Raw genomic sequence first — 144,179 nt, 5'->3', positions numbered from 1 at the left:
GTATTTTTTTGTGAAGAATCAACAACAAGTGGGACACAATCATGAAGTGGAACGACATTTATTGGATATTTCAAACTTTTTTAACAAATCAAAAACTGAAAAATTGGGCGTGCAAAATTATTCAGCCCCTTTACTTTCAGTGCAGCAAACTCTCTCCAGAAGTTCAGTGAGGATCTCTGAATGATCCAATGTTGACCTAAATGACTAATGATGATAAATACAATCCACCTGTGTGTAATCAAGTCTCCGTATAAATGCACCTGCACTGTGATAGTCTCAGAGGTCCGTTAAAAGCGCAGAGAGCATCATGAAGAACAAGGAACACACCAGGCAGGTCCGAGATATTGTTGTGAAGAAGTTTAAAGCCGGATTTGGATACAAAAAGATTTCCCAAGCTTTAAACATCCCAAGGAGCACTGTGCAAGCGATAATATTGAAATGGAAGGAGTATCAGACCACTGCAAATCTACCAAGACCTGGCCGTCCCTCTAAACTTTCAGCTCATACAAGGAGAAGACTGATCAGAGATGCAGCCAAGAGGCCCATGATCACTCTGGATGAACTGCAGAGATCTACAGCTGAGGTGGGAGACTCTGTCCATAGGACAACAATCAGTCGTATATTGCACAAATCTGGCCTTTATGGAAGAGTGGCAAGAAGAAAGCCATTTCTTAAAGATATCCATAAAAAGTGTTGTTTAAAGTTTGCCACAAGCCACCTGGGAGACACACCAAACATGTGGAAGAAGGTGCTCTGGTCAGATGAAACCAAAATTGAACTTTTTGGCAACAATGCAAAACGTTATGTTTGGCGTAAAAGCAACACAGCTGAACACACCATCCCCACTGTCAAACATGGTGGTGGCAGCATCATGGTTTGGGCCTGCTTTTCTTCAGCAGGGACAGGGAAGATGGTTAAAATTGATGGGAAGATGGATGGAGCCAAATACAGGACCATTCTGGAAGAAAACCTGATGGAGTCTGCAAAAGACCTGAGACTGGGACGGAGATTTGTCTTCCAACAAGACAATGATCCAAAACATAAAGCAAAATCTACAATGCAATGGTTCAAAAATAAACATATCCAGGTGTTAGAATGGCCAAGTCAAAGTCCAGACCTGAATCCAATCGAGAATCTGTGGAAAGAACTGAAAACTGCTGTTCACAAATGCTCTCCATCCAACCTCACTGAGCTCGAGCTGTTTTGTAAGGAGGAATGGGAAAAAATGTCAGTCTCTCGATGTGCAAAACTGATAGAGACATACCCCAAGCGACTTACAGCTGTAATCGCAGCAAAAGGTGGCGCTACAAAGTATTAACTTAAGGGGGCTGAATAATTTTGCACGCCCAATTTTTCAGTTTTTGATTTGTTAAAAAAGTTTGAAATATCCAATAAATGTCGTTCCACTTCATGATTTTGTCCCACTTGTTGTTGATTCTTCACAAAAATTACAGTTTTATATCTTTATGTTTGAATCCTGAAATGTGGCAAAAGGTCGCAAAGTTCAAGGGGGCCGAATACTTTCGCAAGGCACTGTATATATATATACACACACACACACACACACACACACACCTCACCTGAGTCAGATATGTCATCCCAATACGGTGCATCAAACTCATAGTCGGCCTTGAGGATCTGCTCAAAGAGCTTGGAGTCATTTTCATCATAAAACGGAGGGTAGCCACACAACCTAGGGAACAGATCATTAATTACACAGCAATATGGATGCTTTATGTTAGTGCCATCGTCTAACTTAAAAGTAGAATACCAAGGGAAAGCCTACTCCTTATTTGGACAGAAAACGCAATCTATTTGATATTGCCTTATCTTGCCTTGTTATGTCTTCGGCACATCTTCTGATCACAACACTTGTTACACAGAGATTATCCAAATCAAAACAAATTATCGGAGCTATAGTATCACATTAGTGTTGCCATGTTTTCTAATTAACTACTGCAACAACTTTCTAATTGGTGAGACGATGAAACTATTCCACCTGATTACCTTTCTGTCACGTTCTGACCTTTATTTCCTTTGTTGTGTATTTAGTTAGTATGGTCAGGGCGTCAGTTGGGTGGGTAGTCTATGTTTGTTTTTCTATGTTTTGGGGCATTTCTATGTTTCGGCCTAGTATGGTTCTCAATCAGAGGCAGGTGTCATTAGTTGTCTCTGATTGAGAATCATACTTAGGTAGCCTGGGTTGCACTGTTTGTTTGTGGGTGATTGTCTATGTTAGTGGCTTGTGTTCAGCACAGGTCTCATTTGTAGCTTCACGGTCCTATTTGGTTTATTGTTTTGTGTTACTCTTTTGTATAGTGTTCAGTGTTCTCTTTATTAAAATTCACTATGAACACATACCACGCCGCATATTGGTCCTCTGATCCTTCTCGCCTCTCCTCTTCAGATGAAGAGGAGGAAGACCGTGACAAACAGCCTTCACACCTAACGAGGAGTGGTTAACGAGGCTAGAGGGTTCTATTCAAACTAACAAGCGTTTCCACTAAATTGAATTGATTGGGCAGCTTAATCCAGGTGCATTTATCCTGGTCAGTTTTGACTGAAAGCTTTCAGAACAGAATATCATATAGAGAATGTGTGGAAATACCCTCTTATTTGACTGGTCTGTGACTCACAACAACAAAAAACTATTCCCGGTCAGAGGAGCTCACAGAGAGTTAAAATACACAGTAAACTTTATTGACAAACAGGGGTATTGACATATGGTTTTCACCCAAGCACTCCATGAACATACTAACTTCTATCTATCTACCTCTGATCTGCACTGGAAGGCAACACACATTGGCAATATGTCCTATTTCTAGGACATTTGCTCCCGAGTGACACAGGAGTATAAGGCGCTGCATCTCAGTGCAAGAGGCGTCACTGCCGTCCCTGGTTCGATTCCAGGCTGTATCGCGTCCGGCCGTGATTGGGAGTCCCACAGGGCAGCACACAATTGGCCCAGCGTCGTCCGGGTTTGACCGGGGTAGGCCGTCATTGTAAATAATAATTTGACTTGCCTAGTTAAATAGGGATGGAAGAGAATGCATAGGGCCTGGCTAGCAAGCGCAGGATCAGCTAGATGTCGTTAGCCATCAGAGGGTGCATGATCAGCTCATATACAGAGTGTGAGGCAAGTGGGCACTAGCTGATTGGCTGTTACCAGGAGCTGTACACTGATTGATATCTCCTCACATGTGGAGAGCCAGGCTCAGCTGAGCCAAACATAAACAACACTAAAAAACGTCCTGTAGCGCCCTCCGCGGGGGGAATTCTCAATATACAGCATATAAGATTATCTAATCGTGTTTCATGGACACATTTTAAACAAAGTATATCTTATAGAGGCTAAATGAAGCCTTCATAAGCCCTATGTAAAGCCTACTTAAATTCTACATTATAGGGTGTCCATCCACTCTGTCAGAGTGCGTGAAAACGAGCTTTCACTTCCTTGTGTTATAAAATACATTTTACCAAGACAAATATGATTATTCATGTTCTGAATATTTCATTGGGGTGTTTCGCTAACATTTCATTAACAGTATACCCCAAAAGGTTGGATTTTGTAACCTAATACATCCCATAATAAGCATTGAGCTCTGTTGTCCGGGACCTGCTGTTTTCGACTCTCTCTCTCTCCCGCACCTGCTGTCTCTAACTCTGAATGATCGGCTATGAAAAGCCAACTGACATTTACTCCTGAGGTGCTGACCTGTTGCACCCTCGACAACCACTGTGATTATTATTATCTGACCCAGCTGGTCATCTATGAACATTTGAACATCTTGGCCATGTTCTGTTATAATCTCCACCTGGCACAGCCAGAAGAGGACTGGCCACCCCTCAGAGCCTGGATCCTCTCTCGGTTTCTTCCTAGGTTCCTGCCTTTCTAGGGAGTTGTTCCTAGCCACTGTGCTTCTACACCTGCATTGCTTGCTGTTTGGGGTTTTAGGCTGGGTTTCTGTACAGCACTTTGTGACATCGGCTGATGTAAAAAGGGCTTTGTAAATATATTTGATTGATTGACAGAGCAACGCAGCTTTCTTGCATCAACTTTGAGGATTTTACAAGTTGTGCTTCAAAGTTGTTTCCGCGGGTTGCAAAAAGCTAACTTTGCATGACACAAATCAAATTACATTGTATTTGTCACATGCGCCAAACACAACAGGTAGACCTTACCGTAAAATGCTTACTTACAAGCCCTTAACCAACAATTCAGTTCAATAAATAGAGTTACGAAAATACTTACTGAATAAACCAAAGTAAAAAATAAAAAGTAAAACAAAATACGAGGCTATAAACAGGGGGTACCGGCACTGAGTCAATGTGCGGGGGCAAGTTACAGCCTTATACTAAAATGGATTCAATTGTATTTTTCCCCTCATCAATCTACACACAATATCCCACAATGACAAAACAAAAACAGGTTTTTAGAAGATGTTTCAAATGTATGAAAAAAAAAAAAAAAACTGAAATATCACATTTACATAAGTATTCAGACCCTTTAATCAGTACTTTGTTGAATCACCTTTGGGCCACTCAAGGACATTCAGAGCCCTCCTGCGTTGTCTTGGCTGTGTGCTTAGGGTGAACCTTTGCCCCAGTCTGAGGTCCTGAGCACTCAGGAGCAGGTTTTCATCAAGGATCTCTCTGTACTTTGCTCCGTTCATCTTTCCCTATATCCTGACTCCCAGTCCTTGGCACTGAAAAACATCCCCACAGCATGATGCTGCCACCCCCGTACTTCACCGTAGGGGTGCCAGATTTCCTCCAGACGTGACGCTTGGCATTCAGGCCAAAGAGTTCAACCTTGGCTTCATCAGACCAGAGAATCTTGTTTCTCATGGTCTGAGAGTCTTTAGGTGCCTTTTGGCAAACTCCAAGCGGGCTGTCATGTTCCTTTTACTGAGGATTGGCTTCCGTCTAGTCACTACCATAAAGGCCTGATTGGTGGAGTGCTGCAGAGATGGTTGTCATTCTGGAAGGTTCTCCCATCTCCACAGAGGAACTCTAGAGCTTCGTCAGAGTGACCCTTAGGTTCTTGGTCACCTCCCTGACCAAGACCCTTCTCCACCGATTGCTCGGTTTGGCCAGGTGGCCAGCTCTAGGAAGAGTCTTGGTGGTTCCAAACTTCTTTCATTTAAGAATGAAGGAGGCCACTGTGTTCTTGGGGACCTTCAATGCTGCAGACATTTTTTGGTACCCTTCCCCAGATCTGTGCCTCAACACAATCCTGTGGTTTGGTTTTTGCTCTGACATGCACTGTCAACTGTGGGACCTTATATAGACAGGTGTATGCCTTTCCAAATCATGCCCAATCTTTTTCATTTATCACAGGTGGACTCCAATCAAGTTGTAGAAACATCTCAAGGATGATAAATGGAAACAGGATGCACCTGAGCTCAATTTTGAGTCTCATAGCAAAGGGTCTGAATACTTTTGTAAATAAGGTATTTCTGTTATTTATTTATTTTTAATTTGCAAAATTTCTACTAATCTGTTTTCACTTTGTCATTATGGGGCATTGTGTGTCGATTGGTGAGGATTATATATTTTTTAATCCATTTTAGAATAAGGCTGTAACATAACATAATGTGGAAAGAGTCAAGGGGTCTGAGTACTTTCTGAAGGAACTGTATAGACCAAATACTGACTTTTTGGTGGTCTATAGAAACTTCTTACGAGAATCAGCTTTAGATGAGACAGATGAACCTGGCTTTAGGTGAGGCAGAGGAACCTGGCTTTAGGTGAGGCAGAGGAACCTGGCTTTAGGTGAGGCAGATGAACCTGGCTTTAGGTGAGGCAGATGAACCTGGCTTTACGTGAGGCAGATGAACCTGGCTTTAGGTGAGGCAGATGAACCTGGCTTTAGGTGAGGCAGAGGAACCTGGCTTTAGGTGAGGCAGATGAACCTGGCTTTAAGTGAGGAAGATGAACCTGGCTTTAGGTGAGGCAGATGAACCTGGCTTTAAGCGAGGACGATGAACCTGGCTTTAGGTGAGGCAGATGAACCTGGCTTTAGGTGAGGCAGATGAACCTGGCTTTAGGTGAGGCAGATGAACCTGGCTTTACGTGAGGCAGATGAACCTGGCTTTACGTGAGGCAGATGAACCTGGCTTTAGGTGAGGCAGATGCACCAGGCTTTAGGTGAGGCAGATGAACCTGGCTTTACGTGAGGCAGATGAACCTGGCTTTAGGTGAGGCAGATGAACCTGGCTTTACGTGAGGCAGGTGAACCTGGCTTTACGTGAGGCAGATGAACCTGGCTTTACGTGAGGCAGATGAACCTGGCCTTAAGTGAGGCAGATGAACCTGGCTTTAGGTGAGGCAGATGAACCTGGCTTTAAGTGAGGCAGATGAACCTGGCTTTAAGTGAGGCAGATGAACCTGGCTTTACGTGAGGCAGATGAACCTGGCTTTAAGTGAGGCAGATGAACCTGGCTTTAGGTGAGGCAGATGAACCTGTATCCATATTACTTTCATATCATCTGACATGAGATCTTCTCTCAGCCTAACAGGAATATGACTCTGGACATACTGTACATGGCAACACCTCCTATTTACATTTCTGGCTTTCCTGTATATTCTATAACCATGTATAGCTCCTACTGCATCATCAAAGGAATTATCTAAGTGTGTTTCAGAGATGGCAAAAATATGAACGTTTTCTGATGTTAATAAGTTGTCAATTTACATTAACCTTGTTTTATGTCCTGCTGATTTAAAAATAAAGATGATCAGTTCAACGGGAAAGTGAGCCTGTCAGGTAGCCTGTCAGGTAGCCTGTCAGGTAGCCTGTCAGGTAGCCAGTATCCTTAATTCTTGTACAGAATCCAGCCTAGCAGAAGCGATGATGTGCAATATTCCTGATTTATTTTTTTAACCATTTTTCCCTGCTGACCTCCATTGATTTAGTCCCCCTAATTTTGGCCATCCTAAAGAGGTAAAAACTTCAATAACTTTCAAACAGATGATGAGATACATGCGGTTTAGACGATTGGAGGATTATCAACACAATTAACATATTATTTGTCCCAATGACCCATCAAAATATACAGGGGTGTTTTATTGGACACCCTACACATTACAGTATAAGATACTTACAGAATGTAAGCGATGACTCCGATAGACCAGCAGTCCACTGCTTTGCTGTAGGGCTTCTGAGCCAGAACCTCGGGGGCTGTGGAGAACATCATACGGTAGAGATTGATATAGAACATTGTGTGGGTGATGTTTCCTGAGGTTAAATTAGGTCAAATAAGTTTAGGTTAGCCAGAGTTAAAGAGATACAAGTAGATGAGGTCAATGTTTGGGTTACTACTACTACTACTTCAGACTGCCATACGTCATAGCTGTTCGTCTTCCTGTCTGTCTAACGACGCAGATTTTGTTTCCACATGTTGTACCCTTCTGCTCTAAGTAGTGTGCACTTGTTCACTACTATTCATTGATTTAAGAGGGAAGGGCAGTTGTAAGAAATATGCTGGAAACACTCTCTAGCTCCTGGAATGTCCTACACCAATCCAAAGCTTCTAAATGCGTGGGGAGGAGTTCAACAGGAGTACACTGGGGGGAATTGGGACACAACCAGACAGGCACGTAACTTGCAGGGTGGACAGAGGGGTCATAACCCTCCCTATAATATACCAGGATGAATTCGATGGATAGTACATTTTTTCCCACCATAGCTACTGACTTTCTGTGGCTTTAGACTAAGCAGTACTACTCAATTCCTTATTTTATGATTGGACCCCCCCCGCTGCCAATAATGCTTTTGGTTTGGCCCGGGTCTTCAGAGGTCGTGGTTTGTGAAGGGAAAAAATCTGTGCAAGGCTTGTAAAGAGAACGGAGCAAGAGCTTCCTTCCCTCCCTCCCTCCCTCCCTCCCTCCCTAACAAACCCTTCATTCTGTGAGCTAACTTGTAATAAATAAATAAGTAGTCACACATGGTAAATTCATAAGTACAAATAAGAATTATTTAATTACGAAGTGACTAGATATGCATCTCATGTGTGAATGCCATTTCTCAAAACGAGTGATAATTGGTAACGGTTATATTGGGCTCAATTTTGTCAGTTCAAAGATAACTTTGGTAGTATTATAAACGTTGAAACAACTAGTTTCAAGTAGGCTATAGAATTATAGAAGGGCTGTTTCTCTGAATCTCAGGCAGTACTTGTATTTTTTTATGAATCCCCATTAGCTGCTTCCAAGGCATCAGCTAATCCTTCCTGGGGTCCGGGGAAACGTGTCATTCGGTACACAAATGTACCAAAAAATGTGATCGAACTGAATGCACCCCAGAACTGACGTTCTCATAGACGTTCTCCAAAATAATTGCCAAACATGGTTACTATCTGAACTGTTAAGAGACAAACTCACAGTTTAAAGTAATACAGTCATTATTCAGTTGTAGCCCAGAATTCACCAGAAACAACAATTTCACAGATATTTCTTCAAAATAAAATCTCCTGGGGGGGGCACCCCACAATTTGCAACACAAAGTTACACCCTTGCAACCAGAGAGCCTCCTCACCCACATATCCTGGTGTTCCACAGGCTGTAGCCATCACGTCTCCTGTCCCCTCCATCTTAGACAGACCAAAGTCACTGATCATGATCTTAGCCTCATCATGGGGGTTGTAGTAGAGAAGGTTCTCTGGCTGACAGAGGAAGCACATCAACAACACATGTATGGAAAAAATGTATCATTAAACGCTTCCTGAGTATTCCTGTTGGTGAGAGAGAGAGAGAGAGAGAGGAGAGAGAGAGAGAGAGAGAGAGAGAGAGAGAGAGAGGGGGAGATAGAGAGAGAGAGAGAGAGAGAGAGGGGGGGAGAGAGAGAGAGAGAGAGAGAGAGAGAGAGAGGGGGAGAGAGAGAGAGAGAGAGAGAGAGAGAGGGAGAGAGAGAGAGAGAGAGAGAGAGAGAGAGAGAGAGAGAGAGAGAGAGAGAGAGAGAGAGAGAGAGAGAGAGAGGGGAGATAGAGAGAGAGAGAGAGAGAGAGAGGGGGGGGAGAGAGAGAGAGAGAGAGAGAGAGAGAGAGAGAGAGAGGGGGAGATAGAGAGAGAGAGAGAGAGAGAGGGGGGGGGAGAGAGAGAGAGAGAGAGAGAGAGAGAGGGGAGAGAGAGAGAGAGAGAGAGAGAGAGGGAGAGAGAGAGAGAGAGAGGGAGAGAGAGAGAGAGAGAGAGAGAGAGAGAGAGAGAGAGAGATAAAGAAAGAGATTGTGTGCGAGTGCATGTCCGTACCTTGATGTCTCTGTGTACAATACCCATAGCGTGGAGGTAGGTGACTGTGTGTGTGTGTGTGTGTGTGTGTGTGTGTGTGTGTGCGTGTGTGTGTGCGTGTGTGTGTGTGTGTGCGTGTGTGTGTGCGTGTGTGTGTGCGCGTGTGTATTCATACCTTGAGGTCTCTGTGTACGATGCCCATGTCGTGGAGGTAGGTGACTGTGTGTGTGTGTGTGTGTGTGTGTGTGTGTGCGTGTGTGCGTGTGTGTGTGCGCGTGTGTATTCGTACCTTGAGGTCTCTGTGTACGATGCCCATGTCGTGGAGGTAGTTGACAGCATTCAACACCTGTTTAATGAGTCTGCTGGCATCCATCTCTGTGTAGAAGCCCTTCTCTACGATGCGGTCAAACAACTCACCCCCAGACACCCTGAGACAGAGACACAAGAACTGAATCAACCCTAACCAACTGTAACTCTAACCCTCAACCACAACCCTAGCCTGAACCTCAACCCTAAACTCAACCTCAACCCTAACCCTAGCCTCAACCTCAACCCTAAACTCAACCTCAACCCTAACCTCAACCCTAACCCTAGCCTCAATCTCAACCCTAACCCTAGCCTCAACCCTAACCCTAGCCTCAATCTCAACCCTAGCCTCAAACCTAACCCTAGCCTCAACCCTAACCCTAGCCTCAACCTCAACCCTAACCCTAGCCTCAACCTCAACCCTAACCCTAGCCTCAACCCTAATCCTAGCATCAACCCTAACCCTAGCCTCAACCCTAACCCTAGCCTCAACCCTAACCCTAGCCTCAATCTCAACCCTAACCCTAGCCTCAACCTCAACCCTAACCCTAATCATAGCCTCAACCCTAACCCTAGCCGCAACCTCAACCCTAACCCTAATCATAGCCTCAACCCTAACCCTAGCCTCAACCCTAACCCTAGCCTCAACCCTAATCTTAGCCTCAACCCTAACCTCAACCCTAGCCTCAACCCTAACCCTAACCCTAGCCTCAACCCTTACCTCAACCCTAACCCTAGCCTCAACCTCAACTCTAACCCTAGCCTCAACCCTAACCCTAGCCTCAACCTCAACCCTAACCCTAGCCTCAACCCTAATCTTAGCCTCAACCCTAACCTCAACCCTAGCCTCAACCCTAACCCTAACCCTAGCCTCAACCCTAACCTCAACCCTAACCCTAGCCTCAACCCTAATCTTAGCCTCAACCCTAACCTCAACCCTAGCCTCAACCCTAACCCTAGCCTCAACCCTAACCTCAACCCTAACCCTAGCCTCAACTCTAACCCTAGCCTCAACCCTAACCCTAACCTCAACCCTAACCTCAACTCTAACCCTAGCCTCAATCCTAACCATAGCCTCAACCCTAATCCTAATCCTAGCTTCATGTCCACATCCCAGTTCAACCCAAAGAGGAGATTCTGGATGGAGATGCAGGTTGGAAAAAAACGATGCAGCCTTTTTACTTCGTGCCATCTTGGCTGAGCTACTATGTCAAGCATCGGGAAACGGACTGCAACATCTTAGAAGAGGTGAGGTGTTTTAGTTTAGCCAGGTGGCTGTAGAGATTAGCCCTGAATCACTACGTGTTGTGCGGTGCACAACAATATATATTGGACGTGAATGACAGCTCCCCGATGCTCAAAAAGTATGAATGTTCTGGCGGGGGCAACACCGAGCTAGCCTGCAATGTCACTTCCTGGAGTGTTATGTCTCCATGAGACTCCATCTTAACCAACTTCATTTGGCTTCAATGCACCATTGAATGCTCACATAGGAATGAATCGTGTCACGTGATCGATGTCCTTGTCACTCTATATATACAGTCATTGAGTCAAACAGGTCACTCTGAGGGGAGAGAGGACTGAATTAACCTTCACTTAGGTCTGGTTTCCCAAACACTTACGTCTAGTCCTGGATTAATAGGCTATTTCAATTGACATTTCTCCTTTAAGCATGCTTTTCAGTCAAGGCTAAATCTATGTCTAGGGAAACCGGCCCTAGAGTCCATCTTTTCGCTGTGTTTGCTACAGTGTTACAGAAACAATGACATATAAAGGAAGCATAAAAGCAACTCTATGGCTTAGAGCCAAGGCCAAACGCTTACAGCTGCAAAACACGATACATTATCCAAGTGACTGAATTGCTCCAGTGCACACACTGATACAGAGTACTGGCACATCTTATTTACTACAGCTTGAGTACTGGCACATCTTATTTACTACAGCTGGAGTACTGGCACATCTTATTTACTACAGCTGGAGTACTGGAACATCTTATTTACTACAGCTTGAGTACTGGCACATCTTATTTACTACAGCTGGAGGACTGGAACATCTTATTTACTACAGCTGGAGTACTGGCACATCTTATTTACTACAGCTGGAGTACTGGAACATCTTATTTACTACAGCTTGAGTACTGGCACATCTTATTTACTACAGCTGGAGTACTGGAACATCTTATTTACTACAGCTTGAGTACTGGCACATCTTATTTACTACAGCTGGAGGACTGGAACATCTTATTTACTACAGCTGGAGTACTGGCACATCTTATTTACTACAGCTGGAGTACTGGAACATCTTATTTACTACAGCTTGAGTACTGGCACATCTTATTTACTACAGCTGGAGGACTGGAACATCTTATTTACTACAGCTGGAGTACTGGCACATCTTATTTACTACAGCTGGAGTACTGGAACATCTTATTTACTACAGCTGGAGTACTGGCACATCTTATTTACTACAGCTGGAGTACTGGAACATCTTATTTACTACAGCTTGAGTACTGGCACATCTTATTTACTACAGCTGGAGGACTGGAACATCTTATTTACTACAGCTTGAGTACTGGCACATCTTATTTACTACAGCTGGAGTACTGGAACATCTTATTTACTACAGCTTGAGTACTGGAACATCTTATTTACTACAGCTTGAGTACTGGAACATCTTATTTACTACAGCTTGAGTACTGGAACATCTTATTTACTACAGCTTGAGTACTGGAACATCTTCTAGAAATATGACACAGAGACAGACAGACACAGAGACAGAGACAGACAGACAGACAGACAGAGACAGAGACAGAGACAGACAGACAGACAGACAGACGGAGACAGACAGAAGGTACTACTCACAACTGCATGATGAGGTATAGGTGGTTGGGGCTCTCATAGATGTCCTCCAAAGCCACAATGTTCTCATGTTTTATCCTGAAGAGAGAAAAACAGTGGATTTAATTCACTCACTATTAAACTCATAATTTTAATGCCCAGCACAATAAAGCACAATTTCTTCACAAAATGGCTTTGTTCATTACAATGAATTAAGTGTGTGTGTGTGTGTGTGTGTGTGTGTGTGTGTGTGTGTGTGTGTGTGTGTGTGTGTGATACAAAGTGACTGAGTGAATGGTTGTGTGTGAGTTCATTAGTGGTGTGTGTGTGTGTGTTACAAAGTGATTGTGAGTAGATGTGTGTGACGACAAGGCAGACAGTGAACCTGTTGAACCCTCTACTTCAACGTTTCTCCAGCCTTGAGTACAGACAGAGGTTAAGGGTCAAATGGCCCCTATTCCTTTTTTTTGTGTGTCATATTTTAGTAAAACATATATAGGCAAAAACAACAGACAACTTTACATTTACACACATTTCAACAAACATTAATGACATCACACTTCCTCAGACCCACATGTTCCCACTGTATCCACACTCAATGTTGTGTCGTAACGTTGGTTATTCATTAATGTGAAGACTGTTATATTATCAAATAAATGATCTGTGTAATCATCATCACGTGATTAAACTAATCATGTAAACATTCATTAACTAGGAAGTCGGGGCACCACAGGAAAATGTTGTTTAAAGAGTTGCTATTTCCCGAATTTAACTCTCTTCAGATATTTTCATATCTTATCGATTACAGTCACTTATTAATGTATTATCACCTCATCAGTCCTATTCTGAATGTTGCAAACCCTTGGATATCTGCACGAACCCTAGCATAAATTATGAATCAGCGATATACCAATTGGCTTAATTATTTATTGACTAACTAACTAAATAATCACACAGAATTACATAAACACACACAGGATACATTGGTTACTAACATGATACAAAGAAAAGTCCCTAGTGGACGAAACCGATATGACAGCTTGGTAGACAAAGGAAAGGGGTGGGGACAGCGCAAGAGAGGGAAACTCAGAGTGGACCCACGTACATACAGTTGATTATTACACTCAGGGAAATGCTAATACTTTGAACATGAACAGCCAGTCATTTGAAAAGAAATTGCACTTTACATATTTACAAGTGTATGCCTTTGTTGTCTCTCTCTGTGAACTCCGATCCGTCTGCTGGAGAGAGTCGACAGGAAAGTCTCTGGTTGCGTTTCCCAGAAGTCACAAGGTCTTTTGTCGTTGTTTAACTTGTTCAGCGGGCTCTGGATAGTGTCTGTTATAATGGATATGTCAGACGTACCAATGGTTGTTTGACAAGGAAATGTTCTCCAGAATGGATCTTTCAGAGTACCATTCGTCGTTCAATCGGTTGCGTTTACCAGACTGAGGTACTTAAACAGCAGCAGACTGAATAATCGGCTCTTTAGTTTGTAGATTTCTTGACCATTTCAGCGTGGGGATGATCCCCCACGTTCTCTGGTCTTGTCCTTCGGTAGAGTTGTAGTTTTAAACCCTTTTGCAACATCCGGTTCACGCCTTAAGTGTGCTTGGTCTATAGAGAGGTAGATGTCTCAACAGTTTGTAATGTATTCAGCTGCACGTAACTGGTCTTTATTTAAATCGCCAACCATTTCAACATGTAGCTACCGTTCCATGCTCTCATGTCACAGCTAGAACCACTTCACACACCGGCAGCAACCCGGCATGTTTTGGTCTAAATGTATAATTAGTCGTGAGTGGAGTAAAGAAGGGGCGTTCCGTGACGCTGAAGTAAATGTCTGTGCTCACGGGGGTCGTGGCCACTGACTTGGTTAAGACTTCATATGAAAAACAATTATTTCATTTGGAAGGCTAACATCACATGTTCCCCTAACATCACATGTTCCCCTAACATCACATGTTCCCCTAACATCACATGTCACAGGCCGTCATTGAAAATAAGAATTTGTTCTTTAACTGACTTGCCTAGTTAAAGGGAAAATAAAAACGAACTTCTTCAATATAAGTGACAAAAATAATATTGTCCAATCCATTGGGTATCTCAACACACACCCATTTGCCATGTCGTGAAATATGCAGACAGATTAAAAGTAAACTTACATTGTAAAACGTCTGACAGACAGTTTTCTAACTATTCCCATAACTTTTAGACTTTATAGCAGAAGGAATGAATTATTGAGTCATTGTTAGTTGGCACCCTTTTCCCTATGGGCCATAGGCAGCCAAAGAAACCCACTCAACGTTCCTACTAATCATCAGCGAGTGACTCATGCAGTGTAATGGTAGCCCTGTCATGGTTAACCAGCACAACAAGCACCAGGGTCCTGTTCAGTAGGCACGAAACAGAAGAAAACGGTCCATGGAATGGAATGAAACAGGGAGGTACTATTTGAACTTGTCCAATAAGAAACAATGGATTTCAGTGGGTTTTTCGTTGCAAATCATTTTGCTACAATATGCTTTCATGAACATGACCCTGAAGCAGACGCTTGAAACAAAGAGTGAGGTGGGAGAGAGCTGGTGTCCAAGCAACAGGGTGTGGGTGAACACTAAAACGCCATGGAAACGAGGACGTAACTAATGATGGGCCTTGTTTAGAGAGACAGGTGGGTGAAGGAGGGGGAGGAGGAGGAGGAGGGGTGTGTGTGTGTGTGTGTGTGTGTGTGTGTGTGTGTGTGTGTGTGTGTGTGTGTGTGTGTGTGTGTGTGTGTGTGTGTGTGTGTGTGTGTGTGAAACCTACACACAATGTTGCTGCTTCAGGGTGCTGGGATAAAGCATCGAGAAATACAAAACGGATGAGAGAGAGAGAGACGGAGAGAGAGAGGGACAGAAAGACAGAGAGAAAGAAGAGAGAGAGAGACAGTGAGAGAGAGGAGAGAAAGAGAGACAGAAAGATAGACGGAGAGAGAGATGGAGAGACGGAGAGAAAGAGAGATGGAGAGAGAGACGTAGAGGGAGAGACGGCGAGAGAGAGACAGAGAGAGAGAGACAGAGAGAAAGAGAAATGGAAGAGAGAGAGACAAGAGAAAGAGAGAGAGAGAGAGAGAAGAGAGAGAGATGGAGAGAAAGAGAGAAGGAGAGAAAGAGAGACAGAGAAAGAGAGACGGAGAAGGAGAGACAGAGAAAGAGAGACGGAGAGAGAGATGGAGAGAAAGAGACAAGGAGAAAGGGAGAGATGGAGAGAGAGAGACAAGAGAAAGAGACAGAGAGAAAGGGAGAGATAGATGGAGAGAAAGAGACAGGGAGAGAGAGAAATAGAAAGGGCAGCAGAATCTAAAGAAGGCAATCGTAACCAAGCAACTTACTCCGCCCAACAGCAACCAAATTCTCATCAAGAGTGACTGATGGATAACCCCAGGCTCTGAGGAGAATTACCCATGAACTCGGGGGGGGGGGGGGGGGTGGATGGAGAGAGCTAGTGCCGTCCTCACCTGCATGCTCACATCAAGTCATGTGTTCTCTATTGACAGAGTGGAGCTACTCGGACAGAGTGGAGCTACTGTATATGACTGAATGAGTAACACATAACTAGAACTGGCATTGGCACCACAACGGCTGGTGAAGGTGTAAGTTGCTTTGACTCACTCTAGTCCATGTACGTGACTCAACTTGTAAAGACGCTTTGGATATGAATGACTGCTGAAAAAAAACCTCTTATTGACCAGCGGTTGGTAAGCCAGATATGGAGGGGAAGGGAAAGTCCAAGGTATGAATCAACCTGCACAGAGATGATATCTAGTACAGGCGTTGTGACATTTTGGGAGGGTTGGGTTTCATACAGTAAGACCCATACTGTGAAGTGCAGTGTTTTTGTGTTACGGTACCTACATTTTTCAGATGTTCTTTTTACTAGATAGATACAGTTGAAGAGTCACAGGGAAGGAGCATAGCAACAGGACGGAACAGGTCGGTATTTGAGACACTGCATATGATTCTCCAAGAGGCAGAGTTACCCCACCCCTCTGGTACCTACTTCCTTAGCACGGCGATTTCGTTCTCGATGCTGGTCTCCTTCCCCTTCAGTGCTTTCTTAGGGATACACTTCACTGCAACCATCTTCCCTGTGGTCTTCTCCCTGGCCATTACCACTTCCGAGAATGCACCACTGTGGAGCGAGAGAGAGAGAGAGAGAGAGAGAGAGAGAGAGAGAGAGAGAGAGAGAGAGAGAGACATAGAGAGAGAGAGAGATAGAGAGAGAGAGAGAGACATAGAGAGAGAGAGAGATAGAGAGAGCGAGAGAGAGAGAGAGAGAGAGAGAGAGAGAGAGACAGACAGACAGACAGACAGACAGTTAGATTTCAGCCATTGATATTATTGACCATAACCTGTTGTTGAGAAAACCTTAAGTGCTATGGCTTTTCAACCTCTGCCATATCGTGGATTCAGAGCTATCTATCTATCTAATAGAACTCAAAATATTTTATTTAACGGAAGCTTTTCTAATGTCAAACATGTAAAGTGTGGCGTACCGCAGGGCAGCTCTCTAGGCACTACTCTTTTCTATGTTTACCAATGACCTGCCACGGGCATTAAACAAAGCATGTGTGTCCATGTATGCTTATGATTCAACCATATACGCATCAGCAACCACAGCTAATGAAGTCACTAAAACCCTCAACTTCTTGAGTGTAGGGGGCAGGATTTTCGTTTTTGGCTAAAAGACATACCTATTTGAAACTGCCTATTTCTCAGGCCCAGAAACTAGAATATGCATATAATTGTCAGATTAGGATAGAAAACACTCTAAAGTTTCCAAAACTGTTAAAATATTGTCTGTGAGTATAACAGAACTGATATTGCAGGCGAAAATCTGAGGAAAATCAAACCAGGAAGTGCTGTTTTTCCTGAAAGCTCTCTGTTCCATTGGATGCCTTGCCTCCATTTAAAGGGATATCAACCAGATTCCTTTTTCCTGTGGCTTCCTCAAGGTGTCAACAGTCTTTAGACATAGTTTCAGGCATTTATTTAGAAAAATGAGCGAGAAAGATAACATCATGCGAACACATGGGTGTTCGCAGAGTGTTGCTTGCGCAACAGAGTGGGGCAGCCATTGTCTCTCCTTCTCCTATTGAAAAAGCGACAGTCCCGGTTGATATATTATCGATTATATATTTAAAAAACAACCTGAGGATTGAATATAAAAAACATTTGACATGTTTCTGTGGGCATTAGGGATACTATTTGGAATTTTCATCTGCGATGTCGTGACCGCTCGAGCCTGTGGATTTCTGAACATAACGTGCCAAACAAATGGAGGTATTTTGGATATAAAAATTATCTTTATGGAACAAAAGGAACATTTATTGTGTAACTGGGAGTCTCGTGAGTGCAAACATCCGAAGATCAAAGGTAAGTGATTTAATCTATTGCTTTTCTGACTTTTGTGACCAATATACTTGGCTGCTAGCTGTTTGTAATATTTTGTTTACTGAGAGATATGTTCTTACATAAACGCTTGTTATGTTTTCGCCAAAAAGCTTTATTGAAATCTGACACACCAGGTGGATTAACAACAAGCTAAGCTGTGTTTTGCTATATTGCATTTGTGATTACATGAAAATTAAATATTTGTAGTAATTTAATTTGAATTCAGCGGGTGTTGATGAAAATGATCCCGCTAAAGGGATGGGTGCGTCAATAAGTTTTGGAATGGGTGGCCAGTAATAAACTGGTCCTTAACATCTCTAAAACTAAGAGCATTGTATTTGGTACAAATCATTCCTTAAGTGCTAGACCTCAGCTGACTCTGGTAATGAATGGTGTGGCTGTTGAACAAGTTGAGGAGACTAAATGACTTGGCGTTACCTTAGATTGTAAACTGTCATGGTCAAAACATATAGATTCAATGGTTGCAAAGATGGGGAGAGGTCTAGCCGTAATAAAGAGATGCTCTGCTGTGTTCCTTTAAAAAAAAATGGTGTAGTTCTGTACTGGAGCTGTTCTTGTCCAATGATGTTCTTCAGGCTAAAATGGCACCGGAAGAAATGGCAGCAGTTGTACGGGCGCGCAACCAATTGTGTTATTATGTGTTTTTTTTCCGCGTTATTTGTAACCTATTTTGTACATAATGTTTGTGACACCGTATCTTACGGCAAAAAAGAGCTTCTGGATATCAGGACAGCGATCACTCACCTCGGATTAGACAAAGAGATTCTGGATATTAGGACAGCGATCACTCACCTCGGATTAGACAAAGAGATTCTGGATATCAGGACAGCGATCACTCACCTCGGATTAGACAAAGATTTTTTTCAACAAGCAGGACGCACAGGACATGTCAATATTACTCGCCAACGTGCAACCATTGGACAATAAATTAGACAAGGTACGATCACGAAAATCCTACCAACGGGACATCAAAAACTGTAACATCTTATGTTTCACGGAATGTTGGCTGAATGATGACATGGATATTCAGCTCGCGGGATACACGCTGCACCGGCTAGATAGAACAGCACACGAAGGGGGTATTTGTAAACAACAGCTAGTGCATGAAATCTGAGGAAGGTGTGTCCCGCCACCCGCCACCCACCAACCCCTCTTTTACGCTACTGCTACTCTCTGTTTATCATACATTTAAAGTTGGAAATTTACATACACCTTAGCCAAATACATTTAAACTCAGTTTTTCACAATTCCTGACATTTAATCCTAGTACAAATTACCTGTTTTAGGTCAGTTAGGATCACCACTTTATTTTAAGAATGTGAAATGTCAGAATAATAGTAGAGAGAATTATTTATTTCAGCTTTTATTTCTTTCATCACATTCCCAGTGGGTCAAAAGTTTACATACACTCAATTAATATTTGGTAGCATTGCCTTTAAATTTTTAACTTGGGTCAAAGTTTCAGGTAGCCTTCCACAAGCTTCCCACATTAAGTTGGGGGAATTTTACATACACTCAATTAGTATTTGGTATTTGTCTATAAATAGTATTGTCTTTTTAAATAGCACTGTCTTTAAATAGCATTGTCTTTAAATAGTATTGTCTTTTTAAATAGCATTGTCTATAAATAGTATTGTCTTTTTAAATAGCATTGTCTATAAATAGTATTGTCTTTTTAAATAGCATTGTCTATAAATAGTATTGTCTTTTTAAATAGCATTGTCTATAAATAGTATTGTCTTTTTAAATAGCATTGTCTTTAAATAGCATTGTCTTTTAAAATAGCACTGTCTTTAAATAGCATTGTCTTTAAACCTCTTCAGGCATCTGGCTCCATTCGTTAAAATTTAACAAAAATCCAATGTGGAATTACGGGAATATTTGCCCCAACAGTCTGTAGCTGTTGCTATGCTACCATGTACATGCTCAGTCCACCTTAATGAATGTTGGAGAGGGCTACACCACCATTCTTATCCCTCAATATCTTTCCTCTCCCTTGCTCTTTGTCTATCCCTTGCTCTTTCTCCCTCCTATACGCTACCCTTCTTTTCTATCCCCTCTTTAATGTTATGTCATTATGTTCTCCTTCACCACACAGCAAAAATGTGTTATTACGGTATATAGTGAATGTAATCAGCTCCATTGTCTATTACAGTATGTAATCAGCTCCATGGTCTATTACAGTATATAGTGAATGTAATCAGCTCCATTGTCTATTACAGTATGTAATCAGCTCCATTGTCTATTACAGTATGTAATCAGCTCCATTGTCTATTACAGTATATAATCAGCTCTAGGGTCTATTACAGTATTGTCATGACGTTGGCCTGAGGGGGGAGGTTTATGAACCCCATAAAAACGTTCCCCTTTTTCCTCTCTCTACTCCGATGTGACTATAGCGATGTGACTATTGAAAATCACTTTGTTAACATTGCGAGAGAGTCTGGTGACATCAAAAGTTGGGAAACGGAACCATATTTCGGTAATCCAACCAGTTTAAAATATGTGTTGGTACTTAATTAATATGATGTCAGATCAGTTGGCGTCTGAGACATGATTACTGATGATAGGACGACATAAACTGTATCTTGGAAAATCTACGCATTCTAGTTATCAGATTCACATGGAATTGTTGTGCAATTTAAATGTTTAAATATGAAACTATTTGTGAAAAGATTAAATGTAATTTAGCTTCTTAATGAAAGAACGGTTTCTCATAGAGTAAACTCTGCCAACTCAGTGGCCCCGCCCATGTGAACAGACATTGGTTGTAAACTCTGCCAACTCAGTGGCCCCGCCAATGTGAACAGACAGTGGTTGTAAACTCTGCCAACTCAGTGGCTCCGCCCATGTGAACAGACAGTGGTTGTAAACTATGAAACATGCCCCTCTCTCCCAAACCTATAAATACCCTGTTACGAAAATGTAACTTCCTTTTCCAAGGATGTGTGGACTTGAGGTCCCCGTGTTGAAAGGACAAAGACCACCTACAGAACTAAGCCAACCTTAGAGAACCTAACGAAATTAGCATCAAATTTCAATGTGACGGTGACGACCTACACGCCGGATGGATGAATTTCGACTATACCAGCCAGAATATAGCATGAGCATATAGCATTGCAACTTGGTATGAACTTTGAACTCTTATTCACTAAAGACGTGATACTTCCTAGCCGTCGCGTTAGCGCAGCAACTGTAGACGTGGGCTAGGAGAGGACGGACAGAGTATCTATTCTACCACAAGACGACAGTACTACCAAGGGTCCATTCTACCATCAGACATTCTTCAAAGGACAACCCGGCCTCCCATCTACGACCAACCGATCGAAGCGCAGCTCAGAGTAAATATTTATTGCATTTTCCTTTTTCAAATGGGCGGTAATTTAGAATGCATAAGATACTGTATTTACAATAGCATAGCTGCCTACAGCCCGAAAGAGACATAGCTTCTCCCTTTGTTCCTCAGTCTTCCAGCTCTTTCATTCAAAATCCCACCCCCTTTCTTTAGGTAAACAGCTGTCATATCTATTCCGTCCGCTAGGGACGTTTTCCTTTATGACATAATTTGTAATCAATGTATGATACATTCTGTGTATATGTAATTCTGTGTAATTATTTAGGTATTTAGTAAATAAATAATTCAACCAAATTTTGTATTGCTGATTCAACTTGTTTGCCAGGGTTCGTGAAGATAACCAAGAATTTACAACTTTCAGATTAGACTAAACAAGGTGACGATTAAATATTGACTGCTATTGATGTAAAAGATTACCAGGTCTTTAAGAGTTTATTCGGAAGATAACAGCTCTATAAACATTATTTCATGGTGCCCCAACTTTCTAGTTAATTACATTCACCTGATTAGCTTAATCAGGTAATATGAATTACAGAGAAATTATTTTATAGAATAGCACGTCATATCACTTAATCTGGCATAGCCATAGACACGACAGGATGTAATCAGCTACATGGTCTATTACAGTATATAATCAGCTCCATGTTATATGACAGTATATAAATCAGCTCCAGGGTCTATTACAGTATATAGTGTATCAATACGCTACATTGTCTATGACAGTATGTAATCAGCTCCATTGTCTATTACAGTATGTAATCAGCTCCATTGTCTATTACAGTATATAGTGTATGTAATCAGCTCCATTGTCTATTACAGTATGTAATCAGCTCCATTGTCTATTACAGTATATAGTGTATGTAATCAGCTCCATTGTCTATTACAGTATATAGTGTATGTAATCAGCTCCATTGTCTATTACAGTATATAGTGTATGTAATCAGCTCCATTGTCTATTACAGTATATAGTGTATGTAATCAGCTCCATTGTCTATTACAGTATATAGTGTATATAATCAGCTCCATTGTCTATTACAGTATATAGTGTATGTAATCAGCTCCATTGTCTATTACAGTATATAGTGTATGTAATCAGCTCCATTGTCTATTACAGTATATAGTGTATGTAATCAGCTCCATTGTCTATTACAGTATATAGTGTATGTAATCAGCTCCATTGTCTATTACAGTATATAGTGTATGTAATCAGCTCCATTGTCTATTACAGTATATAGTGTATATAATCAGCTCCATTGTCTATTACAGTATATAGTGTATGTAATCAGCTCCATTGTCTATTACAGTATATAGTGTATGTAATCAGCTCCATTGTCTATTACAGTATATAGTGTATGTAATCAGCTCCATTGTCTATTACAGTATATAGTGTATATAATCAGCTCCATTGTCTATTACAGTATATAGTGTATGTAATCAGCTCCATTGTCTATTACAGTATATAGTGTATGTAATCAGCTCCATTGTCTATTACAGTATATAGTGTATGTAATCAGCTCTATTGTCTATTACAGTATATACTCAGCTCCATGGTCTATTACAGTATATAGTGTATGTAATCAGCTCCATTGTCTATTACAGTATAAAGTGTATGTAATCAGCTCTATTGTCTATTACAGTATATACTCAGCTCCATTGTCTATTACAGTATAAAGTGTATGTAATCAGCTCTATTGTCTATTACAGTATATACTCAGCTCCATGGTCTATTACAGTATATAGTGTATATAATCAGCTCCATGGTCTATTACAGTATATAGTGTATGTAATCAGCTCCATGGTCTATTACAGTATGTAATAAGCTCCATTGTCTATTACAGTATATAGTGTTTATAATCAGCTCCTCCAACAGGCTCTACATGCAGTTGTGGATGGCCTGATACATTTCCTCTAGTTATCAAATCCATGTTAATCCTGCTCTCCTCAACACACACCACACACACACACACACACACACACACACACACACACACACACACACACACACACACACACACAGCTACAGGTCACTCCAACCATCCCATAACCCCCCAGTAACCTTCTACCCTCTTATCTGTCTTGCAGTATTGAGAGATCACTACAGTGAAAAACACATCTGACTCAAATACGCAGATGCATTTATACCTATGTTACTGTGTGTGTGTGTGTGTGTGTAAGATGTTTCCTGCATTTTATTGTTTGCTCTGTGCTGCAGAAACACTATTATTAAAACCACAGGAAGCCTGGAGGGGATGCTACAATGCACAACAGAAACCGTTCACCCCTCTCACACACACACCCAGGAAGCCTGGAGGGGATGCTACAATGCACAACAGAAACCGTTCACCTCTCTCTCACACACACACACACACACACACACACACACACACACACACACACACACACACACACACACACACACACACATCCACCCACTCACCGTCACTACATGAAACATGATGATACACAATAGGTGCTCCCACAATATATAGCCATCTCACTGTTGATGGTGAGGTCGAGACACATCTTGAGGAGTAAAAAGACAAACACTTGGGGACATTCACACAAACACACACATACGAACAGCTAATCAAATGGCTACGCAGACGATTTGCACTCCCGCCCCGACCCACGCTGCTGCTACTCTCTGTTATTATCTATGCTTAGCCACTTTAATAACCCTACCTGCATGTACATAATTACCTCAATTACCTCGACACCGGTGCCCCCGCACATTGACACATTGACTCTGAACCGGTAACCCCCTGTATATAGCCCCACTATTGTTATTTACTGTTGCTCTTTAATTATTTGTTATTTGTTTCTCTTACTTTTTTTAAAGGTATTTTCTTAAAACTGTATTGTTGGTTAAGGGCTTGTAAGCATTTCCCTTTAAGGTCGACACCTGTTGTATTCAGCATTTCACTATAAGGTCTACTACACCTGTTGTATTCAGCGCATGTGACATACACATTTTTATTTGATACGCAAGCACGCACACACGCACACACGCACACACACACACACACACGTACATTAAAAAAGAGTGAGAGACACACACAACTACATTAAAACTTGACACCTTATGACACACAAACTTTATGTGACCTTATGGGACTCTGTCAGACCCTATGGGACTCTGTCAGACCTTATGGGACTCTGTCAGACCTTATGGGACTCTGTCAGACCTTATGGGACTCATTCAGACCTTATGGGACTCTGTAATGATAGAGGAACAGAACCTGTTTGACTCTTTAACGATAAAGGAACAGAACCTGTTTGACTCTGTGTGTGTGTGTGTATGAGAGAGAGAATGTGTGTGTGTGTGTGTGTGTGTGTGTGTGTTTGTGTATGAGAGAGAGAATGTGTGTGTGTGTGTGTGTGTGTGTGTGTGTGTGTGTGTGTGTGTGTGTGTGTGTTGCCTCTGTGAGCTATACCCGCAGGATAAGTAAATGTACGTTAGTTTCCAAAGCTATAATGCCTTTAGCTTAGTGGCCTAACCCTGTCTTATGCCACATTAGAGATCTGGTTTCCAACCCCAATTGGACCACACCTGCATCACTGTGTATGACTTCCTGTACACAGCATCTGGAGACCAGAGTAAGATGCTAGCTAAGCGACTTCTTCTGATTGTCTATCCCGATGACTAGTCACTTTACCACTGCCTACATGTAGTAACATATCTAACAATGAAGCTATATACAAGGAGTACGAACTCCACATCAATGTGCAAAGGGTACACATTGATATGGAGTTCGTACTCCTTGTAAATAGCTTCATTGTTGTGTGTTTCTATGTTCTTATTTAACTGCATTGTGGGGAAAGATCATGTAAGTAAGCATCTCACTGTAAGGTCTGTGGTATCTGGCGCATGTGACAAATAAAATCTGATTTAACTTGAAGCTGACTGATGGGTATTCAACCTCTTTAAAGAAAACCTTGGCTGCTGAGGAGGGACACTAAGCCTGTAACAGGACACCTAATTCATCCAAAGATTCTTTAACTTAGATTCTTTAACAAAGATTCTTTAACAAAGATTCTTTCACTAAGATTCTTTAACTTAGATTCTTTAACAAAGATTCTTTAACAAAGATTCTTTCACTAAGATTCTTTAACAAAGATTCTTTCACTAAGATTCTTTAATTAAAGTGCCCTTAGGAAATGTTCAAATGTACCTTTAGAGAGAAGAAAGAGAGGATAATGACAGGTGCAGTGTGCTGGTTTTTCTTTTCTCTAAAAATGGCACTAGCATAACAACTGTTGGCAATTATGCAAATATATGTACATGTAAAAGTCTGAAGTGGTTTTGGGGTCTGTTTTTTCACAGAGGCTGATGTGGGCTAGAGTTGGTGTGTGTGTACTGGCTTGTGTGTGTGTGTGAGTTTGTGTGTGTGAGGGCTTCTATAGCTGCTGAGTCAGAGTCATCACAGAGAATCATCTTGTGTAAGACGCTTTAGTGGTCCGCTTATATAATCTATTGGATGGAAAGTCACTGCTGGCTGGACAGTCCAGGTGGAGAGGAGCATGGTCTAATGGAATCCAGGTGGAGTGGAGCATGGTCTAATGGAATCCAGGTGGAGAGGAGCATGGTCTAATGGAATCCAGGTGGAGTGGAGCATGGTCTAATGGAATCCAGGTGGAGTGGAGCATGGTCTAATGGAATCCAGGTGGAGTGGAGCATGGTCTAATGGAATCCAGGTGGAGTGGAGCATGGTCTAATGGAATCCAGGTGGAGTGGAGCATGGTCTAATGGAATCCAGGTGGAGTGGAGCATGGTCTAATGGAACTACAACTCACTTTAGGACTCACAGTTCATGGTCAGCGTTCGGCTGCAGAACAGTCGGACAGTCCACAACCTTCCTCTAGTACTTCACTAGTACGGTCACTAGTACGGTCACTAGAACGTCACTAGTACGGTCACTAGTACGGTCACTAGTAAGTCACTAGTACGGTCACTAGTACTTCACTAGTACGGTCACTAGTACGGTCACTAGTACTTCACTAGTACGGTCACTAGTACTTCACTAGTACTTCACTAGTACTTCACTAGTACGGTCACTAGTACTTCACTAGTACTTCACTAGTACGGTCACTAGTACTTCACTAGTATGGTCACTAGTACGGTCACTAGTACTTCACTAGTATGGTCACTAGTACGGTCACTAGTACTTCACTAGTACTTCACTAGTACTTCACTAGTATGGTCACTAGTACGGTCACTAGTACTTCACTAGTACTTCACTAGTACGGTCACTAGTACGGTCACTAGTACGGTCACTAGTACGGTCACTAGTACGGTCACTAGTACGGTCACTAGTACTTCACTAGTATGGTCACTAGTACGGTCACTAGTACTTCACTAGTACTTCACTAGTACTTCACTAGTATGGTCACTAGTACGGTCACTAGTACTTCACTAGTACTTCACTAGTACGGTCACTAGTACTTCACTAGTACGGTCACTAGTACTTCACTAGTACTTCACTAGTACTTCACTAGTACGGTCACTAGTAAGTCACTAGTACGGTCACTAGTACTTCACTAGTACGGTCACTAGTACGGTCACTAGTACGGTCACTAGTAAGTCACTAGTACGGTCACTAGTACTTCACTAGTACGGTCACTAGTACGGTCACTAGTACTTCACTAGTACGGTCACTAGTACGGTCACTAGTAAGTCACTAGTACGGTCACTAGTACTTCACTAGTACGGTCACTAGTACGGTCACTAGTACTTCACTAGTACGGTCACTAGTACTTCACTAGTACTTCACTAGTACTTCACTAGTACGGTCACTAGTACTTCACTAGTACTTCACTAGTACGGTCACTAGTACTTCACTAGTATGGTCACTAGTACGGTCACTAGTACTTCACTAGTATGGTCACTAGTATGGTCACTAGTACTTCACTAGTACTTCACTAGTACTTCACTAGTATGGTCACTAGTACGGTCACTAGTACTTCACTAGTACTTCACTAGTACGGTCACTAGTACGGTCACTAGTACGGTCACTAGTACGGTCACTAGTACGGTCACTAGTACGGTCACTAGTACTTCACTAGTATGGTCACTAGTACGGTCACTAGTACGGTCACTAGTACGGTCACTAGTATGGTCACTAGTACGGTCACTAGTACGGTCACTAGTATGGTCACTAGTACGGTCACTAGTATGGTTTGCAAATTGATGTAGTTCAAGACATTTGTCTTTGTCAGAACTATTCAGTTAATACTACATTGTTTTATGCCAACATTTACCAAAACAAGCCATGTCTGAGGCGTATAATATGTTAATATGTTATGTCTGAGGCGTATAATATGTTAATATGTTATGTCTGAGGCGTATAATATGTTAATATGTTGTGTCTGAGGCGTATAATATGTTAATATGTTGTGTCTGAGGCGTATAATATGTTAATATGTTGTGTCTGAGGCGTATAATATGTTAATATGTTGTGTCTGAGGCGTATAATATGTTAATATGTTGTGTCTGAGGCGTATAATATGTTAATATGTTATGACTGAGGCATATAATATGTTAATATGTTATGTCTGTATCTAGAAATGGCTGTAATTTAGTCAGGGTCACAATGGGAGGACAATAAGGCATTATAAGAGGTTCACACATTCTAATGACAGATCTTAGAATGCATTACAACTGAATTAGAAACCAGGTATTTTGGTCCTGGATGCTGATTAGCTGAAACAATCATTCAGCCGCGTGTATATCAGACAATATACTACGGGCATTACCCAAAAACACTTGTTTACTGTTCTAATTATGTTGGGAACCAGTAGCTGTGGTTTGTCGGCCAATATACCACACCCCTTCTGGCCTTAGACGGGCTGGAACTATGACGACGAGTGTGCAACTATGAGGCAAAACAGACGGGGTTGACTTAGACTGTTGACAACACGGAAACAATAATTTGTCTCCAATGTTTATCGAATGGATAAATAAACTTGCACTATGAGCACTTGTTTTCTCTCTAATACATTGTTAAAGTTGTTGGTTAGCTACCTAGTGAATTTTATCCATATTAGCATTGACATGAAATCCGTCAAAACACCTCAAAACAAGACATGGTATCAAGAACAAGATGAAAATAACTGAAACGAGCCACTTACGATTCACCACATGGCAGTTTATTGTCATTGTTGCTAGCTATCTGGCCATCAAGAATCCCAACACAGGGACTTCTGCCCCATTGGATCGTACGCACCGCTTACCGTGACATTCTCAGCTAATCCGTCTATTGTTTAATTATAATTCAGGCTAAAGTGTTGCCAAAATTCCCTCAAAGTGATAATTACCGCCCTGCTGTTGAGCAGCTAAATCAGCACTGGGTTGATGATAAGGCCTACATGGTGTTATGCGCTCTCAATTTAGGAAGAGTTCAAATGGAACAGACCCCATTCTTGTCGGCTACACTACAGTGGTATGAGCTTTCCATTTAGGAAGGACTGAATTGAAATGGAACAGACCCCATTGCTGTAGGCTACACTACAGTGGTATGAGCTTTCCATTTAGGAAGGACTGAATTGAAATGGAACAGACCCCATTGCTGTCGGCCACACTACAGTGGTATGAGCTTTCCATTTAGGAAGGACTGAATTGAAATGGAACAGACCCCATTCCTGTCGGCCACACTACAGTGGTATGAGCTTTCCATTTAGGAAGGACTGAATTGAAATGGAACAGACCCCATTGCTGTCGGCCACACTACAGTGGTATGAGCTTTCCATTTAGGAAGGACTGAATTGAAATGGAACAGACCCCATTGCTGTCGGCCACACTACAGTGTTATTCCAACATTCACCAAGACAAGTAACAGGCATCATCATAAGAGGGTTGATTGATTCAGTATTTACAGAAAACAGAGATTACTTGAGTCTGGCGATGTGGCATAGGTTGTCATAGGCGTGTCATAGCACAACGTAAATCAGTTAATGATAACTGTATAACTTTATACAGGCATTTTACCTGCTGTACAGCAAATTATGATCTGCAAAAACATTGCCTCTATAAGTCCTGAGATGAATAAAACATCCCCTCACACTGATTATTACTAACCAACAATTTATATATACACGAGATGACTAATAGGGGCTGTAAAAACTATTTTGGAAGCTATAGAAATGCCTGTATTAATGTCTGCATTCCTTTTTGACACATGTATTCTATTACAGACACCTTATTGCATATTTTTTAATGCCATTATGTGAGAGGGGCACCGAGTGGTGCAGCCTGGTGCCCAGGCATTGCATCACAGTGCTGAGGCGTCACTACAGCCTGGGGTTTGATCCCAGGAGTGACAATATGGTCGACCGAGGACTTCAAAACCTCTCGTTGGCAATTACTTAGCATCAGCAATCTAGAGTTTATATACATCATTGTTACTAACACACCACTGCTATGCTGTTCAGTGTCTGCCACTGCATCAACACTAGTGGCCTGTTAGGCCTATATGTTGTTGCTGTGTTCTCTGACCCTGGGCCTGCGGTTGCTTTCCTGGAATGTTTGCTCTGGGCTCGGCTAGTCAGAGTCTAAATTAAATGGGGGAAATAATCATTCTAATCTTTCTTATTGGAGATTAGTTAGTCTGAGACTGACCTGGGAACGATAAGAGCTGGCTCGTATAGTCACTCCTTGCCAAATTAAAAAACAAATACAAAAGTGAGGGTAGAATCTGCTGGAGAGAGAGAGAGAGAAAGGAACTGCCAAAGAGGCTTCAACAAAATCTGCTCTAAAGATCGCGGCTAAGCCAGAAATCTCTTGGGAGCACCCGACTGTTACTGTTTTGATACGGGCGATTACTGCCCAATCTCCTCTCTCTCCAGATAGCTATCCCTCTGCTCTGTCTGGCACACTCCAAACCCCTGTGGGCTAAGGTGTCTGTAATAGAATACATGTGTCAAAAAGGAATGCAGACATTAATACAGGCATTTCTATAGCTTCCAAAATAGTTTTTACAGCCCCTATTAGTCATCTCGTGTATATATAAATTGTTGGTTAGTAATAATCAGTGTGAGGGGATGTTTTATTCATCTCAGGACTTATAGAGGCAATGTTTTTGCAGATCATAATTTGCTGTACAGGCCCACAGGCTCAGAGGGCCTTACTGACAGCTGTACTGGGGTTCAGAGGGCCTTGCTGACAGCTGTACTGGGGCTCAGAGGGCCTTACTGACAGCTGTACTGGGGTTCAGAGGGCCTTACTGACAGCTGTACTGGGGTTCAGAGGGCCTTACTGACAGCTGTACGTACTGGGGCTCAGAGGGCCTTACTGACAGCTGTACTGGGGCTCAGAGGGCCTTACTGACAGCTGTACTGGGGCTCAGAGGGCCTTACTGACAGCTGTACTGGGGCTCAGAGGGCCTTACTGACAGCTGTACTGGGGTTCAGAGGGCCTTGCTGACAGCTGTACTGGGGCTCAGAGGGCCTTACTGACAGCTGTACTGGGACTCAGAGGGCCTTACTGACAGCTGTACTGGGGTTCAGAGGGCCTTACTGACAGCTGTACTGGGGCACAGAGGGCCTTACTGACAGCTGTACTGGGGCTCAGAGGGCCTTACTGACAGCTGTACTGGGGCTCAGAGGGACTTACTGACAGCTGTACTGGGGCACAGAGGGCCTTACTGACAGCTGTACTGGGGCTCAGAGGGCCTTACTGACAGCTGTACTGGGGCTCAGAGGGCCTTACTGACAGCTGTACGTACTGGGGCTCAGAGGGCCTTACTGACAGCTGTACTGGGGCTCAGAGGGCCTTGCTGACAGCTGTACTGGGACTCAGAGGGCCTTACTGACAGCTGTACTGGGGCTCAGAGGGCCTTACTGACAGCTGTACTGGGGTTCAGAGGGCCTTACTGACAGCTGTACTGGGGCTCAGAGGGCCTTACTGACAGCTGTACTGGGGCTCAGAGGGCCTTACTGACAGCTGTACTGGGGCTCAGAGGGCCTTACTGACAGCTGTACTGGGGCGCAGAGGGCCTTACTGACAGCTGTACTGGGGCTCAGAGGGCCTTACTGACAGCTGTACTGGGGCTCAGAGGGCCTTACTGACAGCTGTACTGGGGCTCAGAGGGCCTTACTGACAGCTGTACTGGGGCACAGAGGGCCTTACTGACAGCTGTACTGGGGCTCAGAGGGCCTTACTGACAGCTGTACTGGGGCTCAGAGGGCCTTACTGACAGCTGTACTGGGGCTCAGAGGGCCTTACTGACAGCTGTACTGGGGCTCAGAGGGCCTTACTGACAGCTGTACTGGGGCTCAGAGGGCCTTACTGACAGCTGTACTGGGGCACAGAGGGCCTTACTGACAGCTGTACTGGGGCTCAGAGGGCCTTACTGACAGCTGTACTGGGGCTCAGAGGGCCTTACTGACAGCTGTACTGGGGCTCAGAGGGCCTTACTGACAGCTGTACTGGGGCTCAGAGGGCCTTGCTGACAGCTGTACTGGGGCTCAGAGGGCCTTACTGACAGCTGTACTGGGGCTCAGAGGGCCTTACTGACAGCTGTACTGGGGCTCAGAGGGCCTTGCTGACAGCTGTACTGGGACTCAGAGGGCCTTACTGACAGCTGTACTGGGGTTCAGAGGGCCTTGCTGACAGCTGTACTGGGGCTCAGAGGGCCTTACTGACAGCTGTACTGGGGCTCAGAGGGCCTTACTGACAGCTGTACTGGGGCTCAGAGGGCCTTGCTGACAGCTGTACTGGGGCTCAGAGGGCCTTACTGACAGCTGTACTGGGGCTCAGAGGGCCTTACTGACAGCTGTACTGGGGCTCAGAGGGCCTTACTGACAGCTGTACTGGGGCTCAGAGGGCCTTACTGACAGCTGTACTGGGGCTCAGAGGGCCTTACTGACAGCTGTACTGGGGCTCAGAGGGCCTTACTGACAGCTGTACTGGGGCTCAGAGGGCCTTACTGACAGCTGTGCTGGGGCTCAGAGGGCCTTACTGACAGCTGTACTGGGGCTCAGAGGGCCTTACTGACAGCTGTACTGGGGCTCAGAGGGCCTTACTGACAGCTGTACTGGGGCTCAGAGGGCCTTACTGACAGCTGTACTGGGGCTCAGAGGGCCTTACTGACAGCTGTACGTACTGGGGCACAGAGGGCCTTACTGACAGCTGTACTGGGGCTCAGAGGGCCTTACTGACAGCTGTACTGGGGCTCAGAGGGCCTTACTGACAGCTGTACTGGGGTTCAGAGGGCCTTACTGACAGCTGTACTGGGGCTCAGAGGGCCTTACTGACAGCTGTACTGGGGCTCAGAGGGCCTTACTGACAGCTGTATGTACTGGGGCTCAGAGGGCCTTACTGACAGCTGTACTGGGGCTCAGAGGGCCTTACTGACAGCTGTACGTACTGGGGCTCAGAGGGCCTTACTGACAGCTGTACTGGGGCTCAGAGGGCCTTACTGACAGCTGTACTGGGGCTCAGAGGGCCTTATTTTGGCTGTCCCCATAGGAAAGCCCTTTTGGGTTCCAGGTCAAATTCTTTTGGGTTCAAGGTAGAACTCTTTTGGGTTACAGTATGAATGTAGGTCCTTTATCATTTATACACAGTTTAGATCCAAATTGCTGTGTTTGACACCCCTGCTTTAAACTGGTATCTGTACTATAGTGCTCTCCACTGATAGTGAATGTGGTTACAGTGGTCACCTGTTACATAATGATCTAATTGTCCTGCACAGATGGGATCAGTTTAAGAGGGAACTGTATGAGTATGTATTAACTCATTATTCTAAATGTTTCTCTGACCAGTGCATCATCATCATCATCATCATTAGCCGGTCTCTGCTCTCTTACCAACTCCTTATGGAATTGCAGAGCCAAGCATGTTTCTCTTGACAACAACAGCAGCAAGGGAGAATGCAAGAGCAGGCACCGATCTGTGACCGGGCTGCATCGTCAGTTAACCATTTAGGTCAGCTCACATGGTATCTGGAGCAGGGCTCACTGCTGAGGACACTTATTCCCTACCTGAAAATACCAACAGCTTAAAGCACTGGAATTAGACCTGAAGAAAGAGAGAGAGAGAGAGAGAGAGAGAGAGAGAGAGAGAGAGAGAGAGAGAGAGAGAGAGACATGAAGAAAGAGACATGAAGAAAGAGACAAAGAGAGAGACATAAAGAGAGAGACAAAGAGAGAGACATAAAGAGAGAGAGAGACAGAAAGACAGAAAGAGAGAGAGGGAGAGACAGAAAGAGAGAGAGAGACAGAAAGAGAGAGAGAGAGCGAGAAAGAGAGAGAGCGACAGAGAGACAGAGACATACAGAGAGACAGAGAGACAGACAGAGAGACAGACAGAGAGAGACATAGAGAGAGACAGAGAGAGACAGAGAAAGAGAGAGACAGAGAGACAGAGAGACAGAGACAGAGAGACGGAGACAGAGAGACGGAGAGAGAGACAGAGAGAAAGAGAGAGACTGTGACGGTGATAGACTTGATGGCTTTAGTGACACAGCAGATCTCATTAGATAACGAGTGACTAACAGCATGAGAACAGATGAAAACATACCGTAACACCATTACAGGGCTATCTATATGGTCTACATCTCAAATGGCACCCTATTCCCTACAGCATGCACTACTTTTGACCAAGGCCCTCTATAGGGATTAGGGTGCCATTCGGGATGCAAACGCAGACACAGCTGCTGTGCTGCGGAGGGTGTTCACAAACATAATAACATTCTGCTATTGATCCACGGACCCTGACATCTACTTTATAATATTGTTCCTCTCCTACAGATCAGTTGAATGGCTGGCTGACAGGTGCAATCCATTATGTTTCTCAACACAAACAGGACAGGATAGAACAGGACAGAATAGGACAGGACAGAACAGGTCAGGACAGAATAGGAGAGAATAGGAGAGAATAGGCGAGAATAGGAGAGGATGGAATAGGAGAGGACAGAATAGGCCAGAATAGGAGAGGACAGAATAGGAGAGGACAGAACAGGTCAGGACAGGTCAGGACAGAATAGGAGAGAATAGGAGAGGACGGAATAGGAGAGGACAGAATAGGCCAGAATAGGAGAGGACGGAATAGGAGAGGACAGAATAGGACAGGGCAGGACAAAACAGAATAGGACAGAATAGGGGAGGACAGAACAGGTCAGGACAGGTCAGAATAGGAGAGAATAGGAGAGGACGGAATAGGAGAGGACAGAATAGGAGAGAATAAGAGAGGACGGAATAGCAGAGGACAGAATAGGACAGCATAGGGCAGGATAGGAGAGGACAAAACAGGTCAGGACAGAATAGGACAGAATAGGACAGAATAGGAGGGGACAGAACAGGTCAGGACAGGTCAGGACAGAACAGAATAGGACAGAATAGGTCAGGACAGAATAGGACAGAATAGGAGAGGACTGAATAGGTCAGGAAAGAATAGGTCAGAATAGGAGAGGACAGAACAGGACAGGACAGAATAGGACAGAATAGGCGAGGACAGAATAGGACAGAATAGGGGAGGACAGAACAGGTCAGGACAGAATAGGTCAGAACAGAATAGGACAGGACAGGACAGAATAGGAGAGGAGAGAACAGGTCAGGACAGGACAGAACAGAAGAGGACAGAATAGGAGAGGAGAGAACAGGTCAGGACAGGACAGAACAGAAGAGGACAGAATAGGGGAGGACAGAACAGATCCGGACAGGTCAGGACAGAACAGGACAGAACAGGTCAGGACAGAATAGGACAGAATAGGAGAGGACGGAACAGGTCAGGAAAGAATAGGTCAGAACAGAATAGGACAGAATAGGGGAGGACAGAACAGGTCAGGACAGAATAGGTCAGAACAGAATAGGAGAGGACAGGACAGGTCAGGACAGGTCAGGACAGAATAGGAGAGGACAGAATAGGAGAGGACAGAACAGGTCAGGACAGAATAGGAGAGGACGGAACAGGTCAGGAAAGAATAGGTCAGAATAGGAGAGGACAGAATAGGACAGGATAGGATAGAATAGGAGAGGACAGAACAGGTCAGGACAGAATAGGACAGAATAGGACAGAATAGGAGAGGAGAGCTCTTACCCTAACCCCTACACTCTAGCTCCTACCCTAACCCTTACCCACTAGCCCCTAGTCTTTCCCTAACCCCTACCCACTAGCTCCTACCCTAACACCTACACACTCGCTCCTACCCTAACCCCTACACACTCGCTCCTACCCTAACCCCTACACACTGGCTCCTAGCTCCTAGTCCTACCCTAACCACTAGCTCCTACCCTAACCTCTACACACTAGCTCCTACCCTAACCACTACACACTAGCTCCTACCCTAACCCCTACACACTAGCTCCTACCCTAACCCCTACACACTAGCTCCTACCCTACCCACTAGCTCCTACCCTAACCACTAGCTCCTACCCTAACAGTTACACACTAGCTCCTAGTCCTACTCTAACCCCTACACACTAGCTCCTACTCTAACCCCTACCCACTAGCTCCTACCCTAACACCTACACACTAGCTCCTACCCTAACCCCTACACACTAGCTCCTAACTCCTACCCTAACCCCTACACACTAGCTCCTAGATGTTAAAGGATTGAATAGGTATGAGTATTATGGTGGTAGTTGAACATTTCCCTGTAATAAACTACTCTGAAGGTTTTACCATATGGCTCATAGGTCTACCTAATAAACTATCCAACCTTTCTGGTCTAAAAGTGTCTCGGGCCTAGAGAGGGTAGATGCTAGAGGGCCTAGAGAGGGTAGATGCTAGGGGCCTAGAGAGGGTAGATGCTAGAGGGCCTAGAGAGGGTAGATGCTAGAAGGCCTAGAGAGGGTAGATGCTAGGGGTTTGAGGTGGTTCAGTCAGGGACAAGTGAGAACAGATGATCCCTATTGGACACTGATGGGGAAGCCTGAAGTGGAGGAGGAGGGGAAGGAGATAATCTGAGTCTCTTCCTGTGCCTCACTCCTCCTTCCTAGATCAGTCTATTCTTAATCCCCAAGTAGTCAAATCCTCTTGGCTGAACGAGGGATCGGGAGGAGGAGACAGTGCTGTGTGTATATATGTAATAGCTGCCAGGACTGTCTCAACCTGGCAGCTAACTCCCTGCATACACTACACAACACAACACACTACCTACTGGGTCTGCTTATACACAACACAGCAGGAGCTACTGGGAGCAGGAACAGCCGACCTGGGCCCCTGTGGTGTTGACATGGGACTTGAGGTGCGGGTGTGTAAAAAAAAAGAAGGTTTTCAACAGTAAAAAACTGAGCTGGGCAGACAGGCAGGGACATGTTGAGATGACTGGTGTTTAACCTATCCACTGTTAAGACAGCAACTCATGATGATGATTCACAGGTGTTTAGAAGAGGCCATTCAAATCCACAGCTAAGAATAAAAACAGATGAGGGCATCGCAACTTCCTGCCATTACGATCGCCCACTTCCTGTATACAACTGGAGCCTTTTCCACTGTGCCTATTTGATTATGCAACACATATTATTCTTAACTGTGTACTTCATTAAATATGTTTACAGTGCCTTGCGAAAGTATTCGGCCCCCTTGAACTTTGCGACCTTTTGCCACATTTCAGGCTTCAAACATAAAGATATAAAACTGTATTTTTTTGTGAAGAATCAACAACAAGTGGGACACAATCATGAAGTGGAACGACATTTATTGGATATTTTAAACTTTTTTAACAAATCAAAAACTGAAAAATTGGGCGTGCAAAATTATTCAGCCCCCTTAAGTTAATACTTTGTAGCGCCACCTTTTGCTGCAGTTACAGCTGTAAGTCGCTTGGGGTATGTCTATATCAGTTTTGCACATCGAGAGACTGAAATGTTTTCCCATTCCTCCTTGCAAAACAGCTCGAGCTCAGTGAGGTTGGATGGAGAGCATTTGTGAACAGCAGTTTTCAGTTCTTTCCACAGATTCTTGATTGGATTCAGGTCTGGACTTTGACTTGGCCATTCTAACACCTGGATATGTTTATTTTTGAACCATTCCATTGTCGATTTTGCTTTATGTTTTGGATCATTGTCTTGTTGGAAGACAAATCTCCGTCCCAGTCTCGGGTATTTTGCAGACTCCATCAGGTTTTCTTCCAGAATGGTCCTGTATTTGGCTCCATCCATCTTCCCATCAATTTTAACCATCTTCCCTGTCCCTGCTGAAGAAAAGCAGGCCCAAACCATGATGCTGCCACCACCATGTTTGACAGTGGGGATGGTGTGTTCGCTGTGTTGCTTTTACGCCAAACATAACATTTTGCATTGTTGCCAAAAAGTTCAATTTTGGTTTCATCTGACCAGAGCACCTTCTTCCACATGTTTGGTGTGTCTCCCAGGTGGCTTGTGGCAAACTTTAAACAACACTTTTTATGGATATCTTTAAGAAATGGCTTTCTTCTTGCCACTCTTCCATAAAGGCCAGATTTGTGCAATATACGACTGATTGTTGTCCTATGGACAGAGTCTCCCACCTCAGCTGTAGATCTCTGCAGTTCATCCAGAGTGATCATGGGCCTCTTGGCTGCATCTCTGATCAGTCTTCTCCTTGTATGAGCTGAAAGTTTAGAGGGACGGCCAGGTCTTGGTAGATTTGCAGTGGTCTGATACTCCTTCCATTTCAATATTATCGCTTGCACAGTGCTCCTTGGGATGTTTAAAGCTTGGGAAATCGTTTTGTATCCAAATCCGGCTTTAAACTTCTTCACAACAGTATCTCGGACCTGCCTGGTGTGTTCCTTGTTCTTCATGATGCTCTCTGCGCTTTTAACGGACCTCTGAGACTATCACAGTGCAGGTGCATTTATACGGAGACTTGATTACACACAGGTGGATTGTATTTATCATCATTAGTCATTTAGGTCAACATTGGATCATTCAGAGATCCTCACTGAACTTCTGGAGAGAGTTTGCTGCACTGAAAGTAAAGGGGCTGAATAATTTTGCACGCCCAATTTTTCAGTTTTTGATTTGTTTCAAAAGTTTGAAATATCCAATAAATGTCATTCCACTTCATGATTGTGTCCCACTTGTTGTTGATTCTTCACAAAAAAATACAGTTTTATATCTTTATGTTTGAAGCCTGCAATGTGGCAAAAGGTCGCAAAGTTCAAGGGGGCCGAATACTTTCGCAAGGCACTGTACATGCACAGTAATAATTCAATATTAAACGGATTATGGCATTAGGCAGATTATGCAATAGTCACGTAAACACCTTACTCTGCTTATCCTAATCGGCGTAAGGTCAAAATCAAAGTAAGCACACGCCGATTAAAACACCTAGTTTTCTGAACAATCTTTCAAATGATTGGGATATAATCACCTTAATGGGCTTTCCAGCAGTGTCTTTGATCTGTGTATGTGCCAGCTACCAGCCCAGTGAGTCTCCCTCTTTAGTGTGACTGAAGTGAGTTCGGAACGTATGTGTCTTAGAAGTGGTTTTCAAATACAAACTTGTAACCAACCTCAATGGTCTTATGTACTCCTGGATGAATTTGCCTGCAAGGACAATATCGTTGAATGGAATGGAGTGGAATCGTGTTAGGGCTTCGTTTGACCCAAGCCAGGGGTCACAGTCTTGACTTGAACACAGTGTGTTCAAGTCAAGATGCTGATGGGAACAAGTTGCTCCTCCCGATGGTGATGAGAGGTACAAGCTGTACCTCAGGAGAAGGACAGCCTGTACCTCAGGAGAAGGACAGCCTGTACCTCAGGTGAAGGACAGCCTGTACCTCAGGAGAAGGACAGCCTGTACCTCAGGAGAAGGACAGCCTGTACCTCAGGTGAAGGACAGCCTGTACCTCAGGAGAAGGACAGCCTGTACCTCAGGAGAAGGACAGCCTGTACCTCAGGAGAAGGACAGCCTGTACCTCAGGAGAAGGACAGCCTGTACCTCAGGAGAAGGACAGCCTGTACCTCAGGAGAAGGACAGCCTGTACCTCAGGAGAAGGACAGCCTGTACCTCAGGAGAAGGACAGCCTGTACCTCAGGTGAAGGACAGCCTGTACCTCAGGAGAAGGACAGCCTGTACCTCAGGAGAAGGACAGCCTGTACCTCAGGAGAAGGACAGCCTGTACCTCAGGAGAAGGACAGCCTGTACCTCAGGTGAAGGACAGCCTGTACCTCAGGAGAAGGACAGCCTGTACCTCAGGAGAAGGACAGCCTGTACCTCAGGAGAAGGACAGCCTGTACCTCAGGAGAAGGACAGCCTGTACCTCAGGAAAAGGACAGCCTGTACCTCAGGAAAAGGACAGCCTGTACCTCAGGAAAAGGACAGCCTGTACCTCAGGAAAAGGACAGGGTGGAACACAGACCCATATGAGGTTGAGGGGGGAGGGAAAAATAGGGAAAATGAAGGGCTTTCAAACTGCATGTTCTTTCTTAGCCCTGGGCTAAGCCAAAAAGTGTGCAATCTGAATGTGATTTAGCCTAAGAGATGTAGCATATTGAGAATTATCTCGGATTCTGAACAACAAACAGGCTAAGCCACTATGAAGGGATATCTCCATAGCTGTTTATGGTTTAGCTCTAGTCAAGGCAAATAGCCATCCTCATCAGGGTTGGGTCCATTTACATTTCAATACAGTCAATTCAGGAAGCAACCTGACATTCCAATTCAATTTCAGTTTACACTTCCTGACTGAATTGAAATGGGCCCCTGAATCCTGATCCCCATGTTGACCCTGGTGAATGGAGACCAGCAGGGTCGGTTTATTGATAAACCGACCCTGCTGGTCTCCATTCACCAGGGTCAACATGGGGATCAGGATTCAGGGGCCCATTTCAATTCAGTCAGGAAGTGTAAACTGAAATTGAATTGGAATGTCAGGTTGCTTCCTGAATTGACTGTATTGAAATGTAAATGGACCCAACCCTGAGTGACATACGTGTCCTGCTTGATACCAATCTCCCAGGGCTGATCAAAAACATATTTCCCCCTCTGACACAGGCCTCTTTCAATACCAGATCAAATCACATTCTCCCCAAGAGAAGGGGGAAGTGAAGGATATGTTGTTGCTTTATATATTACCTTTATTTAATTAGGCAAGTCAGTTAAGAACAAATTCTTATTTTCAATGATGGCCTAGAAACAGTGCCTTTTGTTCAGGGGCAGAAAGACATATATTTTACCTTGTCACCTCGGGGATTCGATCTTGCAAACTTTCAGTTACTAGTCCAATGCTCTAACCACTAGGCTACCTGCCGCCCCTCCACTCTAACCACTAGTCTACCTGCCGCCCCTCCACTCTAACCACTAGTCTACCTGCCGCCCCTCCACTCTAACCACTAGTCTACCTGCCGCCCCTCCACTCTAACCACTAGTCTACCTGCCGCCCCTCCACTCTAACCACTAGTCTACCTGCCACCCCTCCACTCTAACCACTAGTCTACCTGCCGCCCCTCCACTCTAACCACTAGTCTACCTGCCGCCCCTCCACTCTAACCTCTAGTCTACCTGCCGCCCCTCCACTCTAACCACTAGTCTACCTGCCGACCCTCCACTCTAACCACTAGTCTACCTGCCGCCCCTCCACTCTAACCACTAGTCTACCTGCCCCCCCCCCACTCTAACCACTAGTCTACCTGCCACCCCTCCACTCTAACCACTAGTCTACCTGCCACCCCTCCACTCTAACCACTAGTCTACCTGCCGCCCCTCCACTCTAACCACTAGTCTACCTGCCACCCCTCCACTCTAACCACTAGTCTACCTGCCACCCCTCCACTCTAACCACTAGTCTACCTGCCGCCCCTCCACTCTAACCACTAGTCTACCTGCCGCCCCTCCACTCTAACCACTAGTCTAGCTGCCGCCCCTCCACTCTAACCACTAGTCTACCTGCCGCCCCTCCACTCTAACCACTAGTCTACCTGCCGCCCCTCCACTCTAACCACTAGTCTAGCTGCCGCCCCTCCACTCTAACCACTAGTCTACCTGCCGCCCCTCCACTCTAACCACTAGTCTACCTGCCGCCCCTCCACTCTAACCACTAGTCTAGCTGCCGCCCCTCCACTCTAACCACTAGTCTACCTGCCGCCCCTCCACTCTAACCACTAGTCTACCTGCCACCCCTCCACTCTAACCACTAGTCTACCTGCCACCCCTCCACTCTAACCACTAGTCTACCTGCCGCCCCTCCACTCTAACCACTAGTCTACCTGCCCCCCCCCACTCTAACCACTAGTCTACCTGCCGCCCCTCCACTCTAACCACTAGTCTAGCTGCCGCCCCTCCACTCTAACCACTAGTCTACCTGCCGCCCCTCCACTCTAACCACTAGTCTAGCTGCCGCCCCTCCACTCTAACCACTAGTCTACCTGCCGCCCCTCCACTCTAACCACTAGTCTACCTGCCGCCCCACGTGGAGGGAATGAAATAGAAGAAAACATCTGTAGGTGAAAGGACTTTGTTTTTCACTTTCTAGAACACACAGCTTATCAATTCAACGGAGAGGGAACCAAGCAGCGCTATTTAGCTTATGCATGTAAACACCTCGCCCTTGACGAAAATCTTGAAAAATAGTTTAGAGGCAGAGAGAGTTTTTTGAAAGCTCGTCTTCCAGTCTCCATTTGGGGAATTTGCCCTTCAAAGTGAGTACTTACATGCTCCCTGTCTGCATCATAACTCACCCACAGCAAAACTGCCATAAGTCAGGCAGCACTAACTGGAGGACCAAAATAAACTCTGGAGGAATTTGTCTGCTCTGACGTAGTACAGTAGTGGAAGCACAAGAGAATAACAAGAATGAAGAACTAACGGCTGATGAAAGCCATGCAGCTTCATACCAACTTGTTGCAAGGTTGTGAGTGAGTGTGTGTGTGTGTGTGTGTGTGTGTGTGTATATATATATATTTATAAGTTAGTCTCTGATGATAAAGATAATGAAATTGTTCCATACTCCCAGAGGGAGTTATAGCAGTTGACCATACACTCTTAGAAAGACTAAATAATTCCTAAATGGTTTTTCAGCTGTCCCCATATGAGAACCCTTTTTGGTTCCAGGTAAAACCCTTCTAGGTTCCATGTAGAACCGTTGAACCCACTGTGGAAAAGGTTCTACATGGAACCCAAAAGGGTTCTATCTGGAACTAAAAAGAGTTCTCCTATGGGGACATCCGAAAAACTCTTTTAGGTTCTAGATAGCACCTTTTTCCCCCCTAAGAGTGTATTGCCAGTGGCAAATGACGTGAACAGTTGAGAAAGTTGAGCCTGCTCTGAGGTTGTCCCTATTGGGCAGGTCATATTTTATTCTAATAACAACCTAAATGTAAAGAAATCCAGTAGTCCGGTCTTTCTGTTTTTCCCCCTGTGTGTAGGTGAAAATAGCTACTTTTTAAAAACATTTTCGGGCAAGTGGTCATGATCTTTGGGTAACCAATATGTACTGACTTGCCCGGTGGACAAGTGCCTTTCGTATTATTACAATTAAATACAGATTAGACATGATCATAATTCAGCACCAGGAATCTTCTGTATCTATTCAATGTTATCCAGTCTGACTAGACATCAGAAGACACATTTTCATCAGCAGGCAGCAACTGACAATCCAATTCTCCTGACCATTTTGATGCTGAAACAATGACTACCATTCAGAGTCCTGTCAATGCATTTAATAACAGATGCTAACTAATGTATTTCGGATTACATACGACATGTAAATTAATAACAAAATCTCAAAATAATCTATTCTGTAATTCAGGTGCCTTGACACATCACCTTGGACCTGCTTTATAACCCTTTGATCTCTAATATTGATAAATATATATATTTTTAAATGGTAATTTAGCAGACCCACAGCGACTTACATACATTTGTATACTTATTTTCTCTCGTACTGGTCCCACGTGGGAAGCGAACCCACAACCCTGGCGTTGCGCTACCAACTAAACCAAACGTAACCTAGAGGTAACTGTCGAAATCTATAGAGGCGGACCCCCATCGAACTCTTGCCATAGAATATACCTATTATTGACAGTTTGGCAACGTGCTTTTGAATTGTTGCATCTAGTAACTGTCGATGTCATAACCATTTGTAGGACATAATAAAGCATCATTCAAAACGTTAGTATTTGCAAAAATCGCACGTACGCCGGCAATATCACATGTCGTATTGTCTAAGCTTCGTTGACAAGAGTAGAGACAATTGCCATTTCCGCTTCTGTTACACTGTATAATCGATTGACAGCGGTCATAACTAGTTACCCCAGCCACAAAGTCATAAACCATGCCCATTTTTTAAACAATTTATCTTAATAAAATGTCATTTTAAACCTACCTCTAACCAAACTGCTAACCTTATCCTTAAATTAAAACCAAAAAGCGAAACAAAAATGCATTAAGTTTTACGATTTACTTTGTGGCTGTGCTATCTAGTGTAAACCCCCTTGACAGCCGACAACAAAGTTGTAATTTAAGGACCTGTTACAAGATTCTATAGACCACACATTTATTACTCACGTTCCAAGGACTTCTTTGAACTCGAATACCTTCTTGATATCATCGACATTCTTTTTCCAAGACCCCCCCCCAGACTCTCCGTTCTCACTCGCCATGTCGTCACCGGGGAAGACAGACGTGAGAAGATTAGAGGTACCGCTTCACAAAGAATGTCACCTTCTCGTGCTGACTCAGTGGGGATGGTGCCCCGTCTCTAGTCGACAAAAAAAAAGTAGGACTGAATAGGGTTTCTTCCTGATTGTCGCCCAGTTAGTTTTAAACCTTGCTTTGCTCAGCCCATCCATACAACCGCTGCGCTGCGAAAGCAAAGGTATCCTACTCTCCAGTAGGCTACAGCCCTACCACCAGTAGCAGCCTACCTACAGGTTATAACACTCGTCTAATCTTCACGTAACAGACGGGGAGCTCCTTCGCTATTCTGTCTCATTCGCTTTGCAACAATGAACTATAGCTCTCTGGATTCTGTTTAGGCTATGTTTACTTGACAGAAAGATAACTCCCGTTGGAGGGGTCGGTCGGTGTCCGTCTGAATTGAAACGCTATTCTATTGAGTCACGCTGCCTGCTTGACCGCGCCTTTGGTTGTTATAGCAATAAGGAGTGGGTGGCTGGGGAGGCCGCTCTCCTCTCATGCCTATGTAGCCGAAAGTGTGCGTGATGAGGATGTATGAGTGAACGATTAGTGTTGGCATTGCACCAAATCCACGACTCGTGTCATTGGAGCAAGTAATGGAGATATATATATATATATATAGTGGACAATGCAAGTGACGGCTTTCACATGAATAAAACGATGATGACATTGAACTATGCTTAGTCCTCACAACAAAATGGCAACCCCGAGGGAGTATTTAAAAATCCCCTGGCATTGCTTTTGCCCTAGGCCTTCCTACTTATGCATATAATAGAATGGAAAGCACATCCAGCATGCATGGCCTCAGCCAATCCAAAAGGCTTGTCACGGACTGCCTGCCTGGTCCCTGTTTAGAATATATCACGTTCAACAGTTATCATAATTACTTATGAGGATCTTTTTTTCCAAGGTCCCTCCCTCTCTTTCCCTCTCTCCACAAAACAAAAAAGGGACAAACTACTCTCAGTTAAATGCAATGGCTGTCTATTTAGAAAACCAATTAGATCTGTTATAGTGTCAGAAAATCTCAAAGGAAGTGAAATGAGTTTTCTGTTCTATTAGAAGGTGTTAATGGGATGATGGAGCCTCTCCTGTTTGTCTCCCTTGACAGACTGATTCATTTCTGGGCTCCTGAATCCCAAATCAACCCCTTGCTACTACAGTAGACCTTGAAATTAAAAATGTACCATTCTGGAGCTTTAGGCCATGCCCAGAAACAATCCCTGGCACCTACCCCCAATGCACTGTAAGATTGAATACCATCTCACAGAAAATACTGTGTTTTCTGGGCAGACCTGAATCCCAAATGAGGGCCTAGCCTGTACACCCAGATACCTGTGGATATCTGAGAGGATTTGATGGGTGTAAGCAAGGAGATAAGTAGTATAGCAACAATTCCACTTGTCTCATGAGTAAGATGGATTTACTGCCATATTGTTTACACCAATCCTCTCAGAAAGGGCTTAGTGGTTAGGTGCTGATTTGAATTCATAGTACAACTGAGTCACCCTCAAGAAGCTCAAGGATGCTACTATATTACTGACGATAAGAAGAACAGAGGAATTACAAGACTAGATCTAACGTCTGCTTTAGATAACCAGAAGAAATATTCCCACAACATATGCACAACTGTTTGAGAAAAGTATTTAGTGCTATTTTGTCATAACATGGAAGGTAGCTACTTAAGAAACTACATGGGAAAAAATGTGTTATGCAGGTGTGAACTACTTTTTAAAAAGTCCAATGTAGCAGTTTTATAAAATCTCAATTTCAAAACATTTCTGGGTACCAATTAAGTACCTTTACTATGATGGTTTTCGATTAAAGTTTAATAAAAACATTTTTAAAAAAGCTTCTTAGCAAAGCAATTTCTCAAGCAAGAATGTTGCTTGGACTGTCTGGGAGTGGTCTGAGTGGGGCATTAGTTTTGTACCACTAGATAGTAAATTAGACCTCTAATCCAGTAATGGTCAGTATTCTCATCGGACTGTTTAAATCGTACCTGTAGCAGTAAAGACAGAATCCACAACTAATGAAACCTTCTGAAAATGAAACAGAACTGCTACTGAGGTGGGATTAATATTTTAATTGGACTAATTTGTAGAGAAATAGCAGCCCTAACTTTCCTAAAGAAATAGTAAATAGCCGTGGTGCTGAAAGGCACATTTGTGCAGTAGTTGTTCGCTTGGTGTTTTTTCACAATTTAAACACAATGAAAATCTTTGGATTTCTACACACAAACAAAAATACACAAAATAATATTTTGAAGTTTAAATTTCACACTTTAACAGTATTTTGACATTTTATTATAACAAACTGATGTTGAGGCTGACATTGAAAACAGTAGAAAATCTACAGCAGCTCATGCGGACAACACTGATGAATGCCTCAGCCCTTTTGATTGACAACCTGAGACACTCTTCTACCTCGAAGAAACAAGATGATAGACTGAACAAGATGATAGACTGAACAAGATGATAGACGGAACAAGATGATAGACGGAACAAGATGATAGTCATATGTCAGGTTAATGAAATCAAATCATAATACTCTGCTGTTGTGTGATACATTTTTAAAAAAACAATGTATAAAACAATGATGCTCTAAATTTAGTGTCTAATGCCGTAATTCAATCTGAACCATATTTAGGTTTTGCTATTTGTCAGTAACCTAATAATGCCTTAGTGAATTGAACACAATAAAACAAAATAATAATAATAATAATTGCCCTACGCAATTTCTGACTGTCTATATCACATTGTTTTGTAGTTCCAACTACATTTCATAATGCTAAACCCATCCCCACGAACCGCCAAACAGCAACTGAATTCGCCACATTGAAAGCAGCCCTTTAGCACTTGTGTTTTGACAACATTTTGAATGGAGAGGATGAGAAGAGGTAGCCTAGCTTCCAGACTGAATCACGACAGTGAAACAAGTTAAACAAACATAAAACGGATCTGAATTCAGTCGGGATTTTCCAAGATAGAGATGTCATGTGGTTTTACTGGAGCTTCATGAAGTGGTGTTGGGGGTGAGCTTCCATTTTGTTGTTCCAGTGGCTCAGGAGGAGAAGGTGGCGGTGAGGACGGCCTCGTTCTGCTGCTGGTGGAGCGCTCCGATCCCCACAGCCGGGGCGGGCAGAGCAGGCCGACTGACCAATCGAAGCTGGGGGAGAGAAGAAATGCATAGTTAATATTTAGTCTCACATGGCACTTCACCCATGTGGGAGAACTGTGAGAACAGACTAGATAACGTCCAGAGATTTCTAACTCATTGTGACCTTATGTCCCAAATAGGGCCGAAGGAGATTAGCCTAAGCAAGTTAGTATTCTCCAAGCAGGGTAAGTAATATCCAAAGATGTAAACCCAGTTAAATCTATACTGTGTTTTCCTGGTCCTTCAGACAGGGACAGGGCACGCAGAGCCATGGTGTAATGGGAAAGGAAAGGGAAAGGGAGATACCTAGTCAGTTGTCTTCAACTGAAATGTGTCTTCAATGGTAACACACCCCAGCACAAGTTATATCTACGACTCCCCACCGGGATTCAATCGCCCGGGTCCGCCCTTCACACGGTTGCTCCCACCTACCTGTTTCCCAGTCTGATTTCTAAACTGTCTCAATGAAAGTGTCAAATATCCACACACAAAAACAACAAACCAAAGACAGGGACAGGGCTCACCTTGCAGGCCAGCTGCTTCTCAAACCTGGGGGCCACAAACGACCAGGGGCCCATGTTCTGGGGCTCCTCCTGACTCCACACGAACTCTGTATGGGACACACACAAAAACCAAGGTCATTGTCCATTCATGTTGATTTAATGCTGTTGCAGAGAAGTAAAGGGAACAGATGGCATCTGTGGTAAAGGAACAGCTTCTCAGAGCATTGTCCAGGAGGGGGAAAAAACATGCTCCGTGGAGAATTTCCTTTGAAATAGCTTTTTAGACCAGGTCGAGACTTAATCTGTGTCTGAGAAAATCAGCCTATGGTGTCTGTGGTAATTAGTGATGACCCAGCATGGGCCAAGCCAGGTGAGGTTGAGGTCAGGTCAGGGTACCTTAAGCGTCGGTGTACTTGGATAAAAGCAACTGCTAAACAGTATTTTAGATTTAGATACTAAAACCCTGCACCTTAGGAGACGTCTGCCCTACGTACAGACATGGAACACTTTAATAGTGTTTACATACTGTTTTACCCACTTTATATGTATATACTGTATTCTAGTCAAGGCTTATTCTATAGAACTACTGCTGTAAACACCTTTTCTATTCATATACTGTCCACAATGTCTATACACACCATCCTTTAATCATATTTAAATAAATAAATAAATATACACATATATTTATAGTCTGGACTCTGACATTGCTCGTGCTAATATTTCTTCATTCCTTTCGATACATTGTGGAGATTTTTGTGTATTGTTAGGTATTACTGCACTGAGCTAGAAACAAACATTTGGCTACACCTGCGACAACATCTGCAAAATATGCGTACGCCACCAATACATTTTTATATGATAGTAAAAATCTAGTCACATTTTATTGGTCACATACACATGGTTAGCAGATGTTAATGCGAGTGTAGCGAAATGCTTGTGCTTCTAGTTCCCGACCGTGCAGTAATATCTAACATGTAATCTAACAATTTCACAACAACTACCTTACAAGTGTAAAGGAATGAATAAGAATATGTACATAAAACTATATGAATGAGCGATGGCCGAACGGCATAGGCAAGATGCAGTAGATGGTATAGAGTACAGTATATACATATGAGATGAATAATGTAGGGTATGTAAACATTATATTAAGTGGCCTTGTTGAAAGTGGCTAGTGATACATTTTTACATTCATTTTATTAAAGTGGCTGGAGATGAGTCAGTATGTTGGCATCAGCCACTCAATGTTAGTGGTGGCTGTTTAACAGTCTGATGGCCTTGAGATATAAGCTGTTTTTCCAGTCTCTCGGTCCCAGCTTTGATGCAGTAGTGTTTGAGGTAAGTAGTGGCCAGGTCAGGTACAGCCTACCTTTAGCATTGGTGTACTTGTTCAGCTCCTGCTGCAGGGCCTCCAGAGGAAAGGGACACAGCTCCTCCAGTCTGATCAGTGCTGTGGTCTGAGTGGCAGCTGACGTTTCCCTCTGCTTCAACAGGGCATAGTAGTGCTTTCCTGAGCACAACACCACCCGCTGGACACTACAGGGATAGAAGGAACAGGATTATTAAATCAAACCTGGACAGCAATATTACACACACAGAGGACCAAACATTAGGAACATCTGCTCCTTCCATGACATAGACTGACCAGGTGAATTCCAAGTGAAAGCTATGACGCCTTACTGATGTCACTTGTTAAATCCACATCAGTGTAAATGTAGGGGAGGAGAAATTAAGACATGGATTATGTGTGCCACTCAGACAGTGAACGGGCAAGACAAAATATTTAAGAGCCTTTGAAGGGGTATGGTAGTAGGTGCCAGGAGCACCGGCTTGAGTGTGTCCACAACTGCAACGATGCTGGGTTTGTCAATGTCAACAGTTTCCTGTGTGTATCAAGAATGGTCCACCACCCAAAGGACATCCAGCCAACTTGACACAACTGTGGGAAGCATTGGAGTCAACATGGGCCAGCATCCCTGTGGAACGCTTTCAACACCTTGGGCTTCTGAGTGATGCAGCGGTTTAAGGCACTGCATCTCAGTGCTAGAGGCATCACTACAGACCCTGGTTCGATTCCAGGCTGTATCACAACCGGCCGTGATTGGAAGTCCCATAGGGTGGCGCACAATTGGCCCAGCGTCATCCGGGTTTGGCCAGGGTAGGTCATCATTGTAAAATAGAATTTGTTCTTAACTGACTTCCCTAGTTAAATAAAGGTTAAATAAAATAAATAAAAAACCTTGTAGAGTCCATCCCCCGATGAATTGAGTCTGTAATGAGGACAAACGGGGAACTGAATATCAGGAAGGTGTTCTTAATGTTTTGCCACTCAAACTTTTTGGAACCATGACACACCTTGATGGGATATAAAATTCTGCAGCAACCCTAAGATTTCCTTATTAAATTAACCAAATATTTCCCTATTAAATTAACCAAAGATTTCACTATTAAATTAACCTAATATTTCCCTGTGACAAATATTTTTTATATACACAGTGCCTTGCGAAAGTATTCGGCCCCCTTGAACTTTGCGACCTTTTTCCACATTTCAGGCTTCAAACATAAAGATATAAAACTGTATTTTTTTGTGAAGAATCAACAACAAGTGGGACACAATCATGAAGTGGAACGACATTTATTGGATATTTCAAACTTTTTTAACAAATCAAAAACTGAAAAATTGGGCGTGCAAAATTATTCAGCCCCTTTACTTTCAGTGCAGCAAACTCTCTCCAGAAGTTCACTGAGGATCTCTGAATGATCCAATGTTGACCTAAATGACTAATGATGATAAATACAATCCACCTGTGTGTAATCAAGTCTCCGTATAAATGCACCTGCACTGTGATAGTCTCAGAGGTCCGTTAAAAGCGCAGAGAGCATCATGAAGAACAAGGAACACACCAGGCAGGTCCGAGATACTGTTGTGAAGAAGTTTAAAGCCGGATTTGGATACAAAAAGATTTCCCAAGCTTTAAAACATCCCAAGGAGCACTGTGCAAGCGATAATATTGAAATGGAAGGAGTATCAGACCACTGCAAATCTACCAAGACCTGGCCGTCCCTCTAACCTTTCAGCTCATACAAGGAGAAGACTGATCAGAGATGCAGCCAAGAGGCCCATGATCACTCTGGATGAACTGCAGAGATCTACAGCTGAGGTGGGAGACTCTGTCCATAGGACAACAATCAGTCGTATATTGCTCAAATCTGGCCTTTATGGAAGAGTGGCAAGAAGAAAGCCATTTCTTAAAGATATCCATAAAAAGTGTTGTTTAAAGTTTGCCACAAGCCACCTGGGAGACACACCAAACATGTGGAAGAAGGTGCTCTGGTCAGATGAAACCAAAATTGAACTTTTTGGCAACAATGCAAAACGTTATGTTTGGCGTAAAAGCAACACAGCTCATCACCCTGAACACACCATCCCCACTGTCAAACATGGTGGTGGCAGCATCATGGTTTGGGCCTGCTTTTCTTCAGCAGGGACAGGGAAGATGGTTAAAATTGATGGGAAGATGGATGGAGCCAAATACAGGACCATTCTGGAAGAAAACCTGATGGAGTCTGCAAAAGACCTGAGACTGGGACGGAGATTTGTCTTCCAACAAGACAATGATCCAAAACATAAAGCAAAATCTACAATGGAATGGTTCAAAAATAAACATATCCAGGTGTTAGAATGGCCAAGTCAAAGTCTAGACCTGAATCCAATCGAGAATCTGTGGAAAGAACTGAAAACTGCTGTTCACAAATGCTCTCCATCCAACCTCACTGAGCTCGAGCTGTTTTGCAAGGAGGAATGGGAAAAAATGTCAGTCTCTCGATGTGCAAACTGATAGAGACATACCCCAAGCGACTTACAGCTGTAATCGCAGCAAAAGGTGGCGCTACAAAGTATCAACTTAAGGGGGCTGAATAATTTTGCACGCCCAATTTTTCAGTTTTTGATTTGTTAAAAAAGTTTGAAATATCCAATAAATGTCGTTCCACTTCATGATTGTGTCCCACTTGTTGTTGATTCTTCACAAAAAAATACAGTTTTAAATCTTTATGTTTGAAGCCTGAAATGTGGCAAAAGGTCGCAAAGTTCAAGGGGGCCGAATACTTTCGCAAGGCACTGTAGATTAAATAGGGTATTTATTTGAAATATTTTCATAGTTCCTTAACTCATGATGATAAAAGCATCCCGAGAATCTGCCCAGAATTTTTGTTCAGGTTTTTAGTTTTGAACCGTTTTGGCTACAGACAAGCGTTTTTGTTGTTGTTTTTTTGCATTGTAAAATTTGGACCAGAGTCACCAAGCCATGCTCCGTTTGTTTCTATGGCAGAGGCTGTGGTATAAGCTAAACCCAGAGACATATATTAAGAAATAAATGACTCCGGCTAAGCCTAATCAGATTTGTCTGTGCTAATTGTTTTCACAAAGTGAAATGATACAAATGACTATGCTTGTGAAACAACCTGAATGCGATTACAGCCTCTAGTCTTCTTGGGTAGGACGCTACAAGCTTGGCACACCTGTATTTGGGGAGTCTCTTTCATTTTTCTCTGCAGATCCTCTCAAGCTCTGTCATGTTGGATGGGGAATGTCGCTGCACAGCTATTTTCAGGTCTCTTCAGAGATGGTTGATCGGGTTCAAGTTGGGGCTCTGGCTGGGTCACTCAAGGACATTCAGCAACTTGTCCCATAGCCACTCCTGCCTTGTCTTGGCTGTGTGCTTATGGTCGTTGTCCTGTTGGAAGGTGAATCTTCAGCCCAGTCTGAGATCCTGAGCACTCTGGAGCAGGTTTTCATCAAGGATCTCTCTGTACTTTGCTCCGTTCATCTTTCCTTTGATCCTGACTAATCTCCCCGTCCCTGCTGCTGAAAAACATCACCACAGCATGATGCTGCCACCACCATGCTTCACCGTAGGGATGGTGCTAGGTTTCCTCCAGACGTGACGCTTGGCATTCAGGCCAAAGAGTTCAATCTTGGTTTCATCAGATCAGAGAATGTTGTTTCTCATGGTCTGAGAGTCCGTTCAGCCTGCCATGAGGCTTTTACTGAGGAGTGGCTTCAGTCTGGCCACTCTACCATAAAGGCCTGATTGGTGGAGTGCTGCAGAGATGGTTGTTCATCTCCACAAAGGAACTCTGGAGCTCTGTCAGTGACCATCAGGTTATTGGTCACCTCCCTGACCAAGGCCCTTCTCCCCCGATTGCTCAGTTTGGCCGGGAGACCAGCTCTAGGAAGAGTCTTGGTGGTTCCAAACTTCTTCCATTTAAGAATGACGGAGGCCACTGTGTTCTGGGGGACCTTCAATGCTGCAAAAAATGTTTGGTACCCTTCCCCAGATCTGTGTCTCGACACAATCCTGTCTCGGAGCTTTACGGACAATTCCTTTGACCTCATGGCTTGGTATTTGCTCATGGCTTGGTACATGCACTGTCAACTATGGGAACTTACATAGACAGGTGTGTGCCTTTCCAATCAAGTTGCGGAAGCATCTCAAGAATGATCCATGGAAATGCACCTGAGCTCAATTTTGAGTCTCATAGCAAAGGTTCTGAATAATTATGTAAATAAGGTATTTCTGTTTAGTATTTTTTATAAATGTGCAAAAAAATAACATTTTTTTTTTGCTTTGTCATTATGGGGTATTACGTGTAGAATGATGAGGAAAATGTTGTATTTAATCCATTTTAGAATAAGGCTGTAACGTAACAAAAATGTGGAAAAAGTCAAGTGGTCTGAATACTTTTCGAATGCACTGTATCTATCACATCCTAGAACCTTTTTTTGGTTCCAAATTTAAATTATTTTCTGACAGTGTACTATTTGATGGAGAGTGTATTGTGGGTCCTTCTTTACCTTGCTGGTGTGACTGAGGGGTCACCAATCACAGGCTTGAAATATGTACCAGGAGCCATGTCAACCACACTGGATGTTGCTCCCTACAGGTAGAAAACGGGAAGGAAATTCAACTCAGTCATTAAATATCTCCTGATCTATAAATAACTAGTCACCATGAGTGTTTCTGCACCTCTCCTTGCCCAAACGGATCTCCTCAAATAGCCTAAATGACTACTTTATGGCTTGATTGTATTAGAGGTTGAATATTTAAATGTCTTACAGAGAATCGGAGCAAAGTCTTGGGCCCGGCCACGATGAGCGGCTTGCGGAAGTTGCGTATCATTTGTCGTCTCAGCAGGTGGAAATACTGTGCTGGAGTCGTAGGGTTGACAACGCCCATGTTGACATTGTCACCATCCACCCCCTCCTCTTTACTGTCACATAGCTGGGGAGATGGCGAGAGATGATGGTTATTTAGATAGACAAGAAACCATACGTTTCAATGATCAGCTATTTTAATATATATATATATATATATATATTTTTTTTTTATATATGTTTTAACTAGGCAAGTCAGTTAAGAACAAATTCTTATTTTCAATGGCGGCCCAGAACGACAGGTCAGCTCGGGGATTTGAACTTGCAACCTTTCGGTTACTAGTCCAACGCTCTAACCACTAGGCTACCCTGCCGCCCCAATAACAGAGGTAGTTGACCCAGGTTATTAATCAAAAGTCGTTCCTCAATTCCTCACCTCCTCTCCCCTCATTCCTCCCCTATTGGGATTTTGAGAAGGAAGTGAGGAGAGCAGAGAAACTGAAGAGGAAAGACGTTTGACAAAAGAAGCCCAGCCAAACAAATTGGGACCGGCTGTCCTCCTCACCTGTAGGAACCTCTCTATACGGCATGAGGAGTGTTCAGGTCCGGCTCCGTCATAACCATGGGGCAGCAGGATCACCATCCCACACTGCAGCAGCCACTTAGCCTCACCTGGGAGAGACAGGGAAACGTTTCAATCAACCCCTAATGAAACCAGCCTCCATCTAGCTATATGAAGCCTTTACGTATCCCACAAAGCAGCAGCTACTAAACCTATTGGAGTAGGAACCACAAACACAGCTCAGAGTTATCTGTGAGTGCATCTATGTAGTATTAATCAAGTCTTCTCTATAAAGCCTTTTATATGTTGTCGTTAGACAACAGCCTATTATCTCTACTCGGACATGATGAGAAAATGGGTTGCCTCCATATTCCGTTCATTCAGCTACTTCCTTGAAACCCTCCTCATTCGGTTATAAAGATTGCTGGGCCGGTTTCCTGGACATGGATTGAGCCAAGCCCTGGACTCAAAACCACTTTCAAATGGTAAACATGTTATTTAGTCCAGAACTAGGCTTAATCTGTGTCCAGGAAACCGTCCCGATAGGTATACTGTGCACCACGAGTGGTTAGAATGAACCCGGTCCATCATGTACAACTGTCTGTAAATACAGGAACTAACCTAAAAATAGCCCTTGGCTACAGGAAGTGACATTAATTCCAATAATTAACCAGAGTATCATACCTCCGGAGATGAAGGTGTCGAAGATGATCTGAGCTCCGTTGAAGAAGTCACCAAACTGAGCCTCCCAGATGGGCAGGAGTTTAGGCTGGGCGATGGCCATGCCATACTCAAAGCCCAGCACGGCCTCCTCAGACAGAGCACTGTTACACACCTGGGTGACACACACAGACACACACAAGTGCACGCTCTATAACAAGTTTAACCAGTATACAGTAGAAGATAATGGTTTAGTTATAATGAGCATGTGACTGTTTCAGTTGTACAGGGGTGGGCAACAGGAGGGATTTTCTTTGCCCTGTTGAAAAGTTTTAGTAAATTATTTTTATATATTATTATTTTAGTTTTTAGTCACAAAACCAAAATCACCAGGAATTCAGCTGAAAAAAATAGTTTAAAATAGGAAACCTGTTCCCAAGAGATACATGTGATCGTGTCTCAATGTAATTCAAGGTATGAAATTATTGTATTTGAAAAGAACAAATCTCTTTTTAGGATTAGTTGTGATATATTTGCAGTGTACAAATTATTATAATTATATTTCTGGTCCTCCAACCATCCGCACCAACAAAAAAAAGCATCCAGCGGCTGATTCTAGTTGTCTACCCTGCAGCAGTATTACTGACAGGAATCTTTACAGTTGTAACGCTGATTCTAGTTGTCTGCCCTGCAGCAGTATTACTGACAGGAATCTTTACAGTTGTAACACTGATTCTAGTTGCCTACCCTGCAGCAGTATTACTGACAGGAATCTTTACAGTTGTAACACTGATTCTAGTTGCCTACCCTGCAGCAGTATTACTGACAGGAATCTTTACAGTTGTAACACTGATTCTAGTTGTCTACCCTGCAGCAGTATTACTGACAGGAATCTTTACAGTTGTAACACTGATTCTAGTTGTCTACCCTGCAACAGTATTACTGACAGGAATCTTTACATTTGTAACACTGATTCTAGTTGCCTACCCTGCAGCAGTATTACTGACAGGAATCTTTACAGTTGTAACACTGATTCTAGTTGCCTACCCTGCAGCAGTATTACTGACAGGAATCTTTACAGTTGTAACACTGATTCTAGTTGCCTACCCTGCAGCAGTATTACTGACAGGAATCTTTACAGTTGTAACACTGATTCTAGTTGTCTGCCCTGCAGCAGTATTACTGACAGGAATCTTTACAGTTGTAACACTGATTCTAGTTGCCTACCCTGCAGCAGTATTACTGACAGGAATCTTTACAGTTGTAACACTGATTCTAGTTGCCTACCCTGCAGCAGTATTACTGACAGGAATCTTTACAGTTGTAACACTGATTCTAGTTGTCTGCCCTGCAGCAGTATTACTGACAGGAATCTTTACAACTAACGCTTGTCGTCTGGGGAAGGAGATGAGGACCAATGCGCAGCGTGGTACGTGTTCATCTTATTTAATGTAAACTGAACACTGAATAACAAAACAACAACGAAAACAACCGAAACAGCTCTATCTGGTGCAGACACACAAAGACAGAAAACAACCACCCACAAAACACAATGGAAAACAGGCTACCGAAATATGGTTCTCAATCAGGGACAACGATTGACAGCCGCCTCGGATTGAGAACCATACCAGGCCAAACACAGAAATAGAAAATCATAGACAAACTAACATAGACAACCCTCCCAACTCACGCCCTGACCATACTAAAACAAAAGAACTAAGGTCAGAACGTGACAACAACGTGGTTTAGGGGGATAGTACATAGTCATCATCTATGTGTTAAATACCTCCATGAATCCTTTCTGTTCAGGGTCTATGTGGTTTAGGGGGATGTATATATCATTTGTGTCCTGACAAACTATCATGGCATGTCTCTGACTGAAGGTGCCTCTCCCAACGTCCTGCCCACTGATGCGAATGTTGAACCCTGCAGAACAGAATAAACACATTCTTACAAAACATGAGCGAATTACACCAAGAAATAACAACAACAAAACAATGTGTTGTTCTAAGTATTTGAAAATTAAAGAGAGCCGCACACTCTAGGAGCTCAGATGCAAAAAAAATTATTACCAACCTTCATCACCTGATGAAGACAGCTTGGCTGTCGAAACGTTGGTAATTCAATTTTTGCATCTGAGCTCCTAGAGTGTGCAGCTCTCTTTTATTTTCAAGTTTTCTACTCCGCTAGCCAGCACCTCGTCTTAATAGGTGTGCGTTTCTTTTTCTTCTAGATTGACAGTATTGACATTTTATGGAAATGTTCAGTCTGGAAAACCTAAATCTATCAAGCAATTTCTGTAAAATATAATAAAAATAATAAATATAATAAATATCAATCCCTTTTTTGTTTCCACTATCATGCAAAAAAACCCACCAAACTATGCTAGCGGAAGTTTACATACACCTTAGCCAAATACATTTAAACTCAGTTTTTCACAATTCCTGACTTTTAATCCAAGTAAAAATTCCCTGTCTTAGGTCAGTTAGGATCACCACTTTATTTTAAGAATGTGAAATGTCAGAATAATAGTAGAGAGAATTATTTCTTTCAGCTTTTATTTCTTTCATCACATTCCTAGTGGGTCAGAAGTTCACATACACTCAATTAGTATTTGGTAGCATTGCCTTTAAATTGTTTACCTTGGGTCAAATGTTTCGGGTAGCCTTCCACAAGCTTTCCACAATAAGTTGGGTGCATTTTGGCCCATTCCTCCTGACAGAGCTGGTGTAACTGAGTCAGGTTTGTAGGCCTCCTTGCTCACACACGCTTTTACAGTTCTGCCCACAAATTTTCTATAGGATTGAGGTCAGGGCTTTGTGGTGGCCACTCCAATACCTTTACTTTGTTGTCCTTAAGCCATTTCGCCACAGCTTTGGAAGTATGCTTGGGGTCATTGTCCATTTGGAAGACCCATTTGTGACCAAGCTTTAACTAACTGATGTCTTGAGATGTTGCTTCAATATATCCACATAATTTTCCTTTCTCATGATGCCATCTATTTTGTGAAGCACACCAGCTTGCACGCCTCCACCTTTTTCCTTCATTATGGCCAAACAGTTCTATTTTTGTTTCATCAGACCGGAGGACATTTCTCCAAAAAGTACAAACTTTGTCCCATGTGCAGTTGCAAACCATAGTCTGGCTATTTTATGGCGGTTTTGGAGCAGTGGCTTCTTCCTTGCTGAGCGGCCTTTCAGGTTATGTTGATATAGGACTCGTTTTACTGTGGATATAGATCATTTTGTACCTGTTTCCTCCAGCATCTTCACAAGGTCCTTTGCTGTTGTTCTGTGATTGATTTGCACTTTTCGCACCGAAGTACGTTCATCTCTAGGAGACAGAACGCGTCTCCTTCCTGAGCGGTATGACAGCTGTGTGGTCCCATGGAGTTTATGCTTGCGTACTATTGTTTGTACAGACTTGTGGAGGTCTACAATTTTTTTTCTGAGGTCTTGGCTGATTTATTTTGATTTTCCCATGATGTCAAGAAAAGAGGCACTGAGTTTGAAGGTAGGCCTTGAAATACATCCACAGGTACACCTTCAATTAACTCAAATTATGTCAATTAACCTATCAGAAGCTTCTAAAGCAATGACATCATTGTCTGGAATTTTCCAAGCTGTTTAAAGGCTCAGTCAACTTAGTGTTAGTAAACTTCTGACCCCCTGGAATTGTGATACAGTGAATGATAAGTGAAATAATCTTTCTGTAAAAAATTGTTGGAAAAATTACTTCTGTCATGCACAAAGTAGATGTCCAAACCGACTTGTCAAAACTATAGTTTGTTAACAAGAAAATGGTGGAGTGGTTGAAAAACAAGTTAAGGACTCCAACCTAAGTGTATGTAAACTTCTGACAACAACTGTATATGGTGGATACGTAAACTGGCCAGCTCAGTACAGCTTAGTTTGGCTTTGTGGTGTAAAAAGCCATGGAGTCTGACTGACCTTGGCAGAGCAGAGAGCCAAACGCCATGGCCTCAGCAGTGGACCAGTCCAGATTAGTTCCATTCTCCACTTTCGCAAGGCGACCCTGAGAGAAGAACACAACAGATCTGTTTTCATAGAGCTTCAGAGAGTCTTTAAAACGAGAACAGCGAGCTTCATCCAGCTCGAGCAAAGAACAACAGACTGCACTGTTCACACTAGTGAGGCCTGCCGTCACCCAATTACATTTGGGCTTTAGAAAAGCGCTATATTGCTGAAAGCAAATCAAATCAAAGTTTGTCACGTGTGCCGAATACAACCGGTGTGGACCTTACAGTGAAATGCTGAATACAACAGGTGTAGTAGACCTTACAGTGAAATGCTGAATACAACCGGTGTAGTATACCTTACAGTGAAATGCTGAATACAACAGGTGTAGTATACCTTACAGTGAAATGCTGAATACAACAGGTGTAGTAGACCTTACAGTGAAATGCTGAATACAACAGGTGTAGTAGACCTTACAGTGAAATGCTGAATACAACAGGTGTAGTAGACCTTACAGTGAAATGCTGAATACAACAGGTGTAGTATACCTTACAGTGAAATGCTGAATACAACAGGTGTAGTAGACCTTACAGTGAAATGCTGAATACAACAGGTGTAGTATACCTTACAGTGAAATGCTGAATACAACAGGTGTAGTAGACCTTACAGTGAAATGCTGAATACAACAGGTGTAGTAGACCTTACAGTGAAATGCTGAATACAACAGGTGTAGTAGACCTTACAGTGAAATGCTGAATACAACAGGTGTAGTATACCTTACAGTGAAATGCCGAATACAACAGGTGTAGTAGACCTCACAGTGAAATGCTGAATACAACAGGTGTAGTAGACCTTACAGTGAAATGCTGAATACAACAGGTGTAGGTAGACCTTACAGTGAAATGCTTACTTACAGGCTCTAACCAATAGTGAAAAAGGAAACATACTGTATTTGGTCAAAATCGGTTTGGTCCTTTTTCATTTGTACGGTATTGTTTACTTTCCTTTGTTTGTTTTCTCCTATTGAACTGTACATATATATATATATATATATATGTGTGTATTGTATCTTGAGACTGTAATTGTCTAGGATATATGCATGAAAAAACAATAATTGTTCACACAAAAAAAAAGCACTGTATTGTAGCGAACCATGTTAGTAATATCTAAAAATTCCACAACAACTACCTAATACACACAAAAGTATATATATATATATATATCCTATAATTGTTATTACCGCCACGTGCATCTTCCCCAAGTGACTGTGTAGCTGGACTCCTTCGGGGATCTCCACAGATTTGGCCCCTACGTACTGCAGCAGGGGAGCAGGCACCCCGGTGTCCCAGTGAGTGACCCTTGCCTGGGGCTCCTCCAGACCTCCCCAGCGCCCCTGCAACAACAACAACAATACAACTGTATTAGTCTATTTGCTACAGCAAACAATAGAAACATGAATTCTGCTCCGTTTCTCAACACCCCAGGGAGCTCTCGTCACCAGACCCGGGTACAAACGGTCACATATTTTGAGCGTTTGCTTTAATCTGCCTGTGGTGTCAACATATTCTATTGGTTCCATCGTATGACGCAAACTCAATCAAGCCCAGCTAAAGTATTTGAAATTATTTCACATCACAGACCCTGTAGAGGGTCATATTACCTGGTGGGTGGAGGGCTGTAGAGGGTCATGTTACCTGCAGGTTCATGGGTGGAGGGCTGTAGAAGATCATGTTAGTCAGCTTGTCGTTCAGCATGCCGTAGTGGGCTGTCCTGATAGCAACACGCTCCTCCTCTGTCATCAGGCCCTCTGAGATCAGCTGGTCAGTGTAAGAGTCTGGGGTGCTCTTCCTGGAGCTGGAGGGGATGAGGAGAGGGTAGGTATTTGATGTTATTTGGACATTGTTCTGTAATCAAGGCTATATAAGGGCAAACAGTCTAAAAAAAATACTATATATTAGGAAGGTTAGAGTTGATGAGGTGTTGTTTGAAAAGATTAGATAAGATGGCTTCATGGTCAGTCCATTGTTATACTGTAATCAAGTATACAGGCCATTGTTATACTGTAATCAAGTATACAGGCCATTGTTATACTGTAATCAAGTATACAGGCCATTGTTATACTGTAATCAAGTATACAGGCCATTGTTATACTGTAATCAAGTATACAGTCCATTGTTATACTGTAATCAAGTATACAGGCCATTGTTATACTGTAATCAAGTATACAGGCCATTGTTATACTGTAATCAAGTATACAGGCCATTGTTATACTGTAATCAAGTATACAGGCCATTGTTATACTGTAATCAAGTATACAGGCCATTGTTATACTGTAATCAAGTATACAGTTCAAGGAAATAAACATCAGCAACCATCTTGTTGCAAAGAGAATTAGAGAAGGGGGATACCTAGTCAGTTGTATAGGGAAAAGGGGATACCTAGTCAGTTGTATAGGGAAAAGGGGATACCTAGTCAGTTGTATAGGGAAAGGGGTATACCTAGTCAGTTGTATAGGGAAAGGGGGATACCTAGTCAGTTGTATAGGGAAGGGGGGATACCTAGTCAGTTGTATAGGGAAGGGGGACACCTAGTCAGTTGTATAGGGAAATGGGATACCAAGTCAGTTGTACAACTGAATGCATTCAACTGAAATGTGTCTTCTGCATTTAACCCAACCCCTCTGAATCAGAGGAGCGGGGGGGCTGCCTTAATCTAGTTCTCAATGATTTAGGCTACCTGGTTGGATAAATCATTGGAGAGCCTTACGTTAGAACTTTGCACTTTCCAGAAATGAACTTATTAGTAGAACCCTGTCCAATGAATTGATTGTTAAATACCTCAGAGGGCAGTAAAGTCAACGACCTACCGGATGATCTTGTACATGGCAGGGTTAGTGAAGGAGGGTTCGTCCAGCTCGTTGTGTCCCCACTGTCTGTAGCAGAGCAGATCCAGAATAACATCCTTCCTGAAGCGTCTCTGGTACTCCACCGCCAGCCTCGTGGCTCGCACCACCTCATCCGCATCATCACCGTTCACATGGATCACCGCACAGCCCACCATCTTACCTGGAGAGGGGAGAAGACACACAGAGTGAGATATTACCGATGTATTGACATTCCCGTATATTACGGATTCTAATTCCCAAAGAAGCTGAAGCTGGAGACTCACATCTCCCTCACTAGCTTTAAGCACCAGCTGTCAGAGCAGCTTACAGATCACTGTACCTGTACATAGCCCATCTGTAAACAGCCCATCTATCTACCTCATCCCCATACTGTATTTATTTATTTATTTATTTATTTATTTATTTACCTTGCTCCTCTACCATTCCAGTGTTTAATTGCTATATTGTAATTATATTGTAATTACTTCGCCAGCATGACCTATTTAATGCATGGAGGAATGGGCCAAAATACCAGCAACAGTGTGTGAAAACCTTGTGAAGACTTACAGAAAACGTTTGACCTCTGTCATTGCCAACAAAGTGTATATAACAAAGTATTGACAAACTTTTGTTATTGACCAAATACTTATTTTCCACCATAATTTGCAAATAAATTCATTAAAAATCCTACAATGTGATTTTCTGGATTTTTTTCTCTCATTTTGTCTGTCATAGTTGAAGTCTACCTATGATGAAAATTACAGGCCTCTCTCATCTTTTTAAGTGGGAGAACTTGCACAATTGGTGGCTGACTAAATACCTTTTTGCCCCACTGTATGTTATTTAATAGTTTTGATGTCTTCACTATTATTCTAAATGTAGAAAATAGTACAAATAAAGAAAAACACTTGAATGAGTAGGTATCTCCAAACTTTTGACTGGTACTGTACATATACGGTGCCTTCGGAATATATCCAGACCAATTGACTTTTTCCACATTGTGTTAGGTTCCTGCCTTATTCTAACTATTTTTTTTCTCTCTCATCAATCTACACACAATAACACATAATGACAAAGCAAAAACAGGTTTAGACATTTTTGCACATTTATAAAAAATAAACTGAAATATCACATTAGTATTCAGACACTTTACATCAGTACTTTGTTGAAGCACATTTGGCAGCAATTACAGCCTTGAATCTTCTTGGGTATAACGCTACAAGCTTGGCACACCTGTATTTGGGGAGTTTCTCCCATTCTTTTCTCCAGCTCTTCTCAAGCTCTGTCAGGTTGGATGGGGAGCGTTGCTACATCTTTGCCTCGATCCTGACTAGTCTTCCAGTCCCTGCCGCTGAAAAACATCACCACAGCATGATGCTGCCACCACCATGCTTCACCGTAGGGATGGTGCCAGGTTTCCTCCAGATGTGATGCTTGGCATTCAGGCCAAAGAGTTCAATCTTGATTTCATCAGAATAGAGAATCTTGTTTCTCATGGTCAGAGTTTTTAGGTGCCTTTTGGCAAACTCCAAGTGGGCTGTCATGTGCCTTTTACTGAGTAGTGGCTTCCGTCTGGCCACTCTACCAAAAAGGCCTGATTGGTGGAGGGCTGCAAAGATGGTTGTCCATCTGGAACGTTCTCCCATCTCCATTGAGGAACTCTAGAGCTCTGTCAGAGTGACCATTGGGTTCTTGGTCACCTCCCTGACCAAGGCCCTTCTCCCATGATTGCTCAGTTCGGCCGGGCAGCCAGCTCTAGGAAGAGTCTTGGTGGTTCCAAACTTCTTCCATTTAAGAGCGATGGAGGTCACTGTGTTCTTGGGTACCTTCAATACTGCAGAAATGTTTTTGTACCCTTCCCCAGATCTGTGCCTCAACACAGTCCTGTCTCGGAGCTCTACGGACAATTCCTTCGACCTCGTGGCTTGGTTTTTGCTCTGACATGCACTGACAACTGTGGGACCTTATATAGACAGGTGTGTGCCTTTCCAAATCATGTCCAATCAATTGAATTTTTGGACTCCAATCAAGTTGTAGAAAGATCTCAAGGATGATCAATGAAAACAGGACACACCTGAGAAAAATGTTGTCTCATAGCAAAGGGTCTGCCTTGTATACTGTTGTGCAGGTTAGTTATCATTGTTTTAGTTTACAATGGAGCCCCTAGTTCCACTCTTTATACCCCTGATTCCTCCTTTGTCCCACCCCCCACACATGCGGTGACCTCACCCATTACAACCAGCATGTCCAGAGATACAACCTCTCTCATCATCACCCAGTGCCTGGGCTTACCTCCGCTGTACCCGCACCCCACCATACCCCTGTTTGCGCATTATGCCCTGAATATATTCTACCATGCCCAGAAACCTGCTCCTCTTATTCTCTGTCCCCAACGCCCTAGGCGACCAGTTTTGATAGCCTTCAGCCGCACCCTCATACTACTCCTTCTCTGTTCCGCGGGTGATGTGGAGGTAAACCCAGGCCCTGCATGTCCCCAGGCACCCTCATTTGTTGACTTCTGTGATCGAAAAAGCCTTGGTTTCATGCATGTCAACATCAGAAGCCTCCTCCCTAAGTGTGTCTTACTCACTGCTCTAGCACACTCTGCTAACCCTGATGTCCTTGCCGTGTCTGAATCCTGGCTCAGGAAGGCCACCAAAAATTCTGAGATTTCCATACCCAACTATAACATCTTCCGTCAAGATAGAACTGCCAAAGGGGGAGGAGTTGCAGTCTACTGCAGAGATAGCCTGCAAAGTAATGTCATACTCTCCAGGTCCATACCCAAACAGTTCGAACTACTAATTTTGAAAATTACTCTCTCCAGAAATAAGTCTCTCACTGTTGCCGCCTGCTACCGACCCCCCTCAGCTCCCAGCTGTGCCCTGGACACCATTTGTGAATTGATCGCCCCCCATCTAGCTTCAGAGTTTGTTCTGTTAGGTGACCTAAACTGGGATATGCTTAACACCCCGGCAGTCCTACAATCTAAGCTAGATGCCCTCAATCTCACTCAAATCATCAAGGAACCCACCAGGTACAACCCTAACTCTGTAAACAAGGGCACCCTCATTGACGTCATCCTGACCAACTGGCCCTCCAAATACACCTCCGCTGTCTACAACCAGGATCTCAGCGATCACTGCCTCATTGCCTGTATCCGCTACGGAGCCGCAGTCAAACGACCACCCCTCATCACTGTCAAACGCTCCCTAAAACACTTCTGCGAGCAGGCCTTTCTAATCGACCTGGCCCGGGTATCCTGGAAGGACATTGACCTCATCCCGTCAGTTGAGGATGCCTGGTCTTTCTTTAAAAGTAACTTCCTCACCATTTTAGATAAGCATGCTCCGTTCAAAAAATGCAGAACTAAGAACAGATATAGCCCCTGGTTCACTCCAGACCTGACTGCCCTCGACCAGCACAAAAACATCCTGTGGCGGACTGCGCTAACATCGAATAGTCCCCGCGATATGCAACTGTTCAGGGAAGTCAGGAACCAATACACACAGTCAGTCAGGAAAGCTAAAGCCAATTTCTTCAGGCAGAAGTTTGCATCCTGTAGCTCCAACTCCAAAAAGTTCTGGGACACTGTGAAGTCCATGGAGAACAAGAGCACCTCCTCCCAGCTGCCCACTGCACTGAGACTAGGTAACATGGTCACCACCGATAAATCCATGATTATCGAAAACTTCAACAAGCATTTCTCAACGGCTGGCCATGCCTTCCGCCTGGCTACTCCAACCTCGGACAACAGCTCCCCCCCCCCCGCAGCTACTCGCCCAAGCCTCTCCAGGTTCTCCTTTACCCAAATCCAGATAGCAGATGTCCTGAAATAGCTGCAAAACCTGGACCCGTACAAATCAGCTGGGCTGGACAATCTGGACCCTCTATTCCTGAAACTATCCGCCGCCATTGTCGCAACCCCTATTACCAGCCTGTTCAACCTCTCTTTCATATCGTCTGAGATCCCCAAGGATTGGAAAGCTGCCGCAGTCATCCCCCTCTTCAAAGGGGGCGACACCCTGGACCCAAACTGTTACAGACCTATATCCATCCTGCCCTGCCTATCTAAGGTCTTCGAAAGCCAAGTCAACAAACAGGTCACTGACCATCTTGAATCCCACCGTACCTTCTCCGCTGTGCAATCTGGTTTCCGAGCCGGTCACGGGTGTACCTCAGCCACGCTCAAGGTACTAAACGATATCATAACCGCCATCGATAAAAGACAGTACTGTGCAGCCGTCTTCATAGACCTTGCCAAGGCTTTCGACTCTGTCAATCACCGTATTCTTATCGGCAGACTCAGTAGCCTCGGTTTTTCGGATGACTGCCTTGCCTGGTTCACCAATTACTTTGCAGACAGAGTTCAGTGTGTCAAATCGGAGGGCATGCTGTCCGGTCCTCTGGCAGTCTCTATGGGGGTGCCACAGGGTTCAATTCTCGGGCCGACTCTTTTCTCTGTATATATCAATGATGTTTCTCATGCTGCGGGCGATTCCCTGATCCACCTCTACGCAGACGACACCATTCTATATACTTCCGGCCCGTCCTTGGACACTGTGCTATCTAACCTCCAAACGAGCTTCAATGCCATACAGCACTCCTTCCGTGGCCTCCAACTGCTCTTAAACGCTAGTAAAACCAAATGCATGCTTTTCAACCGTTCGCTGCCTGCACCCGCACGCCTGACCAGCATCACCACCCTGGATGGTTCCGACCTTGAATATGTGGACATCTATAAGTACCTAGGTGTCTGGCTAGACTCTAAACTCTCCTTCCAGACCCATATCAAACATCTCCAATCGAAAATCAAATCAAGAGTCGGCTTTCTATTCCGCAACAAAGCCTCCTTCACTCACGCCGCCAAACTTACCCTAGTAAAACTGACTATCCTACCGATCCTCGACTTCGGCGACGTCATCTACAAAATTGCTTCCAACACTCTACTCAGCAAACTGGATGCAGTTTATCACAGTGCCATCCGTTTTGTCACTAAAGCACCTTATACCACCCACCACTGCGACTTGTATGCTCTAGTCGGCTGGCCCTCGCTACATATTCGTCGCCAGACCCACTGGCTCCAGGTCATCTACAAGTCCATGCTAGGTAAAGCTCCGCCTTATCTCAGTTCACTGGTTACGATGGCAACACCCATCCGTAGCACGCGCTCCAGCAGGTGTATCTCACTGATCATCCCTAAAGCCAACACCTCATTTGGCCGCCTTTCGTTCCAGTTCTCTGCTGCCTGTGACTGGAACGAATTGCAAAAATCGCTGAAGTTGGAGACTTTTATCTCCCTCACCAACTTCAAACATCTGCTATCTGAGCAGCTAACCGATCGCTGCAGCTGTACATAGTCTATTGGTAAATAGCCCACCCATTTTCACCTACCTCATCCCCATACTGTTTTTATTTATTTATTTTTATTTTTCTGCTCTTTTGCACACCAATATCTCTACCTGTACATAACCATCTGATCATTTATCACTCCAGTGTTAATCTGCATAATTGTAATTATTTGCCTACCTTCTCATGCCTTTTGCACACAATGTATATATAGACTCCCCTTTTTTCTACTGTGTTATTGACTTGTTAATTGTTTACTCCATGTGTAACTCTGTGTTGTCTGTTCACACTGCTATGCCTTATCTTGGCCAGGTCGCAGTTGTAAATGAGAACTTGTTCTCAACTAGCCTACCTGGTTAAATAAAGGTGAAATAAAAATAAAAAAAATAAAAATAAGGTATTTCTGTTTTTTTTATTCATTTGCAAAAAAAAAAAAAAAAAAAAGTGTTTTCACTGTCATTATGGGATATTGTGTGTAGATTGATGAGGAACAAAATGTATTTAATAGATTTTAGACAAAATGTGGGAAAGGGGGTTTGAATACTTTCCGAATGCGTGTGTGTGTTAATATATATATTATATATATATTATATATATAATTCCAATAGATATATTATTATTCCAATTAAGATTGATAGATAAAGTGATACAGTTTACATACCAACATCGCTACAGTACAAAGATGATCTCCCTCTCGCAGACGGAGTGGTATAGCCCACTTGGTTGTTTACAATGAGGTGGATGCTCCCACCGACTCTGAAGTGGGGGAGTAGTGAAATGGTGAATGTCTCCGGAACAATTCCTTGGCCAGAGAATGAGGCATCCCCATGGACCTAAGAAAATTAAGGAAAGGTTCCACAATGATCACCAGTTCTTTTCAGGCCTGAAAGTTGGAAAATAATTGACGTCAACGATGGACAATGCCGGTATGTCACCATAAACTGGACTTCAGTGTCATAATCCCTTTCTACTAGACCCCTTTAAATTACATATTGTACTAAAAGTGCTTTTCACAATTGTGCAAGGCAAATTCACTAGAGAGCAATAAAGTTCCTTTTCTACAGAAGTTTGACCGAGTTAAAGTGTTTCCAGTTCAAAGGGATAAGCAGGATTAATGAGTTAGCCAGCTGACTTTGATAAACAACCAGAAACAACTACTGATTCCTGGTTCATTAAGAAAGATAAACTTTGACAAGTGTTTTTGGTTGTCAAGTCAATTAGACCACACCCATTTCAAGCTTAAATTTCTCAAAAATATAAAATCCTTCTTTGTAGTATATTCCTCTAAGGTGTCAAACTCATTTTTGCCCACCGAGGTCCAAAGGGCCACACTTCAAACTGGTTATAGTGGCTTCCCAGACAATACTCCACCAGTTATAGTGGCTTCCCAGACAATACTCCACAGTTTATAGTGGCTTCCCAGACAATACTCCACCAGTTTATAGTGGCTTCCCAGACAATACTCCACCAGTTATAGTGGCTTCCCAGACAATACTCCACAGTTTATAGTGGCTTCCCAGACAATACTCCACCAGTTCATAGTGGCTTCCCAGACAATACTCCACAGTTTATAGTGGCTTCCCAGACAATACTCCACAGTTTATAGTGGCTTCCCAGACAATACTCCACCAGTTTATAGTGGCTTCCCAGACAATACTCCACAGTTTATAGTGGCTTCCCAGACAATACTCCACAGTTTATAGTGGCTTCCCAGACAATACTCCACAGTTCATAGAGGCTTCCCAGACAATACTCCACAGTTTATAGTGGCTTCCCAGACAATACTCCACCAGTTATAGTGGCTTCCCAGACAATACTCCACAGTTCATAGTGGCTTCCCAGACAATACTCCACAGTTTATAGTGGCTTCCCAGACAATACTCCACCGGTTATATTGTCCTCAGGCTAAACATTGTCTTTCTGGGGAGTAGTTTCCCTCCTGTTGAGCCATGTCTACGTATGTATATCAGCATATGTCTAAATAGGGCTGTGACTATGGTCTCAGTACGATACCTGGAGACAGACAACTTTATCACCAGGCTGTGCGTTCTCGTCTGGGGAATAGTCTCCCTCCTGTTTGAGCTGCTGGCGGGCACGGGTCTTCCCCTGGGTGACTGGGTTGATGGCCTCCAGGTGGGAGGGGTTGGGCAGCATGGTCACATGGAGGGGGTGGGCAGCACCAAAGTCCAGCTCTACAGAGGAGGTGAGGTGGGAGAGGACGTCGCCGATAGAGGGAGAGTCTGCTGGGAACTCACTGAGGCCACGCATTTTACGGAACATCAGCTGGAGGTAAAGGGGAGACAGGAGTCACACATCCCAAATAAATATCAATCAAATCAATCAATTAATCAATCAATATGTGAATAAATAAAAGTTTAAAAGTCCCAGGAGTGAACCCTGAGGAAGGCAATTGGTGCCAAAACATTTGTTCATTCATATGACTGGTAGTGTGAGACCATCTTTATTAGTTATCCCACAGGGTCATTCATGGTAGCCATTACAGCCATGACCTTCGATCTCGAAGATGTCTAAACCCTGACCTCTGGAGGGAACTGCAGAAGCCCCGTGAGGAGGTTAAGTCTCCCGCGGTGAGGCATCCCCATGACGATGTCCGTCACCCCGCTGTGGGCAGACAGACGGAACATCTCGTAGAACACTCCCATCATGCTCTCTGCTCCCTCACCACCATAACGCTTCACCGTGGAGAACTTGGAGGCCAGAAAGTGATCAAACTCCTGAGGTAACACAAGAAGAAACAGGTTGTTATTGTAAAAGAGAATGTGTTCTCAATGACTTCTGGCGAAAATAAAGGCAAAATACATCAAGAGATAAGTCAGCAAGATCTGTCTCAGTCTTTCTTGGAAATGGGACCAAAAGAAAAGTAACATTGATAAAAACAATACCACCTCATCCTCGCTAATAAAATAATCACTTTACTCTGATATTAGATAAGATACTAGTTTTGATTATTTAGGCAATTAAAGCTAATTAGCCTATAAATACAGTACGACAACGTTTCTCAATCTATCCATTCCTCCCTCCATCCATCCATCTACCTGTGACCCCAGCATTAGCTTGGCCAGTTCTCTCCTCTCCTCGGTGGAGGTCTCCTTCCTATTATCCATTAACCTTCCCTCCATCCATCTACCTGTGACCCCAGCATTAGCTTGGCCAGTTCTCTCCTCTCCTCGGTGGAGGTCTCCTTCCTATTATCCATTAACCTTCCCTCCATCCATCTACCTGTGACTCCAGCATGAGCTTGGCCAACTTTATCCTCTCCTCCGCAGTAAACATCTCTTTCTTCAGCTGCTCGAAGCGGTCTGCGAGCCACTCCCTTTCCTCCAGGCTGGTCAGCTGACTGGTCTCTATGGAAATGCGGCCACAGTAGGACTCCTCCAGGTAGCCAATCACCTCCTCCACCGACGCCTCCGCTTTACCAAAATGCCGCAGTCCTGGACGAAAAGGAGTTCATATATAAGAGTCTCCTCTTGAAGATTTGTATTTTTTAAATCAGGTGAACCCCGCCTGAGTAAGATCTGTTAGGTCGCAAACATGTTGCAGTATGCAGGACAGAACATGTAGGTGTGTTGTTCATGTGAGTCAATAGTGTACAAGGAGGAGACGATTATGAATTCCTTATCTCCATGTAGGGTAACAGGTGATGGATATTATAGACACCCTGAATAACTCAAATGTATTTTATAAAGCCCTTTTTTTCAGAAAGTGATTTTACCCTCTGAATAATATCCACTCATTCATGTGTATTACCTGCATTTGAGTGGTCTATTATTTAGGAGTGATTATGTAAGTGATAACCAACGAGGGGCTATGCGTTCTCTGGAAAATAATGCACAACGTGGATGGTGTGCTTCTCGACGTGCTAGCTAGCGGAGTGGAACTCATCTTCTACGGAGTTGTATTCTTTTCCAAAGAACGCATTGAGTCCAGAGTTCATTATCCGTTTTTATACCATGGCTATAATTTAACAAATGTACCGCTAGAAATGTGCTCATTTGAAAATAGACATGTTCAAGATCCACTGAAGTACCTAGCAAGTTTACTAGATAGCTACAGTAGTTGCCTTAGTTAACTACACAAATAGACTTGATAGTTTAGCTAATCAATCCATCAGTCCTATCACAGATAGATCAATGACAGTTTAGTTATAAAAATCTTTGGGTCCTAGCTTGCTATTATGAGAGTCGAATTCAACAATGACAATGTTTTCAACTCAACTTTTGCTTTCAAAAGCAGCTCAAACATAGAACATGTAAGAATGAACTATAGCCATTGAATTATACTGTGCTGATGATATATCTTGTGCATTATAGGGAAATAAATGCACACTCTAGAATGCCCTTTAAACCAATCAGAAATTAGTCATCAACAATGCCATGGTATAAACTGTAAAAACTGAGGTATGAGATATTATTAGTGACTGTCACTGAAAATGCTTCATCCCAGGCGACGCCATGCAGAGAGCCATGCAGAGAGCCATGCAGAGAGCCATGCAGAGAGCCTGCGTTAAGTTGACATGTTATTGTTAAATTGATGTGCTGCGAGCCATTTCCAGGCGCTTCCCATTGAATTGGTATGGTTGGTTTAGCGTTCAACTGTAACGGTTGGTTACACAACGGTTGGTTTAGCAGTTAGAATGTTTGGTGATGGGTTTAACATTGACCTCTCCATAAGGCTTCCCTACTACCTACACCACAGTATAACTACCTAGTAGTATCTAGCTAGTAGCCTAGTAGTAGTAGGAAGATACTAGAAAACACTGCTATGCATCATCAATGTGAAGTGTAGTTATTGATAGATTGATTTAAACTCAATGACGTGTTCTCCCTTTAGAAACGTATTTAACGGAGAAGTCAATAGACCACATAGACATAGCCTACCTGATGTGTTCAGGGGTCCTTGTACAGCTCCAGTCAACATGTTGATCTCTGGCACACTGTCCTCCACTGGGTCATTAGGCAGTAGAGGGTTAATTTTAGCAGCCTTGTGTCCATGTGCTCGGTAAGCCTCCACCAGGCGTGCTAGCCCATGGTCTGTGTAAACAGAGGGGGGTAAATCCATTTTGATTTGAATGAAACCTTCAATACATATCTGCCCATTGTAGAAGTGTTCACAAAGTGACCTTTTGGACCTTAATGCCAAAACATTCAAGAGATACAGCTGCTCAAAGTTGACCTATTTGGCATTCCCCACCATAGACATCTTCAACACTGGAAAAGTTAAACAGCGATCTTTGTGGTACTAATTTTATAGAAATTTCAAATGGTGTACCAGCTAGCCTAAAGTGCAGTTGTCTGAAGGGATAGGTCCATTCTATTAATTATATTTCTATGGCTGAAATGACAACCCATCCTGTATTCAAGAGCATGTTGCGTCTCAACCGATGACAGGCACAACACAAAAACCTCAGATGATGTAGGGCAGGGGTGGGCAAAATGCATTTTTTGGGGGGGATCAATTGTTTGTTAAAATCAATTTGGCCTCCCGAGTAGTGCAGCGGTCTAAGGCACTGCATCGCAGTGCTTGAGGTGTTACTACAGACCCGGGTTCGATCCCAAGCTGTGTCACAGCTGGCAGGTACAGTCGCCCACATGGCTCCATGTGAACTACAATTCCAACGCTGTGTTTTAACGTCTATAATCGTCGCTTTCATAATGGTTTTCAAAACGTATGCCGATATCAGCAAGAAAAAAATGTTTCAAATTTTAAAAAAATATACTTACTCTAGTAATTTTGTAAAGATCCACAAGCTGTGTACGTGCCCATTTGACAAACTACACTTGTTTAAATCAAAAGGGATACTGTCAAAAAAGTGATTTAATTCATATGGATTTACCCAGGGACAAAGACTGCCCCAAAACAACAGCCTTTTTTATGTAAACACGTGGGAATGGAGGAGGGGGGGGGGGTAGGAGGATATCCATAGTCTATGACAAGCATTAGACAAATGTCCAGTTAAATGCTAATTAAAGCAAGTAGTAAAAGTGTAGCTGTGATACGTAGTGACAACAACAACACTTCATCTGTTCTGCAATAACAATAGGTGAATGAATACAGTGCCATGAAAAAGTATTTGCCCATATTGTTTTTATACTGAATTTGATCAGATCTTCAACCAAAATCTAATACATCTGATAGTGAACCTGAGTTTACATTTTTTTATTTATTTTTAAGTATATACTTATTTTATTTATTTATTAACAAAAGTTATGCAACACCCATTTCCCCTTGTGTGCAAAAAGTAATTGCCTCCTTACACTCAATAACTGGTTGTGCCACCTTTAGCTGCAATGACTGCAACCAAACGCTTCCTGTAGTCGTTGATCAGTCTCTCACATCGCGGTGGAGGAATTGTAGCCTGCTCTTGCATCCAGAACTACTTTAACTCAGCAACATTTGTGGGTTTTCAACCATAAATGTATGAGGTAGGAAATACTTGTCTTAGGGGGGTTTCAAGCACGAACTGCTCATTTCAAGTCCTGCCACAACATCTCAATTGGGATTAGGTCTGGACTTTGACTAGGCCATTCCAAAACTTAAAATGTGTTGCTTTTTAGCCATTTTCATAATTGTGTGTTTTGGGTCATTGTCTTGCTGCATGACCCAGCTGCACTTCAGCTTCAGCACACAGACGGATGGCCTGACATTCTCCTGTAGAATTCTCTGATACAGAGCAGAATTCATGGTTCCTTCTATTGAGGAAAGTCGTCCAGGTCGTGAAGCCGCAAAGCACCTCCAAACCATCACAGTACCACCACCATCCTTGACCGTTGGTATGAGGTTCTTACTGTGGAATGCAGGGTTTGGTTTTCACCAGGCATAAATGGGACCCATGTCATCCAAAATGTTTACTCAAGTTTGCCAAAAAGCACCTGGACGATCATCAAGACTCTTGGAAGAATGTTCTATGGACAGATGATTCAAAAGTGTAACTCTTTGAACAACATGGGTCCCATTGTGCCTGGCGAAAACCAAACACTTGGTTGAAATCTGTTTTTTTGGTGGAAGAAAGCGGGTTAGGGTCTCGTGGCTCACTGTACCCAGTCAACATGCTAGGCTCGGACCTATTCTGTTTGAGATTCAGGGGACTAGGCATCAGGGGGCTTCATGTAGGCCAAGCTCTTCCCGAGTCCAACCCCTTCCCTTTTTCCACATTTTGTTACGTTACAGCCTTATTTTAAAATGTATTAAATACGTTTTTTCCCTCATCAATCTACACACAATACCCCATAATTATAAAGCAAAAACAGGTTTAGAATACATTTAGAAATGTATTAAAAAGAAATAAACCAATTTACATAAGTATTGCCCAGCGTTGTCCGTGTTAGGGGAAACACCTGTCTATATCAGGTCCCACAGTTGACAGCGCATGTCAGAGCAAAAACCAAGCCATGAGGTCGAAGGAATTGTTCGTAGCTCTCCGAGACAGGATTGTGTCAAGGCACACATTTCTGCAGCATTGAAGGTCCCCAAGAACATACTGGGCTCCATCATTCTTAAATGGAAGAAGTTTGAAACCACCAAGACTCTTCCTAGAGCTGGCCCACCGACCAAACTGAGCAATCGGGGGTGAAGGGCCTTGGTCAGGGAGGTGACCAAAAACCCGATGGTCACTCTGACAGAGCTCTAGAGTTCCTCTGTGGAGATGGGAGAACCTTCCAGAATGACAACCATCTCTGCAGCACTCCACCAATCAGGACTTCATGGTAGAGTGGCCAGACAGAAGCCACTCCTGAGTAAAAGGCACATGGCAGCCCACTTATAGTTTGGCAAAAGTTACCTAAAGGACTCTCAGACCATGAGAAACAAGATTCTCTGGTCTGATGAAACCAAGATTGAACTCTTTGGCCTGAATGCCAAGCGTCACGTCAGGGAGGAAACCTGGCACCATCCCTAAGGTGAAGCATTGTGGCAGCATCATGCTGTTGGGATGTTTTTCAGCGTCAGGGACTGGGATACTTGTCAGGATCGAGGGAAAGATGAATGGAGAAAAGTACAGAGAGATCCTTGATGAAAACCTGCTCCAGGGTGCTCAGGACTTCAGACTGGGCTGAAGGTTCACCTTCCAGCAGGACAACGACCCTAAGCACACAGCCAAGACAACGCAGGAGTAGCTTCGGGCAAAGTCTCTGAATGTCCTTGAGTGGCCCAGCCAGAGCCCCAATCTGAAACCGATCAAACATCTCTGAAGAAACCTGAAAATAGCTGTGCAGAGACACTCCCCATCCAACCTGACAGAGCTTGAGAGGATCTGCAGAGAAGAATGGGAGAAACTCCCCAAATACAGGTGTGCCAAGCTTGTAGCTTCAAAGCCAAGAAGACTCGAGGCTGTAATCGCTGCCAAAGGTGCTTCAACAAAGTACTGAGTAAAGGGTCTGAATACTTATGTTAATGGGATATTCAGTTTTGTTTTTTTTACTAAACTTGCAAGAATTAGAGGTCGACCGATTATGATTTTTCAACGTCGATGCCGATACTGATTATTGGAGGACCAAAGAAAGCCGATACAGATTAATCGGCCGATTTGTTTTATTTATTTGTAATAATGACAATTACAACAATACTGGATGAACACTTATTTTAACTTAATATAATACATCAATAAAAATCAATTTAGCCTCAAATAATGAAACATGTTCTATTTGGTTTAAATAATGCAAAAACAAAGTGTTGGAGAAGAAAGTAAAAGTGCAATATGTGCCATGTAAAAAAGCTAACGTTTAAGTTCCTTGCTCAGAACATGAGAACATATTTAGTTATTTATTTCACCTTTATTTAACCAGGTAGGCAAGTTGAGAATAAGTTATCACTTACAAATGCGACCTGGCAATATGAAAGCTGGTGGTTCCTTTTAACATGAGACGTCAATATTCCAAGGTAAGAGGTTTTAGGTTGTAGTTAATATAGTATTTATTGTACTATTTCTCTCTATACCATTTTGTATTCCATATACCTTTGACTATTGGATGTTCTTATAGGCACTTTAGTATTGCCAGTGTAACAGTATAGCTTCCGTCCCTCTCCTCGCTCCTACCTGGGCTCGAACCAGGAAGACATCGACAACAGCCACCCTCGAAGCAGCGTTACCCATGCAGAGCAAGGGGAACAACTACTCCAAGTCTCAGAGCGAGTGACGTTTGAAACTCTATTAGCGTGCACCCCCCGCTAACTAGCTAGCCATTTCTCTTCGGTTACACCAGCCTAATCCCGGGAGTTGATAGGCTTGAAGTCATAAACAGCGTAATGCTTGAAGCACAACAAGGAGCTGCTGGCAAAACGCACAAAAGTGCTGTTTGAATGAATGCTTACAAGCCTGCTGGTGCCTACCATCGCTCAGTCAGACTGCTCTATCAAATCATAGACTTAATTATAACATAATAACACACAGAAATACGAACCTTTGGTCATTAATATGGTCGAATCCGGAGACTATCATTTCGAAAACAAAACATTTATTATTATCGCATATATCCCGACTCTGCGTGCAATGAACGCAAGAGAAATGACACAATTTCACCTGGTTAATATTGCCTGCTAACCTGCATTTCTTTTAGCTAAATATGCAGGTTTAAAAATGTATACTTCTGGGTATTGATTTTAAGAAAGGCATTGGTGTTTACGGTTAGGTACACACTGGAGCAACGACAGTCCTTTTTCCGCGCACCGCATCGATAATATGCAACGCAGGACACACTAGATAAACTAGTAATATCATCAACCATGTGTAGTTAACTAGTGATTATGATTGATTGTTTTTTATAAGATAAGTTTAATGCTAGCTAGCAACTTACCTTGGCTTCTTACTGCATTCGCATAACAGGTAGGCTCCTCGTGGAGTGCAATGAGAGACAGGTGGTTAGAGCGTTGGACTTAACTGTAAGGTTGCAAGATTGAATACCAGAGCTGACAAGGTAAAAATCTGCCGTTCTGCCCCTGAACAAGGCAGTTAACCCACCGTTCCTAGGCCGTTATTGAAAATAAGAACGTGTTCTTAACTGACTTGCCTAGTTAAATAAAGGTGTAAAAAAAAAAAAATGTTTAATAATAATAAATAAATCAGCCAAATCGGTGTCCAAAAATACCGATTTCCGATTGTTACGAAAATTTGAAATAGGCCCTAATTAAAATCGGCCATTCGGATTAATCGGTCGACCTCTAGCAAGAATGTATACTAATCTGTTTTTGCTTTGTCATTATGAGGTATTGTGTGTTCCAATATGGAAGTGTTTCTTGATTCATCAGAGATCCTTGTATTTTTGTGTATTTTGTAGTAGACAATACATTTAGCCTATTCCTGTTCCCCCTCAACACGCAACCTAACGTTACACCCCTCAACTGCCTTTGTCAATTCTTGATTCTCTGTTTTTGCAGGAATCTTCTAGGTTGGATGGAAGAAGGAACCAAGGGCAGGACTACAGAAGTTATCCAGCCTGCTGACTAAGACATGTAAATAGGTGATGTTTTGCTGTCTATCTTGCTCTCCATCTCTCAGTATGTCTGCCTAACTGGCAGATGTCTAAGGTGCAACAGTCAATGTAATTGCTAGGCTAAGTCTAACTTGGTGAAGTCCTTAGGTAATGGTTAACTACGATTCATCTGTCTTTACAGTTCCTGAAATATGTCAATGATCTGATGCATGGCCTATCAGCGGTGCTTGGCCAGAGGATCTCAGTTACCAGTGAGCTATTCTGCCACATCCCAGGGAAAGGAGAGAGCAGAACCATCCCTGCTTAATGTCATAGTCATTCACAGTAAGTTGTGTATGCAAAATGTTGTTGTTTCTTCTGTTTGATACTCTGATCTTCAATGTTTATTAATTCCTACTAACCAGTTTTGTAAGAGCTAGGTTTGCACTAGCTATGCTGATGATCAGTGTTTTTTCCCCTGCAACAGGTCTCACAGACTGGATTCCCCAAGAGACATGTCATTCAGCTCCCCATTGCCTGATCTTACCACCCTTTTTTTCTAAGAGTGTATTATAGAACCTAAAAGGGTTCATCAGATGTCCCCATAGGAAAACCCTTTGAATAACCCTTTTGTTTCCAGGTAGAACTCTTTTGGGTTCCATGTAAAATCTTTTCCGCAGAGGGTTCTATTTGAAACCAAAAAGGGTTCTACCTGGAACCAAAAAGGGTTATCCTATGGGGACAGCCAGTTTAAGTAGTTTAAGTAGATCCAATTGAAATAGCACTGATCTAATAATATACGTTTGTAAAGCAAATAAACTCCTGTTTTAACTCGCCTTTCTTTAACGTGCGAAACCCTTGTGTCCTGATTCAACAGACACCTCCCTTGGTGAGTCATGCTCTTTTTTTGTCTCTTTATCATGCTCTTTTAGATTATGGAGTGGTGCGTTTGTCCGAGACAATGTCCTCAGGATTATGGAGTAGTGTGTTTGTCTGGGACAGTGTCCTCAGGATTATGGAGTGGTGCGTTTGTCCGAGACAATGTCCTCAGGATTATGGAGTTGTGTGTTTGTCCGGGACAATGTCCTCAGGATTATGGAGTGGTGTGTTTGTCCGAGACAATGTCCTCAGGATTATGGAGTTGTGTGTTTGTCCTGGACAATGTCCTCAGGATTATGGAGTTGTGTGTTTGTCCGGGACAATGTCCTCAGGATTATGGAGTTGTGTGTTTGTCCGGGACAATGTCCTCAGGATTATGGAGTGGTGCGTTTGTCCGGGACAATGTCCTCAGGATTATGGAGTTGTGTGTTTGTCCGGGACAATGTCCTCAGGATTATGGAGTGGTGCGTTTGTCCGGGACAATGTCCTCAGGATTATGGAGTAGTGTGTTTGTCCGGGACAGTGTCCTCAGGATTATGGAGTGGAGTGTTTGTCCGGGACAATGTCCTCAGGATTATGGAGTGGAGTGTTTGTCCGGGACAATGTCCTCAGGATTATGGAGTGGAGTGTTTGTCCGGGACAATGTCCTCAGGATTATGGAGTGGACTGTTTGTCCGGGACAATGTCCTCAGGATTATGGAGTGGAGTGTTTCTAAAAATCTGTTTGACTATTACAACATTTATTAGAAGTTTAAGCAAAACTTTAACATTTAGAGATGAGTTTTAAAAAAAAGTAATTATCAAACTACTGTCTAATTTTGATATCCTCTTTTTTTTTTTTTTTTTTTTATGTTTCAGACTGATGACCAATGAATTATGTCCCACTTCAATATGAAGGAACAGAGCCTTTGATACCGCTCATGAGTGCTCCATTGTAGTTGGTAAGTAAATGTGAGAGAATTGACATTGACAATGAGAACTCTTTTGTAGATTCTGACTGTAAAATATATTTTACTGTATGTTACTGTTCTGTCGTATCCTTCATGTCAACATTATGCCAATAGTTAATTTATTTTCTTCTCTTTTTATGCTTACATAAGGACCACTAGGCTCCAGATCTGACCCATCACACCACTCTTCAAGAGGACCACTAGGCTCCAGATCTGACCCATCACACCACTCTTCAAGAGGACCACCAGGCTCCAGATCTGACCCATCACACCACTCTTCAAGAGGACCACTAGGCTCTAGATCTGACCCATCACACCACTCTTCAAGAGGACCACTAGGCTCTAGATCTGACCCATCACACCACTCTTCAAGAGGAACACTAGGCTCTAGATCTGACCCATCACACCACTCTTCAAGAGGACCACTTGGCTCCAGATCTGACCCATCACACCACTCTTCAAGAGGACCACTAGGCTCCAGATCTGACCCATCACACCACTCTTCAAGATGACCACTAGGCTCCAGATCTGACCCATCACACCACTCTTCAAGAGGACCACTAGGCTCTAGATCTGACCCATCACACCACTCTTCAAGAGGACCACTAGGCTCCAGATCTGACCCATCACACCACTCTTCAACAGGAAAACTAGGCTCCAGATCACCTTCTGTGCTCAAAGGTCCTTGATGAGGATCCACCCCCCATCACACCACTCTTATTAATCATTAATAAATATAGAACATTTGAACTTTATATACTCTGTGTCCCAGTATTTCTATGCATGTAATGTGTGTGGTTGAATTATGAAACATTACTGTATGCAGATGTCCAAAATGTTTGATGTAGATTTGCTTCTGCCACTGCTTGATCTATTTTAAATGTAAGAATACGTTGCAGATTTAAACGTGAATTGGTTACTATAGAAAGAAATAGAAATGTAATGAACAATATTTTCAATATCAAACTTTATACTCTGCAATACTTAATACAGTAGGTAATACGCTGTAGTCAGGTAGTCATTACCAGGTTATGATGAGGTCTTAACTATGACCAGTAGGCTACACAATATAGCACATAATATACAGGTCACAATTATGACGCAATTGGTAATATGGTGGTCAGAAAAATACGTCATTCTGGTCAGTAAAAAGTCGGGGGGGTAAAAACAGTTCGCGACCAGAATAAGACGTCATACGGATGTCTTTTCAACCTGGTTTTGCCCACTGGTAATGTTGTCCAACATGTCCATTATCTGGAAAAACTACTGACCTCGATTGAGTGCAGTGATATACGAGACTGGGTCACTGTGCAACTTCGTGTCCCCCTGGTTTTGTTTGGGTCGGTGACCGTAGACTCCTTTCCGGGTATGATACAGACAACCGACGACCGGTCGAGCGACACTGAGAGGTACTCTGCTGACGCGGTGCAAGTTTTTCAGGAATAGTATCGCTGACATGATTTTAAATGAATAAAATAAGTTTAAAAAACGACGTAGCTAGTTAATCTAGACGGTTACACACACGACAGAGCAGCAGCCACACTGCTGTGAAAGATAGGAGGTGGCACCGTACTTCAAGCTGATTGGTTGAGCCGTCGGTGTGTTTCGCGGAAGCGCAGAGGTTATATAGTTTAATGTTGAATCAACCAAGGTGCATGTGTAGCCAGCCTGTTGAATCAGATTGTAATGTACTTTCACGTTTATATCACGTATGATTGACGGTCCAGATGATTACAACAACAAGTGCCTCCATCAAACACGCCACTGTTGGGTTTGGCCTCGTAAACCTTCCCCATTTTGCCCTAGGCCACTACAGAGTGGTGAGGAGGAGTCTACCGTGTATTGATGACATCGACTTCACCATTCATTTTCTTTAATTCAGGTTCACTCAAACATTGTTTTAAACGTTGTTTTACTATTGACAGTTACAGCTGACTTCGGGTTTGTATATCGATTCGCTCTCCTTAAATAAAAGTCAATCAGATTTGTAATGTATGTTCTCACCTGGACTGCCTGAGGGTGGCGTTGTTACTAATTAGTAAGTGTTCATCTCTACTGGTACTTGACTCATGAAATCAGATAAACATTTATTTTAACCGTATCCCTGCCTCATTGTGCGATGTATTATTGCATGGTGTCGGAAGTAAAACAACATTTGAGCAAAATTCACCCTATGTTTCTGGATTTAAACTCTCCAATTTTTCCCTCTAGGCTCAGAGTAGTTGCTGGTATCATTTGCTCTATGTTTCGTAATGTTGAGCTTTCCTTAGTATTACTTTTTAAATGTAAGAATATGTTGCATATTTAAACTTTCATCGATAGTGGCATCTCAGAAAACCAGAAAAGGGTCTGTAGCACTAAAATAAAAACTTGAAAAGGAACTTAACCACAAGGAAAAGATGGATGTCATCGTCAAGCAAACTGAGCCCGGTTGAATGGCTAAACAGTCGGGGGACAGTCGTGAAGCCAAACACAATACGGGCATGCATGAAACAACAAGATCTAAACAAAGCCATCAAGAGAGAACGTAATCCTTTACGTACCATTAAAGAGGTAGTTGCTGAAATCCCGAACGCCAAGGTATTTTCAGTTGTTGATGTGAACCAAGGACGTTCTGCATGTTCAATTCACCGTTTTGGAGGTATTCCTTCAAGATATTGTTGTTCGGAATCACGTCCGCTCCAGAGTTTTTTTTCCTAAAGGTGCTTCGCAGAGCATTTGAAAGGTCTGGAAGGTGTCTTAAACGTCATGGATGACATTATTGTCTGGGGTGATAACACAGAGCAACACGACCGGAGACAGACAGCTACTAGACAGACTGAGGAGCATCAATTTGAAACTGAATAAGTGCAAAATCAGAATAACAGAAATCAGCTACACTGGACGTGTTATGAAAATGTCACGCCAGGGTGAGCCTACACGAAACACAGCCCTCATGTCAAGTGTTTCCTAAACTCCCTATGGGAAAAATGAATGGTGGAAAAACCATTGGAATTATTTCCCTGTTTGACCGTTGGTTTTATGGGTATTACGACACCTCCACTGTGGGGCTCTATATGGAAATGAATGGAATGCCGGAAATAAGATCTGTGTTAAACACAGGCTTAGGAGACCGTATACGTTTTGTTATACGTCTATCAGATAATCTTCATCAGCTGACCTCACTTTTTGTGAATTTTGAATAATTTATGTAATCAGAAAAAAACACAAAGGCTTCATAATTCATAAAGGTCATGTTAACCGACTGATGTTATCTCATAGAACACAACTTATGAGATCTCCAAAGCCTGTATTAACCTCAGACCTTTATGTTCGGCTTTTATCCCAAAATCCTATTCTTTCCGCATTCATTTTCCAAATAGGAATAGCTGAACGAACTGGAGGTAACTCATTTCTGGTTATTAGAACTACAAGCTGGCAAACTCTATTGAATTCTCCTCCTTCTCAAAACTCATTGGATGAGAAGTTCAGAGAGGCCGGACCTCTGGCTTTCTCATCCAATGGGTTTAGAGAAGGAGGCGAGGATGCGAGGAGTCTGCAATTGAGATTCTCCCACAGACATGCACTCAGACCCAAAAACACATTGCAGGATCTGACTCTGACTAGATGGAGTAAAGCTATGACCGGAAGTTACTTGTCGTAGCAGGTTAGGCGAGCATTTGAACTAACCCTACCCCTATTCTTAACATTAACCTAAGTCTCCTCCTAACCTGCTACGTTAATTTGCCTAACCTATATTATTAAGGGGGGGGGGGGGGGGGCAGCAGGAGAGATAATGTTTATTATGGGAAGGGGGTGGAGGCTATTCAGCAGCCTGATGGTCTGAGTGAAGAAACATTTATTGGCCAGTCTTTTCTGATGATCTTCTTGGCCTTCCTGCGACACCTGGTGGTGGTGTCCTGTAGGACAGGCAGTGTGCACAAATGGCGCGTTAGGCTGCACGTATAGCCTTCAGTAATTTATTCAGCACCTTGAGGTTGACGAGTCGCTGTCGTGCCTTCACTACGGTGTCCGTGTGGTTAGACCATTTCAGCTTTTCTGAGATGTGTACGCCGAGGAATTTGAAGTTATTGACTGTCTCCACGGCGGCCAGGTTGATAAGGATGGTGGCGTGTCCAGCTGGGATCCTCCTGAATTCCACAATCAGCTCCTTTGTTTTGCTAACGTTGAGGGAGAGGTTGAGGTTGTTCTTGATAACTCAAGTAGATATTTGCTACTTTTTATTTGAATGAAAAACACATCATGATATATGAGTTGTGGTTTTGTAGGTGATCAGAGATGAGGGAACTGGGTTAGAAACAGTTCTTATTCATTACTATATCCTTATGATTCATCCATCAATTTATACTGTATATTAACTGGAGTTACACTTGTCAACAATAGATGGTGACAGTGTATTTGTGTCTCGTTTAACCTACAGTCTGTAGCTGTCTGAGTTGAGCTATGGTTATTACCATTTTGAATCTCTCTTAACTTCCCTGTAGGCGATGATTGGTCAAATGCAGAGCTATGACGAGTAGGCCTAGTCTATAAGGTATTTCCATATTTAAAATATAATTAAAGCGAAAGGAAATTCTGATCACAAATACATAGGGTAGCCTACATACATAATATATTTCTGCAGTCCCCTATATAGGTTTTCTTCGAGGTAAAAGCTTCTAATCTTTGTCAAGTATGTCAATATCTAATCTAATAGGCATAGCGTAACATATTTATCGGCATATGGTAGCCTAATCTTTGAGTAAAAGGGAAAACATAATTTAGGCCTACTTGTATGAGTTTTGTGACACACCGCGAGCTCGTAGTCTAACTGGCCGCCAACGCAATTCTTCGGAAAAATCATAATCAATAATATAAACCCGAGGAGGAACTGGGGTAAAGCAACGTTTTTTTTTTCCAATTAAAAAGTAGGCCTAACTACCTAGACTAATTATTGTAGGCTATAAATGATTCAACTCCAGTCATATATATTGATTTTATTCAGTTAAATTCTTCAATTCAGTTGCGTCCCATTCCGTAGGTTCTAAAACACCCACAAGGTGTCCATCTCTCTGTCTCAGGTACAGCATGGATAAATTGAGAGAGATTAAGACGTTTCTGCCGGATGTCCTGTCAGCGGACCCCAGTCACATCCTTCAGCATGTAGACGAGCAGAAACTGGTGACTTTACACGAATACAGGAAGCTGCAAATAAATCTTCAGGAAATCAGCCCCGGAAGATTCTATCATCCGTTTGCTGGATACACGCACCAGTAAGGATGGTGAGACCTGCAGTAAATTCCTGGCCCTGCTACAGCAGCCAGACATCAGAACACCTTTCCCCAGACTGAAGAAAAGCAAACGTTTGAGGTGTAATGCACTTCTTTTAAATCATGTTGCAGGTCTGTTTTTAAAAAGGTTTGCGATTCAACTAATGTTTTTGTATGTGTGTTGATTGTTGTCTATGCTGCACAAATAATTTCTTAATTGGAACATAATACAGTTTTCTAATCTAACGACAACTGCGACATAGCTCCGGCACCCAGCGACCCCATACGCTGTCCCAACCTCTTCCTCCACAGTCCACACCCCAGGCCCAACCATTTTAAAGCATACATTTCCATACTTTTTTGCACATACAGATTGAATCATGAACTATGTATGCTGTTAGTAGAATTGTATCTAAAAATGACAAACATTTCTGTGGATGTGGATACATCTGTGGCGTTTGAGAGTTGAAGACGTGGGAACCGGGGACAATCTTTTCAAGCAGTTCCACAGCAGGCGGACAGGCCGATGGACATTCTAATTTTGGAACCAGAGCAACGAAGCCGAGAAGAAGGTAAATCAAACAGTGTAATAAGCTTGATCGTGTCTGGTTTATAGTGTAATAAGCTTGATCGTGTCTGGTTTATAGTGTAATAAGCTTGATCGTGTCTGGTTTATAGTATAATAAGCTTGATCGTGTCTGGTTTATTATGTAATAAGCTTGATCGTGTCTGGTTTATAGTATAATAAGCTTGATCGTGTCTGGTTTATAGTATAATAAGCTTGATCGTGTCTGGTTTATAGTGTAATAAGCTTGATCGTGTCTGGTTTATAGTATAATAAGCTTGATCGTGTCTGGTTTATTATGTAATAAGCTTGATCGTGTCTGGTTTATAGTGTAATAAGCTTGATCGTGTCTGGTTTATAGTATAATAAGCTTGATCGTGTCTGGTTTATAGTGTAATAAGCTTGATCGTGTCTGGTTTATAGTATAATAAGCTTGATCGTGTCTGGTTTATAGTGTAATAAGCTTGATCGTGTCTGGTTTATAGTGTAATAAGCTTGATCGTGTCTGGTTTATAGTGTAATAAGCTTGATCGTGTCTGGTTTATAGTGTAATAAGCTTGATCGTGTCTGGTTTATAGTGTAATAAGCTTGATCGTGTCTGGTTTATAGTGTAATAAGCTTGATCGTGTCTGGTTTATAGTGTAATAAGCTTGATCGTGTCTGGTTTATAGTGTAATAAGCTTGATCGTGTCTGGTTTATAGTGTAATAAGCTTGATCGTGTCTGGTTTATAATGCCGGTGTAATATTGACTGTCTTTATTCAGCTCTTTTTCCAGGTCTTCAGTTAAGCTGAAGGAATCTCATTTGAGAAACTTGGCATAAAGTTCACAAACAAATCCAAATGGACTTTCATGAAAGGCAAAAAGACTACAGCAGGAAGCCACTGCTGAGCAAATCTAAGAAATATTTGTAATTAAAGAGGTTAGACCTACTATGTCAGAACACGCTCTCTCACTGACAGTGTGTGTGGAGTTCAATGTCCTGACCAAAGGGAATTCATGAATTACCTAGCCTACATTTATGGAAATACGTTTTTATTTTATTTGAAGTAGCCACTAGAGCTGCACCGTGACAGCAATCACCATATCTAACCACCGACAGTAGGCCTACTGCAGCTCACAGGAAATTGAGTAGCTATAGTTTGACTGTGTATTAGCCTACAGTTTGTGAAATAACCATTCCAACAAACATAGCATGTAGCCTAGTGCCATCTACACATTGCATTGGGCAAAACCAGCGTTTTACCATTCATTATGTTTTATTATATAAACTGTTATTTCGCTGCTTAAATGGTTACTTCGTAGCCAGTTCCACCACAAAGCAGCTAATTTACATTCATGATACTATATAAACCTATTAGTAACCGAACACAATCAGAATGTAATAAAAGTTTAGAAATGTGTACTTTTAGACATTAACCCCATTTGGTCCCATTTTTTTTATATATATTTTTTGGGGGGCCCTGTGAAATGGCCACTTCAGTGCAGTCATCATGATCTACAATAACTTGTTTTAAAATAGTCATGTGTACCCATGATGACCACACAACACATGCCTGCCTATGGGTCTTTCTAAGCATAGTCTAAAGGTCTAAACACAATAGCCTTGTCCAATAGTGTGTGGGCAAAGGGTACATCCGTTGTTCATTGCCCTTTATTCAGTAGTACTTAAAGGTTCTTGCAGTTCAGTAGTTTGTAAACATCTTGAATACCAAGATATTTGGTGGCATCCTCAGACGATGGGAGTACTTCACCTGCAGGGCTTCTTTTTGAACAAAAACAGAACACACAATCACTCACGGCCCCACAAATACGTTATGTCCATAGGCTACTGTATATTAGTAATAATATAGCAGTAAACTCAAATGATAAAAAAAAATAGTAAAAAAAAATCAGCAAATGCTTAGAAACAAAATAAATAAGCAAAGAGAAGGACAATGGATAGAAACAAGTTAGGAAGACAGACACTGGGGAGTTTGTAAATGTTGTCACATCACTGGACAGGCACTGGGACTACACAACACACAGACACATTGAATATTAGGGAAAAATGGTTTAATTTTGGAGACAGAGGCAAAGAAACACACCACACATGAACAAACATTTACCAAATAAAACATTGACTGATTTCCAACTACACACCACTGCTTCTATGGGAAATTGAAATATCTACCAACAGGTAAAAGGAAAAAGCCCAGAAACTAAACAAATATTAAACTAAGACATTTATCTATCCATACAAGTTGTCTATAATAAGCCCAGATGGTCATTTATAATAACCATGTGGACAGAGCACAGCACTAACATGAAACTGACCACGATTTTAGAGGATCCCCACCCCCCCCACCCCCCAATATAGAAACAATAACGAAGTGAGGAACATGTAGAAAGCAAGGTAATTAAATCAAAATTAAAGGTTATTTATTTAAGAAACAAAAAAAAAAAAAAAATTATCAGAAATGTTATCACTGACAACCACCAAGAAGCCAAACTCAAGACTAGCACATTCAAGGCGAGGGCCTTAGAGAGGACAGACATTTTTTTTTTCCAATATATATTTTTTTCTTTAATTATTCCCAATATTAAAAAAGCTTCACTGGTACAAAATACATATGCACAACCAGTATTGTAGAAATTGGAAAGAGCCAGTTTGTCATTTTTTTTTTCCATTTTTTTTTTTTCAAATCCCACCCAAATTTCAAAAGTTGAATTAAAAACAAAATCACTACTGTAAATGTTTTACAGATCAACATGAAGATGGACCGCAACTTTGGCTTTTCTCAAGACAACAAACATCTATCAAATAATTTATGTGGAGAAGAACATGAAGTCCTATCAATTATTTAATCATCAGATAAGGGGAAAAAAAAAACGGTACAGAGAGGGAAAAAAAAGGACAGAGATTTTTGACCATGACAATATCTAAGCGATGCAAAGCTACCACACTTTGTCAAACAGCACTTCAGAGTATGAGAATAGAAAAAACGGTGACCAGTGATAGAGATACTGAGAAAAGTCCTAAGGGGCACCCTATTCCTTACATAGTGCACTACTTTTGACCAGATTAATGGGCCCTGGTCAAAAGTAGTGCACTACGCAGGGAATAGGCTGACATTTGGAATTAGTCCTAAAAAAAAAATGGTTGTGACGGAAGCCCCCGAAGTGGGAGTTTCTAGTTCCTATACCCTGACCCATGTGATTTATATTGTGCTTATATTTCAACATTTACGGTAACACTTTACAATACAGTTGTATAACTACCCATTATAATCAATTAAAATATTTACTAGCATTTGTTAACAGTTTGTTGTAGCCTACATACCAAATTGTTTAACAAACTGTTATATAGTCAATGTTAATAATGCGACACTACCCAGGTTTTGGTTAACGTGAAAAGGATTACTATTCTATAAATCAATAAATCAATATACAGTAACTTTACCATTTTACCCGACAACTAGGCATTCATATTATAGCAATACATTGTCTGTGACTGTACCGCAAAGCACTCAACTTTGTCCACTCACTAACAGGATGATTTGTCTTCAAAAAAAAAAAAAAAAGGTTTGGGTTGTTCAATGTATGATAATATTCACAAAATGACTTGCCAATGTGTTAAAATTCAGTACAATCACGTACCAGTTCAAGCAATAACATCACAAAGTGAAAAAACACAGCGGGTGATTTAGCCTTAATGACACACTGGTATGTATATTATAAGAAAAGCAAACTGAGCGTTCCTAACTGCAGTAATCTCTAGTCCCTAAACCATGGCCTAATAGCATCTGTGTAGGCAGTTTCTAGATATATGGCACTGAGTGTTGTATATTGGGATAGAAAAACTCACTGCAAAAAGCACATTCCCCATCTTATTCAACATAAAATAATGTTTATTAGTGGTACCTTGGTAGTTCTGGGAAGTGCCACCAACCCATGCTTCAAAAAAACTAAACAGATTTGCAAAAAAAAAAAAAAAAAGTAGTTTACATTGCCTCCAATATTTCTGCTTATAAACAGACAAAACCAAATCGCTACCATTCAACAAACACTTCGAAACTTCTCAAGTGCTGCTAGAACTTTCAAGCTAAAAAAACAACAAACTGGTGCCATCTTGGGTGATTTGCAAGTTTAAAAAAAAAAAAATGAAAAAAAAATGAAAAATGCATTTTGTGGCTTGTTAATCCCAAGTCTGTTGAGAAAACGACACCGTAGGCAGTGCTTGGCATCTTCCACACAGAGCTGAATCTCAAACACGAAGGACCCTGAGTTGACGACCCTTGTTTAGCGCCTTCTGGGTCGCATTCATAAAGCGCCGTAGAGTAGGTGTGCCGATTTAGGATCAGCTGTAGAGCTTGTATCATATAATGAATAAGATCACACGAACAGGTGGAACCTGATCCTAGACGCTTTGTGAATATGGGACCAGGTACGCATATTTTTGGGGGAACTTTTCTTTGGGGGCTGGATGTAAATGATTTGAGCTGTCCCATCATCTCTGCAGTACAACTAACAGAAAGTAGGCTGGTCCATTATCAACCCAATAAAGACACTTCTGTTCTGAGTAGTAAACTTTATGCCGAAACATGGAATGCTTGTGTAAACCAACACTTTTGGTGTGGGAGGGGGGGGGTTCAACAGTGTTAACACAGATTCTGTGTGACCGGTTAAGATTAAAGGAATTTTCTATTTTTTTAAATGTTGGATTTCAACTATCTTATCACTAACAAATACGTTGTGTGTGTGTGTGTGTGTGTGTGTGAGATCTAATAAAAATTCCCCTGTGTGATTTCACGTTCAGGGGCTCCCAGTGTTCTTACTGTCACAGAACAAAGTGTGTGTTGAGAAATTGGGCACTCACATGAAAGCATATTGTAAGAAAGTTCAAAATAAAAAAAATAAAAAATAGACTGCGAGTTTGACACATGGGCACTTTAAACAAAAACACCCCGTCTGTCTTCTGTGGTAACAGACATTATCTTGCAATATGAGGCATCCATAAGCAAAAACATCCATTTATGAAATCATCAACAAGAAATTCAAAAAAAAAAAAAAATCTCACGACCATGAGAATTTAACACTAAATTTAAACTATTTTCTGTTAATGTAGGAAAAAAACAAATTTAGTCATATATATATATTCCCCAAGATGAGACAATGACAATCTACTCAACTGAACAAAAAGTTGCAGAGGTTAAAAATAGCAAATAACCCAGAAAGGAATTCTGACAACACGTGTAAGTATCAATTACATCACCGCTAGTAACGAGTTTTCTTTTTTTGAAAGGCTGTGTTGTTGACCCCCCCCACCCCAACCCATTTAAAAACATATACACTTAGACCCTATGACATTACAACATAATCTACAAAAAGAACCCCAAAGTTAACCTGGGTTTCTGTTTTACTTAGCTTTAAACTTCTATAGATTCAATGGTATAAAATATAGGTAATCTAAGTGTGCATTTAAACCACAGATTGTCTATTTGTGAATCATTTCTAAAAAAAAGTTCAGACTCGTAGTAGGTAGTAATTTCCCCTAGTAGTCAAGAGCAAATCTACCTCCGTTGTGCCGTCAAATATTTTTGAAAAAAATTATAAAACAAAAATAGGCAAATACATAATCATTAAATGAAAGCCAAGAGTCTTTTTTTATATTTTTTTAAACAGCCTTGGTGACAATTGAAAATGTGAAAAACCTAACAGAGCACTGAGGGGCAATTCTGGTTGATATTCAGACTAGTTTTTATAAGTGTTGCGAGTCGAGTGGTCTTAGGGTGCGGTCCAAAATGGTACCCTGTTCCCTACATAGTGCACTAATTTTGACTAGAGCTCAAGGCCCGGGTAAAAGGTAGTGAACTACATAGGAGACGGGGGTGCCATTTTGGACACAGCATTATTTTGTTGTTTCAGAAGCAGACATATTGCTAATGGCACAAAGTAGCACATCGCTGTGCTAGTCCCTGTATTCAAACTTTCAAGTGAACTTTATACTGAGAGAGAAGAGGTAAAAAAAAAAAAGAAACAAGCAACAGAAACAAGCAAATTACAAAACAACAAAAATAACAATCCCACAGGCTTTTAAAACAAGTTTTTTTTTTTTTTTGCGCATTTGCAGAAAATGTACAAAAACAAAGTATTTTTTTTTTTAAATGAAATGAGCTCAGGTAAGATTTCACATTGATTTTGCTTGACCGACCTCCCCTCACATTTTATACAGGAACAAAGAAAAACGAAGTAGCATGCAAAAAAACAGCTATGTTTCCAAAATGGCAGCCTCTTCCCTATAAAGTGCAGTAACTTGCACTGGTCAAAAAGGCTCTGGGCAGAAACAGTGCAACCATATAGGGAGCAGGGTGCCATTTTGGATACACCCAATCATGTTGAGCTAAGGTCAAATGTCATAGGTCAAAGGTCAGCGGGGTGTGTGCCCAGGTAGCCTATTGGTCAGGCGAGCTTTAGAGACAATGGTGGGAGGATGAGGAGGAGTAGCCGGGAGGAAGAGGAGTTTGGAGTCGGTTTTCAACACCATGAGGACATGCTAGGCTAACGATGAGCAAACAGGCATGAAGATTTGTTCTAAAAAAAGGGAAGAAAAAACACGGAGAGAGAGAGATGTAGAGAGGAGAGAGAAAGAGAGGAGAGAAAGAGAAGTTAGACAGAGCCACAGCACAATAACCTTTCAACCACGAGGCACAATCAACCAACTGCCAGTCACCACATAACATAACTGCAAATCAGGAACAAGCTTTCCCCACACACAGAACAATACACAGGTTTGACACAGGAAATGACATTACTAGATGTATGGTAGACTAAGACATACACTGATCCATCTCCAACCAGTCAGTCCCTTTAGGGAAGACTTGGACAGATGGATGGAATGATTGGAAGAAGTTGAGAGAGAGGAGAGCAGAGGTAGCCCCAGCAGCTTGACATGGATTAGATTGAGAAAGAGAGAAAAAGATGGAAGCAGAGAGAGAACATAAAAGGGAGCTTCACACACAGATCAATGCGACAGAATGACACATACAGATCAATGCGACAGAATGAAGACCAAGAGCTTTGACAGTAACAAGCGTGTCTGATCCTTAGTCGACCTGTATTTAAAAAAAAAAAAAAAACTTTGTAGAGGTAATGAAATGGTATGGAAATAATTAAATCTGATGCTCCCTCTTATAGCAGTCGACACAGAGGACCCCCTTGAACATTGGCTCCATTGATAGCTATAAATATATCAATAAAAAAATTTAAAAAAAACTTTATACGACTTTTAAAAATGACATGAAACTGTAAGGAATGGATGGTGTACTAAACGCGTAGAGAGATAAGATCGTAACTTAAGAGAATAATAAATTGGCGACGCAAGCGGTGAGAGTCGGTGTGACACCAACAGCACCATTCAGCCACACCCCAGTGAAATAAGTCTCTGCTGTGTTGATCGGATGGCCTCGGGCTCTAGTCGTGGGTTGGCTAGCTGGTTGGGCAGACTTAGACTTACCCTAGCAGTGCTAACACAGAGCCAGGGGGAAGGCCCCTGCCCTGGGTACGATCAGTAGGGTTTGCTGTCATTCTTGGAGCGCTTCAGCTGCACCTTGAGCCTCTTCATGCCGATCTGGAAGCCGTTCATGGCCTGGATGGCGGCCTGCGCCGACACTGGATTGTCGTAGCTGACGAACCCTGAGGAAGGGATGAGGGAAAGATAAATACTAGATTGACATAGCTGACGAACCCTGAGGAAGGGATGAGGGAAAGATAAATACTAGATTGTCGTAGCTGACGAACCCTGAGGAATGGATGAGGGAAAGATAAATACTAGATTGACGTAGCTGACGAACCCTGAGGAATGGATGAGGGAAAGATAAATACTAGATTGACGTAGCTGACGAACCCTGAGGAATGGAGAATACTAGTAAAACAGCCATTAAAAAAAAGTTAGATTTCGTATATAACCAACCATGCAAAAAAAGCAAGTTGGCGAGAGAGAAGTTTGTGGTAAGCCATAAAACATTGATCTATGCATTTTAGAATTGGAATTGAATTGGAGCAACAAATTATTTTACGATGGCCATCTCCTTGCTCATGTTTAGGGGGTAGAAGACGAGCATACGTACCGAAGCACTTGCTCAGATTGGTCTGTTTGTCAATGAAGACTTTGGCAGAGACAACGTTTCCGAAAGGCATGAACATCTGAAGGACATCCTGGTCTCCGAACTCCTGGGGCAGGTGATAGATGAACAGGTTAGCCCCCTCAGGACCTGTGGGAAGTGATGGAAAGAGAGAGATGTGAGAAAGGTAGACTAAGGTCAACGGAAGAAAAGTTTTTACAGATCAAGAAACACCAACGTGGCCATCACACCAACCTGGGTTCAAAACAGTATTTAAAATCTTTCCAATACTCAATCAGTACAAAAGACCAAAAGACAGTATGAAAATGTAAGTACTCACTACTTATAAATTGCTCTGGATAACAATGTCTGCTAAATGACCACAATGTAATTTTTTTTATCATATCCAATAACCTCAATCAACCATATGGGCTGACAAGAGACTAGTTGACACACAGGATCGAAACAATATTGGTAATTGGTGTGTGGCCTGAGACCCACCCTCCTTCTGGCTCCCGCCTGCTGCACCCTGCAGCAGGGACTGGCTGTAGAGGGAAGGCAGGGCGGACGCAGTGTACTGCTGCATCCCTGAGTAAGCCTGGGTCAGGGCATCCATGGAACTCGCTCCAGAGCCATTAGCCATCGAGGCCCCCAGGCCCCCGTTCATAGCAGCCATACCTAACACAGTAGACGGAAACATAAAATTTATTCGACAATTCCAAAAAATATAGATTACATCCACGCAAGTGAATTCAACAGCCAGAGAGGCTTCGACACCTACAGTCCTCTCTACCGTACAGTAGGGCCGGAACGATACCAGTATCGTGATAACCTTTACTATCGTGGCAAGGAAACAAAACACGAAGCAGATTTCACTTCTTTAGATTAAAAGCCCTAATGTTGGAAACAAACATCATTATGTTGTCATCCAGTCACATGCATTTATTCTCCAAGCTAATAGAACAGTAGGTTTTTTTTTTTAAAACGACCAAAGAGTGGTCTGCTTCAGGTTTTCCATGGGGGAAAATAATTGTTGCAATACCGGTATGGTCCGAGGCCTACCATACATGTAGTCAAACATTTCAGATTCAATGAGGACTATAGTGGCTAGGTTCCCAGACACTAGCCTAGTCCTGGACAATTTATGGAGATTCTCCAAAGCCAGGACCAGGCAATCTGTGTCCATGAAACCAACCAGATACCTGAAGAACATCAACAGAATGAAGGTATGATTTGAAAGATAGAAAACAAAAGGGTTGAAGAAAAGGTAGTAAAGTCTCTTTTTTTTGGTTCTTTTTTTTTGTTGTGCGGTACTCACTGAGGGCATACTCACCGCTGACCCCCCCAGTGAGGGCGTTGAGGTTGTTGAGGCCCATGGAGGCGCCCGTCAGACCGCCGCCAAGGCCCTGGGTCAGTCCCAGAGAGGCCAGGGTGTTCATGGCTGCACCCGCGCTGGAACCTGCCGTCTGGCCTGCTGCTGGGGAGAGATCACCCAAGTAGGTAAACCGAGACTCAAAAAACTAAATCGATCAACTCAACTGATTAATTTATTTCCGACTATGTGAGTTAAAGACAACAAAAAGCAAATAAACCACTGCGTATAGCAGGGCTCCTCAATAGGCAAGCCTGGTGATTTTATTTGGGTCGGACAATTTTTATTTTATTATCATTTCCGTTGTTGGACAGAAGACTAATAATCACCAGGAAATCAGCTTAAAGTTATTTTATTTGAGGAAATCAGTTGAAGTACTCCCGCATAACTAAAGAGGCATATCTGATCGTATCCCAAATGTAATGAAGGTTGGAAATTATTCTGTTTTTGTCAAATACTATATCCGTTTTGGATCGACGTGTACAAATTATTTATCACTATGTTACAGCCCCCCGACCATCCGCTGGAGGACAGAACCCAGGCAAGACGAAGAGACTTGTAGCTGTAATCTTTCGGGGGTCTGGCGACTTTTGAAAATGACAAAAGTCATGAGAGAAAGGGTTTGAACCCGGACGTAAAGAGGAAAGTGGTGTACCATATTTACCTGAGTTATAGAGATTACCTAAAGCGCCGTTGGCTGACAGGGTGTTGGTGGAGCCGCCTGAGTTTTGGGCCGCAGAGGCGGCAGCTGCTAATGTGGCCAGGTTCTGCAGCTGCAGCTGGTTCACACCTGGAAGAGGAGACAGAGCGGGGAAGTGTATTATTAACATCGTCATTATAAAAAGTACTATTGTCATGATCAGCTAACATGGCTGGATCATGGGAGGAGAGATAACGGCTATACCTTGATAAATATAACTAAGAACAGATTCCTATTTGCAATGACAACCAAGAGGGGGAAATGGAGCTGCATCAGCTGTCCTTATGGGAGACCAGAAGAACATGGCAACAACAAGCAGACTTCATATTATTGACATATAACAGGAAAACAAGTGACCCTAGCACACTGCCTTGAGGCACTCCAAAAGTTTTTGATATTCAACCCTTTAAGTTTGTCCCCCAGCAGACTTATGTCTCCTACAATAGCTACTCTGATTAATCTTCCCAACAATGATCTCATTCAAGGGTAATGTGATGTCAGTGTTTGTGAAACTATGTGGGAGTGAAGTGCTGAGTCAGAAGGTTATTTTACATACAGTTGTCTGTTTCTGCAAGTGGGTTGAAGTTATGGGGGGACATGAACAGGAACAGTGAGCAACTCACCTCCTAGTCTCTGCATGCCACCAAAACTACTCTGGTTACCAAAACTCTGGTTGCCAAAAGTACTCTGGTTGCCAAAAGTACTCTGGTTGCCAAAAGTACTCTGGTTGCTGGTAGCCGTCGCCTGTTGAAGCAACTGTAAAACAAAACGAAAGAAAGTTCTAGAACAATAGAGCAAAGGAGAGACTTGTGCACTTTCTCAATTAGTTCAGGCTTTGTGATTCCTCGCGTCCTCTCTCCTTAAAAAACTCACTGGAGGAGAAGGTCCGAGAGGGCCCTCGGATCTTCTCCTCAAATACGGTTTAAGAAGTAAGGCTAGGAGAGATGACAAGAACCCGGGGAAAAACAAAATGAGAAGGAGTCCATTACATCAATGCCATGCTTTCCAACAATGATAAAAATGTGTGTATATTAATTAAAAAGTATGTTGATGGTTTACATTTACTGTCAGGTATTGCGGCGTGAGGCCTCCCAGGTTAACCTTTTTGGGATAGGGTGCAGCATTTCCACTTTTGGATGAATAGCGTGCCCGGAGTGAACTGCCTCAGACTGTCCCAGATGCTAATATTTGCATATTATTATTAGTATTGGATAGAAAACTCTGAAGTTTCTAAAACTGTTTGAATGATGTCTGTGTATAACAGAACTCCTATATGGCAGGCAAAAACATGAGAAAAATCCAACCAGGAAGTGGGAAATCTGAGGCTTGTAGTTTTTCAACTCAGCCCCCATTGAAGATACAGGGTGATATTAGTTATGTCACTTCCCAAGGATTCCACTAGATGTCAACAGTATTTAGAACCTGTTTTGAGTATTCGACTCTAAAGGAGGGGCTCATAAGGGCTCTTTGAGTGAGTGGTCTGGCAGAGTGCCACAGCCTCGGTCTGGCGCGCTCACGTGAAAGGTAGCTACGTTCCACTTCATTTGTACAGACAAAGGAATTGTCCGGTTGGAACATTAATTAAGTTTTATGTTAAAAACATCATAAAGATTGATTCCATACTTAGGTTGGCATGTTTCTACGGGAACTTTTTGAACTTTTCGTCTGACATTCGGCGAGACCTGAACGCGCTTTTGGATTTGTTTACCAAACGCCCTAACAAAAGAAGATATTTGGACATAACGGATGGACATTATCGAACAAATCAAAACATTTATGGTGGAACTGGAATTCCTGGGAGTGCATTCTGATGAAGATCAAAGGTAAGTGAATATTTAAAATGCTATTTCTGAGTAATGTTGACTACCCAATATGGCAGGTATCTTTTTGGCTGCTTTGTTGTCTGAATGCTGTACTCAGATTATTGCATGGTTTGCTTTCTCCGTAAAGTTTATTTTTTATTTGACACAGTTCCATGTATAATAGTCGTAGCTTTATCAATGTTTATGATGAGTATTTCTGTAAATTGATGTGGCTCTCTGCAATATCCCCGCATGTTTTAGAACTACTGAACATAACGCGCCAATGTAAACTCAGATTGTTTTAAATACAAATAAGAACTTAAACAAAAAATACATGTATTTTGTAACATGAAGTCCTATGCGTCATCTGATGAAGATCAAAGGCTATCTATTTCTGCTTTTTATGACTCTTCTCTTTGGCTGGGAAAAAAAAAAAAATCGCTGTGTTTTTCTGTGGCTTGGTGGTGACCTAACAATCGTTTGGGGTGCTTTCGCTGTAAATCCTTTTTGAAATTAGACACTGTGGATGGATTAACGAGAATTTTATCTTTAAAATGGTGTACAATACTTGTATGCTTGAGGAATTTTAATTATGCCATTTTTGTTGTTTTGAATTTGGCGCCCTCCACTTCCACTGGCTGTTAATATAGTGTACTACGGAGTATTAAGCAGTGTTGGGATCGGGATCAATTCCATTTCAATTCAGGAAGTACACTGAAATTCCAATTCTCCTCAATGCTTTTTTCAATGAGGAAAATGTGGTTTACTTTCTGAATTGACCCCAAACCTGGTATTAACCTTTTACGACTAGGGGGCAGTATTTACATTTTTGGATAAAAAAACGTTCCCGTTTTAAAACGGGATATTTTGTCACGACAAGACTATATATAATTGACAGCTTTGGATAGAAAACACTGACGTTTCCAAAACTGAAAAGATATTGTCTGTGAGTGCAACAGAACTGATGTTACAGGCGAAACCCAGATAAAAATCCAATCAGGAAGTGCCGCATTTTTTAAAACCGCTTCATGCCAATGACTCCTTATATGGGCTACGAATGAGCTTACGCTTTCTACGTATTCCCCAAGGTGTCTACAGCATTGTGACGTCTTTTTACGCATTTATGTTGCAGAATAGCCGTAAGGGACCACATTTAGCAAGTGGTCACATGATGGCTCCCGCAGAAAATCTTGCGTAAAGTACCGAGGTAGCCATTTTTCCAATCGCTTCTTATGAGAAACCAATTGTCCCGACGGATATATTATCGAATAGATATGTGAAAAACACCTTGAGGATTGATTCTAAACAACGTTTGCCATGTTTGTCGATATTATGGAGCTAATTTGGAAAAAAGTTTGGCATTGTAGTGACCGCATTTTCCGGTCGATTTCTCAGTCAAACGTGACGAACAAACGGGAGCTATTTCGCCTACAAAAATAATCTTTATGGAAAAAAGGAACATTTGCTATCTAACTGGGAGTCTCCTGAGTGAAAACATCCAAAGCTCATCAAAGGTAAATGATTTAATTTGATTGCTTTTCTTATTTTCGTGAAAATGTTGCCTGCTGCCAGCAGAGCCTAGCATAGCATTATGCCATGATAAACTTACACAAATGCTTGTCTAGCGTTGGCTGTAAAGCATATTTTGAAAATCTGAGATGACAGTGTGATTAAAAGGCTAAACTGTGTCTCAATATATTTCATTTGTGATTTTCATGAATAGGAAGATTTTGTAGGAAGATGTGTGTCCGCTGCGTTATGCTAATTAGTTTGAGGCTATGATTACGCTCCCGGATCCGGGTTTGAGAGTCACAAGAAGTTAAGGTGTACTTACGGCTAAGTACTGTGGCGTGAGGCCTCCCAACCCTGCCAGATTTCCCCAGGTGGAGGCGCTGTTGAGCTGCTGCATCTGTTGGGCCATCTGCTGCTGCAGGCGCCGCTGTTCCTTGTCCCTCTGAGTGTCCGCAAACTTACACACCATGGGAGAAGTGCAGCCCTGTGGGGGGGGGGGGGGGGTAGATGTCACCCAGTGAAATCCACATCCAGAAACACCATCACTATAACAGAGTAAAATCTGCAAGGCCATTTGTCAGGAATCCATTTTAGGGGATGGACTACATCCTATGGTAATCTGAAATATAGTTATTTAAATAAGTTGCCAAAATGTTGCATTCAAATAGTAAAACAGAGATGGAACACTGCCATGCATGACAAAGCCAGGCAACATTCCACAGACAGACCCAGGAAGGGCTCGTGTTCACAGACAGACACAGACCCAGGAAGGGATCGTGTTCACAGACAGACACAGACCCAGGAAGGGATCGTGTTCACAGACAGACACAGACCCAGGAAGGGATCGTGTTCACAGACAGACACAGACCCAGGAAGGGATCGTGTTCACAGACAGACACAGACCCAGGAAGGGATCGTGTTCACAGACAGACACAGACCCAGGAAGGGATCGTGTTCACAGACAGACACAGACCCAGGAAGGGATCGTGTTCACAGACAGACACAGACCCAGGAAGGGATCGTGTTCACAGACAGACACAGACCCAGGAAGGGATCGTGTTCACAGACAGACACAGACCCAGGAAGGGATCGTGTTCACAGACAGACACAGACCCAGGAAGGGATCGTGTTCACAGACAGACAATTACACTTTGGAACACTGAAGAATATGGCTCAAAATGACTATTGGGCTAAACGAGAGGGACTGAGGCGGAGGAGAGTCAACTTCTCACACACGTGTGTACTTTCAAGTCAAGACATAACTAGATAAAACATTTTGTCACAACAAAAGGCATACATAAGACAGCACTGCGTTCCTCTGTAACGGACAGACATTACAAGCCAGATATTGACGTATCACTGGAGAGACCAGACGTAGACATGCGGAAGGTATCTGTGTTAGAGTGCCAGATGAGGGGACCAGGCTTGATCGGGAATATGACTTTCTACACTAGTAGCAGCTCCAATAGCACCAGGGGGTAACATACTGTAAAGGGACAACCAGGGTTGTAAAATTCCTGGAAATGTTCCCAAAGTCCCCAAAAATCCCAGTCAGAGGATATTCAGAATCAAAAGGGAAACCCCTTCAACTGTGATTTCTAGAAAACATGGGAATTTTAAAAAGGGTTCCAGAATTTCACAGCAACCCTAAGGCTGCCACCATTAGAAGAGCCTAGTTCTAATCTCTGAGGCCCAGAGATGAGCTAGATTTAATGAGTTGTTCCTAATTAGGGATCGGTTGGACGCTTCACTAGGGAGCAGCTGACATGTTGACCGTCACAATACTTCTGCTCCAGTTCCTAAGCACTGAACTGACTCAACAGGAATACCGGCCCCTATTTTGAACAGATTTAGTGGGACAAATACTCTTAATAAGGTAGCCTACATTTCAGTTAAAACGCCCTATTCGATAGAGGGGAGGGCTAATGTTCTACCATGTAAAACCTTGGTAAATACTTATCTAAGAGATTGCATGGTGCTTTGCAACATGACCAGTCACATTATCAATAATATTTTGTGGGACATTATGGATTCATTAGGCTTCCTCTAAAACAGATTTTTTTTTAAGGTAAATATGTGCTGAGGGGTACAGTACCTCCATTGTCTGAGAATGATGCAGGGATTTGATTGCATTCGCAGCCTGAGCCCTGGTAGAAAATGTGATAAACGCACAGCCTGTAAGGGGGAAGGGAGAGGGAACAAGAGGGGGAGGGAGGGACAAAGAAGAAACAAAACCAGACACACACACACACACACAAAAAAAAAAAAGTATTTGGACACGTCGTTATGAAACATTACATATTACAGTTACACCATAGCAGAATGAACGGCACTCCAAGCACACCGACAGAAGGGACCGCTCTCACTGGTTAGTACATGGAAGAGACGACGACGACAGTCAACAACAACAATCACATGAGCACAGTAACGTAACAGTAACAGACGTATTATATCACAATTAAGAGAAGCTGAGGATGGGACGACGTTAATGTGGTGAGAGGGTGAATGTGATAACGGATAGGGATGACGTAAATTAATAGATCTGTGTATAAAAAATAAAAAAAATAATGGCATGGCAACATCCATGCTACAATGACAGACACTCAACATGGCTACCATCTAGCCACAGGGTGCAGTGACAGTTTGAGCTCTGCATGTTCTGCTCTGCTTTCAGCTCATTGGCTTTTATGGCGTCTTCTGCGGCACAGACAGACAGGAGTAATCCCATCCTTTGTGGAGCATAGTGGGGGCGGTGCAGTACTCTCTGTGTGTGTGTGTGTGTGTGTGTGTGTGTCCTGCCTGCCAGCTGAGCCCGGCCCAGAACACCAGCAGCTAGGGGTTGCCATGGCGACGGCCGGGACTATTGTTATAGGCGGTGGTGCGGCCCCCTCACTCTGCGGGGGGGGGGGGGGGGGGGTACGGCCCTGGTGGTACGGGGGGGCATTTAAAGAGGAAGCCACTACCATTATACCTAACCAATCAGATTTGTACCCAAAGTACATTGCAGTACATTTGACATGCATATATTTTGACTACGTGCATTGATGTTTCCTTTGCCCGGGAATTGAACCCAAGACCTCTGGGTGTTAATATCCCCACACTCTTACCAACTCGTTCACTGAACACAGGACCACTTGGTATAAAAAAGGAAGCGTGGAGAGTGACACCCCGGAGTTACCCACAACCCACCTCTGCTCAGACCGTCGGGTCCACGGAGAATTCGGCATTCCTCTATCTGGCCGAAAGCAGAGAACATCAGCCGAACCTCATTCTCGCCGTATTTCTTCGTCACCATTCCGATAAAGAGTTTCCTGTCTTCCACCGCTGAAATGGAGATGTAAAACAATCGTTGATATAATAATTGAACTAAACTGAAAAACACACTGTTCATCTCTGCACAGACACCGGTCATTGTACAACACACAAATACATATTTTATTTGTATTAAAAATATATATATATATATATATATATTTAAGTCCCCTTTATTTAAAAAAAAAAAAGTTTTTTTTAAATAAAGGGGACTTAAATATATATATATATTTTTTTTAGCTGTGTTCTGTTCTCAGGTTGCCCCCCCCCCAAATAGAAACCTATTACCTATTTATTCCCTATGGGCCCTGGTCATAAGTAGTGCAGTGCACATAAGGAATAGGGTCCTATTTGAGCCACAGGCCCCACTCTATTTACCCGGTCAGAAGTCGTGTTTTGCTTACACACTTCAGCCAGTGCCACGGCGTATCTGCGGTGATGTCACTCACCGTTTGTTTTCTCGCTGTCGGCGGGTTTCATCTGGATGGGATGATGCATCTGGGAAGAGAACACGGAAGAAACATGTTTATCACGCCATCATCACGCCATCAACACGCCTGTCACCACAATCACAACAGCGCCAACAACCGTTAGTTCCCAACGACGAACAGAGCAGGTGCTGCTTGGCTGACGATTCCTCCTTGGCTCTCAGTTGTTTAAAAACCTGTCCTCTCCCAGCCTCCCTCTTCACCGGAACTGATCTGGTCAGGTGAAAGCCAGCCTAACAATGAGCTTGATTCCGTCATATTGTTTTCACAGGGTTTGTCAAGTCTTTCCCAAACAGTACAGATGAAGGGAAGGTGAGACTGGGAATTTAGAAACAACCCATGTTGCCCTCTTGCCGGTTTATTTCCCCTCGTTCTTTTCTTCCACCATGTCTCCATTGTTCGCTCTCCAACCCCATCATCTCCAACACTCCAGTCAGCTATGGAAGTGGATATGTCCACTGGCTAGAGGTGGGGCTCAAATCCTCAGATCCAATTTCTATTTTGACCGGGGCTATCTAGGGAATGTGAACATCCGTTCAGGATTCATTTCACTTCACAAGTGTTGGTCTCCTCTGGTCTGCTTCTAAAAAATGTTTACTGGCATTTAAAGTGAATGGAACGCTAACTAAAACACCATCCATTTCCACTAGCATTGCTAACACTCTCCAAAAAATGAGCGCCATAGCTCAAGCTTCCAACAAGAAGACAACAAGAAAATCCAATCAGTCTCCAAATTACATATTTCCACCTGCAACTTATTTCCCCTGGCATTTCCATTAGATCCTCCAATACGCTGTGGGAGAAGTGGATCTGAAGAGTTAGCCTCTTGGATTAGCAATCTACACCTGCTATGTTGGCCCAGAGACAGCAGGAAAGGGAATTGAAGGAATATATATATATATATCATAGTGAGTAAATTTTAACTAAGGGGAATAGAAATATGAGTGAGGTTGCAAGGTTTCAAAGTTAAGTTTATTAGTTGTCATGGGAAATGGATTGGATATCTTACTCGAGCAAAGCTTTCAATATCAAAGCAAAACACACAAGGGAGGCTAGGCTGGCTGTATGAAATGTGTTATTTTTCTAGAGAAGTGAACCATGAGAAAGATGTCCGGGCTTTAAGTTTAAAAATGTGTTTGCTGTGTATTGATGACAATTTTACTCCCTCGCTTGAGAACTCATGATAAAAACAAAAAGACAGTCATGCGAGAGGAAAGGGAACTAAGATAAATCGACAGATGGCCCTCTCAGTATGAGGACCGGCGTCACTCACCAAGAAGAGGAAGGCACAGAGTCAGTGCGACAGGCAGGCCTACCTGCATTCAAATACTATTTGAAATCTTTCAAATAACTGAGCATTTCCATTATCCTGCCCAGCGGGCCAAAATGGGTGGCCAGGACAGGTTTTGCAGGTTGGTTCCATTGCAACAAGCTCAAGAACAGCTCAACTATTTGAAATTGTTTTAAATAGTATTTGAACCCAGGTCTAGCGACCGACAGGGACGCAAGCTTTTCCACTGACGCGCCATGGGACTCCAGTCAATGCCAGGAGCAGCATGACTGGCTGGCTGAGGCAAGGAGCCGCATGACTGGCTGGCTGAGGCAAGGAGCCGCATGACTGGCTGGCTGAGGCAAGGAGCCGCATGACTGGCTGGCTGAGGCAAGGAGCCGCATGACTGGCTGGCTGAGGCAAGGAGCCGCATGACTGGCTGGCTGAGGCAAGGAGCAGCATGACTGGCTGGCTGAGGCAAGGAGCAGCATGACTGGCTGGCTGAGGCAAGGAGCAGCATGACTGGCTGGCTGAGGCAAGGAGCAGCATGACTGGCTGGCTGAGGCAAGGAGCAGCATGACTGGCTGGCTGAGGCAAGGAGCAGCATGACTGGCTGGCTGAGGCAAGGAGCAGCATGACTGGCTGGCTGAGGCAAGGAGCAGCATGACTGGCTGGCTGAGGCAAGGAGCAGCATGACTGGCTGGCTGAGGCAAGGAGCAGCATGACTGGCTGGCTGAGGCAAGGAGCAGCATGACTGGCTGGCTGAGGCAAGGAGCAGCATGACTGGCTGGCTGAGGCAAGGAGCAGCATGACTGGCTGGCTGAGGCAAGGAGCAGCATGACTGGCTGGCTGAGCGATGGCTAGATGAACAAGAGGTTACGCTTTAAGTTGGTGTATTACCCTCGTGAATGTATGGAAGTTAAATATTTCCCAAAAATATTTTTGAATTTCGCACTCTGCCATTTCAGCAGATGTTGTCTTAAGCCTTAAGGAACTATTATCATTCTCAATGGATGTGAAAACAGACTTTGTTTACTTGATGTTGGAGGCGAAGAAAAATATTACTTTGGAGAACCTGCACAGTGAAGGCGAGTTAACTTATTGAGGGTAGGGGGCAGGATTTTAGTTTTTGGCAAAAAGAAAACGTACCCATTTCTCAGGTCCAGAAACTAGAATATGCATATAATTGTCAGATTAGGATAGAAAACACTAAAGTTTCCAAACTGTCAAAATATTGTCTGTGAGTTTAATAGAACTGATATTGCAGGTGAAAACCTGAGGAAAATCAAACCAGGAAGTGATGTTTTTCCTGAAAGCTCTCTGTTCCATTGGATGCCTTGCCTCCATTTAAAGGGATATCAACCAGATTCCTTTTTCTATGGCTTCCTCAAGGTGTCAGCCTTTAGACATATTTTTCAAAATAAAAGCCTGAAACTATGCGAGAAAGACCACACCGCATCAAAGGATGACGGGGTACCAGCAGCAGTGTTGCTTGCGCAACAGAGTGGGGCAGCCATTGTCTGTCCCTCTCCTATTGAAAAAGCGACAGTCCCGGTTGATATATTATCAATTATATATTTTAAAGACAACCTGAGGATTGATTATAAAAAACGTTTGACATGTTTCTGTGGACATTACGGATACTATTTGGAATTTGTCTGCGTTGTCGTGACCGCTCGAGCCTGTGGATTTCTGAACATAACGCGCCAAACAAAGAGGTATTTTGGATATAAAAATAATAATTATGGAACAAAAGGAACATTTGTGTAACTGGGAGACTCGTGAGTGCAAACATCCGAAGATCAAAGGTAAGCGATTTAATCTATTGCTTTTCTGACTTTTGTGACCAATCTACTTAGCTGCTAGCTGTTTGTAATATTTTGTCTACTGAGAGAGATGTTCTTACATAAACGCTTGTTGTGCTTTCGCCAAAAAGCTGTATTGAAATCTGACACGCCAGGTGGATTAACAACAAAACTAAGCTGTGTTTTGCTATATTGAATTGTGATTTCATGAAAATGTAATATTTTTAGTAATTTAATTTGAAGCGCTGAAATTCAGCGGGTGTTGATGAAAATGATCCCGCTAAAGGGATGGGTGCGTCAAGAACTTAAGACAAGCCAGAAAACGTATCATAAACCTGAATGGGCACATTATTGGTCAACATTTGTGTGCAGGCCGGGTAGCCTAGGCCCACTTCCCTGTGTGATCAGGCGCGTGTCCTTACTCAAGATTGTGTTTCGTTTGGAGCACTCGTGTCAATGAATACATTGACAACTCATGGAATGGAAAAAAATATATATATTTTTTCCATTCCACAATTTATTTTTTTAATTAATACACACACAAAAAGTATTTAGTCAGCCACCAATTGTGCAAGTTCTCCCACTTAAAAAGAGTAGAGAGGCCTGTAATTTTCATCATAGGTACACTTCAGCTATGACAGACAAAATGAGAAACAAAATCCAGAAAATCACATTGTACGATTTTTAATGAATTTATTTGCAAATTATGGTGGAAAATAAGTATTTGGTCAATAACAAAAGTTTATCTCAATACTTTGTTATATACCCTTTGTTGGCAATGACCGAGGTCAAACATTTTCTGTAAGTCTTCACAAGGTTTTCACACACTGTTGCTGGTATTTTGGCCCATTCCTCCATGCAGATCTCCTCTAGAGCAGTGATGTTTTGGGGCTGTTGCTGGGAAACACGGACTTTCAACTCCCTCCAAAGATTTTCTATGGGGTTGAGATCTGGAGACTGGCTAGGCCACTCCAGGACCTTGAAATGCTTCTTACGAAGCCACTCCTTCGTTGCCCGGGCGGTGTGTTTGGGATCATTGTCATGCTGAAAGACCCAGCCACATTTCATCTTCAATGCCCTTGCTGATGGAAGGAGGTTTTACACTCAAAATCTCACGATACATGTCCCCATTCATTCTTTCCTTTACACGGATCAGTCGTCCTCGTCCCTTTGCAGAAAAACAGCATGATGTTTCCACCCCCATGCTTCACAGTAGGTATGGTGTTCTTTGGATGCAACTCAGCATTCTTTGTCCTCCAAACACGACGAGTCGAGTTTTTACCAAAAAGTTATATTTTGGTTTCATCTGACCAAATGACATTCTCCCAATCTACTTCTGGATCATCCAAATGCTCTCTAGCAAACTCCAGATGGGCCTGGACATGTACTGGCTTAAGCAGGGGGACACGTCTGGCACTGCAGGATTTGAGTCCCTGGCGGCGTAGTGTGTTACTGATGGTAGGCTTTGTTACTTTGGTCCCAGCTCTCTGCAGGTCATTCACTAGGTCCCCCGTGTGGTTCTGGGATTTTTGCTCACCATTCTTGTGATCATTTTGACCCCACGGGGTGAGATCTTGCGTGGAGCCCCAGATCGAGGGAGATTATCAGTGGTCTTGTATGTCTTCCATTTCCTAATAATTGCTCCCACAGTTGATTTCTTCAAACCAAGCTGCTTATCTATTGAATCTGCAGTCTTCCCAGCCTGGTGCAGGTCTACAATTTTGTCAGCTCTTTGGTCTTGGCCATAGTGGAGTTTGGAGTGTGACTATTTGAGGTTGTGGCCAGGTGTCTTTTATACTGATAACAAGTTCAAACAGGTGCCATTAATACAGGTAACGAGTGGAGGACAGAGGAGCCTCTTAAAGAAGAAGTTACAGGTCTGTGAGAGCCAGAAATCTTGCTCGTTTGTGGTTACCCCTAACACACACACACACACTTCCTGCTTACTCACCCCAGTTAAGGTCTTTATGTTGTGCAATGCATTCTGGGCCTCCAGGGCAGCTTTTCTGGTATAAAACGTTACAAAACAGCATCCTAGAGGAGAGAAGGGGGGCGGGGAGGAGGAGAGGAGAGAAAAACAGAACTCAATGAGAGACCAGTAACGTAACTCGCACAAAGCACGGCGCGCCACACGTTCCGAACACGGCGCGCACCGCGCCACACGTTACGAACACGGCGCGCACCGCGCCACACGTTACGAACACGGCGCGCACCGCGCCACACGTTACGAACACGGCGCGCACCGCGCCACACGTTACGAACACGTGCCACGTTATTTTCAGCACCACGGTTGAACATACAGTACATCAGGCAAAGGACAGGCAGTGGCTCCTAGCTGGCAGATGGACTAGATAAAGCAACAGGGCCGAGGGTGAAGGCTACAGTTGATACACATGACGACTGTCCCGTCACAGAAAGGGCAGAGAGCAGGAGACCAAGGGGCTAGCTGTCGGTCAGGATCACTGATCAGTGGTAGAGGGCCACTGTACCGTCCACCCACACTAACAGAGAACAGCACTCCATTACATCAGTGTGAAGTGCTGCGAATACACATTTAAAAAGGCAAGTACAGTACACACAATGGCACAGAGAACGGGCGAGAGAGAACGAGAGAGAGGGGGGCCGAGAGAGAACGACGAGAGGGGGGGGGGGGGGGGGGGGGGGGGGGAGAACGAGAGAGAGGGGGGGGGCAAGAGAGAACAAGAGAGAGGGGGGGCGATAGAGAACGAGAGAGAGAGAGAGAGAGAGAGAGAGGGGATGGTGGGAGAAAATTCTCATCCTTCCGCCCCAGTAGACCGCCAGTGGCGTTCCATCCTGTCAGTTTCTCTGAGCTGGGAGCACAGAGCAAGCGCACAAAAACACACAGAAGTGGAGCACTGCAGCGTCTCTGACCTACATAATGTTGTTTTATGCTGCTACTGCAGAGTGCAGCCCTCTTCCCTCACAGGATGTGTGTGTGTGTGTGTGTGTGTGTGTGTGTGTGATGCCGTTACTGTAGTGTGGAAGCGCCGCTCTCCTACCCAGGCCGCGCTGTGTAGAGAGATGCGATACTCTTTATATGCGTCGAGCCATTCGATGTCCTCTCTCCAAAAGGCAGCTGAGTACCCCCCCCCCCCCCTCCCTCTTTCCGTTGTTCAGCACAGCCACTCACTCTGATGAGGCTAAATAAATAAAACAGACCCATCTCTACCTTCTGATATCTCACAAAGATACCCTGGAGTCAACATGACCTAAAATAAACACAGCACTTAAAATCGGACTGCTCAATATAGATACAGAACCAGGATTATTCAAACAAAATCCTGATGGAGGGAGAGGGGGATAAAACACAGCACGGGCGTCACCAAAGCCCCTTGATGAAACTCCCCAGTTCACCCAACAGGGGGGTAGGACTACTGGGTCCAGGCCCCCAGGCTACGATGGTGAAAGAGATTGTGAAGAGGGGGCGAGAGCAAGAGGGGAGAGAGTAGAAGAGTAGAGAGAGGGGCAGCGGGGGGGGGGGGGGGGGGGGGGGGGGGTCAAGAGGACCATAAATAGCCATATGACATTTGAAATGTCTATTCCCTTTGGAAGTGTAATGTTTACTGTCAATTTCTCTTTTTATATATATATATATATATATTTTTTTTTTCACATTTGTTTATTATCTATTTCACTTGCTGTAAACATGTTTTCCAATGCCAATAAAAACCCTTTGAATTGACTAGAGGAGAACAGAGAGCGCGAGGGGGGGGGGGGGGGGGGCAGAAGAAGAGAAGGAAAGAGTGAGCCCTCCATCCTCCAATTCAGAATAAACCTCACATAAAAGTCAGCAGAGGCAAAAGGGCTGCTTGTGATCAACCCAGATTATCTATTAGAATAAATTACCATTAAATTAACATGTCAATGGGCCATCACAGCTGACACTACTCTATGCCGAGGAGCGAGAGAGCTCCTCTGCTTTGAACTATTCATCCTCTCACACCAAGACACACAATGTGCTCTATATTCAGCAGTATCTAGCAGACACTGGTCTGACCATTAAGTACACAGATGCCCAGGTATCCATCCATGTAGCCCATCTAGACGTTTATACTGAAAGCCTGATCATGATGTACATTGAATAACAGAATGGAGAGAGTAGTTCACTTTTAGGTGGCGCTTGCTTAGAACAGTGCAGAAGACCATATTATTATAGCTCGGAGGCGGGAACAAGATACCTGAGAAAATTCCAGACTGCAACTGAGATTAGGCCTAGCCTTACAACAATGCCCCGCCCAGCTCTGAGGCACTGGCACTTCCAGATAGTCCACTCCCCAGACAAAATCCCATCACCAAAGAAGGTTCAACAAGCCACATAAAAAAAAACACTGGTTGGTAGATTATGGCTTTGAATTCCTCAGGATTGAGAAATCTGGCCATAAAAAAAAAAGAACTTTTTTTTCATAGACCATAGATAGCAGAGGAGCTGTTGTTGTGTTCTCACATTCACCTGGAGGGCTGGGTTACTTTCAATGGCAGGGATTGGGCGTTATGCAGATTATCATACCGTTTCTGTACTGTACAATTTTTTTTATTTATTTAACCTTCATTTAACTAGGCAAGTCAGTTAAGAACAAATTTTTATTGACAATGACTGCCTAACGGGGAACAGTGGGTTAACTGCCTTGCTCAGGGTGCAGAATGCCAGATTTTTACCTTGCCAGCTATGGGTTTCAATCTAGCAAACTTTTTGGTTACTGGTCCGACGCTCTAACCACTACGCTACCTGCCACCCCGTATTACAGAAAGTGCACACAAGGGGCACTATTTTAAAACATTAATTATAATGTAGGCCAAAGGGATCTTGATCCAGGAAGGGGTTGAATGTCTCTGCTGTAACCAAGATGATGATCTTGACATCTAGCCACTTAGCAAACCAAATGCATAGCTGGAGGCCTGAGCTGGAGATAATAATAATCTCAGATTTCTAATAGTTACACTTAAAAGCTGCAATATGTAACTTTTTGGGTGATCTGACCAAATGCACATAGAAATGTGTGTTCGAGCCGTCATTCTCATTGAAAGCAAGTCTACTAAGCAGCAGATCTGCTCTATTTTTATGCTTCCTGTTCTTAAGTTCCAGTCTTTGCAGTCTTTTACTTTCGGTTATACACACGAGCGTCAAATACAATATTTTTGGTTATGCAAAAGCCCTTTCAAAGCAGTTTAGATGGTACAATGATAGTCTACACTACTTGCTTGCTTTGTCACAAACTGAAATTAAAAAGCTTACTATTCATTTTTGTAACCAGGAAACTGAAGAAGAAAAAATTTTGCGATTTCTGCATAGTGTATCATCGCTGCGAAGGGAATGTATCAGGAGAAGAGAGGGGTGACTTGGAAGTTCTGCACGCTATCCTTCTTTCCCAATAGGACCACGGAGCTGGCGGGAAAAAAGTTTTTTTTTCCCCCCGCAACAAGGAAGAGGCTTCATGAGTTGGATGTACCTAGTAGGACCCACCTACTTAGCTGTGCTAACGCTTTACGCGGAAGGGTGAAAGACGAGAGCGTCGATGACTATCGCAAGGCGCTGGAATTCCAGAAAAACTCAAGAGGACCAGAAATAAGGGCATAGCTATATTGGCCAGTGAGTTCTATACGGGATAGTCTGTGTGTGAGACACTATCACAAAGAAACAGTGAAATCACAATTCGGCGAACTAATAGCTACAGTACTTGGACATTTTAGACTGTATAGCTACAACGCTATTTTGGTCACTGGACTGTACCAAGTCTCAGTGCAGCAATACACACTAATGAGGGATGTGGGTGTGGAGACTTGCCAATCCCTAAAGAGAGAAGGAAAATATATTTTATTCACATAACCATTCATCTTATTCCAGGATAGATAACTTCCTAATTTACAAGAGTATGACTAAAGACGTGATAGATCGACTGACCACGCAACGGAATTATTTATAGCAGTGGAGGCTGATAAGGCTAAGAAAAGCCTTAGATGGAGGTTGATAAGGCTAAGAAAAGCCTTAGAGGGAGGCTGAACACATCCTTATTCCAAGACCAAACAGTTCATCTTTACCCCTCGATGAAGACCAAGTTATTTTTTTCTCTCCACTTTTCAAACATTACACTGATACATTGAATATGGTGTGCGAGGCCTCTAAAGCTTATGTTAGAAGCAAAATAATAGCAAACCAGTATAAAGAAGGCAGAGAAAGAGTTGAACAACTCAAATTAAAGAGCTGGGGAAAAAAAGAGAAATAAAGGATAAATACTGAGTCACTATTGAAACAAGTCTGATCTGAAGTTTCAATTACATGAGATCTAACAACAACAAATAAGCTTTAAATATGCTATGTTTCGGCTGAGGACAAACTTTCGAAAATGGTGAAAAAAGTAAAATTGGCTAGACAAATGAAACAAAAAGATACCGGTTTTCAAAAATGGAAGTGAGTACAAAAGTACAAAAGATATTAACAATGTGGTGTGACTTTTACTCAACGCTTTATAAGTCTGAATGTAACTTAGACCTAGCTAAATGTAATACACCCCCCCCCCCCCCCCCCCCAAAGATAGCGCTTCCGGGGGGTGTCGCCCCCAGATCAAATACAGGATTTGGATGCTCCCTATACTAGAATCTGAGATAAGAACATCCATCACCTCAATGAAGTCTGGAAAGTCACCAGGATTAGACGGTTTCCCGGTTGAGTATTACAAGTTTATTGTAAGGTGCTCTCCAAAGTACTAGCCATGAGGCTGGAGAAGGTGGTACCTCATATTACACAGATCAGGTGGGATTTGTAAAACATAAAATAAAAAATAATAAAAAGTAGTACCGCCACAGAATCTTAAGACATTTGCTTCACCTCATGCAGTGGAGTGAAAAAGACGATACATTACCTAGATGCGGAGAAGGTATTCGATAGGGTGGAGTGGGGCTTTTTCCACATACACCCTTGAAAAATCAAGGGCCAAAGGAATGTTTTCTCAAGTGGGTTACGGTATTTATACCCCAATCCACGAGCAGCAGTCCTCAAACTGGAATGATCTCTTTTATTGTTCGAGGGGAACCCAGCAGGGTAGTCCTCTCACACCTCTCCTTTTTACTATATTTTTTGTTGAGCCCTTGACAGCAGCAATCAGAGCTGATTCAGGAATCAAAAAGAGTGATGGGAGGTGCCAGAGAGCAGGCCTCCTAATTGTCCCTAGAATTTCTAAGCAAACAGCTGGAGGCAGGGCTTTCTCCTATAGAGCTCCATTTTTATGGAATGGTCTGCCTACCCATGTGAGAGACGCAAACTCGGTCTCAACCTTTAAGTCTCTACTGAAGACTCATCTCTTCAGTGGGTCATATGATTGAGTGTAGTCTGGCCCAGGAGCGTGAAGGTGAACGGAAAGAGCAATGAACTTGCTGTCTCTGCCTGGCCGGTTCCCCTCTCTCCACTGGGATTCTCTGCCTCTAACCCTTTTACAGGGGCTGAGTCACTGGCTTATTGGTGCTCTTTCATGCTGTCCCTAGGAGGGGTGCGTCACTTGACGTGATCTTCCTATCTGGGTTGGCGCCCCCCCTGGGTTGTGCCGTGGCGGAGGTCTTTTTGGTCTATACTCGGCCTTGTCTCAGGAAGATAAGTTGGTGGTTGAAGATATCCCTGTGCTTTGGCAAAGTGGGTGGGGTTATATCCTTCCTGTTTGGCCCTGTCCGGGGGTATCATCAGATGGGGCCACAGTGTCTCCTGACCCCTCCTGTCTCAGCCTCCAGTATTTATGCTGCAGTTGTTTATGTGTTAGGGGGCTAGGGTCAGTTTGTTATATCTGGAGTACTTCTCCTGTCTTATCCGGTGTCCTGTGTGAATTTAAGTATGCTCTCTCTAATTCTCTCTCTCGGAGGAGGAGGACCCGAGCCCTAAGACCATGCCTCAGGACTACCTGGCATGACTCCTCCTTGCTGTCCCCAGTCCACCTGGCCGTGCTGCTGCTCCAGTTTCAACTGTTCTGCCTGCGGCTATGGAACCCTGACCTGTTCACCGGATGTGCTACCTGTCCCAGACCTGCTGTTTTCAACTCTCTAGAGACAGAAGGAACGGTTATGAAAAGCCAACTGACATTTACTCCCGAGGTGCTGACTTGCTGCACCCTCGGCAACTACTGTAATTATTACTATTTGGCCATGCTGGTCATTTATGAACATTTGAACATCTTGGCCATGTTCTGTTATAATCTCCACCCGGCACAGCCAGAAGAGGACTGGCCGCCCCTCAGCCTGGTTCCTCTAGCTTTCTTCCTAGGTTTTGGCTTTTCTAGGGAGTTTTTCCCTAGCCACTGTGCTTTTACACCTGCATTGCTTGCTGTTTGGGGTTTTAGGCTGGGTTTCTGTACAGCACTGAGATATCAGCTGATGTAAGAAGGGCTAAATAAATACATTTGATACGCTGTTTAAAGTTACATGCTCCAAGGAATAAAGGAGGACTAGCATCACCCAATGTAGAACCATACAACATATAATTTGAAGTATTCACATTGGTAAGACACGGTGGAAATTATGATTCCCATTTGGGATGGACTCAGATTGAGAGGTCTCACAGCCTCGTTTAAGCCTATTGAGGCCTTAAACACAAAAAAAAACATTTTCAGAGACAGCCAACTGAAGAGGCTAACCCAATCCTACAAAATTCCCGAGAGGTATCGGTTAACATTCATAATTTATTTTTAGTTAACTAGGCAAGTCAGTTAAGAACAAATGCTTATTTACAATGACGGCCTACCAGGGAACAGTGGATTAACTGCCTTGTTCAGGGGCAGAACGACAGATTTTTACCTTGTCAGCTCAGGGATTCAATCCAGTAACCTTTCGGTTACTGGCCCAAGGCTCTAACCACTAGGCTACCTGCCGCCCCAGACGCTTGGAATTTCCCGGTATAAACAAAAGTATTCTTCCATATGGCACAACCCATCAGTTTACATAGGAAAACATACATTTATCTGGGAGGTATGGCTTAGATAATGCCTGCATGCACTAGGGCAGGTGTTCCCCCCAGGGGTACGCACAATGCTGGTGAGGGTACGCCAAATAAAAATGTGATTCACATTTTCAAACAGTACATTTATACTTCCCAACAGGGCTATATATTTGAAATAGCACCGTCAAATAATTAACATCCAATCACATGAACCATTACTCTTGCAGGTAAAAATTTGAAAAAATAAGCCACAGGAGTGTGAGCGAGAATAAAGACTTTCAAGTAGTAAGACCTGTATAAAAGCAACAGATACCATTAATAAGGGGCTAGAAGGGTCTTATACAGCGAGCTACCGAGTGGCTAGGACAGGCAAGCCCCATACTATTGTGGAGGACATAATTCTTCCTGCTGCTGCAGACATGGCTGGGACAATGCTGGGGGAAAAGGCCCCCCAAAAAACTAGAGACAACTTCTTCATCAAACAACACTTTTTCACGACGCATCAGTGACATGGCAGGAGACGTTTTGAAACAATTACTGCTTCACACACAAGCCAGTGAATTCTATGAGTTACAGCTGAATGAGTCAGATGTGGCGGGCCTGGCACAGATCCAGGTATATGTCCATTATGTTTATGGGGGGGGGGGTCAATTAAGGAAGACATCCTCTTCTGCAAACCAGGACAACGCGAGAGGATATTTTAAGTACTGGACAGCTTTGTGACGTCAAATGGACTTTGCTGGTCAAGATGGGTTGGTATCTGAACTGGAGGCACAAAAGCCATGACCGGAAGATATAGTGGTAATAGCGGTAACGCGCGTGCAAGCAGTTGCTCCTGATACCACTTGGGTACGCTGCAGCATCCACCGAGAGGCTCTTGCTGCCAAGGGAATGCCTGACAGCTTGAAAGACGTCTTGGACGCTACAGTGGAAAATGGTTAACTTTGTTAAAGCAAGGCCCCAGAACTCTTATGTATTTTCTGCATTATGCAAATGATATGGGCAGCGACCGTGTAACGCTTTTACAACATACAGAAGTACGCTGGCAAAGTATTGTCCCATTTTTTTTTACTTGAGAGACGAGCTTAAAGTTCTCTTTAATGACCATAATTTTCACTTGTCTGACAAGTTTCTAACATGACTGGCCTATCTGGGTGATGTTTTTTTTCCTCTATCCTGAAAGATCTGAATCTAGAATTACAGGGACTCTCCGCAACTGTATTCAATGTGCGGGACAAAATTGAGGCTGTGATTAAGAAGCTGGAGCTCTTTTTTTGTCTGCATTAACAAGGACAACACACAGGTCTTTCCGTCATTGTATGATTTGTGTGTGCAAATGAACTCAAGCTTACGGACAAAGTCAAATGTGATATAGCAAAGCACCGCAGTGAGCAATTACACAGGTACTTTCCCAAAACGGACAACAAACTGGATTTGTTCTCCCTTTCATGCCCTGCCTCCAGTCCTCTTACCGATCTCTGAACAAGAGAGCCTCAAAGTTGCAACAAGCGATTCTATTAAAATTGAATTTAAAATCAGAAGCCACTGCCAGATTTCTGGATTGGGCTGCGCTCAGAGTTTCTTGCCTTGGTAAATCACGCTGTTAAGACACTTTGCAACCACGTACCTATGCGAGAGTGGATTCTCGGCCCTCACTAGCATGATAACAAAACACAGGCACAGACTGTGTGTGGAAAATGATTTAAGACTGAGACTCTCTAATACAACCAAACATTGCAGAGTTATAGTGCTTATATCCTATCAGGACCTGAAGAAATATCACAGTCAGCTACAGTATTTTATAAAAAGAGTCATGCACAACAACATGGGAACTGAGAATTTAAGGTTGATTTGGCAGATGGATCTTAAATTTACAATATCAAACCAGATAATATAAATCATAAGACAGTTACGTATATTCTTCAGTATATCAAATGTATGGAAAAAATGTGTTTCCCATGTAGGGTGGTGTACCAGGGATACATTTATACATTAGATTGTTTAGATACTACTGGACCTCAGATAAAATGGGTGGTTTGTTGCTAAATACTTCATGCTGGAAATGCAAGGGTGAATTAAGTACCTTTCTGCATGCTATATGGGGATGTCCCATGGTGCTTGCTTTCTGGAAGGAGGTTCTTAAACTTGAAGAATGGGTGGCACAGCCTATCCCAAAGTCCCCACAGCTGTGCTTATTAGGGGATGAATCTATTATAACCACCACGTATGAGCAAAATAAGAGTTTGGTCTTGCCTCCGCGGGTTCTCTTACTGCGGCTAGACTTGTACTACATAACTGGAAGAGAGCGGATTAGCTATAAAATGGCGGAGACTGCATCTTATGAATCAATGATAGCGAAATGTTGTATGATATGGAAACACTTTCTGAATTATATATAAGGGACCGAACGTGCAGGTGAGAAGCTAGGGGCTTAAGTTAGAACAGGTGTGTAATGGGCGTTCTATTTTATGTATCATTATCAGTAGTTTGCCATTTAATATTCCACTGATATATGGTTGAAAGGTGCTGTATTGTTAGGTGTTAGGTAACGGTGTAATGTAATTTAGATGTTTTAAAATAATAATAATAATAATAATAATAATAATAATAATAACAATAATAATAACAACAGGCTTCCACGTCGCCGTCTTGTCTAATTGCGAGGCTAAACGAAACAGCTCAACTCAGGCACTCTTTCAGAAGGTGATAGTCTTTAAAACTATAATCTCTCCCTCTCACCAGAGGGAAAGACAATGTTTTCCCATAATGCACAAGTGTAAAGAGGGTTGGTATTTAACCCGTAATAATATATTAGAACCGAACGCTGTATTTTAAGTAATAGACAACAACTGTGTGCACAAACAGCTTGCAGAGCCTGGCTCAGGGGTATTTGCGGTTAACACTTGACAATGAATGGCGTTGGCACCTTGTCTTTCTGTCTGTGTTTCAGTCCTCTTTGGCCTCTGGGGCCTGGGCTATAGTAAAGGTATTTATGCTGGTATAGAAAGGGCTTCATTAGAGACATTTTAAATTGATTATTTGCTCTGCGGGTGTCTGGGTGTAGTGTGTGTGTGTCTGGGTACAGTGTGTGTGTGTGTGTGTGTGTTCGCTCTGTGCCCGTCTCCGCCTTACCTTTGCTCTGGGTGCAGTGTGTGTGTGTGTATGGGTACAGTGTGTGTGTGTGTGTTCGCTCTGTGCCCGTCTCCGCCTTACCTTTGCTCTGGGGGGGTGTGGCGGTGCGGTCTCGGAGGATGTTGATCTGGTGCACGGCGCCGTAGGGCTCAAACAGCTCCTTGAGCTCGGTTTCTGTCCAGGAGCGAGGTATCTGGCCAACGAACATCTTGATGGAGTCATGGTCAGGTGTTTCCAGGTTCTCAATGGAACCGTTCATCTTGCTGCCGTTGCTGTGGGGGAGAGGTGAGGGATTATTAGACTGTACCAGAACCTGAAACATACTTTTGGGTCCACCAGTCAGTTGCCTGGCACTAAAGCAGTTAAGTTAGCATTATTAGCAGAACAATTGCTCCCTAGCGATAGTTTGTCACATCTGTACCACGTGTATTTTTATTTTTTTTACATACATTTTAGAGCACATAACTAACAAAATAAAAGAGCAGACACTGATGAAAATAATCACACATCCTCTCCAAAATGACTGGACAAGACCCATCGTCAATCGTTGAATGTACGCTAAACGTGTTAGTGTTTGTTGACGGGTCCCATTTTTCAGTCATTGGCCAATGACCGAGGTAGCCTAACTATTGGCCCCTCCCAACACTTGGAGTTGATTGGAAACTGGTGTATTAATTTGAGTGGCTAGTCACAAGGATGAAGTGGGGAGTGTGTATTTAATATTGAGCTAATAGTTTGTACTTTTAATCCTTGTTTTAACCTTTAGCATTCTAGCCGGTTGCATTTCCTTTTACCAGCCAATGAAATAGTACTTCAACTTGCACTGTTTAACAAACAATTAGCGAGACGGAAACACAAGCCACACAAACCCCCCGTCCCCCGCTCTCTTCTCTCAGGGAGGGTCAGCGCCAACGCAAGGCAGCTCGACGGGCCCTGAGGAGATCAGCATTCTCAGGGTGATTAAGTTAAGGCTAGACTTGGGACTGATTAAGCTCAGTACTCTACACAGCACAGGAGCATACCTCACAGACCCCCCCCAACTAGGACTTAGAGACCACGTCGTGAGCGTACCAGTATCACACAGTCCACTACAACACAGCAGAAGCCTCTCTCAGCACAGGCCTCCACTGAGCTAGACTGGGAAGCTGAGGGGGCAGCATCTCACAATCTCTGACCATAGCCTTCCTGACTCAGCCAGGCTGGAAGAGGGCCAGGACTCTGGTCCTACGTTTAGCTGGGAGGGAAGGGAGTTCGTTGTGATTATGGCCCTACAGCAGGGTTCCCCAACTGGAGGCCCATGGCAACAAAAAAAATGGAAATCACCTCGAAGTGATTTAATTAAAGAAATCTGTTCAAGTATTCTCGCGAAACAGGTTATCGTACACAAGACGTAAGCTAGATTTGAAATGACTGTTTTAGTCTTTAGGCTTCTTGCGGTCAAATTTGCAGCCCCCCCTCGCCGCTGACCATCCATTTCAGAAAAACAATGAAAAATCTAATAAAAATGATCGGCCCGTGGCTGAATCTAGTTGATCCCTGCCCTACAGTCTCCTAGGTACAGGTAATGCCAACGAGAAGTTATCGTTCACTCACAGTAGAGCACACGTGAGCTTGAGGAAAACGTGTGTGTGTGTGTGTGTGTGTGTGTGTGTGTGTGTACACACACAGTCAGATGAGCAGAGGGACTCCTAGTGGATAGCAAGCTGGCGACACACACCGATTAATTCTAATGGAATAGTAAGCAGAGGGCCCGAGGAAAACAAACAGGGTTAAGATGACTAGGCTAAATTTAAAATGATACAGAGGGTAAGTATACAGACCTTTGGACACGAGCCATCCATCTCTTACACACAGAGCCCAAACGCTCGGCCGACACACCAAGGGACGACCTAAACGACATGCTTACTGACAAGTCCCTTAGCGACTCTTCCTTTGGAAATCCAACTCTCAGAAAACACCCAAATCCAATACTTGTTAACTAATCACTCATTTTAGGGTGGAAAAATAGAGGCACAAACCATCCTACTGGAGTCAACTCATCCAAGCAGCTACACACAGCTACAAAAATATAATATATATATTTTTTTTTAAACACACGACTGGAATTGGAAGCATAAAAAGACGCTTTACAGTCCACAAAGCCATGGGGCGTCTTCACTACACCCGCCAAAAATAATTTTAAAAAAAAATCCTTTTATATTTCCATACATAATGTTTTACCCTCTAAAAACAGAGTTCAGTAAGCAGAGGACTGTTGCCTGTAAACCATCACCATGTCACTCCTCAGGCATTGGTTGAGTTGGCGATGGAACAGGGAGTTCCATACTAGCGTTCCATAGACATAGAATTCTTAGAATGGACATCCCCCGTTCCAAGTCAACCTACTGTGATGGCAGGTTCCATTCTACAAATTATTTTTCTATGCCATCCCCAGCACAGCAGCAGGGGAAACAAGCGCATATTGTTCAGATGCTGGAGAGAACACTTCACAGCTACCCTCTACGATAACAATGGGCCTTTGGTGAGTCAGAAGGACGCTTTGTAATCCTCCCACTTAACGCTACGTCTAACTAAACCAGCGGGCATTGTGTCGTGTGACACCATTATCTAGTAACCAGACAGCTTGACGCCATTTTACCGAGTGACTTGCCTTCTGAACTCATACATGTACAGTGCATTAGGAAAGTACTCAGACCCTTCGACATTGTTACGTTACTGCTTTATTCTAAAATGGATAAAACAATTCTCAGCAATCTACACAATACCCCATAATGACAAAGCAAAAACAGGTTTAGACATTTTTGATAATGTATAAAAATGACATACATGTTATTTACATAAAGTAACAGTGAAATGTTGACGCCTGATTCCAGGGTTTCTTTATTTTTTACAATGTTCTACATTGTAGAATAGTGAAGACATATGGAATCATGTAGTAACCCGACCTCAAACCAATTTTTTTATTTAACTAGACAAGTCAGTTAGATTTCCATTGGGATTTAAGTCTAGGCTTTGGCTGGGTCACTCAAAAGGACATCCACATTCTAATTGTTTAGCCATTCCCAGGTTGCTTTGACTGTATTCTGGGGGTCATTGTCCTGCTGCAATGTAAATCTTCACCCTCATTCTAAGGTCGTTATCAAGGACTTGCCTATATTTGCCTTATGGTATAGTTTCTGCTTTGACATGCACTGTCAACTGTGGGGACCTTTTATATAGACAGACAGAGGTACGTTTCTAAATCATGTTCAAACTATTGAATTGGCAACAGGTGGACACCAATCAAATTGTATTGACATCAAGGATGATCAAAGTGAAATTGGATGCACCCGAGCACAATTTGGAGTGTCATAGCAGATAGTTGTGAATGCTTATGTCAATTAGATCTGCATTTAATTTCATATATTTGCTAAAAATTTCTAAAAAACAAGTTTACCCTTTATCATTATGGGGTATTGTGTGTGGGTGAGAAGAAGAAAAAAAATACATTTGATCCATTTTGAAATCAGTCTAACAAAACGTGGAATAAATCAAGCAGTATGAATACTTGAGGCACTGTAAATGCTAAGTGATTTTTAAAAACATGGGGCTGTCCCCCATTCTGATTGTTTTATAATTCCTTGGAGGAAACTTCGTGATTGGAGGAATTCCTTGGATTCCTTGGAGGAAACTTGAGGGCGCTCACCAAGTAAAGGGGGGGGGAAGAGAAGGGGATATTCCATTTTAGTTTTTTTTTTTAAACAGAAGTCTCCAAAGTATCCAATAAGAAGAAAAAACACGTGCCCTTTTAAGTTGCAAAGCGTTTCGCTACATATGTTGTACCCCAATGATTACGACCCAGACCAGGGAAAGACTTGAGGCCTGGCGGCCCTATGATGTGGCAGGTGACCTGTCCCAAAGACACCCGGGAGCAGCTGACGCCTGGGCTCCAGAGGACTCCAAGGCCCAAGTCTGAAATTAGCATACCTGCTGTTGCTCTTCCCATAAAATAACATGATTTACCGGGACCATATGCCCGGCCGTTTGCTGGGGTCTGACCGCAGAAGCATGTCAGTTCCACTGCTGCTTCACCTTTCTTAGTAGCTCCCATTATAGCGAGACTGTCGCGGAGGCAGCACCATTCACCAATATAAGGCTATATACCCTAGACTACATGTCAACCATCTTCTCAAAAAGGTGTCACCTGGCGTCGTTGGGTTCTGTATGAATCCTAAATTAAATGGAGCGTTCACACCAACCAGTTTAAACTTGGAATACAAGCCTAAGGCTTTTCCTTGGCTTGGTTGGGATTGTTTGATCACTCGACTACCTTAAAAATTCAAAGAATTCTTTAAAATAAATTAAGTTTTACAAATTCATAGGTCCATGCACACCCTGTGATATCATGCAGCGTTGCTTCATGTTTTGGTTCAAGTCATAGTTGTGGTAAAGGGAGTTTGCATAAATAGCCATGTTAACAAGAGGCTCTCCTTCGTAACTGATGCTCCCTTCCCTCAGGAGTCACTTGGCAGTAGGAGACGGCCTCGGACTGGTTAGATCACACAAGCAGAGCATGATGCATCACTTCTCACTCCAGCAAGGCACATGACAAGCGACACAGAAATAGCAGCAGTTGGTTTCTGGTGTGTGTGTGTGTGTGTGTGTGTGTGTGTGTGTTAGCCCCAGCACTACAAGGCTGTAAAACCACAACGATTACATTAAACAACGACACACAGGAAGGGCAGCCTGCACCTCGAGTCACTACAGCAAGGCGCAACACACACATTCTTCAGTCTGACATCTCGTCTGAATTCCATACAAGGTGCTGCAGACTGCTGAAAGGACTGTTGTCCTGGTCTATAATCAGTACATCGGTGCTCCGATGAGGGCCCCATTAAAAGACGTTTTCCTCCCAGCATCAACTCCAATTCTGCCTCAATATGGCCTCATTTTCATTGTTGCATTTCCCCTGATGAAGAAAGATGTGTCCAATCAGACTGCGACTAGAGCCCCATGTTAACAGGCTGCGACTAGAGCCCCATGTTAACAGGCTGCGACTAGAGCCCCATGTTAACAGGCTGTGACTAGAGCCCCATGTTAAAACAACAAGCAGCCAGGGCCTGATGACAAGACCTACCCCCATTAGCTTCTTAACCGGGGTGTCCCTGGTGACCGTGGTTATGGAATGAAATTAAAGAATGAATGGAATGAAATGAATAAGTGAGTGTCCCTGGGTGACTGTGATTAAGGCCGGAGGAGGGGAGGCCAATTAAGAGTTGCGTCAGGGTGTGAATGGGTGCATGATTTTTTTTTAAATGGACACTCAAAATGCCTCGAGAATAAGGATTCAAAGTAAAGTTGGTGTGACAGCAGGGTCAGAGCCTAGATCCAAACTGAATTATGGGATCTAGGCTAGCACCGATGGGTCCTCAGGGGGGAAACTAGCAGCATATTAGAGACCGAAATACACTGAAGTTAGACCCAGGGAAAACAGGGGGTTCCTAGTCTGGTGCTTAGAAAAGCACTCGATATATAAAAAAAAAAAAAAAAGTTAAATAAGATACTGCTGTTAAGACCAGAGTAAACTGCCATTTGATGCCATCCCTTAAGAACAAATTCTTATTTTCAATGCCGGCCTAGGAACAGTGGGTTAACTACCTGTTCAGGGGCAGAACGACAGATTTGTACCTTGTCAGCTCGGGGATTTGAACTTGCAACCTTTCGGGTTACTAGTCCAACTCCCCAATCTCTAGGCTACCCTGCCGCCGGTAATGAAGCATAATTTGCAACTTTCGGGGTAGCTAGCTTTAGATTGGTACCTAGCTAGCATCAATACAACCAGCCTGAAACAATGTCCAGTAGAAACTGCAGTCAATTTCATTATTCTTCGCAATGATTGAGGAATCATTGTAATTATTATTGTTCGCCTATTGAAATTGAACTTCAGTTCATGAATTAGCTAGCCAGCTAACCTTGTTGCCCGAAGCTAACGTTATAAGCAGCCAGCTAGCTATTGAGGCTCGACCGGACCTGGTTGTGAAGCTAGCCAAAATAGTGGACTTTGTGGTTAGCCGTCAAAATAAAAGTATGTAATTGACAGTGATGCAAACATTAATACATTATGCCATACTTTTTTATTTTGAAAGCTAACCGCAAATCCGCTATTGTAGCTAGCTTCAGATAGATGGGTCTGACCACCATTAATCAACTAAGAACATCTTCTAAATTAGGAGTATTTTAGATAATGACACCCAGCTATATAGTTGTTAGCAAAACAATATAATTGGTTTTAGTAGCTATGTTTTTGAGGAAGAACATTGTGTGCATCCATGAGCTAGCCAGCTTTTTTTTTTTAATGACCAGCATTGTAGGTGCGCGAGACAACTTTACCAGCATTATAGCATACGTATTGATGAATTGTTGTAACATATGAAATACAAGTGGCGGTGTAATAATTACTTTAAAAAATTAATGAATGTGTTAAATTATTTGTGACGTGTAGTCATATTCAGGTCCTGATTGGTCAACAAGCTTATTTAACACGTCAAAGACCCAAACGTCGTTCCATAGAAATCCTGGTAGAGAATTAAACTGAACAACGAAACAGCACATTAAGTGAAATAAATAGGTTTGATTATGTTTTACTGGTAATGGGGACATGCGTAAATGGCAACAAAATAACTTTTTGGTGTGTGTGACGTTTATTTAACTAGGCAAGTCTGTTAAGAATATTCTTATTTACAACGGACGATGCTGGGCCAATTGTGTGCCGCCCTATGGGACTCCAAGGAACGTCCCTAATGTGATGCAGCTTGGTTTCGAACCAGGGACTTTAGTGACACCTCTTGCACTGAGATGCAGTGCCTTAGGCTGCTGTGTGTGTGTGTGTGTGTTAACTATTTAACTGTACTAGAATGCTTAAAAGGCCGCTAATATGAAGTGTCAGTATAGTTTTTTTTCTTCCCCGGCAAGGAAAATGTCAGGTATTGGTTAAAAAAAAATGCATCACTAACTGTGCATAAAAATAACTAGCCCTGAGTAGGGTTATTTTTCCTTTTTAAAATCATGCCATTAACTGACTTGCCTAGTAAAAAAAAAGTTTGTTTTTTTTTTTAAATAAAAATTACCAACGCGGTAGCGTAAACACATTGTTCGTGGCCAGTGTTTGCTGACTTTTTTTGTACAGCTTTGACAGTGCTACTATCTTTGACACACAAAGACACCAAACGTTGCTCCATAGTATGCATGTTGTGAAGCTAATAGCAGTGACTATTACTGTGTAACTCCGGTAGGGCAATATCCGAAAAATAGCGAACTTGCTAGTGTGTACCGGCGCTCGGCCAGTCGGCGAAAGCCAACATCACCCACGACGGAGAACGGTTGATTGTCAAGGGCAACGAATTCTATCATTTTGGCTTTAATGGATTTCCCCTTTAAGATAATTTCTGTGAGACAACTCTTTCAAATGACTGCCCGACTTGACTGCTCAATCCACACAGCAGACATTGTGGGCTAGGTTAGGAATGCTGTGTAGCGCAAAATTTTGTGTGGCGTCATTACGTCCTGTACCTACGTTATATAGGTATGCACGGTAGCTTTGACATCCGGGTTTTTAGCGTCGGCGTGAAACTAGACATCAGGACGATACAGTTGGCATTTTTAGTTAATATCGTCAGACTCCGATATGTTCACCGATTTATCCTGCATCCCTAACAGTTGTGCGCTCCTTCCAGCGCTTCTTGAAACTGTCACCAGCTAGATAGCAGCTTTCTGTTCCACTTGGACCACTGTCCAAGAGGGAGAGGTCAACCTGCCTACACACTCCCCTGGTTCCCGAAACCTATCCAGCACAAATGCCTGAAATAGTGAGGGGCTACACCGAGCTGTAAAATTTTTTAAATAAATAAAAAAAGAAGACAAACAGGAAGGGAATGGACTACCTGGGCTTGTCCAATAAGGAATTCTTATTTTCACTTTCCATTGGAAAACATTTCACATTGTGTACACCCAATCATAAACAACTTTGGCCTGGCAGCCGATTCCACTCAACTTCGACAACTGGTCACCTGGTAGATCAAGTTCATGCCATTGCAATCTTCAAGATTTTATTAGCAAGGCTTAACTTCCTATGTCATAACATGCCACTTGTGTGTGCGCCATATGGGATGTTCCAACTTCCATACAAACTGGATTTTTTTATTTACTTTGGCACGGGTCGAATCCAAGACACCTTCCTATCTCAATGTTTTCCATTTCCAATGGATGTAATGTAATGTGAAAGTAGGCTCTATTTCCTGTCCCCGTGCTCTATAGAGTACCAGCTAGGGCCGGGACGACACCACCAACGCCATATTTTTCCCGCCAAAAGTTTTTAAATGAAGCATACAAAACTCAGGAGAGCGGTTTGAAGTCGATGTAGGCCACAGCATACGCAGTTTGATCTAGACCCACATCTTCAGCCAAACTGGTTTTGGACCAGAGTAGACAATTTATTTTATTTAACCTCGATACGGGGTGCATATCCAACATCACACCAGCAGCAGCAGAATACCTGACAAGCCAGAATGGAGCCCTCTCAGACGTCAACATCTGTCTGCACGGCTCCCTTTCTCCCTCTTGAACACACACACTATGAGAACAGCTGGCCACCACCGTCAGCCCCAAGACTCCATGCCAAGGGGCCACACTTTAACAAGATCAACAGACAGCCAGCTCAAAAAAATTGTGTCACATGCTTTGTAAACTTGTGTAGACTAAGAGTAAAATGCTTACGTACAGGCCCTTCCCAACAATGAAGAGATCAGGAAAATATAAATAAAGTAATAAATACAATGAGTAAAGATAATGTGGCTACATACAGTACCAGTCAAAAGTAGTTACCTACTCATTCAAGGGTTTCTTTATTTTTACGTTGTAGAGTAAGTGAAGACATCAAAACTATACAATATCACAGAATCATATACTAACCAATTGTTAAACAAATCTAAATACATTTTATTGTTCAGAGTAGCCACCCTTTGCCTTGACAGCTTTGCACACACTTGGCATTCTGTCAACCAACTTCATGAGGTAGTCACCTGGAATTAGAGGTCGATCGATTATGATTTTTCAACGGCGATAGCGTTTGGAGAATCAAAAACATACCGATTATATAAAGTTTGGAATAATGACCATTAAAAACACTGAATGAACACTTTTAACTTAATAAAATACATAAATAAAATCTATTCGGTCTCAAATAAATAATGAAACATGCTCAATTTGGTTGAAATGCAAAAATCGGTGTTGGAGAAGAAAGTAAAAGCGCAATATGTGCCATGTAAAAAACAAAAGCTAACGTTTAAGTTCCTTCCTCAGAACATGAGAACATATGAAAGCTGGTGGTTCAATACTCCCAGTTAAGAAGTTTTAGGTTATAGTTATTATAGGAATTATGACGCAGCGACTATTTCTCTATACCATTTGTATTTCATAGACCTTTGACTATTGGATGTTCTAATAGGCACTTTAGTATTGCCAGCCTAATCTCTGGAGTTGAAAGGCTTGAAGTCATAAACAGAGATATGATTCAAACATTGGTAAGAGCTGCTGGCAACGCAGTAAAGTTTGAATGAATGCTTATGAGCCTGACTGCTCAGACTGCTCTATCAAATCATACACTTAACTATAATAAATTCAGAAATCCAAGCCTTTGGCCATTAATATGGTCAAATCCGGAAACTATCATCGAAAACAAAACGTTTCTTCTTTCAGTGAAATACAGAACCGTTCTGTATTTTAATCAAACGGGTGGCAGCCCTAAGTCTAAATATTGCTGTTACATTGCACAACCTTCAATGTTGTCATAATTATGTCAAATTCTGGCAAATTAGTTCGCAACGAGCCAGGCAAACCAAACTGCTGCATATACCCTGACTCCGTGTGCAATGAACGCAAGAGAAGTGACACAATTTCCTTAAATAATATTGCCTGCTAACATGAATTTCTTTTAATTAAATATGCAGGTTTAAAAATATATACTTTGTGTATTGATTTTAAGAAAGTCATTGTTTGTTTATGGTTAGGTACATCCGTGCAACAATTGTGCTTTTTTCGTGAATGTGCTTTGGTTAAAACATCGCCCGCTTGGCAAAGTAGGCTGTAATTCGATGATAAATTAAATGATAATAAATGATAATGAGTATATGCAAAGCAGGACAAGCTAGTTAACTTCTTGTGGCTGGGGGCAGTATTGAGTAGCTTGGATGAATAAGGATCCCAGAGTAAACTTCCTGCTACTCAGGCCCAGAAGCTAAGCTGTGCATATTATTAGTAGATTCGGACAGAAAACACTCTGAAGTTTCTAAAACTGTTTGGATGACGTCTGAGTATAACAGAACTCATATGGCAGGCAAAAACATGAGAAATCCAACCAGGAAGTGGGAAATCTGGGGTTGGTGGGTTTTCAAGTCTTTGCCTATCCAATATACAGCGTCTATGGGGTCATATTGCTTCCACTGGATGTCAACAGTCTTTAGAACCTTGTTTGAGGCTTCTACGGTAAAGGAGGAGAGAATAAGAGCTGATTGAGTAAGATGTCTGGCAGAATGCCATGAGCTCAGTCTCGCGCGAACCCGTGAGAGTTAGCTGCGTTCCTTTTCCTTTCTAAAGACAAAGGAATTGTCCGGTTGAAACATTATAGAATATTTATGTTAAAAGCATCCTAAAGATTGATTCTATACAATCTATCGTTTGACATGTTTCTACGAACTGTAATGGATTTTTCTTTGTGTCTGGCCTGCGCTTCGTGAATTTGTGAACTAAAAGCGAACAAAAAGGAGGTATTTGGACATAAATGGACTTCATCGAACAAAACAAACATTTATTTATTCTGATGAAGATCAAAGTGAATCTTTATACTGCTATTTCTGACTTCTGTTGACTCCACAACATGGCGGGTATCTGTGTTTTGGTCTCTGAGTCCTGTGCTCAGATTATTGCATGGTGTGCTTTCTCCATAAAGCTTTTTTGAAATCTGACACAGCGGTTGCATTAAGGAGAAGTTCATCAATGTTTATGAGTATTTCTGTAAATTGATGTGGCTCTCTGCAAAAATCACCGGATGTTTTGGAAGCAAAACATTACTGAACGTAACGCGCCAATGTAAACTGAGATTTTTGGATATAAATATGAACTTTATCAAACAAAACATACATGTATTGTGTAACATGAAGTCCTATGAGTGTTATCTGATGGAGAGCAAAGGTTAGTGATTCATTTTATCGCTATTTCTGCTTTTTGTGACTCCTCTCTTTGGCCTGAAAAATGGCTGTGTTTTGCTAAGACTAGGTGCTGACCTAACATAATCGGATGGTACGCTTTCGTCGTAAAGCCTTTTTGAAATCAGACACTGTGGTGGGATTAACATCAAGTTTCTTTAAAAATTGTGTAAAATACTTGTATATGTTTAAGGAATTTTAATTATGAAATTTCTGTAGTTTGAATTTGGCGCCCTGCACTTTCACTGGCTGTTGTCATATCGATCCTGTTAACGGGATCTCAGCCGTAAGAAATTAACCTAGTAATATTGTTTTTTTGTAAGGTAAGTTTAATGCTAGCTAACACCCAACAAAAATATAAATGCAACATGTAAAGTTTTGGGACCATGTTTCATGAACTGAAATCAAATATACATTTTTCATTCGCACAAAAAGCTTATTTCTCTCAAATTTTGTTTACAAATCTGCTAGTGAGCATTTCTCCTTTGCCAAGATATTCCATCCACCTGACAGGCGTGGCATATCAAGAGGCTGATTAAACAGCATGGTCATTACACAGGTGCACCTTGTGCAGGGGACAATAAAAGGCCACTAAAATGTGCAGTTTTGTCAGAACAAAATGCCACAGATGTTTCAAATTGAGGGAGTGTGCAATTGGCATTTTGACTGAAGGGATATTCACCGGAGCTGTTGCTGTTACATTATTCATCTCATATGTATACTGTACTCTATATCATCTACTGCATCTTTATGTAATACATGTATCACTAGCCACTTTCAACTATGCCACTTTGTTTACATACTCATCTCATATGTATACTGTACTCGATACCATCTACTGTATCTTGCCTATGCCGCTCTGTACCATCACTCATTCATATATCTTTATGTACATATTCTTTATCCCCTTACACTTGTGTGTATAAGGTAGTAGTTTTGGAATTGTTAGCTAGATTACTTGTTGGTTATTACTGCATTGTCGGAACTAGAAGCACAAGCATTTCGCTACACTCGCATTAACATCTGCTAACCATGTGTATGTGACAAATAAAATTTGATTTGGATAATTTTATGTTAATTTCTCAATCATAAGCCGCCTATGTCGTTTTAGACTCCAATTGGACTGAACTCCAGACCATGTGACCACGCCAGCCCAGGACCTCTACGCTGTGCCACCGGAGACTCTGGGTTCACGCCCAGGCTCTGTCGTAACCGGCCGCGACGGGTTGGATTGCGCTGTGTTAAGCAGCAGTGCGGCTTGGTTGGGTATCGGAGGACGCATGACTTTCAACCTTCGTCTCTCCCGAGCCCGTACGGGAGTTGTAGCGATGAGACAAGATAGTAGTTACTAAAACAATTGGATACCACGAAATTGGAGAGAAAAGGGGGTAAAACTTGTTTAATTGGTACTGCTTGCCGTGTGGTAACAGAGAGAACCGGCTGACTTTGTTGGCTGGAACCTAGGGCAGTCCCCAGAAAAAAACAAATCTTTGTTTGACCAATCTACAGGTAGAAATTTTACCATGTGTATTTTTCCATTATTAGGACACAGACTATGTTTTAAAGAAATCAACTATATGTAGGCTACTGGGCTTGTCTGACACTAAGCACACTGTGATTAAATAATTAAGACAACTCAAGAGGGAGCTAGAGATCAAGATAGCCTTGTTAACTCGAAATGACACAACGACAAGGTTCCCGTTTAACAAAGTTTACTGTACCCACAAAGTTTACTATACCATTTGAACACCCTCAAAGGTTGCCATTACACTCAAGGCCAGGTCCATCAACCAACGAACTTCATGCGCATGCGCACTCTTGACTAAGTGATAGCCCCGTAATAACAGAAATATTGTGATACTTAAAACATGAACTTAACAAGCCTAACAAGCAGGGGGGAAAAAAACTGTTCCCGAATCTCCTCCCGCTGCTACTGGCTTTCGCAGAATCTGCCAGTAATACACCAGGGGTCCGCAACCATTTCCATTTGGAGTGCCAATTTGTGTCACCGTTTTTACCAATCTGCGTGCCAGTTATGAGCTTCATCCAAATTAAAATCATACAAATCTAAAAGTAACTTCTATTGCCATCACCAAACATGTAAAGAATTGCCTACATAAAGCCAACAAATAACACTGCAGCTGGAAAAAATCTGGATTAAAAAAATAAGTCACATTGGCTACTCATGGCTCGTCTACAAGGAACTTGAAACATTGTATCAACAATCAACTTCATCCAGCCAGAAGCTTGCACTTGCAACATTATATATTTTTTTTAAGTTTCCCCTTAGGCCTATTTTGGGAAGTTTCAGCTGATTCAGCACATTACTTTTTTCCCCCCTTCACACTGAGTGGTTACTGAAAAGGAGAAGGCTGGAATTATTTTTTTCCAAATAGGAAATTGAGGAAATATTTTCAATGGACGTAAAAACAGACTTGGTTTGGTTTGAGAAGCTTTTTGAGAAGTTTGAGAAGCTACACAGCTCATGAGTGGTGGTGAGTCAAGACAATCAGAAATACTATCAGATCCCCAAATGGGCACATTAATAAGTCAACATTTGCGCACAGGCCAGGTAGCCTAGGCCCACTTCTATGTATAGGTCAGGCCAACATCCTTACTCAACATTGACAGGAATGCTCCAAACACAATAAATTGACAACTCGTAAATAGAACAAGTGTAGCCTAGGTTGTGCGCTCTGCAAACAAAGTGTCCACTAAGACAACGAAAACTGTAAAAAAAAGACTACAAATATGAATGCATTAACAGATATTACAGTAAACAAACAAATTGTAGATTCAAAATTATGGGAATCAACAGTAAATGTACTACTGGTGATGCTGTTGTGCCATCCACAATGGATTAGGCCACTGAGACAGGCGTCAATCAAGACGCGTTAAAAACACTGGCCCAACAAAATTGGTAGAGTCGACTAAATAGAGTCAGCCCTACATCAAATGAAATTTGATTTGTCACATACACATTTAGCAGATGTTATTACGGGTGCAGCGAAAAGCTTGCGTTTCTAGCTCCAACAGTGCAGTAATATCTAGCAATAGACAAATCTAAAGTAAAGGAATTAAGAAATACAAATATTAGGGCCCTCTCCTGACACCGCCTTGGTATAGACTTCCTGGATAGCAGGGAGCTTGGCGATGGACTGGGCCCCTGTAGCGCGGTCAGATGCCAAGCAGTTGCCATTCCAAGCAGTGAAGCGGTCAATCAAGTTGCTCTCAAAATGGTGCAACTGAAGAAAAAAAAAATGTGAGGATCTGAGGGCCCTTGTCAAATCTTTTCTGCCTCTGGGAGGAGAAAGAGGCATCATCATATCCTCTTCCCGACTGTCATAGTGATGTGGACAAGAGCCTCGACCCAATCCACCACAGCCCCGTTGATGTGAATGGGGGCATGCTCGGGCCTGCATTTCCTGTAGTCCCCGATCAGCTCATTTTTGTCTTGCTGAAGTTGAGGGAGAGGTTGTCCAGGCACCACACTGCCAGGTATCTGATACCCTCCCTATAAGCTGTCTCATCATCGTAGGTGATCAGGCCTACCAACGTCGTGTCGTCAGAAAACGTAAAGTTGGGAGTCGGCCGCAGCAACACAGTCGTGAGTGACCAGGGAGCACTGGAGGGGGACTAACCACACAACCTTGAGGGGCCCCCGGGGTGTTGAGGGTCAGCATGGCAGATGTGTTGACTTCCCTCACCACCAAGGGGCAGCACGTCAGGAAGTCAAGGATCCAGTTGCAGCATTGTCACATAGGTGGTCCTCTTGTCCGGGTGGGAGATGCGCAATAGTCATATAGACAGGTTCCTTTGGCGTTTTTGGTATGGTCTAGAATGGAGCTGCAATGAATAGCTGCAGTTTTACGGGTTCCTGGACAATTCTGCAATTTGTGTGTGTTTATATGTGCCGATAAACTTTAGTGCAATGTGTAATGTTTCCACCATCTTTTCCTATGACTGAAAAAAAGGCTTCTGAACATCAGAACAGCGACCACTAACCTGGATTTGGATGAGGAGTCTACTTCAACGTTTAGGCGGTGCAGGACATACTGCTCACCCCAGACAAGGCCCCAATTCCAGAGACTCTGAAGGGTCTGCTTAAGAGGCCAACGTGCGGGCACCCTGACGAAAATACTACTATTGTATCAACGGGACCCGAAGAAATAGAATATCCTATGTTCCTCTGAGTCACGGCTGAACAGGGACAATATACATCTAGCTGTTTCTTATGCATCTTCAAGACCATATGACAGCGTCAAGAAAGGGGGCAAGGGTGTGTCTTTGTTAACAACTGGTGCTCGATCTCTAATATTAAAAGGGAGGTTCAATGTTCTACTCGCCTGATGTCAATACCTCATGACAAGCTGTAGACCATACTACTAACCATGAGAGTTTATGTATACTTTTCATATCAGTCAATTTAAAAATCAGTCTGAGTCCACAACAATGGGATCACAGCACCATCAAATGTAGCTTAGCCCAGATAACACACTGTGTGTTCCAAATGCCACCCTATTCCTTATAGAGCGCACTACTTTTGGACCAGGACCCATAGTAGTGCACTATATAGGGAAAATGGCACCATTTGGGATGCTTCCCATATCAGTATTCGCTGCCAAAGGATCACACTTAAACCCAGATATTCACCATCTATCTCAATGTCCTTTATCAGAAGCTCAATCAAATCACAGAACACAGATGAGTTGGGTTGAGATTGCATCACCTGTGTGTGGGTCCAAAACCAAAAGATGAGATTCCTTTCATTTCTATTGTCCCAGACCACTGCTCTGCTAGGCTTTAGACCCACAATCATGCAAGTGCCAGATAACCATGATGACCTTTTACCTCACTTATTAATCATCCCTTGTTTAGGTCAACAGATGTGTGCTGGACAGGTTAGAGGTCGAAAGAGTTCCCATGAGGATTATGACAAACCTATTTGTAGTAGATACAAAAACAAAAATGGATTCCCTCTCTCGCTTAATGCTTCCAGTGTGTTCTCGTCTAGCAGGAAATCACATGCTATTTGTCATTCACCATGTTTTACTGCAAATCCATTTATCGGCCCAATGATCAATATCGGGCTACGGGGGCTGCTGTAAACATGTTTAAGTATGTAGCTAGCTATGTAGCTAAATAGGTTATGTTTCATGAACGTTACAGGGCCAAGCCCATTTCTAGAGCTTGCTAGGGGAGGGGGATTTCAGAGTGTACTCTCCCTCAGCAACGCACAGCCTTGAGCTGTGTACCCTTTATATGGCTGAGAGTTGAAATCCAGTCATGGTAAGCCGAATTAGCCTCCCGGGCATTTCTAAAACAACATGTATATATTTGCTGTTGACTGGCTTCCTTTACTAACAATCTATTTCGGCGGTCACAAGATGTCCATTAAAATTGCTCAATAATGTACCACGTGTGTTCCGCAAGACACCCTACACGAACCTCCATTACGGGAAATCGATTGCTAACGGGGAACTACGGTCGCTACTCGCTACAAAAGAAACGTAGTTAGTTGCCTGCCCCTCGTGAAACATCCGAGTATAAAATGCATTTACTGTCTCGTGAAAAAAGCATAACGTTACATTATAGCGAATTATGCAATACATCGACTTGATATCAAAATCGTTGCAATAGGGTGTATAATTTCGTGTTTGTTTTTGAGCCATTTTCTATCATGGCCTACCTGTTACTGAACAGAAGACTCCGTTGCTGCCTTCTCTGTTCCTCTATTCGTTCAAGCAAGCGGCATGAAGAAAAAAAAATCAAAAGGGCGGCTGCCGCGTGTGCTGCTTTTTCTCGCGCTCTCACGGTAACGACACCGAAACACACAAGCAATTCTTTCTAACTGACTATGTTAAACACTTTAGAATGACGACTACCTAGTCCGATAATGTCTGGAACATGTTAACTCCGGAAGCACATGTCACTTCACTAGCATTTCCTTAGCCAAGAAGTAAACATTTTTTTTCCAGCTAGCTAGCTAGCTAGCCATTTCACTTGCTATGTTACTCAGACATGACGGTGAATTCTCTCGTAAAATTATCAGTGCGTTGAATGCAACTTGAGGTTATTTTATTATACGCAATTAATGCAACAAAAATATTTTAGATATCGGTTATTAGAATCTAATAAACAGTTACTTACGTTGTATCTTCCGAGCTCATCATCAACCGGCTTTCTACCATCCTATCCGGATGAAAATCCAGACCACTGTATGTCGAAGTCATTTTCACGAGCTACAACCAGAACCCACCACGCTGTAGTCAACAATGAAAGCGAGTGAAATCGCCTCGAGATTCAACTCCTGCGCGACCACAAGACGCAGCGGGACAGGTGCAGGAGGGGGGGTTATATTCTAGCCTTCTACTCAGAGCAGCAGCATGCGAATACTAATCATCAGTCGTTTGACATTCGTATTCTGCTATCCCCAGCTAATTTCTCCTCCAATCCCCCGTTGAAATAAACTACAGGCGCGCAACTGGGCGGATTCGATTATGTTGAACCGCGGGGCCCCGTTCTGTGGCCCATGACGTGAACGGGCAAAAGCGGCGATGGAGGAGCGCCCTTTCAAATCGAACAATATCAGAAACATACATTTCTTTACCATAAAATATGATCGAATTTTCATTGTGAATCCAGACAAACCGTTTTTATTAAAAGTAATCACTTTTGCATGTGAACACACATAATCATACACATTACTCCACATACTTATTTACTTCACTTTTGTTTTAAGGGATGCAATCCATTTTCACCCGGTGCAAAACACGCCTACCCGGACCAGGTTAATCGAATCCCCTCACTGTCAAAGCGATTGCAGATAGGGATAGCTAGAGAGGCGTGGCTACTTCCATTCCATGTCAAGTATGTAAAAATACTGTAGGCTAGTCCAGTCATCTTGGTTTACACTTTCTCAGAATCCACAATGTGTTTGACAATTTTTTTGTCAGTCTATTTAAATTAGGCTACACAAGTGTCTTCACTCACACCAACCAACCATGGCTCTCAATCTGACCTAAATTATGTGTTTGGGAAATATGGCATGTGTTGATCCAAGGACATGAAGACCCCCACATTCCCTGGCTAGACTAGTACAGACCCAAGACAGAAGATAGCAGAAAGCAATTTACATTTTGTAACAGAGGTAAAATATTATCAGAGAAAGGAAAAGTATACAGCAACCCAAACCACTTCCTTATACCTTGACTACAGACACAATACCATTTGTGAAAGAGGTTAGAGAGTATAGGCTATATGGCAAACCCATTCCCCGAGGAGTCCTTAGCCCAAAGCACTTCGCTATTACCAATCAAGTAGCTATAGGAAATTCTCATTCTATAATCCTCTTGCCAATAATTCTCATGAATTGCTCCAGATTTTAGGTTGAGCCACTCGACTCCAAGTCCAGTCCTTTCCTATTAGTATCTGGGCCAGTATTCAGAGTAGAAGTGCTGATCTAGGATCAGGTCCCCCCCTGTCTAAATAATCATATTCATTATGATATGAAAGGCAAAACTGATCAGCACTGCACTTCTACTCTGAGACTCTTTGTGAGTATAGGCCTGGAAGAAAACCAAGTGATTAAGGTCATTAAAATAAAAAAAAATCCCAGGCCTCCTGAGTCTTTGGTTACATCCCAAATGGCACCCTATTCCCTACAAAGTAGGGGCCCTGGTCAAAGTAGTGCACTACATAGGGAATAGGGTCTATGGGCCCTGGTCAAAATAAGTGCACGACATAGGGAATAGGGTCTATGGGCCCTGGTCAAAAGTAGTGCACTACATAGGGAATAGGGTGCCATATAGGATGTACACTTTGCTTCTATAGAGGTCACAGTTCATGTTACCCTTTTGTGATTTTGCTGGTGTATTCCTGGGGGGGAGGAGCCTGTCTTTCTTTGTTGAACTGAACTTGCCAGGCGAGGTCTTCCTATATGAAACCCACTCCGAGGGGGGCTGAAACCACGGTTGTCAAGTACTGGTTGTACAAGAGCAGAACAGAGCAGAGTAGGGGTGTATTCATTAGGCACCCAACGGAAGAAAATGTACTGAATCACAGAGGGAGGGAGGGGCTACCTGAACTTGCCTAATAAAAAACACTCATTTTGGTTTGCTGTTGCAATTTGTTTTGGTATGTTGTGGCCTAATGAATACAACTCGGAGCAGAGAGAGTTTGGTAGCTTCATCAACTGGACAGGAATCGTTCATTATAGCGTTCGCAGCAGCTTCTCATTCACATCCCCCCTAAAATAATATTGGGAATATCTGATAAGCACTGATAAGGAATATCCCATTTATGAAACCCCAGTTAATTCTGTATCCATAACAATTTTCAAGGCAGACTACACTGCAGTTTGTGTTTATGTTAAGCAAAGTTTAAAAGAGCTTTGCTATGCATCGCATACATACAGTTTTGTGCCATCTATTTTGTGAAGTGCACCAGTCTGTCCTGCAGCAAAGCACCCCCACATCATGATGTTGCCACACCCGTGCTTCACGGTTGGGATGGTGTTCTTCAGCTTGCAAGCATCTCCCTTTTTCCTCCAAACATAACGATGGTCATAATGGCCAAACAGTTCTATTTTTGTTTCATCAGACCAGAGGACATTTCTCCAAAAAGTACGAACTTTGTCCCCAAGTGCAGTTGCAAACCATAGTCTGGCTTTTTTATGGTGGTTTTGGAGCAGTGGCTTCTTCCTTCCTGAGCGGCCTTTCAGGTTATGTCGATATTGGACTCGTTTTACTGTGGATGTAGATAATTTTGTACCTGTTTCCTCCAGCATCTTCACAAGGTCATTTGCTGTTGTTCTGGGATTGATTTGTACTTTTCGCACCGAAGTACGTTCATCTCTAAGAGATAGAACGCGTCTCCTTTCTGAGCGGTATGACGGCTGCGTAGTCCCATGGTGTTTATACTTGCGTACTATTGCTTGTACAGATGAACGTGGTACTTTAAGGTGTTTGGAATTTGCTCCCAAGGATGAACCAGACTTGTGGAGGTCTACAATTTTTTTCTGAGGTCTTGGCTGATTTCTTTTGATTTCCATGATGTCAAGCAAAGAGGCACTGAGTTTGAAGATAGGCCTTGAAATACATCCACAGCCTCACCTCCAATTGACTGAAAGCCATAACCAGCCTTTCAAAGCATTTTATGGCTAAAATGTGAGTGCTATAACGCGATAGTCATTTAGGCAGGTTACCATGGCGTTCTTGGGCACAAGGACTATGGTGGTCTGCTTGAAACATGTTGGTATTACAGACTGGGTCAGGGAGAAGTTGAAAATGTCAGTGAAGACACTTGCTAGCTGGTCAGCGCATGTCCTGGTAATCCATCTTGCCCCGCGGCCTTGTGAATGTTTACATTGTTGCCCAGAACAGCTGGTACTCTTATGAATGGTTCAGTGTTGCTTGCCTCGAAGCGTGCATAGAAGGAATTTAGCTCGCCTGGTAGGCTCGCTTCAAAGGGCAGCTTGCGGCTGTGTTTCCCTTTGTAATCTGTGATAGTTTGCAAGCCCTACCACATCCGCCGAGCGTCAGAGCCGGGGGTAGTATGATTCAATCTTAGTCCTGTATTGACGTTTTGACTGTTGGTTGGCTCATCGGAGGTCATAGCGGGATTTCTTATAAGCATCCGGATTAGTGTCCCTTTCCTTGAAAGTGGCAGGTCTAGCCTTTAGCACAGCCTTTAGTTGCCTGTAAACCATGACTTCTGTTTGGGATATGTACATATGGTCACTGTGGGGACAACATCATCGATGTACTTATTAATGAAGCCGGTGACTCATGTGGTAAACTCCTCAATGTTATCTGATGAATCTCTGAACATATTCCAGTCTGTGCTAGCAAAACAGTCCTGTAGCTTAGCATCCACTTCATTGGACCACTTCTGTATTGAACATGATTTAAAGGTGATCTAGAGTTTTTTCGCCTCTAATTGCACAGGTGACATGCTGGTAAAAAAATGAGGTAAAACGGATTTTAGTTTCCCTGCAATAAAATCACTTGCCACTTGGAGCGCCGCCTCTGGATGTGCATTTTCTTGTTTGCTTGTGGCCCTTTACAACTTGTTGAGTGCGGTCTTAGTGTCACCATCGGTTTAAGGTGGTAAATAGACAGCTGTGAAAAATATAGATAACTCTCTTGGTAAATAGTATCGTTTGCAGCTTATCATAAGGTATTCCAACTCAGGTTAGCAAAACCTCGAGACTTCCTTAAAGGGATAGTTTGGGATTTTGGTAATGAGGTCATTTATCTACTTCCCCAGAGTCAGATGAACTCATGGATACCATTTTATGTCTCTGTGTCCAGTATGAAGGAAGTTAGAGGTAGCTTCGCAAGCCAATGCTAAGTAGCGTTAGCGCAATGACTGGAAGTCTATGGGTATCTATATGCAGAAACCCATAGACTTCCAGTCATCGCGCTAACACTAGTTAGCATTGGCTCGTGAAACTAGCTCTAAATTCCTTCATACTGGACACCGATAATTGTGCCTAATAATATTAGATCTCCAAAAATCTCATTAAGAAAAGAAGATTACATTTCAACAGTAGTCTCGTGGAATCCGACGAGTTAGTCTGAATATTGCAACGGTTAAGAGAGTTGAGCCAGTAACCAAAATGTCACTGCTTCGAATCCCTGAACCGACTAGGTTTAAAAAAATCTGTCGATGTGCCCTTGAGCAAGGCACTGAAACTCTAATTGCTCCTGTAAATCGACCTGGATAAGAGCGTCTGCTAAATGACTAAAATGTACTAAATATAGTCAAGTCTGACATGGGAGATCTGCTGGGTAGCCTACAGTAGGCTAAATTGTGGGCATAAAGGGAACATATTGTGCAGAGATATTAAAATAAATACTGTTTTATTGTTGCAACGGAAGTATGTTGCCGCCTCTCAGTGCTAGCCTCCCGTGTTTAATCCATCAGATGATTACTATGATAATCCTATTGTAATCCCTACACATACCATGCCATCCTTGTTTACTTACATATTTTCTATTGTATCCCTCTGTAATGTGGGACGAGCCGGACTATTCCTAGCCCCTACAAATCAATTCATCCAGCATTTGATTTGCACCTCTTCTAAACCAATGGTGAAGCAGGTCAAGTGAAAATAGGCCAACTGCACAGAGAGCGACCCAAATGGGTTATGTCACGTCTGTTTGTATATGTCGCCATAAACTTCCTGCCTGCCTGCCTGCCTGCATGACTGCCTGTCTGCCTGCATGACTGCCTGCCTGCCTGCCTGCCTGCCTGCATGACTGCCTGCCTGCCTGCCTGCCTGCCTGCCTGCCTGCCTGCATGACTGCCTGCCTGCCTGCATGACTGCCTGCCTGCCTGCCTGCCTGCCTGCATGACTGCCTGCCTGCCTGCATGACTGCCTGCCTGCATGACTGCCTGCCTGCCTGCATGACTGCCTGCCTGCCTGCCTGCCTGCCTGCATGACTGCCTGCCTGCATGACTGACATACTTTGTCTTAGCTCTGAAAGCATTTGCAGAATGGCAAACAACTGAAGCTGGCGCTCTCAAAATGGAGAAGGAGAGGATATGAGTATGACTCAATGTTGTAATCTAATCTGAAAAGAAATGCACAGGCGTCGTAGCCTGGCTGTAACGTTGGTTAACACAAACCTTATCAGAGTAGTTTGAGTTTAGGTTTGTGGTACTGGCTTATGCAAATTCCTTATTGGCCAATGTAAATTGTCCCGTGCCTTGCAGAAGATAGCTCAGAGCTTATGCTGATTTTGACCAGAGGCGTTAGAGACCGGATGGATGGAACTTGTTCTCAGAAACTATGCCCTGTACTTTCCAGTGGCCTCTCTGTCATTTTCAGGAGGTAGAATTCTGTTAGCGTCACCGACAGCCTGACAGACAGAGCCCCATTTCTTCAGTTTTTAACTGTGAACGAGAGTCGCACCTATTTTTCGTCTTCGACCCATTTATTTTTCTTCCATTTATTTTCATTTCTGGGTGACCGTTGACCTTCAGAAGGGACATCCTTTAATGTAGATACTGTTAATACATTTGTTTTTAAATCAGATAATATAATGTTGTTGTTTTTTTACACAATTGATTTGATAACTTCAATCAATAGGACTAATAGGTGCGTCCTGCTCAGGTCTGTCTGTTTCTTAAAGATGACGGAGGGAGGGTGGATTTTCGGGCAGGGGGGGAGATTTTCCCCCAGATCACAAGTTAGATTTTCTCTTTTTCTTTCAGTGAAAAACATAAACATCATAAATCTACCCTAACCCACCATGGAATGGGAATGAATACTGCAAACAATGAATTCAGCCTATAACAATAGCCATTATCCACCACCACAGGAACAAAGAAGCATTACAATCACTGACTATAGCTCCAACCACAACCACAACTACAACAAAAGCCAGCCAGTTTAGATCTGATTCCTTCTGAATGAACTAGGGGCCAACCCAACATCCAACCAACCCGACGGACGTACCTCAGAGATCCTAGGTCCTCATTCCTGACGGGGACACCAGCGGCGGAGGCAGAGGGGGGACAGCGCATGCTGTTAACATACAAGCTCTGCACCAGGGCTAGATCCGACGAGTGTTCCAACATCGCACGGTGCTCTTCCAGAAAAATCCAACTTATTGTGTGTGTTTAAATGGCCACTTCTCTTCTTCTCACTCTTTCTCCCTCTCTCCGGGTAGCCTATTTCTCTCTCTCTCTCTCTCTCTCTCTCTCTCTCTCTCTCTCTGTGTCTGTCTCTCTCTCTCTGTCTCTCTCTTTCTCTCTCTGTGTCTCTCTGTGTCTCTCTCTCTCTGTCTCTCTCTCTGTGTGTGTGTCTCTCTCTCTCTCTCTCTCTCTGTCTCTCTCTCTCTCTGTGTCCCCCCCCCCCCCCTCTATTTCTCTCCTCCTCTGGTTTAGTGCAGTAGAGCACCCCCTTCGCTGACGGGCGTAGCTGAAATAATCATTTTTGACAGCTCATCGTGGGCTAATGCATTGTGCCGCCCGCGGCAGCCTGGTTTGCAGGCTGCGGCCACAGTAGCACTCTTCCACTAATTGACACCCGTATTAGGAAGAGTCCAGGAAATTGGACAGGGTTGTTTTGTTCCTACTGTCACACTGGGCACACTGGGATACATGAGGCAAAGAAGGGGAAACTTCTGAATCATTTGCCCATGGATATTTGGATCTGTTTTTCACTCAGGTCCTGGGGTTCAGGTTGTTGTGGCACAATCCCTGTTTCATGTTTTGCATGTATATTGAATGATGCCTGGATACAGGAGAACTACAGTATAAATGTAGTTCAAACCCAGGTCAAATGGAGGTCAAACCCAGGTGTTGTTGTGATGAAGCACATACATGGAGCTAGACCCCAGGTGCACTTGTGGCAGGAAGTTTGGTCCAACCACAGTCTCTGGTTCCAACAGGGGAATCAATACAAAAAGAATAGCACCACACTCTTTTATAACACATAAAGGAATTTGTATGTCTTTATAATCTGTCAAACTTCAAATGTTGACATATTTCAATTTTCAAACTACAATTTTCAAACTCCTAACTAGTAACTAGGCAATTAAATGCGGGGCTTTTGCACAAGATTTAAGCTGTGTAAAACACCAAATATTTAACACCGGTAAATATTTATTGGGGCCCGGCTCCTATCCAGTCAGACCATCACTTCCTGAATAATCTCCTGTCTGACTGGAGGGGATGTGCATATGTCACATTCTCCAGATTCCCTCGACTGATGGATGATAAGCCACAGGAGGAGAAGAGAGAGAGAGGGGTACAGAGAGAGAGAGGAGAGACACAGAGAGTGTGATAGAGACATTGAGAGAATGGGGAGAGAGAGAGAGAGAGAGAGGGGTACAGAGAGAGAGAGGAGAGACACAGAGAGTGTGATAGAGACATTGAGAGACACAGAGAGAGACACAGAGAGTGTGATAGAGACATTGAGAGAATGGGGAGAGAGAGACAGTGTCATTATTACACTAGAGTAGAGATGTGGGGGAAGGATAGCGTGCTGCCTATACAGTATATGTTTAGTACAGTATATGTTTAGTACCGTATATGTCAGTAAGCCAACAATGTGGTGAGCATGAGTACCTTTTAATAAAGGAAACATTATGCTTGTCTCCTCTCTCTCAGATGGCATTTTGTTTGCCATCTCTGTCAGGCCGCACGTTGAGCCTAACCTGAACAGAAATGTCTGTAATACATTTGCTAGATGAAATAAAATAAAATGTTATTTGTCACATACACATGGTTAGCAGATGTTAATGCGAGTGTAGCGAAATGCTTGTGCTTCTAGTTCCGACAATGCAGTAATAACCAACGAGTAATCTAACTAACAATTCCAAAACTACTACCTTATACACACAAGTGTAAAGGGATAAAGAATATGTACATAAAGATATGTGAATGAGTGATGGTACAGAACGGCATAGGCAAGATGCAGTAGATGGTATCGAGTACAGTATATACATATGAGATGAGTATGTAAACAAAGTGGCATAGTTTAAAGTGGCTAGTGATACATGTATTACATAAAGATGCAGTAGATGATATAGAGTACAGTATATACGTAGACATATGAAATTAATAATGTAGGGTATGTAAACATTATATTAAGTAGCAATGTTTAAAGTGGCTAGTGATATATTTGACATCAATTCCCATTATTAAAGTGGCTGGAGTTGAGTCAGTGTGTTGGCAGCAACCACTCAATGTTAGTGGTGGCTGTTTAACAGTCTGATGGCCTTGAGATAGAAGCTGTTTTTCAGTCTCTCGGTCCCAGCTTTGATGCACCTGTACTGACCTCGCCTTCTGGATGATAGCGGGGTGAACAGGCAGTGGCTCGGGTGGTTGTTGTCCTTGATGATCTTTATGGCCTTCCTGTGACATCGGGTGGAGGTGTCCTGGAGGGCAGGTAGTTTGCCCCTGGTGATGCGTTGTGCGGACCTCGCTACCCTCTGGAGAGACTTACGGTTGTGGGCGGAGCAGTTGCCGTACCAGGCGGTGATACAGCCCGACAGGATGCTCTCGATTGTGCGTCTGTAGAAGTTTGTGAGTGCTTTTGGTGACAAGCCAAATTCCTTCAGCCTCCTGAGGTTGAAGAGGCGCTGCTGCGCCTTCTTCACGATGCTGTCTGTGTGGGTGGACCAATTCAGTTTGTCTGTGATGTGTACGCCGAGGAACTTAAAACTTACTACCCTCTCCACTGCTGTTCCATCGATGTGGATAGGGGGGTGTTCCCTCTGCTGTTTCCTGAAGTCCACGATAATCTCCTTAGTTTTGTTGACGTTGAGTGTGAGGTTATTTTCCTGACACCACACTCCAAGGGCCCTCACCTCCTCCCTGTAGGCCGTCTCGTCGTTGTTGGTAATCATGACAACGCGAGTTAGAGAAGTTGGCTATTAGCACACACACACACACACACACACACACACCAACACAATATGTTACTCAAACAGGTA

At 43.0% G+C, this 144,179-nt stretch overlaps 3 protein-coding genes and 2 long non-coding RNA genes across 44 annotated transcripts in view; 2 read left to right on the top strand and 3 right to left on the bottom strand.

Annotated features, from left to right (window-relative positions):
- The window catches only part of LOC110500328 (calcium/calmodulin-dependent protein kinase type 1D), a 56,994-nt gene extending 12,732 nt beyond the window's left edge, over positions 1-44,262 (bottom strand). The window contains exons 1-7 of the mRNA XM_036959770.2: positions 43,612-44,262; positions 16,410-16,541; positions 12,396-12,470; positions 9,518-9,656; positions 8,540-8,666; positions 7,108-7,183; positions 1,581-1,693 (exon numbers count right to left, since the gene is read on the bottom strand). Coding sequence (XP_036815665.2) covers positions 1,581-1,693; positions 7,108-7,183; positions 8,540-8,666; positions 9,518-9,656; positions 12,396-12,470; positions 16,410-16,541; positions 43,612-43,706 — 757 coding nt within the window. The 5' untranslated portion in view covers positions 43,707-44,262. The remainder of the gene's footprint in view (positions 1-1,580; positions 1,694-7,107; positions 7,184-8,539; positions 8,667-9,517; positions 9,657-12,395; positions 12,471-16,409; positions 16,542-43,611) is intronic.
- A 1,552-nt stretch (positions 44,263-45,814) lies between these two features.
- LOC110500303 (2-oxoadipate dehydrogenase complex component E1) lies at positions 45,815-82,274 on the bottom strand. 2 transcript variants are annotated; one of them, XM_021577617.3, is made up of 18 exons: positions 81,791-82,274; positions 71,893-72,045; positions 70,235-70,446; positions 69,535-69,729; positions 69,008-69,277; positions 67,656-67,827; positions 61,628-61,826; positions 60,456-60,615; positions 60,002-60,154; positions 58,735-58,819; positions 56,571-56,710; positions 54,809-54,959; positions 54,128-54,234; positions 53,525-53,689; positions 53,263-53,345; positions 48,775-48,941; positions 47,427-47,512; positions 45,815-46,911 (listed from the first exon to the last, which is right to left on the bottom strand). In XM_021577617.3, exons 2-18 carry the CDS (start codon positions 71,930-71,932, stop codon positions 46,807-46,809), a joined length of 2,490 nt encoding a protein of 829 aa, XP_021433292.1. In that variant the 5' UTR covers positions 71,933-72,045; positions 81,791-82,274; the 3' UTR covers positions 45,815-46,806. The 2 variants fall into 2 exon arrangements, with proteins under 2 accessions (XP_021433292.1, XP_021433285.1); XM_021577610.3 differs by lacking the exon at positions 81,791-82,274 and adding an exon at positions 80,519-81,258.
- Positions 73,332-80,010, top strand: LOC110500320 (uncharacterized). Its single transcript, XR_005039107.2, has 6 exons — positions 73,332-73,437; positions 77,384-77,458; positions 77,621-77,763; positions 77,906-78,307; positions 79,156-79,238; positions 79,398-80,010. It is a non-coding gene; the product is annotated as an uncharacterized LOC110500320 (long non-coding RNA).
- A 4,824-nt stretch (positions 82,275-87,098) lies between the features above and the next one.
- On the bottom strand, positions 87,099-141,761 carry LOC110500292 (CUGBP Elav-like family member 2). Of its 39 annotated transcripts, none has more exons than XR_016489532.1 (14): positions 141,194-141,761; positions 117,572-117,762; positions 107,375-107,457; positions 102,310-102,358; positions 101,738-101,872; positions 100,644-100,723; positions 98,871-99,032; positions 95,858-95,990; positions 95,199-95,324; positions 94,481-94,639; positions 93,664-93,840; positions 93,169-93,312; positions 92,556-92,734; positions 87,099-91,633 (listed from the first exon to the last, which is right to left on the bottom strand). XR_016489532.1 is itself a non-coding variant. In XM_090213201.1 (13 exons), exons 1-13 carry the CDS (start codon positions 141,313-141,315, stop codon positions 92,607-92,609), a joined length of 1,689 nt encoding a protein of 562 aa, XP_090069327.1. In that variant the 5' UTR covers positions 141,316-141,761; the 3' UTR covers positions 92,166-92,606. The 39 variants fall into 39 exon arrangements, 15 of the variants coding, with proteins under 15 accessions (XP_090069327.1, XP_090069337.1, XP_090069341.1 ...); XR_016489543.1 differs by having other exon boundaries at positions 94,496-94,639; XR_016489544.1 differs by having other exon boundaries at positions 94,496-94,636; positions 141,194-141,757.
- Positions 108,997-116,111, top strand: LOC149985309 (uncharacterized). Its single transcript, XR_016489640.1, has 2 exons — positions 108,997-111,912; positions 112,290-116,111. It is a non-coding gene; the product is annotated as an uncharacterized LOC149985309 (long non-coding RNA).
- Positions 141,762-144,179: the final 2,418 nt, after the last annotated feature.

The sequence above is a fragment of the Oncorhynchus mykiss genome, chromosome 2, assembly GCF_057628025.1.
Source record: "Oncorhynchus mykiss isolate SJ-2025 chromosome 2, ASM5762802v1, whole genome shotgun sequence".
NCBI lineage: Eukaryota > Metazoa > Chordata > Actinopteri > Salmoniformes > Salmonidae > Oncorhynchus > Oncorhynchus mykiss.
This window is presented reverse-complemented; position numbering and strand designations above follow the sequence as displayed.

Bases quoted from the DNA above. Each gene is read 5' to 3' on its own strand.
- LOC110500292 (XM_090213201.1), bottom strand. From the start codon at position 141,315: ATGTTGGAACACTCGTCGGATCTAGCCCTGGTGCAGAGCTTGTATGTT. The intron at 102,359-107,374 runs GTGAGTAAGCAG...TTCTCTTCCCAG, and splicing joins ACATAAAGACCTTAACTGGG to ATGCATCATCCCATCCAGAT. The intron at 101,873-102,309 runs GTGAGTGACATC...TCTCCATTTCAG, and splicing joins CGACAGCGAGAAAACAAACG to CGGTGGAAGACAGGAAACTC.
- LOC110500303 (XM_021577610.3), bottom strand. From the start codon at position 80,705: ATGTCAGCGATACTATTCCTGAAAAACTTGCACCGCGTCAGCAGAGTA. The intron at 53,346-53,524 runs GTAAGACATTTA...TTCTACCTGTAG, and splicing joins AGACTTTGCTCCGATTCTCT to GGAGCAACATCCAGTGTGGT. The intron at 48,942-53,262 runs GTAAAGAAGGAC...CTATCCCTGTAG, and splicing joins CCCTCAGTCACACCAGCAAG to TGTCCAGCGGGTGGTGTTGT.